The sequence below is a fragment of the Budorcas taxicolor genome, chromosome 20 (genome assembly GCF_023091745.1).
Source record: "Budorcas taxicolor isolate Tak-1 chromosome 20, Takin1.1, whole genome shotgun sequence".
In the NCBI taxonomy this organism is placed as follows: domain Eukaryota; kingdom Metazoa; phylum Chordata; class Mammalia; order Artiodactyla; family Bovidae; genus Budorcas; species Budorcas taxicolor.
In genome coordinates this window covers 25,886,257-26,030,435 of record NC_068929.1, presented here as the reverse complement: position 1 = coordinate 26,030,435, position 144,179 = coordinate 25,886,257, and the positions used below count along the sequence as shown (strand labels likewise).

The 144,179-nt window shown below is 40.0% G+C and overlaps 1 protein-coding gene across 1 annotated transcript; it reads left to right on the top strand.

Moving 5' to 3' along the window:
* Nucleotides 1-53,106: 53,106 nt before the first annotated feature.
* Nucleotides 53,107-128,008, top strand: MAP3K1 (mitogen-activated protein kinase kinase kinase 1). Its single transcript, XM_052659041.1, has 20 exons — nucleotides 53,107-53,585; nucleotides 97,830-97,980; nucleotides 98,614-98,814; nucleotides 101,996-102,196; nucleotides 103,614-103,730; nucleotides 104,118-104,266; nucleotides 108,899-109,020; nucleotides 109,644-109,725; nucleotides 109,840-110,023; nucleotides 112,344-112,622; nucleotides 115,927-116,048; nucleotides 117,640-117,731; nucleotides 117,994-118,183; nucleotides 118,502-119,783; nucleotides 120,155-120,307; nucleotides 121,003-121,165; nucleotides 122,276-122,407; nucleotides 123,394-123,536; nucleotides 124,143-124,274; nucleotides 125,555-128,008. The coding sequence occupies exons 1-20, from the start codon at nucleotides 53,107-53,109 to the stop codon at nucleotides 125,702-125,704; spliced, it is 4,524 nt and encodes a 1,507-aa protein (XP_052515001.1). The 3' UTR covers nucleotides 125,705-128,008.
* Nucleotides 128,009-144,179: the final 16,171 nt, after the last annotated feature.

The following is a 144,179-nucleotide window of genomic DNA, read 5'->3' as shown; positions in this document are numbered from 1 at the left end:
TGCTGTCATTGATGACAGAAGTGCTTCATAAAGCAGGCTTCCCATATCATCACACAGAATATTAAAAAGTCATATTAACTGTATGATGGTGAAGAATGAACATAACTAGTGCAATTTGGTGCCACTGCTCTGATTTGTGTTAAGGCGCTCTCACCTTTACCCACCATAGCTTTTGTGTCATCATTGCAAACATCAATGCAGTTGAAAAGGCAAGTTTTTAATGAAACATTGCTCTGACCTTGCAGACTCCCTGCAGAGTTCTCAGGAACACCCCTACGGGTTCCAGGGTCACACTTCGAGAACCACCAGAGTGGACTCCAGCCCGCATAAATACTTGTCTTGCTTGAATGTGTATTCTTTAGGGATAATGACTCTGCAGTTCTGTAGCATGTGGTTACTGAGCAGATGTTCCACCAGCAAGAAGACTCTTGATGAAGACCAAATGTTTTATGCTTCAGTGCCACTTTCATTTGGAAACTTGTCACTCTGCTTGTATGTCATTGTCTGAGATAGATGATAGTAACCATGAATGTGGGGAGAGGCGAACTGCAGCAGGGAGTCAGGGGGATGAGATTGGAAGGATGTGGGAATCTCAATGACAGACCTAACCTAGCTGATTCAGAGCCAGGGCCTGAGCCCCACATCTGGCAGGCCATCCCAGTGCTGGGAGCCCCTGAGAGGGAAGCCTGGCATCTGGCATTCCAAAGGGCCTCAGGCAAGAGAGAGCTGGCAAGGAGATTGCTGGGTCTGTGTGCTGGGCATTTCCAAAGAGGACGTTGTTAAGCCCTGGGGCCCCTTCCCATCACTGTGGCTTAGTTGGTAGGACTTCTTTGTTCATCATCCTTCTAGATCCCTTTCAACACACACCTCCACGCTCCAGTCCCAAATGGACAGTGAAGTTTCAAGAGAGGAACAAAGTAGCTGCTCGCCTCCTTGTAACCCAAACTGGGGACCCATTATCTGAACAGACATCTTGAGGCTGGACATTAGAATCCAAGAATTCATGTTTAAAATATCTGTTTCTGATGTGAATCACTTCCTTTGTAATGTTGTGGGGTTTTTTGTTTGTTTGTTTGTTTTTACTTTATTTTACTTTACAATACAGTATTGGTTTTGCCATACATTGACATGAATCCACCACGAGTATGCAACAGTTCCCAAACATGAACCCCCCTCCCACCTCCCTCCCCATAATATCTCTCTGTGTCATCCCCATGCACCAGCCCCAAGCATCCTGTATCCTGCCTCGAACATAGCCTTGCGATTCGTTTCTTACATGATAGTATACATGTTTCAATGCCATTCTCCCAAATCATCCCACCCTCTCCCTCTCCCTCAGAGTCCAAAAGTCTGCTCTACACATCTGTGTCTCTTTTGCTGTCTCGCATACAGGGTCATCGTTACCATCTTTCTAAATTTCATATATATGTGTTAGTATACTGTATTGGTGTTTTTCTTTCTGGCTTACTTCACTCTGTATAATCGGCTCCAGTTTCATCCACCTCATTAGAACTGATTCAAATGTATTCTTTTTAATGGCTGAGTAATACTCCATTGTGTATATGTACCACAGCTTTCTTATCCATCAGCAGATAAATGGATAATGTTGTGTTTTTAAAATTCATAATCTTATTATTCAAAAGTGGTGTCTCTCTCTCCATGGGTTCTGATGAGATTTTCATTGCTTGGGTAACAAGAAGGAACAGTTGAGGGGATGGGTGTATACAATGTCTTTTGTGAACAGAAAACACTTACGGGGCATTGTGAAAAGTTCTTTCACCAGTGCTACATAATTTTATCCATAAGCAATTCTTCTTATATTTTTAACATCTGTAAGCAATTTCCACTTTATAGATGGAGAAATTGAGGCACCTAGGGCTTAGATGACTTGGGTAAATCAGTGGATAAGATATAGACATGAGTACTATCAGCCCAATGTTTTCTCTCCTACGTCAGTGGTTATACCCCCAAAAAAAATTCAGCCCAATTTTTATACATATTGTTGATTATATCTGAAGTATTAATTAGGAGAGTAATAATGACAGGGAACACTTAGTATCTGTCAGCCACAAGAAAGGAAATAAAAGTTCACAAGAAAGGAAATAAAATTTTACAAGAAAAGTTTTTCTATGGTAAAAAAAAATACTTTAAAAAATTGTTTTAAAACGTATATGTGTCCTAAAAAATAAACTCAAAATGGATTAAAGACTTAAATGTAAGGCCAGAAACTATAAGCTCTTAGGGGAAAACATAGGCAGTACATTCTCTGACATTGCAGCGAAAGCCTCTCTGACTTACCTCTAGGTATAATGGTAAAAACAAAAATAAAAACACTGGACCTAATTTAAACTTAAAAGCTTTTTCACAGCAAAGTAAACTATAAACAAGATGAAAATACAACACTCAGAATGAGAGAAAATAATTGCAAAAGAAGCAACTGACAAAGGATTAATGTCCAAAATATGTCAGCTCATATGGCTCGATATCAGAAAAACAAACAACCCAATCAAAAAATGGGCAGAAGACCTAAACAGACATTTCTCCAAAGAAGACATACAGATGGCTAATAAACACAGGCAAAGATGCTCAACATCGCTCATGATTAGAGAACTGCAAATCAAAACTAGAATGAGGTATCATCTCACACTGGTCAGAATGGCCATCATCAAAGAAATCTACAAACATTAAATTCTGGAGAGGGTGTGGAGAAACAGGAATCCTCTTGCTCTGTTGGTGGAAATGTAAGCTGATAGCGCCATTATGGAGAGCAATATAGAGATTCTTAACAAAAAAAAAAAGGAAGGAAGAAATCTATCATATGCCCCAGCAATCCCACAGCATACACCCTAAGAAAGCCACAATTCTAAAAGACACATGTACCCTCAATGTTAATTACAGCAGTATTTACAATAGCCAGCATATAAAACATGCTACTTTGAATTGATCTGTGAACCCAGTTGCTTTGTTCACCCTATCTTTGTTCTATAAAAAGAGCTTCTGTTGGATTTTGATTTATAGTACTAAATATACTCTGACAGAACTAAGCCAAAGCCCCAGTGTTCTTAAGGCTTCATTCAATTAAAGGTAGAAATAAAATGAACCTTCCTGCAGTGCAGATAACATTCATACTGGGTGGAATATTTTTGGAACAGTGATGGTTTCTGCTGCCTATATTTCTGCTTTTGTCATTGGACTTCCATCTCTCACCTGGGCATTTAGCTCATTATAGATACCTGAATTATCAATAGCAACTGATTAGCCCTTTATTAGGACATTGTGACACAGTTGTGTCTGTTGATAGTGGTTTCTCTTCACTCACCCCAGCCTGCCATCTTGCACCCTGCCCTTCATAGGTTCACAAAGGGTAGTCAGCAAGCAGAGTTGACTCAATTGAAAAAAAAAAAACAACCAACCAACACTGCTATCAAACCACTTCCAAAATGCTTAATCTATTGATAGGGAATCAACAGCATATCCTCAAAAGAATGTGTGATTCTTATTTTGTCTTAAATTTGTACAGGGCATTTCTAACAGTGAAAATCAAAGCACTCCTGAAGATATCTTTAATCATCTTAATATTGATTTGGTGCTTTTAGTGTTCCTGACATTATTCTAGCTATTGTGGGGGGATGTAAGGCCTGCTTCCTGCCTTATTAGCCTAAAATAGATGCAGGAAAATAATAATTATAGCTTATATGTCAAGGCTTATCCTGAAGATATTGTTCTAAATGCTGTATGTACATTATTGCATTTTCTTCCCAATTATTTGGGTAGGTATTGTCAACCCCATTTTACCAGCAAAGAAATTGAGGTTCAGAAAGAGTAAACAATTCACCAAAAAAATTTAAGTGCTTGTGTTATGACTTAAATTTATGCCTCTTTGATTCTAAAATTACCTATAATGCTACGAAGTGTAAAAACTTAAAATAGTAAAACATCCCCCCCAAATTACAATGAACATATCTAAAATGTTCCTACAACTTTCTAGTCCATAGATAGAAAAAGAAGTCACGTAAATATCAATAATGCACAAATCCTGTTTTGTTTCACTGTACCCAGAGAGTAGCAGGCTGCCTCTTCCCCTATTAATTCCGGAATTTGCAAAAAGAGATGCAATCTCACACATGCCCTCAAACAGCCCTATCAATGAGGGCTCTACAGAACTTGAAGAGTTAGGAGTTGACTTTGAAGAACAAGGAGCCATCCCCTTGGTATAATGAAAGAAAGACTCTCAGCTGGCTATATCAATAGTATTAAGAGGACACACAGATAATTCCACTAATTTATATTTAATTTTGGAGTGTGCTCAGAGATGGTCACTTACATACACACTCACAGATTGAACCTGGTTTCCCAAATCTCAGTCATTAATAAGGGCATTCATGTCTTTGGAACTTGAATTATAAATAAGAGAAGTTTATGCAAATATGGAATTGGGAAAGATGAGAAGTTTATGCAAATATGGAATGGGGAAGATATTTTTTTCGGAAGATGGGGAATTTTTGAGCTTGGTTTCTGTTACAAAGAAAATAACATGTTCACTGTACTAATTTATCTCTCTGAACACACAGAAAGAATGCATTGTCTGGCTTTTTCTGCAGACAAGTTGTGAACTGAGGGAATATGGATGAAAATAATTAAGCCATTTGTTACTCTGCTCAGTAAAAACATCTCCTTCCATCCTCCAGCCTGCTCTTCTCCTTCATGGAGGTCTTGGAAACCCCATGTTCAGATACTATAATCAAACAAGGAAAGAAGTCTGAATCCTTGAGTCTTTCACTGGAGATGAGATGCTGAGTAAAGCCACCTGACCTGAGTTAAACCCCAGCCTGAGCAAAGAAATAAATCTTTGTTCCATGAAGCCAATGAGATTTGGGGAGTTGTGTTATCAAAGCACTGTTTGATCTATCCTGACTGACTTCGTCCCTTGGAGGAATCTCCAGGACTCTCAGCAAACTTAGCAAACACCAGCAATGATTTTCTTCAGGAAATCACTGTTTGATGCTTAGAATAATAAACAACTGGGAGAGAGATTGTGGGAGACCTGGAGTCATGTCACCCAAAGATCGTTTGGTGCTAAGATGATAAGGCAGGAAAGGGACTAACAGGAACAGTACCACGAAGGAGCAGCAAAACGAAGCCTGCGTCTACTGGCAGGTCCACGGGAGGATATGCAGGGCTGGACTCTGAGGTCCTTGATCAAGAGGGCTGAGACACGAAATTGGACAGTGAATGGTATGCTTACTTGGGATTATTTTTCAGAGAAACAGGATTCAACCCCTTGAGTGAACCAGGAGATCGTGTAAACTTACTAGTATCTTGGCTCCCAGAAGTTTGGAAAAGGTGGTGGACATGCTAAGTAAAGTTGAATCCAGAATTGCCGTGGTGGTTGATAGATGAAGGGATTAAGAAGCCCAGAGAAGTGGGCATGCTGGATGGATATATTAGACACAACCAGAAGACTTATTAGAAGATTACCACAGGATGGCCCAAAGAATACACCATTTGTCAAGCTGTAAGGTATACACCGGGCTTCTCCGTTGGCTCAGTGGTAAAGAATCCGCCTACCAATGCAGGAGATTTGGGTTGGATCACTGGGTCAGGAAGATTCCCTGGAGTAAGAAATGGCACCCCACTCCAGTATTCTTGCCTGGAAAATCCATGGACAGAGGAACCTGGTGGGCTACAGTCCATAGGGTTGCAAAAGAGTCAGACGTGACTGAGCGACTGAACAAGGATACACTAGCAAGAGGGGTGAAGACTTAGTGGTGGGTCCCCTCGTAGGCCAGGGCTGACCAAGGTAGGAGGCACGATTACAGAGCTGAGCTTATTGAGGCAAAGGAAATGAGAGCACCTTACAACCTGCCATCCGGGTAGCAGCCCTTAACTGCCAGAAGCCAGGGGTTTGTGATGACTGCAGGAACCAACAAGGCTGTAGCGGCATTCTGGGGTGCCTAACTCAGAGCAAAACATCCAAAGGGTCAAAATCATAGATGAGAGGCAAGAGTACTACTCAGTTTGTACCAGTAGATAATGTTAAGGACAGATGACTGGAGACTGGGGGCACTCATCCCAGTAAAAAGTCACAGTTCTTGCCCAGTTTCTGGACTTGAGCCACTTTTCAGAACCTACTGATTGAAGATGTGGGCAAGTCTCCAGGAAAGAGAACACTTATACTATTAAGAAGGAACCACAAGCCCTGAGAAGGCTTTTGAGGTTCTTAAGATAGTCTATCCCACATTGAGGGATACTTGGTAAGTCCATATATTGGGGGACCCAAGAAGCTACTCTATTTTTGTGGGGCCCAGAACAGCAGGTCTAGCCTATGATAAAAGTAACCCTACCACTAACTAGGGCCATGTGATCTGCACACATTGTGATGTTGAAAGTATCCATAATAGGAGAAGATTCCATGTGGAACTGATAACAAGTCTCAGTGGGAGAATTATACTACAGATGTTGCAGGTGTTAATCCCTGACTTGGTGTCTGCTTCTAGGAAATCCAACCTACGGCTGGGGTAAATGGGATATTTCTAACATTGCCCTAGGGTTAGGAGGCAAGAAAGAGAAATTAGGTAAAAACACAAACTTTATAAGAAGCATATTTTTTAGGTCTATTTATATATGATGTTTCTGTGTTTAGAGAATAAAAATTACTTCCATAAACAAAATACTCACTACTTCCCCCCATGAAACACGTTCTGAAGAATATTGCTAAGATTCACTCCGTGTACCTTTCATAGAAGGAGGCCACTGTTCTTTATCTTTCCAAAGTCACACGAGACCCAGCACTCAAGCAACAGCAGCAAAGCCTTATCCTTGTATTCACTGATGAAGGCTGTCAAAGAACTGAAGAACCACAGAATACTGATGGAAAAGATTTTTCAGATCTTTTCCCGTCTTCCTTTGGAGCTATGCCTTGAGACCTAAGAGGAAATCTATGGGGGTCTTCTAGGAAAGGCTCTTGCCCTAATAAAAAGACTCAAAAAGACTTACAAGACTCACAAGCAACAGTGAATTCTCCTCTTCGATCTGATGGACCTGAACCCTTGGCATACTAAGTCACTTCAGTCAGGTCTGACTCTGTGCAACCCTATGGACTGTAGCCCACCAGGCTCCTCTGTCCGTTGGGGATTCTCCAGGCAAGAATACTGGAATGGATTGCCAAGCGCTCCTTCAGGGGATCTTCCCAATCCAGGGATCGAACCTGCGTCTCTTAGGTCTCCTGCATGGGCAGGTGGGTTCTTTACTGCTGTCGGGAGAGACATTGTGAATATGGCAGTGCAGTAAGACAAAGCTGATATCTGTGAATATCTCCTTGGGCTATCGAGCCAATCCATGAAATAAGCATACGTCCAGATTTTGATTTTGACAGAATATGTTCCTTATTTTAAAAGTCATTTTTATACTTGGATACTCTGATTCATGGGCTTCCCTGGTAGCTCAGCTGGTAAAGAATCCGCCTGCAAAGCAGGAGACCCCTGTTCGATTCCTGGGTCAGGAAGATCCCCTGGAGAAGGGATAGGCTCCCCTCTCCAGCATTCTTGGGCTTCCCTAGTGGCTCAGCTGGTAAAGAATCCAACTGCAATGCAGGAGACCCAGGTTTAGTTTCTGGGTTGGAAAGATCCCCTGGAGGAGGACATGGCAACCCACTGCAGTATTCTTGCCTGGAGAATCCCAAGGACAGAGGAGCCTGGAGGGCTACAGTCAGTGGGCTCACAAAGACTCAGAAAGGACTGAGCGACTAAGTACAGCACAGCACTCTGATTCATAGCCAAAGCACCCTGACTGTGGATTATCTAACCTAATAGATGGGTCTCACAGATCAAGAAACTGAGACGCTGAGTAAGTAGCTTGCTCAGCACCCACGGTGATTAAGTGACAGGACTACAACTCAAATACAGACGTCCTGACTCTTGGACTAAAGCACTTTGTACCGAACCTTAGAGAACAGTCTAGCTGGGATTGAAAGGAAGTGAGATGACTGAGAGGGGCCTGGCTCTGAAGGGAAACAAGCCCAGGCACCCAGGGAAAGAGGGCTTCTGCTAGTGAGTGAGGATCCCTTCAGGACAGAATTCCAGCCAGTTGTGAGTGACTCTCCTCCCTGGTTCCTGACCTCCTAGCCCATCCTGTGTTCCCAGAAAGCCAATGAAAAGTAAGCTTTGACAATGTCACTGTCCTAGATACATAATAATAACATTACTGTACATGACCAAAAGTGAACCAGATTCTCTGAATTTTTTTTTTCCAACTTCCAAAAATAGTTAGGACTTTCTGCCAAAAAGAATGGGACTTCAATTCCCATGAAAAAACATCTCTCCATGGCATTTGCTCCAATGTAGAAATAATTAAATACACTCTGAAGAATGGAATTCTCAGGGCTCTCACCCCACCACCCTGTTTTCTGAAAGTAAAGGGGCAGGGGGTGGAAACAGGACAACCACAATATAGTAAAGAAAGCCCTAAACTTGGAGTCAGGAACACTGGGCTCTAACTTGAAGGGCACATTTGCCATTCCTTTCAATCACCCAGTGATTTAACCCTCTCTTTACGGGATTGTGGAATATCTCATTGTATAAGTTTGAAAAGCCAGATACTTCTTTTCCCAGCCTCCTTTGCAGCTATCATTTTAAGTTCCACTCTGAGGGTTAATCTGATGTGTCAACCTACTGGACCATGGTGTGCCCAGAGATTCAATTAAGTGATACTCGGGGTGTGTCTGTGCGTATGTGTCTGGGATGGTATGTCTGGGTGAGATTAACATTTGAGTCAGTAGACTGAGGAAAGCAGATTGATTGCCTTCTACAGTTTGGGAATGCCTCGTCTAATCCCTGGAGAGTCTGAAGAGGGCAAGAAGCAGGTAAGAGAGAATTTGCTCTTTCTGCCTGAGCTTCCTCAAGCTGGGAACTGGTCTCGTCCTGCTTTCAAATTCAGATTGGAACTTATACCATTGGCTTTCCTGGTTCTCAGGGCTTCAAACTCAGACTGAAACTATACCATCAGCTTTCCTGGGTCTCCAGGCTTGCCAACTGCAGCCTCTGGAACTTCCCAGCCTCCATCACTGTGTGAGCCAGCCCCTTACAGTAAACCATAAACACACAGGAAAGTATATATATATATATATATAAATATACACACACATATACATGTATACACACACATATATAAATATATACTATTTTTCCTGTTTCTCTGGCATATCTATATTAATATTATCCACCAGCCCAAAAGCACCATCCCCAGATTTTGAACAGAAAGCCAGTGTGTCAAAGGAGGACCTGGAAAGGAGGGTTAGTGAAGAGAAGAAGAGGAAGAAGAGAGAGTTGATTAAACACTCCTAGTTGAGATTTGACCTGGAGTCACAGGAAAGCATCGTATGGTTTTACAAAATGACGAAAGGTGTGGGGCTTTTGTTTTCTCTCTTGGTGTTGAGGCCTTAGACGTTGGTTCATAAGTCAGACTCTGACTCTCAGCTGCACTGGAACCTCCCTGAGGAGACAGCCTTTAATAACCTGTTTGCCACTCTATCCTCAGCACTTACATCAGTGTCTGAAATCCTATATCTGCCCAAAAATGTTTGTGAAATGAAGTCCACTTTGCGTAAGACATGTCAGCCATTTCTTGTAAATAGGATCATTTTGTTTTGAGACTGATCAAATCAAACCTTGCTCGATCTAGGAGCTTTAAGGAAACCTCAGGCTAACAGAAGCATAATCTTAACCAAAGAGGTTTAGATTTGGCCCAGACTTCAGGTTTGACTTTGATTGCAACAAGTCATAACAAAAACATTGCACGTTTCTCTAAGAAGAAGGGTCTAGTGACCGGTGCCTTGGCCAAAAGGGTGATATCTTCCAGTCATGCACATTCTCATATCTTGTGCCAGGAGTATGGGGTAACAGCACCTGCCAGGACCGCCTCCAACCAGACACTCTCAGCAGTGGCTCAACTGTCATTCTGGTCTTGCTTATTACATTTTGCTTATGCAATTAAAGGATGAAATGGGGATCAAGGGAGCAAGCAGATCCCCCCCTTTACAATGTAGCATGTAATCAATCTTTACATTTTGTTACTTATTGATATGTTTATTATACTCCAAGAGAATTTTAGTTCATAAGTTAGCAGAAGCCTAAAGTTAGATGTGTACAAAAATTTAAAATGTTGCTCCTTTTATCACAATGTTATTTCTTCAGGCCAGTGTGTGGGTGTGGCAGTAAAAAAGGCAGGCACACACAGACCCTGGACAGTTCTAAATTGGAACAGAAACTTCTGGGCTGACCCTGGGTGTCCTAAACCACTTTAAGGTGTAACCAACATGAGCTAAGTCTTCATGAGCTTGTGTTGCGTGCCAATCACCATCTCAGCGCTTTATACATATTAACTCAGGTAATCCTCACACTTCTCCTGGAGTACGTTACCATCATCATCCCCATTTTACAAATGAGGCAAGGCAGGCACAAAGGAGTAACTTGCTCAAATTCACACAGCAAGGCAGGGAGGAATCAAGATTTGGACTCACATCTGATCCCAGAGTCAGTGCCCTTACCTACACAAGTGAACGCTAACCAGAAAACTCATTGCCTCCCACCAGAAATAACATGGTGCTTACTTCCAAAAAGATGAACCAGGGCTAAGAATCAGTGAGTAGAGAAGGAAGAGGAACAGAGTTTTTGTTTGTTTGGTTTTAAGTCACAAAAAACTCCATCCCTGGTGTTGTTTGCTGCTGACTAAAAACATAAGATGCTCATAGAAAACATGAAAAAATAACAAAGTATAAAAAATAAAACATATCTCATGTAAATCTGAGTTCTTTCACTCCACCCATGGGTTTCCCTCATTCATCTGCCCACCTACCCAAGTATTCAGTATACTTTTGCCTTGTGCTACACTTGACTCTGTAGAACAAGTGAAATAGAACAAGTCAAAAAACCATCCAATTTTGGTTAGTTTAGAAGCAAAAACAAAGCACATCTAAGAAATGTCTTCTTGTGTACAGTTTGAAGCAAGCTGCAATTAGAAGTGATACAATAGAGCACAGAGGATTTTAAGGCAGTGAAACTAAGCTGTATGATACCAGATTATACATTTGGTAAAACCCACAGATCGTTCAACACCAAGCTTGAACCCTGATGTAAACAATGGACTCTGGGCAATTATGATGACTCGCTTCTAGGTTTATCAATTGTAACAAATGTACAACACGCTGGTGGGAGATGTTAAGAGTGAGGGAGGGGAGGCTTTGCAGACTTGGGAGCAGGGGATATAAAAGCAAGCTCTGTACCTCCTACTCAGTTTTGTGGTAAACGTAAAACTGCTCTGAAAAATGAAAATTAAACAAAAATTAATAGTGTGAAAAAAGTCACACAATTTTAAAACAATGGATGCTTTGTATTTACTCTGGGCAGCACACAGTTCTCAGAAACTCTATGAGTTAAGTCATTCAGTCCTCACTACAACCAAATGCAATGAGACTATCTTTAAATCCCCCTCTTACAGATAAGGAAACCCAGGGGCAGAGAAGCTGCACAAGTTACCAGAAGTCACAGCTGCTAATAATGAGTGGAACCAGCCTATGACCCTGAGCAGTGAACCCTCCAGAAGCCACACTTCTCATTTCTATTCTCTGTTGCCTGCCTCCCGGGAGGTTTGGAAAGCTAAGGATGGAAGGATTACTTCCTGAGATGGGCAGGGGTGGGTGGGGAGGAGGGAAGCTCAAGGGTGCCAAGAGAGGGACAGAGGAGCGATTGAGGCAGGTGGAGAACAAGTCTTCACTTTTCCCGTTCCTGAAGTATTTTAGAGCCTCACAATACCAGGGTGGAATTCTAGATTTCTGGTCATTGGGTGGAGGGTTCACACCAAGCAAAATGGCAACCTTTCCCAGAAAGGCAATACTGGCTGGCATGCCCAGCACTGACAAGCACTGTGGATACAGAGTCTTTAGGGCAGAGTAGAAGGTCCCTGTCTCAGTTAGTAGTGGTGGCCGGGGCCTCCCTCTTCCTTCCCCTCACAGCCCTTTCTATCTCAAATCCCTTCCCAGTGAGGGCTGCCCCAGGACACCACCCTGCCAGCATTCCCCACACCCTCTCGCCTGGCACCTCTGGCCAGGCTGCAGTTGGGCCCCCGAGGCGTGGACTGGCTGGGGACAGCCCAAGCTGAACCTTGGAGAACGGGAAAGTTCAGTGTTGGCCTGAGGCCTGGCAGGTCACTCAACAGTAACTCCTCATTCTCCATCCCAGTAGAGCCCTCGGCATACATCCAGACCTGCTGAGGGAGGCTGGTCTTAACAGGCTGCTGCCCTCCAGTCATCCTCCTTCAAGGGGCGTTAGCAAGATTTCTTCTGACTGAAATTTCTTTCTGTGGAATTTTTTAAGCATTCAGCCACTTCTGACACTTAAAACGCTACCAGTCTAAACTTGAGTACATTTTCAAAAGTGGTGGGTGGTAACTGAAGTCCCAAGAGGGTTGCCATCAGTTTCTACCCTCCCCGTAAGCACTAGCCGCTCTCCGCCTGGGAGGTGGAATCTAGCCGTACTTACCCTGGGATCGGGGCTGGCCTCTGCTCTGAACAGTAGAGAATGAAAGAAAGGACATTGTGCCAGCCAGGGCTCTAGCCTTGAAGGAACTGACCGCTTCTCCTCCCACCTCTGGGACCCCCGAGTGGGACGAACAAATCCAGGCCACTCCACTTCACTGGACAGGCCACCTGGTGGAGGAGCATGGCGACATTAGACTCACACATGAGGAAGCTCTGCTGGATGTCCAGCCTGGTGAAGTCTTCCAGTGACTCCAGCCCCAGCCTCCACTTGAGTGTATGAAATCCCAAACAAGAACTGCCAGGTTCAAACCATTCTACCCAGAGACTCCTGAATGATAAATAAATGAAGTCATCCATTTTAGGATCAGTTTGTTATACAGCAACAGATAGCCAAATTATGATCATTCACTTTAACCCAGTAATTTTAAGAACCTAGAAAATATTCTGGAATATAGACCAAGGCTCACAAACAAACATGTTTAGTACTTCATTAATGATCACCAAAAAAGTAGAAAAATAAGATAATAGTTAAGTAAATTGTATACATGATCTCTTATGTAGTCATTAAAATAATGCCTAAGTGTTTAATATCATGAACTGTTTACAATATACTAATCAAAAAAAAAAAAAGGAAAAGAAGTTGAGTTCCTCAAATTGTAAATACTGTATGACCACATAATAGATGTATAGAGATGACTGGAAGTTAATTTGCCAAAATGTTAGCATTTTTAACTGAGTCTTAGAAATGGATGATAGTTATTTTCTTCTTTATGTATCTCTGGATTTTTCCAAGTTTTCTACAGTAGGCATGTATTTTTATTTTTTGGATTATAAAAGGCATGTATAGCCATCATCAGAAAAATAATTCAGACCAGACTAAAGGTCATAAAAGGAAAGTGATAGTAAAGCCAAGGTCATCTTATAGAAATAACCACTGTCAACATTTTGGTGTTAACATTTAGGATTTATTTTCCTCTATAGATTTCCATATAGTCAAATGGACCTTAGGAAGTATCACTACGAACAAAGCTAGTGGAGGTGATAGAATTCCAGTTGAGCTACCTCAAATCCTAAAAGATGATGCTCTGAAAGTACTGAACTTAATATGCCAGGAAATCTGAAAAACTCAACAGAGGCCACAGGACTGGAAAAAGTCAGTTTTCATTTCAATCCACAGGACTGGAAAAGGTCAGTTTTCATTCCAATCCCAAAGAAAGGCAATGCCAAAGAATGTTCAAACTACCGCACAATTGCACTCATCTCACATGGTAGCAAAACAATGCTCAAAGTTCTCCAAGCCAGGCTTCAAAGTACATGAACCATGAACTTCCAGATGTTCAAGCTAGATTTAGAAAGGGCAGAGGAAGCAGAGATCAAATTGCCAACATCCACTGGATCATCAAAAAAGCAAGAGAGTTCCAGAAAAACATCTACTTCTGCTTTATTGATTATGCCAAAGCCTTTGACTGTGTGGATCACAACAAACTGTGGAAAATTCTTAAAGAGCTGGGAATACCAAACCACCTTACCTGCCTCCTGAAAAATCTGTATGCGGGTAAAAAAGCAACAGTTAGAACTGTGCATGGAACAACAGACTGGTTCTAAATCAGGAAAGGAGTATGTCGAGGCTGTATACTGTCATCCTGCTTATTTAACTTATATGCAGAGTACATCATGAGAAACGCTGGCTGTATGAAGCGCAAGTTAGGATCAAGACTGCCGGGAGAAATATCAATAACTTCGGATATGCAGATGATAACACCTTAATGGCAGAAAGCGAAGAAGAACTAAAGAGCCTCTTGATGAAAGTGAAAGAAGAGAGAGAAAAAGCTGGCTTAAAAGTCAACATTCAGAAAACTAAGATCATGGCACCTGGTCCCATCACTTCATGGCAAATAGATGGGGAAACAATGGAAACAGTAACAAACTTTATTTGCTTGGGTTCCAAAATCACTGCAGGTGGTGACTGCAGCCATGAAATTAAAAGAAGCTTGCTCCTTGGAAGAGAAGCTAAGACCAACCCTGACAGCATATTAAAAAGCAGAGACATTACTTTGGTGACAAAGGTCCATCTAGTCAAGGCTATGGTTTTTCCAGTAGTCATGTATGGATGTGAGAGTTGAACTATAGAGAAAGCTGAGTACCAAAGAATTGATGCTTTTGAACTGTGGTGTTGGAGAAGATTCTTGAGAGTCCCTTGGACTGCAAGGAGATTCAACCTGTCCATCCTAAAGGAAATCAGTCCTGAATATTCATTGGAAGGACTGATGCTGAAGCTGAAACTCTGATACTTTGGCCACCTGATGTGAAGAACTGAATCATTGGAAAAGATCCTGATGATGGGAAAGGTTGAAGGCGGGAGAAGGGGATGACAGAGGATGAGATGGTTGGATGGCATCACCGACTCAATGGACATGAGTCTGAATAAGCTCCAGGAGTTGGTGTTGGACAGGGAAGCCTGGCGTGCTACAGTCCATGGGGTCACAAAGAGTCGGACACAACTGAACGACTGAACTGAACTGATAAGACTTCCATATGTAACAGTACATTTTTAAACAGGCTAGGATATTGCACATGCTGTCGTTTTTATCTTTGTACCTGTTTTGTAAGAACATAAATATTTAAAACTAAAGTTGATATAATTTTTCTGAGAAATCTCATGGCCTTTAACCCTGTTTCACATACAAGTTTGCAGAGATATGCAAGTTAACACAAATAATATAAACACAGGGGCAAACCTACCAGGCCCAAAATGATAGGGTAAAAATTATGACACTTAACAGCAATTCACAAATGAGGAAAGCTGCTATTTAGCAACGTGAAGGAGAAGACTTCTTGGGGCTCCCTTTTCTCTTACAATAGCAGGCCTTTGTTAGCGGACTTTGAACTTGACACTCATCCACAGTAAGTGAGGCCTGTTATACACAGAGGTTACAGGCAGAGCTATGCCCAGCCAGCCTGTCTGAGTTATCAATAGAACTCTTCCTCCTCTGCCTCAGGCTGGCTCTCTGACCTTGGACAAATGACTTAATTTCTGTAAACTTCCATTTTCTTATCAAAAAAACAGAGGCAAATCTATTAATGACCTCAAAGTGATACTGTGTTGAACTGGGCAGTCCATGTGATGTGCTTAGCACATTCAGTTAATATCTAGGTGGTGGTGAAGTCATTCTTATTTTCTAGAAAGTGTTGTTACATTTGATTTGACATGAGTCCCAACCAGACAACTGGCATTTAGTCCTTGTGCATATTTTGCTCACATTATGATGAAAGATTTTAAAGACTGGGAAATGAAAAAATCAACAGCAGCTGACATTATACATTGTATAGTATGCATGCTACAATAATGTTCCACAGTCTGTTAGTATTCCATGGCATTAACAAAAAGCTTGGAAACAGGAAGAAAGGTTAACATTCAGATGTTTACACATTTTATTAGGCATTAGACATAACAACAAGAAGTGCTTTACCCTTAGAGAAAGGAAGAAGAAGGCAAACACAGTTTTTGCATGTTTTTAATATGCCAAGCAGCATGCTCAGAGCAGCTACAGAACTAAATCCTCCAGACACATATTATTACACCCATTTTACAAGTGGGAAAACTGAGGGTTAAGGAAATTAAGCAATTTACCCAAGGGCATACAGTTGGTAAATGGGTGACCCAGGATTTGAACCCAGTGTGTTTGATTCCAAACTTCTGAGTTCAATCACAAGGATAATCTTCCCAGAAAATTCTATGGTGTAGCCATCACCTGCAGTGTTACCCAAGGTTACCTCCTAAGAGGTATTCCATGCTGGAATACACAACATCTTTTCAGAAGAGTCACTCCTTCATGGCCCACAGACACTGGGTTGGCGAAAAGTTCGTTCGGGTTTTTCCATAAGCTGTTATGAAAAGATGTTTTTCCATAACATCTTATGGAAAAACCCAATGAACTTTTTGGCCAACCCAATACTATTTTCCTGTTCAGAGATTGATTTCATGGCTCCACATTCCATCCATGGGATTTTCCAGGCAAGAGTACTGGAATGGGGTGCCATTGCCTTCTCCAAAAATTAGCTAAAGAGGATTTTAAACAGTCTCCCATTTTCCATGGTTTCCCCTGGTCAACCATGGCCTGAAAATATTAAACAGAAAATTCCAGAAATAAACACTTCATATGTTTTAAATTTCACATCATTCTGAGTAGCATGATGAAGTCTTCTGCTGTCCCGCTGGGAACATGAATCAGGCCTTGTCCAGAGTACCCCACCTGGTAGTCACGTAGTAGCCATGTTGGTTATCAGATCAACTCTCGCAGGGTGGCCGTGCTTGTGTTGAAGTAACTCTTTACTAATAATGGCCCCAATGCACAAGAATAGCGATGCTGGCAACTCAGATAGTCTCTTACTGAGCCTAATTTATGAATTAAACTTTACCATAGATAGGTATGTATAGAAAAAAATCATTATATATAGGGTTCAGTACTATCCACTGATTCAGGCATCCGTTGGGGGCTTAGAACACATCTCCCACGGATAAACCAGGGCTGCTCTCTCTATGGAGGTTCTAATTCACTATGCCTTCATGGCCCCAGGCCCATCTTGGGCCAACTGAGCCAGCGGAGAGAAGCACTGCTCTCAAGTTTGCCAAGGGCCCCCTCTGCTTCCAAAGGGATGCTCAAGTAGTTTCCCCATCCCCTCAGCTCCTGAGATTTTCCCTCCATCCAGCAGTACCTATAGCTTTTGTCCTCGGTTTGCTCTGCTCTCTCCCTCATTGATTTTTTGCCCTGCCACCAGTGTGACCTTAAATCGCTTTCCTGAATAATCCACGTCCCCCCCTTCCACCACCACCCTTTCAAAGTTTCCTAGAAAGCGTTGGTGAAAGCATGTTCTATTTGTTTGTTTCAGTATGCTTGGGAAACCACTCTCTGTGGAAAAGGAAATAAAAAAGAGAGAGAGAGAGAAAAAAAAAAAAAAGATGCTCAAAATCACCATTCATCGTTCCTAGGAACCTACCCTCTCAGTGATTTTTAAGAAGAAAGGAAAACTTGTTAAACCTCTCTTGCCCCTAAAATTCTCTGGCAGGGATGCTTCTGGCTTTTAGAAGTGTGTTCTGGATAGGCAGGCTATCTTGGGGGCTGGATGACCCTAAGGAGTGACAGCTTCTGTTTTCTAAAAGTTATATTACTTAGTCTATGGAACACTCTAAGTACAAGGACCTTATTCCTCAGAGTGTTCAGTTCTTAAAAGTCTCAGACCTTCTAACCGCTAGAAGGGAAAAACCACCCTGAATTTTTTTCCCCAGTAAAACCATATTAAAATATGACTCCAAACTAACAAAACAAGATTTCTCTGCTTTAAATGATGTACCACTGTTGTTTCTACTGACCACTCCCTCTGGCACGTTCTATATTCACATATGAAATACAATTCTGAAAATACTTCTTTTGACCTACGTAAGTATTTATCCTCCCATGTTAATTGTTTATCTCCACCTCAATTATCTCACAGAGACATCAGTCAATGTAAAACTTTTACTACTTTTCACTGATAAACCCACAGAAAGGGGCTTTTATTTGAGATGAATTAACTGTTCTCTCCCCTTCTTCTATGACAGTTTAATATCTATGTGGCCGCAAGAAAAGCTTTCAATAGCTCAACCTTCAGCCCTGGCTGTGGTGAGAACCAGGAATAAGAATGATAATCTTGTCTAAACAACCTGAAACCGATTCCAGCCTCGACAGAAGGTTTTGCAGTTTTGCCTCCCAGAAGCGTCCAAGACTTTAGGCAGAATGTGAGAACAGAAACTGCGATATTGCAGTACAGGCTTCTCTTAAAAGGATTTTGGCTTGATTCATCTGCACCTCATTATTAATTTACCTTTCGCTGCAGCAGAGGCCAAAGGAAAAATGCCCAAGAACCAAATCTCAAAGAGGCCTCACTGAGCAGAAGGAACAGGATTTATCTTGCTGTTTCTGGAAAACAGTCCCCGATTAGTACAGAAATTAGAACAAGTTGTTCCAGCAACACAAGGTTGCTTCTTTACGAAACTGGCTTTTTAAAATCCTAGTTTACAAATTATAGAAGTTCTTATTAACTTTTAAAAGTCACTCAACATCATTTTTTTTTTTTTGGTACACATAAGCATCTTCTGGAGAAGGCACATTAAAATGTAGGAGATGTGCTAAGTTTTACAGATGATGTGAAATCAATTGAAATCACAGTCAGACTACCACGATGTGGACCAGGTTGCTGCAATATTTAAATACACTTGTTTAAAACTCTTCTAAGAACACAGATATAGATGTGGAAGTGGATACACACTTTTATTCTGCACCGATAATCATGAACGATGACTATGTTTAGTTTTCATTTCACGCTCAGTGTAAAGCTACTCGGTTGAGCTTTCTAACCATATGCTAGTGACAGTTTCTTTCTAATGTAAAAAGTATTATGGTCAGTGAGGCTATTGTCCGTTTTAATTCTTCTATATTCTTATGTTAAAAACCAAATACATTCTATTTTTAAATTAGATATCATTTTACCCATTCTATTATTCAAAAAATATTGGGGAAGTGAGAAGCCATCTCAATAAAGTTAGAACTAGTAGAAAAGCACTATGCAAGACCTGCTCTAGGAATCCAAACAGATTTTTTTTCCTGTTAGCATATTTAATTCCCTGCCCACTCATGACCAGTAGATTTTAGTTGTATTATGTTCTACTTGTTAAACTTTATGAAATTAAAAAAAGCACTTCAAGACCCACCAGAACAGAGAATTTTTTGAATGCCATCAAGTTATCATATGGTAATATTAATATTTAAGTAGAGCCATAGGAGAGGGGGGAAAAATCTATGGTTTCATGAACTCTACTGCAGGTTTTGAGGAGAGTATGCTGTTCCTCAGAGCTATGGGTACTTTTATATGTCTTTACTGCTTTGTTCCTCACAAAGTTTTATTGTTTTATGCTTTCCATTGTCCAGTCCCCCAGAACCTTGACCGAAGAACCAGCAGTCTGTGCGGGGTTTGAATTCACCATTAACACCCAGGGTAACCTCAGTCCACAGAATGTAAGAGGACAAGCGAGGCAATGTTTGTGGAGTCCACTGGCTGAATCCGTTCCACTCCAGAAGAAATGCCCCGATTGTCCCTCCTAAGCAAAAATTGCCACGATTCCCCATAAACATGCAGTTGTCCGCTGACTGTTATAAATAGACTTTAATACACAACCAGCTGTCTGAGAGAGTTTATAACTGTTGACCAAGGACACAGTGGGGAAGGGAAATGGGAGATTTCCACAGAGCAGGAGAATGGCTTGTCAGCAGTGAGTGAGCTTGTGCACAGATCCCCCATTTAAAATATGTCAGCATGCCTGGATTTGAGCTAAAATTAGGGGACAGCACAATGGGCTTCATGTGGGAGCCTTCAATAGATACTCTATTCTTTTCTCATGGGCACCCTTGAATTCAGGATTGTGAAATAAGTGGCAGTTACCAGCAGAGAGCCTGCAAAGTGCTGGTCAAAGGAGATATTTCAGATGATACAGAGCAAGATGCACCAGTTGGGCTGTGATAGAATTAACCTCTGCCCCTAGCTCTTCCCATTTCCGGTACTATTTTTCTTTGTATTTTCCAAGATGTCTCCTTTGCCTTCTTTTCCAGCCTCCCCAGATAATCATTCTCTAAGAGTATTCTGAACAGTTTAGTTTAACTAGACCCAATCCCTGGGGCAAAATGGTGTCTCAAAATCTAATGGGGTGTGACAGAATGGGGCCCAGAGCCAGCCTGCTCTGAGTTTCGACCAGCCAGCGGGAGATCACTGGATGTGACTGTGGCTGAAAATGGATGGGCTGCTGTTGCAAAGCTCAGTGAAACTAAGCAGGGAAGGAGAGACATGCTTTCAAGGAACAAAGACGGATATAAAGGGGACAGACAGAAGACAGACGCAGAAGTAGAACCCAGAGGGAAAGATGTATGTTTCTTTCCCCTGTAAAATACATAGGAGCAAAGAATGAGGATCATATTTTAAAAGAAAATAGCGCAGTGTGTGCATTTTTCAGATATACCTTTTCCCAAAGGTCTGCAAAATATGCTACAAGACACTGAAATTTCTCTTCATATCCTCAGTTTAATCCCCACCCCCAAAAAAATTTTTTAAGAGGTATTCTGAATTTTAATTGAAGTATAATTGACTTTATATTAAATTCAGGTATGCATAATGATTTGATATTTTCTTATGTTACAAAATGATCAGCATGATAGGTCTCATTACCATCTATTATCAAACAGACAGTACATAGTGTTTTATTATTTCCTCCACACTTTACATTTCATACTCATGATTCACTTCCTTTGCAACTGGAAGTTGGTACCTCTTCATCCACCACCCCCCCAACTTATTTCACTCATTCCCCTCTCACCATAGCTTTCCCTTTAGCACCCATAAGTGCATTTTCTGTATCTATGTCTCTGTTACTGTTTTGCTTATTCATTCGTTGTTTTAGATTGAATATATGAGTGATATCTCATGATATTTCTTTCTCTGTATGACTTTTTTCACTTAGCATAACACCCCTTAGATCTATCCATGATATTGCAAATGGCAAGATTTCATTTCTCATGACTAATATTTCATTGTGTGTATATGTATCCCACATCTTTAGCCACTTGTCTGTGGACACATATGTTGCTTCCATATTATGAGGGTATTATAAATTCTCTTTGGAAAATAAGCCTCTTATGACTGTGCTCTGTGATGACCTAGAGGGGAGGGGTAGGGGCAGGGTGGGCGGGAGGTTCAAGAGCAAGGGGAAATACGTACACCTGTAGCTGATTCATTTCATTGTACAGCAGAAACTAACACAACATTGTAAAGTAATTATATTCCAATTTTAAAAAATGATCATAGCACAGTAACGGCATATAACTTTAAATACCTTTTGAGTATCCACCAATAGTATTAATACACTTGGTTAATTGGAACTATGTTCCTACACAAAGGAAGCAGTCTGGCAGGGCACACATCAGGCCTAATGGTAATGATTTTGGGATAGGATTGGTGGTGGAAGGCAGGCCTTTCATTCATAAACTTTACTATTCTTTACATTTATAGCATAAACTACTTCCATAAATGTGTTAGAACTTCACTGGCAGAGGTACGAAAAAAATATCTACCAAACAAGTTAGTACATCTGCTTTACAAAATACCATAAATCTGAGAAAGAACTTGGAAAAGATAAGAGCCAGAAACTGTCCTGTCTTCTAATTGAGTCCCCATCCCAACCACCATTCTTCCATATTGCCAACTCCATAAATTATGCTGCAAGGGGCAGGCTGACATGGAAAACTATGACCATCTGCTGAGAACGTTGAATGCAGCTATATTAAGATTTCCAACTATAAGTGATGTATATTCCTCCCCTTTCCTAGAATTTTATAACCGATCAGATAACATTAAGGTACTGAGTAAATGCAGAATGTCAACTTGAACTTTCAGTTTCTCTTCTGCACCGACATCTAACAAGTAATTTTTGCATTTAAAGCTACACTGGAGTACTTCCTTATATTTTTGTAGCTAGGTTTCAGAACCTAAAACCAGAAGACATGACTAAACACTGTAAAGGACAAACATTTCAAAGAGCAGTTTGAATTGCTTCTCTTTTCTGGGATCCTTGACAATTAGACTTGAGACCCAATATATTCACTCATTCTGATTCAGACACTCAAGGACCTCGAAAGAGAACATGAGACTCACAAAACGGTTACAGATTCTAATCATTACTATATGGATTATAAAAGGTTATTAAAGGGAGCAAAAGAGCTAATATAACTAAGTTAAACTATCTTTAGGCAGTGGTGGTGGTGGTTTAGTCACTAAGTTATCTCCAACTCTTGCAACCCCATGGACTATAGCCTGCCAGGCTCCTCTGTCCATGGGATTCTCCAGGCAAGAGTACTAGAGTGGTTACCATTTCCTTCTCTAGGGGATCTTCCCAACCCAGGAATCGAACCCGGGTCTTCTGTATTGCAGGCAGATTCTTTACTGACTGAGCTACAAGGGAAGCCCATCCTTAGGCAGAAAGTCACTCAAATGATAATGAGAAACAACCTGTCTGTTGGGGGGCTTCCCAGGTGGCTCCGTGGGTGAAGAATCTGCCTGCAGTGCAGGAGATGCAGAAGATGCGGGTTTGATCTCTGGGTGGGAAGATCCCCTGAAGAAGGGCATGGCAACCCACTCTAGTATTCTTGCCTGGAGAATACCATGGACAGAGGGGCCTGGCAGGCTGCAGTCCATAGGGTCACAAAGAATCAGACACGACTGAAAGGACTGAGCATGCAATCTCTCTGTGAGGTCAAAGTTCTCTGCCACCAAGGGTCAGTCTCCAGCAATGTCCTCCCTGTCCGGTGGTGCCCAGACTCCCAGCTGACACTCACTAGCAGCTAAGGGCTGGAGTCTTCCACCATGGCTGTCCCATGCAGAGTGCTCCCTTGAATCGAGTCCTCACCTACTCCAAAGAGGCCAGGAATGTTAGGTGTGGAGGAGTTGACCATCTGAGGCTTAAGACAGCTTTGACCCAGCTGCAGGCCTATGAGACAGAGACAGAGAAGTGGAGGGAAATAGATTGAAAGGGTCCAAAAACAGAGCCCTGTTTAACACCAGTAAAGGTTCTCCCCCAACCCCAAGGGCAAACACACCCATCCTAGCTCCTCCTTCCCCTCCTATGTGACCCCCTAGGTGACACTACACCCAGCCAACTCACTGTCTGGAGCAGTAGGCAGACGTCCTGACACGTGGTGGGCCCGGCTCACTCAGTAATGGGGTAAGAATAGCACTAGAGGGGCCTCTGCTCCTGTCAAAGACAAGCATCCAAGGAGGAGTTACTCTCATAGCTCCATCCTTCTTACTGTGCTTTGAGAAATAGACACCAAAGAGCTTCAAAGAGCTCTCGTCGCTATGAGGACTAATCTGAGTCCCCAGTAGAGTCCCAAAACTTGAGTGGCTGTGGGGCCAGTGGGAGGCTCCAGGATGTCTCAAAAGCAGCCTCATGTTTCTATTAGAGATGTGTTCGTGCAACACATACTCATTGTGTTCATCATCTTGGACCATCAAATAGAAAAGCCTGACCTCAAAGGGACCACTGACCTCTGTGGAAGAGCCAGGTGTCTCCTGATAGGAAGGGAAATTGGATGCAACAATACACTCTCTGCAAGCAGCTCTGTGAAGTATCATCTTGTGATCCTACAGATGACAGAGCTTCTCTGCTGGACACTTAGCCTTTCCGCCCTAGCTACCAGTGACACTGGCCTGGGGACCCACATCAGGGACAAAGGGCTCCTGCAGGTAGGCAGGTGAAACAGAAGGCACTGCTCAAGGAGCCAGGACATAACCAGCAGCCCTGTATCCCGCTTGCCATCGGGTGTGGACATGCTTGTTCAGGCCAGTGTCAGCAACTAAGTGATGGAAACATTTCCTTGGCCATGAGAGTGGGTACCTAATATATCAGTAAACAGTAGATAGATCTCCAATAATGATCCTCTCTCCGACTGATAGGATGGAGAGACAATGGAAAAAGAACCCAGAAGGAATCTTTGGGTGCTCCTCCAATGATCCTCAAACTCTAGAAATAGCTTAGCTGGATGGGGGTGGGGAGCAGTAGGCATTCAGGCCTGCAACTGTATCAAGGAAATCCCCGAGAAGGGGGCTGATTCAAAGTGGAGAAGCCAGTAGCTGTATAGAATGCGGGAGCCTGTAAAGAAGAACAGAGGATGCTGAAGGAGGCTGCCATCACAAAGTATCCAGCCAAGGTTTTCCTCTAATGGTGCCTTCTAATGCACCCTTCTCAAATGATAGGGCCAAGTCTTAGCAGACCAGGGCATGTACACCCATTGACCCACCTCCCACCAAGCCAGCTCTTGACTCCTCAGCAGTCGGGCATGGAAAGAGCTTCCTCTAATCCCATCACCTACCGCTCATACTAAGACCAAGAAGGATAGCCCTGGGGTGGACCATGTCCCATGGACCATGTCCCAGTCACCATGACCCAGGACAAGCCACTAGCCCTGTCATGTCTCATAACACACTCTAGTTGCCCAGGCTAGTAGATTACACTCCACATTTTAGAGCATCCATGCATACAGAATATTAAGGACATCAGCCACAAAGCTTAAGAATGCCTCACCCATCAGAGCTGCAGAGCTGAGACCAGGAAACACACTTCTTTCCTGCTAGACCCACTCAGGGTTATTTCCTGACTCTAACTCCTTGCTGTATCACCCAAGAGGTTCAAACTGTGGTCACTTACTACTCCTACACTGGCCCCACAAAATGCTACCAGACAGTGTTTGGAACATTCTTTCCCTGGCAGGGACCAGAACTCCAGTTATGTACTCTTGAACATGAGGAGGGAGCCACATTGCCTGGCAGAAAAGATCTTATCCACTCAGGAAGGCAGAATCTGGCAAGAAAAGTCCAATAGCTCTACTCAGGTAAACCGCATGAACCAAAAGCCCAGAGCCAGAAGCACAGGCACAAAGCAACAAACCAGAGTGGCCCCTCTTACTGCTGACCCAACATTGTACCTGCTCTCAGAGGTTGGTGGCCCTATCCAAGGCCTTTAAATAGCCTTGTGCACAGGTGTAAGCCCTCAACCAATTCACATTGATTTGCACACCTCATACACAATCCAAAAAAGAGAAACTTGTGGTTTATTTATTCTCACTTAAAAATTTAGAGTGTGCCCCAAATTGTACAAATCAAAAGGAGTCACAATCAGAACATTCCATCTTTAGAAATGCTCCGCCAATATTAGCTTATGAACTCACTTGGCAAGCTGGTGAGGTAGGCGTGATTATCCTTGTTTTGTGGATGGAGAAACTGAGGAAGGAGCATGTAATGACTTGCCCAAGGTTGGTATGAGGCTGCGCAAAATGCAGAGTAGACACTATGTTAAGACGATTGCTTTGGAGTTTTGTCTCCTAAAAATCAAGAAATACAAAACAGAACCAAAGGAGAAAAAACACTTAATTTGGAAAAACAAGCTTTGGTGAAAAGAATAGGGTTTTTTTTTAAGCTAAGAACAAAATTTCACAAGCTAATAATTTGTGTGCCTCCAAGGTTCCTGCTAATGACTGCCACCTAAACTGTGGTTATCTTTCTAGTCAATGAGAGGTTGATTGTAATATTCTTTCCATCTGATATGCTTTACTTTTCAATGAGTAGGTTTTTATGAAGCCCCAATTAAATATGTAGTGAGCTTATGGAATTCCTAACATATATGGATGGAATTTCTAGCAAACATGACTTTCCTTTTTGTTTAAATTAATCTTCAAATTTTCAGCCAAGAATAAAGCAGTTGCTCCTGAGTAATTCCCAGAATTTCCCTAAATTACTTCAAAAGCTATATCAAGTATGAACATGTTAAGTAAACTCCTTCATGAATTTTTAAATTGCTCTAAATAAAGATTTTCAGTAGTAATCTTGAATGAGAGGCTTGTTTTAGTAATTTATAGCTAAGCAGCTGTTGTTTGGGTAGCATCTTCAGTTTCTTTTTCACAAGAAAATCTGAAAATGAGTCATGTAGACAGGAAGACCAGATTGCTTTCCATGGTAAATGTTATTATATTCTTGTCTCATAGAACTTTTGAAGTTTCAGAAAAGTAAACGCCAAAAAGATCATTTGTTAACCATTACACTGGGGAAAACATTAGCCAATGACATATTCAACTTATATTCCAATGAACTTTCTATTTTCACATGTCATTGCCACATGATCCCTGAGTGTATGTGATTACCACATAGGCTAGCAAAACACAAGTCAACTTCGCCGATGCCCTGCAAAGTTCAGCAAATTGTTCTTCAAGGGTGCAAGGTAGGATGGACTTCTCAAGTTATTTCCTCTATGCCTCTCTGCACCACTCAGTTCTGTCCTCTTGGACTCGGTGAGAATCAGGAGTTGATGAAAAGCACATAGTTACTGATATGCTCAGGATCCTCTTGGCACTTGAGCTAATTTATGTAAAGCGTATGTTATAAATTATAAATTGCAGTTCTCATCTGTAGACAAGAATGTCATATATTTCAGTAATGCAATTATTTCTAAGCTTTTGATTGAGTACCAGCAAGAAGAAATTAACATTTAACCCTATATCTATGTGTGTTTATTCATTCATTAATAAACTACATATGTATATTCTCTAATAACATATTACATTATATATTATGATATAAGGCTTCCCTGGTGGCCCAGATGGTAAAGCGTCTGCCTGCAGTGCGGGAGACCTAGGTTCGATTCCTGGGTTGGGAAGATCCCCTGGAGAAGGAAATGGTAATCCACTCCAGGACTCTTATATTACTTTATATTACATTATATATTATGACAAAAAAATAGAAGCTGAAAAGGGATAAGAATTTGGCAGTTTCTTCTTACTTTCAATAGATAGTCTTCAGAGATAGTTTGCTGCTGTAAGGGAATGTTAACTTTATCTTGAAAATAAAGGATGATAATTATAATTAACATTTACATAGTATAGGTAAATACTGCTAAATATCATTAATTCTAGTGCTTTACATATATTAACTTGTTTTATCTTGGTATCAGCCTTATGCAAGAGGTATAATCTTCACTTCCCAAATGATGAAACTGAGAACAGACTGGTCACGTAACTTGTCTGTGGCCAAATAATTACAAAAAGGGATGTGATTTAAACTGAGGCAGTCTAAAGCTAGACTCCAGCTAATCTGGAAATCTGAAAGCCTGGAAAGTTGTTATCCTTCTAACTAGCAAGTGACAGAGGCTCCAATGCATTAGTTTCCAGAATACCTGCATAATGGCATGTATCCTACCATATTAAAATTGTTGCTTTGAGTGTTCCTTTCTTCCAGTAAAATGCAAACTGCTTGAGTTTGGGGACAGAAGTATTTTTATGTTTGCATCACAGCTTTGAGCATAGTGCCTCATATTTAGAAAGCATTTGTTGAATGGATGACTATATGAAAGAAAAAAAGATTTTTTTAATGGATAGATCAATTGGTAGTTTTACCCAAAATTACTAGATAGTCACTGAAATTTGAATGTCCTTGAAATAGAGACAGGAAGCTATCCTACCAACAAAGATACTCTCAGACTTTCTTCCTAATAGTGTGTTACTCCACTGCTAAACCAACACATAGGAAAAAACATCCTGCTGATGCTATCCAAGCCCCTTCAGACAGGAGTACTGTCCCACCCATGAGCCTTCCAATTCTTGACCCCAGAGAAACTGAAAAGGTGAAAGAAGAAAAGATGGGAATGTTGTTCGAGGAAATAATATTTCTCAGGAGCGTTATTCACACTTCCTCTCATGAAAAGAACAAAACAAAAAGCAAATCTGCCCTGGTGCTCTGGAGTCAGCAGGAAACTATTTCATTTCTAACTTAGCCTAGAAATCACTAGGGGTGACGGGGGAGGTTGAGGAATGGATGGGTGAATGAATGAATGATGGGCTTGCCTTCTAAAAAGTGGAGTTGAAATATCTAGTTTTCAATCCAGTCTTAGTTCAGCATAAGTGGTTACGTTTCTTTTAGCAATAGACTTTGTCACAGCAAAAGCTACCCAAGCTTCAAACTGATATTTATCCTCAAACCATGGGAGTTAGTGTATTTCTTTTCCTTAGTTTTGCATGATGCAAATTAGCAGCAGTAGTTGTGGCACATAAACTCTAGGGTGTCTGGGCTCAGCAGTTGCAGCTCATGAGCTTAGTTGCCGCACAGCATGTGGGATGTTAGTTCCCTGACCAGGGATTGAAGTCATGTCCCTGGCATTTGGAGGCAGATTCTCAATCACTTGACTTCCAGGGAAGTCCCTTTTAACAGTATAAAAGTAATAAACTGGTTCCAAGAACACGGAGGATTATAGTACTGGAGACTCTCTCATATTACAGCATATAGAAATGCTTAATATAAACTGAACACCAAAGAAATAATAGAAAATCTGAAGATGCAAAAAATGGGACGGGAGGACTTCCCTGGTGGTTCAGTAGTTAGGAATCTGTCTGCCAATGCAGGGGACATGGCTTCGATCCCCGGTCTGGGGAGATTCCACATTCCGTGAGACAACTAGATCTGTGCACCACAACTGAGTCCACACACTACAACTACTGAAGCCGGCGTACCTAGAACCCGTGCTCTGCAACAAGAGCAGGCACCGCAATGAGAAGCCCACACACCGCAACTAGAGAGGAACCCTCACCTGCAGCGACCAGAGAAAGCCCTCACGCGGCAACAAAGGCCCAGCACAGTAATAATAATATTTTTAAAGTGATGTGGGCATACAGGAACCTACAAGTGGAAGAGTAACCAAGTGCCACAGCATGTCCCAGGGGGTAGGGTTTATTACCTACATGGGAACAGAGATGTGACTTGGGCCCAATGAAGTAGGGCCCTAAAACTGAGGCTCTTCACAAAGCTGAGACACCCCCCACCCACAGGGACAGGAGGATCAGAAAAGCTGCTCTCTGGCCAAGGAAAGTTGGTCTTTTCCTCAGGTTCTGAGCAGAAAAAGAGAGATTATGTGGGAGATTTCAGTCCCCAGTGGGCCTTGTGTGAATGTGGAGACTTAACACTGTAGGATGTGGAAATCCCAAAGTGAGATACTTGAAACTCCCTGGACTAGTAGAAGAAAAAATGAAACCCCCTCCACAGCCCAGGAGAGCTCACAGTCACCCAAAGACAGAAAGAGAAAAGGTCAGTATAAAAAAAAAAAAGACATTTTCAAACAAGGAGAGTCTACAAAGTCCTTGGCCAAAAGAACCACTAAAGACCGTTCTTCAGTGCAAAGGAACCTGACACCAGAAAGAATTTCTTATAACTGCACATTATAAAGACAGCCCAATTTAAAAATGAGTGAAGAACTGGAATAGACATTTTTTATAAGAGGAAAATGAAGGACCAATAAGCATAAGCAAACATGTTCAACATCATTAGCCAATAGAGAACTACAGACAAAAATCACAACAAAATATTAATTCATGCTCACTAGGACAGCTACAATTTTAAAAACCAGTACAAGTAAATGTTGGCAAAGGTATGGACAAATTAGAGCCCTGATACATTTCAACTGTGAGTGTAAAACAATGCAACCGTTTTGTTGGAAAATAGCTTGGCAGTTCCTCAAAATGCTAAACAGAGCTATCATGTGACCCCATAACTCTACTCCCAAGTATATACCTATGAGAACGGAAAATATGTTCACACAAAAACTTGTACATGAAGTTTGGATTAGCAGTATTCATAAGAGCTAAAGGTAGAACTCAAATGCCCATCAGCTGATGAATGGATAAATACTGCATGACACATTTATACAATTTATTTAATATTATAAATAAAAAGGAATAAAAAATAAAAGGATGGATAAATAAAAAGGAATAGAATACTCCTACATAGTACAACTTGGATGAACCTTGAAAACAATATAGTTAAGTGCAAGTCAGTCCCCAAACCATTATAGTATTCCACTTATGTGCAATGTCCAGAATAGGCAAATCCATAGAGGAAGTAGTGTAGTGGTTGCCAAGAATAGGGAGTAGGAGGGAATGGAGACCTACTGCTAATAGACATGGGCTTTGTTTGGAGTGATAAAATTGTCTTAAAATTAGACACTGGTAATGGTTGCACTGTGAATATACTGAAAACCACTGCATTTTATATTTTTAAATGGTGAATGTTATGGTATGACTTCCCTGGTGGCTCAGAGGTAAAGAATCTGCCTACATTATAGGAGACCCAAGTTTGACCCCTGTGTTGGGAAGATGCCCTGAAGAAGGAAATGGCAACTCCAGTTGGAAATGGCACTCCAGTATTCTTGCCTGGAAAATCCCATGAACAGAAGGGTCTGGCAGGCTTCAGTTCATGGGGTTGCAAAGAGTTGAATGCAACTGAGCGATTAACTCTTGTATATTTTCAATATGGTGTGTTAATCATATCTCAGTAAAGTTGTTATAAAATAAAAGATAATGAGAAAAAAAACACATAGGATGCAGAGAGGTAGAACTTTGAGGAAAATCTGTTCAGTTCAGTTCAGTAGCTCTGTCGTGTCTGCTTCTTTGCGACCCCATGGACTGCAGCACGCCAGGCCTCCCTGTCCATCACCAACTCCCAAAGCTTTCTCAAATTCATGTCTATCGAGTTGGTGATGCCATCCAACCATCTCATCGTCTGTCATCCCCTTCTCCTCCCACCTTCAATCTTTCCCAGCATCAGGGTCTTTTCCAATGAGTCAGTTCTTCACATCAGGTGGCCAAAGTATTGGAGTTTCAGCTTCAGTATCAGTCCTTCCACTGAACACCCAGGACTGATCTCCTTTAGGATGGACAGGTTGGATCTCCTTGCAGTCCAAGGGACTCTCAAGAGTCTTCTCCAACACCACAGTTAAAAGCATCAATTCTTTGGCACTCAGTTTTCTTTATAGTCCAACTCTCACATTCATACACGATTACTGGAAAAACCATAGCTTTGACTAGATGGACTTTTGTTGGCAAAGTAATGTCTCTGCTTTTTAATATGCTGTCTAGGTTGGCCAAAGCTTTTCTTCCAAGGAGCAAGCGTCTTTTAATTTCATGGCTGCAGTCACCATCTGCAATGATTTTGGAGCCCCCCAAAATAATGTCTGTCACTGTTTCCTCTGTTTCCCCATCTATTTGCCATGAAGTGATGGGACCAGGTGCTATGGTTTTAGTTTTCTGAATGTTGAGTTTTAAGCCAGCTTTTTCACTCTCCTCCTTCACTTTCATCAAGAGGCTCTTTAGTTCTTCTTCACTTTCTGCCATAAGGGTGATGTCATCTGCATACCTGAGGATTTTTATTTTCCTCCCAGCAACCTTGATTCCAGCTTGTGCTTCATCCAGCCCATCATTTCACATGATATACTCTGCACATAAGTGAAATAAGCAAGGTGACAATATACAACCTTGACATACTCCTTTCTCTATTTGGAACCAGTCTGTTGTTCCATGTCCAGTTCTAACTGTTGCTTCCTGACCTGCATACAGGTTTCAGGTAAGGTGGTCTGGTATTCCCATCTCTTTAAGAACTTTCCATAGTTTGTTGTGATCCATACAAATACATAAACTCAAATACATATATTGAGGAAAATTTGAACATTAATGAATTAGTTTTCAATTCAAGAAATCAGGAAAACAACCACAGAATAATCCCAAAGAGAGTAGACAGAAGGAAATAATTTGGTAAGAACAAACATCAATAACAGAAAACCAAAGAGAATGTCAATAAAACCAAGCTCTAGTTCTTTGAAAGTTCTTTGAAAAGACTAAAAAATAGTCAAACTTTTTTATGAGAAAGAACAAAGCCCAGACCAAAACTAGGAATGGGAAAATGACCATTCATTACTTTGAAAAGTAAAGACTTTTTTAAATCCTAAGAGATTCTATGAGCTGCTTTAAGATGATAAGTTTAGCTCTTGGAAAAATGTTAATTTCACCAGAAAAAAAAAAGTCTAAAATAGGGGAAATTAGAAACATCTATTGCAGATAAAAATGAAGACTTAAATATATGGTGGAAACCTCCCACCATATTGTTCTGTAGTAATTGTCTCTGTAGTAACACTGCCTTTCTTCTCACTCCTTAAGTGAGTTTTTAATTAGAGAGTTGATTTATCTGACTTCCATGGGCTCCGTTTGCTCTACTGGATGGAGCTAGCCTATTAAACTGTCCCAACAAGTGCAGATTCACCTTCTCTGCTGCCTGTCTTCACTCCAGCTGACCTTAAGTAACAAAGCTGGATGGATTATTTACTTTGCAAGTCCAAACTTTCCCTCTTTCACATATTCACTGAAAAGCTATACAACAATATTCCAGGTAGCATCCTTTAACAAAGGGAAAACTGGAAGTAATCTAAATGTGCAATGATGGGACAATAGATTAAAATAAAATTGAAGAATATTTACACTGTTGAACACCATAGAGTCTTAAAATACATAAGATAACTCTGTACTCATCAAAGTGATTAAATCTCAAAAACAACATTTCAAGAGAAATTTATAAAAATTTTTACAAACCATGAAACAATATTGTATCTTATTTATGAATGCAAACACACATAGTAAGAACATAAAAATATGAAATAACCTCAGGATAGAGATTTGGGGTTCAGGGAAGTGAATAAAAAAAGGAAGCTTTCATCTTTATCTATCATATAATTCTATTTCTTCAAAAAATATTTGAAGCAAGAGCAGTGAAATATCAGCCCATATTAAAACTGGTTAGTGATTATCTAATGCTTTACTATTGCCACCGATTTTTATAATTTTATTTGGTTGAATAATTGAAGAAACAAAACGAAGCTTTATAAAAGCTTCATTTATATGTGTTCCTGAAATTTTTTCTAAGTGAAATCATCAGCTATATTTACATCTCTTTAATTATATACGAGAAAACACATTCCTTAAAAACTAATAATACATGGGTAAACCTATAGCTTATTAGTGTCGAGGTTTGACAGAAAACAACAAAATTCTGTAAAGCAACTACCCTTCAATTAAAAATAAATAAAAAATTTTAAAAACTAATAATAGAAAAGTAACTTCACATTTGTCAATTGTCACTATGATGTCAAAATCTATACATTTTGAAGAAAACAAAAATATATATACAACTAAAATCTTTTTAATTGTTTTTGGAATAGGGTAAATACCAGAGAAGAGAATTTTCTGCATCTTTATGTGGTATGGAAATGGACTTGAAGGCTATAAAGAAAGAAAAACATAATTTATCCCTAAAAACCCATCCAGAATGCACGACTTGAATGAAGCCAGAAATGACTGTCTAGTGCCTGGGGGCTTTTTTAGAGGATTTGGGGGACTTACTTGGATTCTTAGATATCTGAAGCAGGATAACCGACTTTCAGCTTTGAGGTACATATGGACCTTAAGTTCAGTTGGTTTCTTTCTGGTAAGACGAAGTTTTCCTATGCCCAGCTTCTAAAATGTTATCTCAGTTTCACCTGCAATAATTAGATTATCCATTTTATGTGAGGGAAGTTAGAAAATTGGCACTTGATTTTGTATACATAGTATATGGCTTCTTAGAATCAGGGCCCTTTGGACACCACAAACAATGAAAAGGTTATGGAGTCTTTTTACCTCGTTAATAGTTCAGATTTCTACTTTGGCACAAAACTTTCATGCATGCTAAAATTAAAAGTTCCTTTCTACATTTTTGAGTGTGAAATTCTGGAAAACTATGTCAAAGTTGGGCTTCCCGGGTAGCTCAGCTGGCAAATGCAGGAGACCCCAGTTCAATTCCCAGGTTGGGAAGATCCCCTGGAGAAGGGTAGGCTACCCATCCACTATTTTTAGGTTTCCCTGGTGGCTCAGTCGGTAAAGAATCCACCCGCAATGCGGGAAACCTGGGTTGGGAAGTTCCCCTGGCGGAGGGCATGGCAACCACTCCAGTATTCTTGCCTGGAGAATCCCCATGGACAGAGGAGTGTGGCAGGCTACAGTTCACAAGGTCACAAAGAAGCAGACGCTACTGAGCAGCTAAGCACAGAACAGCACACGTCAAAGTTAACTTGTTCATGTATAGAGAAAGAATACTTTTGCTCTGCTGGTACTCTGAACACATCATAATCTGTGGGGCAGTTGCATGATGTCTTAGCTAAGTTAAAGGGTTCTTTAAAGCAACCCATTATTTTAAAACTTAGAAGTGACTATAAAAAGCTACTAGAGGTTCTAAGTTTTCACACTGGTTTCAGGAATCAGATTCTAGACTGAAAAAGCAAACACTCAAGTAGTTAACCAGGTGGCTCAGATGGTAAAGTGTCTGCCTGCAATGCAGGAGACCCGGGTTTGATCCCTGGGTCGGGAAGATCCCCTGGAGAAGGAAATGGCAACCCACTCTGGTACTCTTGCCTGGAAAATTCCACGGACAGAGAAGCCTGGTGGGCTGCAGTCCAGGAGGTCTCAAAGAGTCAGACATAACTGAGCAACTAACACTTCACTTCACATCCTCTGACACAAAACGAGAATGTGAGACACCTGTGTGGTTTAGATCTACGACCTTCTGCATATGTTACATGAACCTTTGAAAAAGCTATACTCTTCAGCTTCAGGACTACTTTTGTTGTGGTTGATAGAATGCAATTACTGAAACAAGATTGTCTTGAGATGTCTTTCGCAGCCAGTGCTACAGACTTCCGCAAACAAAAGTCATGTAGAAATATATTTTTTTAAGTTTCAAAAATAAGGTTAATTGGAACAGAAGATGGAGCTAATTAATTTTAAGCTCATGCTATGTTACTTTATATTTTCGTAAACTTGTTTTGGCAAACTTGTTGAGAGCAGAGACTGTCTATCTCTGACATCCTGCACAGTGTCCAATGAGGTGATTGGAGAAACGTCCAGCTGTTACATTACAAATCATGTCACCTCTTTCCAAGTTATGCGAAGACATTAAAAATTATATAAATTAAAGTTCACATTAAACTAAAAATTTGATTTTTTAAAACACATATACAGAACTCCCTGAGATATTTTTGTAAAAAGTCCTCTTTTTTGTATGATTCTCCAGTAGTCATGCATAGATGTGAGAGTTAGACCATAACGAAGGCTGAATGCCAAAGAACAGATGCTTTTGAACTGTGATACTGGAGAAGACTCTTGAGAGTCCCTTAGACTGCAAGGAGATCAAACCAGTCAAGCCTAAAGGAAATCAACCCTAAATATTCATTGAAAGGACTGGTGCTGAAGCTGAAGCTCCAATACTTTGGCTACCTGATGCAAAGAACCGACTCATTGGAAAAGACCCTGGTGTTAGGAAAGATTGAGGGCAGGAGGAGAAAGGGGTAGCAGAGAATGAGATGGTTGGATAGCATCACTGACTCGACTGAAGGAGAGGGGAGCCTTGCGCCCTGTGGTCCATGAGTTCACAGAGTCGGACATGACTTAGCTACTGAATGGCAATGATGACCAAATTGGTTTAGTAAATTCAAGAACACCACCAATCAATCTGTTAATTAATCAATGTTATTAAGTCCTTGTTATATGAAAAGAATCTTAACAGTTACTGTGTGGAATTTTTTTAAAGGCATAAAGGTTTTGCCCTTAGGAGGTTTATAATTTGGTCAAGGAGAAAAAGCTTAAGTAAGTGACTGAAAAGCTAAAACACATTAAAACATAAATTGCATAAGACAAAAAAACACAAAAGCAGACAGAGGCAATGCATGATCAGCAGTCCAATCTAAATAAAAATAATGCAGAAGAAATTATTGCAGAACAAAATTTGCTATAAGAAAATTTCACTATAGGAAACACTGAAGGATGGGCCAGCCACACAGACCAGTTGGGCAAGAGTTCCTCCAGCGTTAAGATCAAACTAGGTCAAACTGTCTGGGTATTTACCTGTCTTCAAAGTTGTGAACTGACGTGGTAAGCTGGGGAAAGATTGGGGTAAACAAGCTGAGGTTGGAAAACCAAAATGCTGAGTGCCTTGCACACCTCCTGGGAAAACTTCTGCTCCACAAATGGGACACATTTGATGTGCTTAATATGGATGGATACATTTGCATGCATTCTTATAAAATAGGTAGTATTGTTTCAACCGCATGCTAACTCTGTCTCAGCCTTAATGAGATATAGTTTGTATACCATACAGTTCAACCATTTAAAATGGATTAATCTTCTTTGCATTGATGCAAGATTAGCAACAAGGCCTACTTTCATTCTGTTCTAAGTTATAGTGTCTGAACAGAGATGCATTAGGTTTGCTAGTTCTTTCCCCCAACTATGCTGTCTCTGTACCAGTTAAAATCATCTAGTAATAGATGCTTCCACTTTGTGAAATGGTCTAATTTTTCTAAACTGTAATTTTTGTTTGAAAATGCTCAGCAAATGATTTTTTTAAAGTCATGAGAGCCCCAAATAATAGAAAATGAAATGAACAAATCATTGGTTTTTAGTACCTTCACAGAGTTGTGCAACTGTCACCACAGTATATGTTACTATATTCTTATTTTCCTATAAAGGAACTGTACCTACTGAGGAGACCCTGCCCATTGCCTCTCTGCCCAGCCCTCAGCAACCATGAATCTACTTTCTGTCTGGATGGATTTACTTCTTCTGGACATTTTACATCAGAGAAATCATGCAATGTATCTTCTTTTGTGTCTCACTTCTTTCACTTAACATAAGGTTTATTCATATTGCAGCACAAATAGGTATATACTTCACTCCTTTTTATGGCTATATGATATTTCATTGTATGAATTTACTATATTTTGCTTTATCCACTCCAAGTGAATGGATAACTTTTGGGCTATTCTGAATAATGCTGCTATGAACATTCATGTGCAAGTTTTTGTGTGAACATATGTTCTCAGTTCTCCTGGGTGGAAGTCCAGGAATGGAACGGCTGCATCACATGGAATGTCTATATTTAGCATTGGGAGGAACTACCAAACTTTTTCACAGTAGCTGCACAATTTTACATTCCCATCAGCAATCTCTCCTCAGTCTCACTAACACTTCTTATTTGTCTTTTTTGTTACAACCATTGTAGTAGATTTGGTATTTCAGTGTGCTTCTGATTTGCATTTCCCTGATAGTTAATATTCTTAGGCATCTTTTCGTGTGCTCATTGACCACTTTTATATCCTCCTTGGAGAAATACGTATTTCAATCCTTTGTCCCTTTTGAAATCAGGTTATCTGTCTTTTACTGCTGAGTTAGAAGAATTCTTTTTATATACTCTAGATACAAGCTTGGAGAAGGCAATGGCACCCCACTCCAGTACTCTTGCCTGGAAAATCCCATGGGCAGAGGAGCCTGGTAGGCTGCAGTCCGTGGGGTAGCAAAGAGTCGGACATGACTGAGCGACTTCACTTTCACTTTTCATTTTCATGCATTAGAGAAGGAAATGGCAACCCACTCCAGTGTTCTTGTCTGGAGAATCCCAGGGACAGGGGAGCCTGGTGGGCTGCCGTCTATGGGGTCGCACAGAGTCGGACACGACTGAAATGACTTAGCAGCAGCAGATACAAGCTATTTTTCAGGGTTGAGTTTTTAATTTCTTAATAATGTCCTATGAAATACAAAAGCTTTGCATTTTGATGAAGTCCAAATTATCTATTTTTTCTTTTGTTTCTTGCGCCTTTGGCGACACACCTAAGAAATGATTATAAAACACAAGGTCACAAAGATTTATCCCTATGTTATCTCACAAGAGTTTCATAATTTTAGCTCTTACATTTGATTCAATTTGAGTTAATTTCCATATATTCTATGAGGTAGGAATTCCATTTCATTCATTTGCACATGACTATCTCATCCCAGAGTCATTGGTTGAAAATACTATTCTTTCCCCATTTAATTTTCATAACACTCTAGTCAAAAATCACGTGAGTGTGTTAAGTCACTTCAGTCATGCCCAGTTCTGCACAACCCTACAGACTGTGGTCCACCAGACTCCGCTGTCCACGGGATTCTCCAAGCAAGAATACTGGAGTAGTTTGCCATGCCCTCCTCCAGGGGACCTTCTGGACCCAGGGATCAAACCTAGGTCTTTCCGCCTCCTGTGTTGGCAGGTGGGTTCTTTACCACTAGCGCCACCTGGGAAGCCCCTAACAAACATCAGCTGACCCTAAATGTGAGGGTGGATTCTCAGGTCATTCTATTAATCTAGATGCCTGTCCTTATCCCAATACCACAATGTCTTAATTACTGTTGCTATTTAAACTGTTTTGAAATGTTTGACGTTTCCAATTTTGTTATTTTTTAAGGAGGCATATTTTTTATTCATAGCATTTTATTTTTTATCTACATATCCCTTTTATAGTTGATTTTGAAACAAAGACCTAGTGATAATTTTACATAAAAGCTGTCTTTTCCTCTTTGTGGAAGTGTCCTGCTATTCTCTTCTTTGGGTTGATGTAAACACCAAAACTCCTCTTGCTGGAACTGATGGAGGCAATGCTTCCAAACAAAAGCCTTCTGTGAAGGTAGCAGTTCTTCCTTCTTCCTCAAAGTTCCTTCTTAAAGCAGATCTCGTCTCTTTGCATTGTTTTTTTAAACTCTTGAGACCTTTAGGAGAATTGCTCTATCTCTGATAATTCCAGTCGAACTGCTCAAGCTGAAACTGAGTGAGTGAATCCATTAATAACAGTCTTTTCTATAAACTCCTTTGCTCTATACCTCTTTCCAATGCTCTCTTCCACATTACTAGGGAATAGTAGCGTCTCTATAAACGATCCATGGTCAATTGATGATACTAGTTGAATAAAAGCCAGTTTTAAATGTTGATAGCAGTTAACCAAAAAGAAATCCATATCTATAATTTCTAAAATTACTTTACCTAAAATACTTCATATATGTTGTTGCATATAGAAGTATAACAACTAACACTTATGTAGTACTCTCTGTGTTCCAGACACTGTTTAAGTGCTTTTCCTATTTTAACTCATTCATTCCTCTCACTGATACTACAAGGTACTATTATTCTCATCTTACAGATGAGGAAATCAATGCATGTGGAGATTAAATAATTTGTTCAAGGTTACATTAGTATTAAGTTGCAGAGGCAAGCTGAAACCTGGACAGTCTTGCTCCAAAGTGTGTGTGTGTGTGTGTGTGTGTGTGCGTGCATGCATGCTACCTGTTTATACCAACATGGTATAATACCATCACATGGTAGAGGTGATTAGAGAAAAGCACAACATATGATAGTGTGCAGTGTGGTTCAGAGAGAGTGTAAAAGCGATCAGAGAAGAGGTCCTTACGAATATAAATGACTGGAAAAGAACTTCCTAAGTAGAGAAGATAGGAGAAGGCCATAGGTCAGTTTGCTCTAAGTCAATTTACCAAATGATCAAACGACAAATTTGCTAAAATTTGTCAAGAAATTCACTGCAGCTAGTTATGGTAACATTGCAGCTGTTACCACAAGAGCCACCCACATGGCTAAGAGCAGAAAGGGATGCTGCTAAGTCGCTTCAGTCGTGTCCAGCTCTGTGCGACCCCAGAGACGGCAGCCCACCAGGCTTCCCTGTCCTGGGGATTCTCCAGGCAAGAACGCTGGAGTGGGTTGCCATTGCCTTCTCCAATGCATGAAAGTGAAAAGTGAAAGTGAAGTTGCTCAGTCGTGTCCTACTCCTAGCGACCTCATGGACTGCGGCCTACCAGTCTCCTCCATCCATGGGATTTGCCAGGCAAGAGTACTGGAGTGGGTTGCCATTGCCTTTTCCAAAATTGTGAGACTGATAGTCATTTAACAAGTCTAACAAGTCTCTAGCTATAGGGTTATAGCAATGCTTCAAGGAAGCTGAAAAGTGAGGAAAGTCTCCAGCAAGGCAATGAACTGATGATTCAGCACATTAATCATTTGTGGAATTGATTTTTGGTGAACTGGCTTATGGCGAATTCACTGTCAATGAATGGATTTTTGCTGCATGCGCCTGATTCAACATCTAGAACTGGAAGGTATAAACATTGGTTTGGTCCTACAATCCCCAAATCAATGACCTTGAATCCTTTTTTACTGTAACCTGTAGTAAGGAATACACGTTTGCACTTTACAGTGTGACCACACACACACATACACCCCCCAAGATTCACATTGCTCTTACCTCAGGCAATGCCCTCTGGTATTTTCTATTATATTTCTTTTTTTTCCAAACTGGTTACAACCCAATAAAATGATTTTGCAAGCACTCAATTGGTTATGACCTGCAGTTTAGAAAACCTCATAATGGAAAACCTGTTGTAACTTTGAATATACAGTACAAGGTTAATAGTCCTATAGTACCAAACTAACATGCATAATACTATTTTGGAGAAAATAATGGATATAATTCTAACTCAGGATACAGTTCTCCACTTATAATGAAACAGGGACCATTCTGTCTATTAATACTCTAAATTCTGCTGTGAGGCTGTTGGGAGATCCTGCAGATCCAAATTGCTGGTATTGCTGCCATGACCTGGTGGGTACCTGGTGGAGCTAGTTAAGGGGATGAGGGCAGGAGTATGCCTTGACCACCAGATGTCTCACTAGTGGAGCCCGTCCTTTTCCTCTACCAAATTTACCAGTTCCACTTTTCACTGCTAGAACTTGCTATCTGGTGACTGTAAGAATTATTCTTTCCCTTGTTCCACAAATAAACCAAATGCTATTTTTCATTTCCTCTCCTATCCTGAAATTAAGTCATCAGCCCTTAAAGCTTTTCTAAGAAGGATAGAGTGCTAGTGAAAAGATGTAGATGGGCCATGTAGGAAAGAAACAATTACACACAGATTCTTATGGTGGGTTGTCAAGTACAGCAACATTGATTTACCACCATCTTGAGAAAAACCAGACTTGGGCTGGTCTGACAGGTTTTCAGGTCATCTGGCTATTTTAGGATATTATTTATAATTCAGTGACATATAAATATTAGAGGGAAAAATAATTTTTTAAAAGTATATCATGTGCTATCATATAATGGCCTTTCATTTACCACAGATTTAAACAAGTTAGATGCTGATTATACTTCAAGTGCAAAATGCTGAAGGCCTATTCTGCCCTTTTGAGTTCAATTAAATTTTTAATTACTTGGTAAATGGAACTTCAGGAAGGAGAAGTGACATTTCACCCAAAGACTTTTCTAAAGTTAAGAATTGAACAGCAATATTTTTATGTGCTATTGTTGGCTGATGACCAAACAACACTTTTGTTCAGTTTTAACCAACTCCATTTGTTCATTTCCAAGGGATTTGTATCAAACCTATTGAATGCTAGGCCTTCCTCGGTGACTCAGAGGTAAAGAATCCACCTGCAATGCAGGAGCCACAGGAGACACAAGTTCAATGTCTGGGTCCTGGGTTGGGAAGATCCCCTGGAGGACAGCATGGCAACCCACTTCAGCATTCTTGCCTGGAGAATCCCATGGACAGAGGAGCCTGGCAAGCTACAGTCCATAGGGTCGCAAAGAGCTGGACACGACATGACTGAAGTGACTTAGCACTCGCGCACACACACACTGAATGCTAACAGAAAAGACTGGAGTCAAAGACAAAGATTAAGGAAAATATCTGGGATTTACAAATCTCTGAGATTATACTCTTTGCAGCTGGAACTTTCCATATTGGAGTCAACCCAAAACTTATTTTAAAGAGAAACTTTGATTAGCATTCCTTCAGTTATGAGGCCATTTAAGTGTTTTCTTGGCGCCTTTGTTTTAGACTTTTTTTCTTTCTCATCCATGCAGACATCTTTAGAAGAAAAAGAAGAAGAAAGAGCTGCACTTTGAAACAGACTTCACTGAACAAGGTGAGTGTGAAGTATTCAATGTGCAAAACTGAGAAAACGCAAAACTGAAAGCATTATGTCGGCATTTGAGTATCTTGAATGCCTACTGGGCCTGCTGAATGATCTCACGGAATGCATAAGAATCTGCTCTGGTCCCTCATTCTCTGGTGTCACCTGCTACCTCTGTGAGTTGAAGGGTTAACATTGGGGTGACGTGGCAGGCACGGTACCTGTTCGAGTTACTCAGCATCATTCCGAGAGATTTGATTACTTTTACCACCGACTAAACTTCCAGTGAACTGCTGGGACATCTTGTGCTACTGCTCTCAATAGCGCTGGCCGAGGACTGTGAGTGATCACGGTATGGTTACTCAAAAAACCTTCAAGTGCCTGGTACCTTATCAGCACTCGATAAATATTGGTTGACTGATTAAGTGCCGCCTGATTATTATACAAGAATACCTTTATTCTTCCTGGAAGCAGTGACATAGAGTGGGAAGAATACCAAATTTAGGGTTAGTAGCCTATCCTGCCAATTCGCCAACCAAGTGATTTGGGGCAGGATGAACAATTTTCCCTGAGGCTCCATTTCCAAGTCTATAAAATGGGAGGAAGAAATCGGTCACGAAAAAGAGTTATGCGAGAATTAAATAGGGTGACAGAATGGAAAACACCTGACGCTTGAGGGAAATCTCAGTAAGCGCTGGGTGGATCAGATCCAAAATCACTCATTCTCATGAATGAGTTTGTCCCTGTTGTTGGTCTTTCCACCAGTAAATTTCTTCTATAGATTTATTTTGTTCTCTGGATTATCTAGTATTCCTTCTCCCTTAAAAACAATCAACTCATTTTTGGCAAAGTACAGATGCAGGCAAAAATAATAGGAATATGAAATATTACAATGTCAATTAAAAAAAAGAGGAAAACCTTCTTTGAGAAACTAGGAAGCTCGTCAGACAGCTTCATGCTCCCCTGTCTACATTAATAAGGGAGGCAATGAATCCAGAGGCAAATTCCCTGGGTTAAAACAATTGGAGCTTTTCACAGAGAATCCAACGGATTTAAGTCTATGTCATCCTCTCATCAGGGATGGCCTCCTGGCGGTCACCTAAGCTGGCATTATTGTTAGATGAATATGAAAATGTATGACAGATGCTGAAATACTTCCCTTTAAATAAAATGAAATTAACATCCAAGGAAGAAGAAAGAGATACAAGTGAAGGGGCTAAAGATCAGCTGAGTTAGAAGGGGCCACTCCAAACATATGCTCATCCTCTAAAGATATCAACAGCTTGGGTCTGGGACAGGCCAGACTGGTTGGGAGCTGCTTTTTCTCTTCTGCCAGACCAGAGGATAATCAGTAACTGCCACGTGAGCAGCAGAGTTGGGCCTGGGCCTGACGCTCAGTGAGGAGCTCCGGTTGCATACAACACTCTTGCAAAGTCTTGAGTCTCTTCCGCCTTCAATGCAGAACCTTAATACCACCCAACATGCAGTCAGCTGTTTCAGGATGATAAAGAATCGCTTTTAGGAAAAGATAGCAATTTAAAAATTGGCTTAGAAATGTCCTTATATTTCAGAAGATTTTGGTTTCCAATGATATGCCCATACAATTTTCAACCCTGAAAATTTGTGTCTGAAAAATTTAAAAAACCTAAATCTTCTTGGAATTAGTTCAACTGACTTTGTCAGTAGCTCTTTCTAAAGGAGATGACTCTTCAAAAACAAAACTTTGAGACGCTCCGAGATAACAGGTGATTTAAAATAAGAGGAAGTGTTTATTTCCAAGGTCTTATTCTGCCTGGTCCAGTGTTTTCTTATCTTAAAATCAGTTGGCACTTCAGTATTTTCATATGTGCTGATGAGCTATTAACAACAATTTCTGTTCAGTCACTAAGTCGTGTCCAACTCTTTGCAACCCCATGGACTGCAGCAAGTCAGGCTTCCCTGTCCTTCACTATCTCCCCGAGTTTGCTCAAACTCTTGTCCATTGCCCATCCATTTAAATAACTCTAGTAATAAAGAAGATATTCTTGTGGTTTCCCCCAACATTAGGAGTGCTTCTCAAAGAAAAGCCATTCTTAGTTTACCTTTCCCTCTCTCAGACTAGGGTAGGATATGACTTATTTTGTAGATGACAAATTGAGGAGAGTAAATGCTTCCTTTTAAGCTTCCATATCTTACCATCTTCTCCTACAATTAAATTGGTCCTGCAGACACTCCGCCACTAAATCATCTGAAGCAACAGATGCATCCTGCAATTGCCAATAAATATGTGTTCGGGGAGGGCTCTCTGCAGACGTTTCCTGTGTTTTAGAGCCATTACTACATTGACACTTTTACTTTTTCATCTTGGAAATTATTTTTCTTTATAATTTAATTAGAGATGGAAGTCAGTGAAGGTGTCCTCTTAGCAAATGCAGAGCAGTACTAAACTGAGTCCCCAAATCAAGACTGTTTCCCTCACCTCATGAGTTGTATTTCTTTTTCACTTTTCTTTTTTAACTTTGCAAAGACACTTTAGCATGCTGTGTCCACAGTGTGCACTGAATATATCGCAAGGATCAGTCTTTCCATGTTGCAATTCTTTTTCCTTTTTATTTCATATTGGAATATAGCCAATTAGTAGGCTTCTCAGATGGCTCAGTGGTAAAGAATCCACCTGCCAATGGAGGAGATGTGGGTTCGATTCCTAGGTTGGGAAGATTCCCTGGAGAAGGAAATGGCAACCTACTCCTGTATTCTTGCCTGAGACATCCCATGGACAGAGGAGCCTAGCAGGTTACAGTCCATGGGGTCACAAAAAAGTCGGATATGGCTTAGTAACTAAACAACATAGACAATTGTCAATATTGTGATAGTTTCAGAGAGACAGTAAAGGGACTCAGCCATACATATAAATGTATCCATTTAATCTCCCCCAAACTTCCCCCCGATCCAGGCTGCCACATAACACTGAGCAGAGTTCCCTGCGCTATACAGTAGGAGTTTGCTGGTTATCATTTTAAATATACTAGTGTGTACATGTCAGTCTCAAGCTCCCTAATTATCCCTTCCCTAACTTATCTTGTAAATAAGTTTGTTTGTATCATTTCTTTGCGCATATAAAAGATGTCATACAACATTTCTCCTTCTCTGACTTATTTCGCTTAGTATGACAATCTGTAGGTCCATCCGTGTTGTTGAAAATGACATTATTTCATTCTTTTCAATGACTGAGGAATATTTCACTGTATACATGTACCGTATCTTCTTTATCCATTTACCATGTCTTGGCTATTATAAACAGTGCTGCAATGAACATTGGGGTGCAAGTGTCTTTTTGAACTATGCCCAGGAGTGGGATTTCAGGGTTATATGGTAGCTCTATGTTTAGTTTTTTAAGGAACCTCCATATAGTTCTCCATAGTGATTTAACCAATTTACATTCCAACCAACAGTGTAGGAGGGTTCTCTTTTCTCTACAACCTCTCCAGTATTTAATTTGTAGATTTTTTTGATGATGGCCATTCTGACCAATGTGAAGTGATAACTCATTACAGTTTTGATTTGCATTTCTCTAATAATTAGTGATGGTATGGGGTCGCACAGAGTCGGACACGACTGAAACAACTTAGCAGCAACAGCAGCAGCATCTTTTCACGTGCTTTTTGGCCACCTATGTCCTCTTGGAAGGATGGGGGAAGGGATAGTTAGGGAGTTTGGGATCAACATGTATACACTGCTATATTTAAAATGGATAACCAATAAGGACCTACTGTATAGCACATGGAACTCTGCTCAATGTTACGTGGCAGCCTGAATGGGAGGGGACTTTGAGGGAGAATGGATACATGTATATGTATGGCTGAGTCCCTTTGCAGTCCACCTGAAATTATCACAACATTTTAAATTGGTTACACTCCAATATAAAATTAAGAGTTTTTTTTAAAAAGTTAATATATATGAAGTACTTATCACATACTGCTATATAGTAAATGCTCAATAAATAATTTATAACTGTTAATAATTTTTAACTTCCTATGCTCCCTGGAGGAGATTCCCTGGTGGCTCAGATGGTAAAGCGTCTGCCTGCAATGCTCCCTGAAAACTTTCCAAGATCCTCTTCCTATAAACTTTCAGATTTGTTTCATGTGTTACAGATATGGCTCCTTTTCTGTCATTCTCTTCTTCTGTATTGCAGAGTCCCACTCCTCAGTTCTCTCTCCCCTTTTCCCTTCCTTCTCTCCTTACATCCCTCCTTCTCTCTTTCTCCCTTCAATTATTCCCAATAAGAGCTAATTAGAATGCATACAGAAATTAATTCTCACCTTCTTCTAAAGAAAGTGCACAGTTATATTTGCAAATGAACTCATATCACTTTCAGGAAAGAGAACTTCTTCGTCATTAGGGAGCAAATGTTGTGATTGATGCTCAGGTCCTAAGGAGTCTTAGACAGCTTGTGTTTGGTAGCGACCTGTCTCAGCTGGTAAAGAATCTGCCTGCAATGCAGAAGACCCTTGTTCAATCCCTGGGTTAGGAAGATCCCCTGGAGTACAGCATGGCAACCCACTCCAGTATTCTTGCCTGAAGAATCCCATGGACAGAGGAGCCTGGTGGGCTACAGTGCATGGGGTCACAAAGAGTCAGACACGACTGAGTGACTAAGCACAGCACAGCACACAGCGACCTAAGTCAACTCCCGTTACTTGAGCACCTACTACGTGCAAAGCACTGAGCTAGGGCCTCTGGGAGGCAAGGATGATGAAGAGGAGATGGCCCCTCCCTCTGGGGTCTTATTGGCCGGTGGAAAATGTTGGCATGGACACAAGTGGCTCTCGTGCAAGGCAGGCTCTGGAAATTCTCCTAGGGAAAGGGCATCTTCTCACTTTCTCTACCCCCAGCACCTGGAAGGGGCCTGCCTGTTAACAGGTGCTTAGCAGTACTTCCTTCAGACCTAGGCAGGAGGATAGAAGTGCACCATGTGTCACAAATTTGGAGAACACGTTTTAAAGAACACACAGCTGCCCTGGGCACTTGGGTCTGGGGTGCAGTGCTGGCTCAGCATGATGCATAACCCTAAACTTCTGTTCTCAAGATTGATGCCTCTCAGGATCCAGAGATGCTTTGCTTCACACTCCTTGTCCCCTGGTCTTGACAGGTCGAGAAGGTCTGTGGCTATACTGCTGCCCATGCTGGAGATCAACATTAATTTGTAGTTGGGGAGAATCTTACTAGTAGATGTATTCAATAAGAGAAGAGAAAAATAAGCTAACTTGTCAAATCTGTCCCTCTGATAACAGGAATGGAATGGATTCCTGAATAACTGCATGTTATATCCTAGACGTCTGAATGTCCATGTCCTTGCTTCTCTTTTTGACCTATCTCATGGGTCCTGGGCTACTCACTCATTGGGCTAGTATTCACAACAGTAACACACAAATGCTAAGAAAAATTTTGCAATATTAAGTAATGTATATGACCTAGATTTGTATTTGTGTAGGTAGAGACAAATCAGGTGAAGTATGTTGCTATTCCTTACATTGGCAACTGTATGGATATTGAATGCAAGGATTGTAAATAGTTTTATCCTAATAAAATACTTGATTACATTTAATTAAATTTTTTTTAATTTAAAATTCAACTTTATCTTTTATTTAAAATTTTGATATATCTTTATTTTATTCCTCATCCAGTTAGCCCATCAATGGAACACCAGATATAAATATAATTGTCTTTAATATATTGTTGCCAGTCATATAAAAAAAAAATCACAGCTTTACACAGTGTTCATTTTGTCTTTATGAAAGTATATATATCAAGGTAGAAGCCTAAAATATATTTTATCCACTGTTGGTTTACATTCTGACTTTTAACTAATTTAAAATGTTGTTATGGGGCCTTCATGTGTATTTACCCTGCCCCTTCAAAGGTGAAGAATGGGCCAGGCCCAGGGGTGGTGGTGGCCAGAGTTTGGGGGTGGAGTGGATTTAAGGTAGAGTTTTCAGAAGAAGAGGGCTCATAGGTTAGAGAGTGGAGGAAAAGATAGCATGACCTGCTCCCAACCGGGGGAACAGATATCTGTGGTGGGAGCCCAGGTACAAGACAGGGTGAACTGTGCTGAGAACCCAGCAGTCAACGGTGGTAGGTTGGGGGTGTGATGAAGGCAGGTGGCAGGTCTATGCTGATCTCAATCTTTGACCTTGAGTGGTGCCCAGCACACAGGAGCAAATGCATTTAATATTTGATGAATGAAAGAAAGAATGAATTTGGACTTTATACTCTATGTAACATGGAACCACTAAAGAGTTTGAGTAGAGGGGACAGAATCAGAACTGTAGTTAAGAAAGAAACTGACAAGGGTGCCTGAAATTTATTTGAAAGTTTAGCTGTTGGAGGTAGAAAGAGTAATATGCTAACTTATATGTTACTAATTTATATCTATTATGATTTGTTATTTCCTGAACATACAAATGTGTATATTTGTAATTATACACAATGAATGAAAAAAGAAATCTGGAATCTGCACTCTATATTCTGTAATATAGAACCACTAAAGAGTTGGAGGCCTAACCGGACATTTAATGGTCCATAAAACTCCTAAGTCTTAGGTATAACGGCTCTAGGGCTGTGCTGTCTGATAACACCGGTCACTGTCTACATGTGCCTTTTGAGCATCTGAAATGTGACTCAAATGACGTTCGATATGTTCTGAAGAATAAAAAACACACTGGATTTCAAAGATGTAGTAAAAAAATAATGACAAAATCTCATTAGTAATATTTTATATATTGATTACATACTGAAAAAGTAGTATTTTGGATATACTGTATAAACTATATTATTGAAATCAATTTCACTTGCTTCTTTTTAGTTTTTCTAATGTGGCTACTAGGAAATTTAAAATTACATATGAGCCTTGCATTTGCAGCTTGCATTACATTTTATCAGATGGCACTGCTCTAGTGGATATCACTTTTGTATACCTCTTTAGCAGTTTTGACTCCAAAACAATGCAAATCAATTACAAAATGAAGGCACAAATGTTGCAAAAGATGAAGAAGTTGACTAAACCACTGGAAGTGATACTAAACTTCCTAGATCATGTGTAAGTCTTGTCAGCATAGGATTTAGCAGAGTTGGACCAGTGGACCACAAAAGAAGAGAAAATCAACAAGGACACTGATTCAGAGAAAGAAATTGAATATTACAGGAGGACCTTGGAGAAATGTATGAAGTCTTCAAATTTTTTTTTTGCAAAAATGATAGTAATGATTAAGCCATAAAACCAACAGAAAAAGAATATTGCTTTATACACCAAAAAAGAGCAACCAACGGGGTTCAACAGAATTCAAAGAATCATTCAGAGTTGTAAAGGTAAGTAGAACTTGGCTGACTGTGAGATAAATCAAATTTCATTAGTTGCAGTTGTATTTTTAAATATAAAATCCCGATTCAGCTGGCTTTCATTATTCACTACAAAAATTTAGTTTCTGATTTTAAATACTTGCAAATATAAGCAAAATATTTAGATAGCTAGTAAATAAAAAGGAATGTCACACGTATATATAGTATAAACTATTTCCCTTTAGCTTAAAACATAAGCAACAGGGTTTTGTCTTGTCTAGTCTGGGGTTTTAACCAGTATTTGGGTGGAGGGCCTTGGTCTTTTGAGTATGGGTCCACTATCCAGAGGCTGTCTCACATCTCTCATGGTCTACAGTTTTCACTCTTATTTTCTTTCAAGCAAAGTGAAAGCTGAGAGACATGGACGAAGTTCTTACAGATTTGAATGCTTTTTTCTCTACTCTTTCACAATCCTCATATCAGTAACTGATTCGACAGACATTCTTTTCTGTGTCTCGCTTTCACTCATTCTTTGAAAGCATTTAACTTAGTTTTCATCGGAATAACTTTTTGTTTTGCACTTACATAGTCATGTTTAATAGGACTTAATCAAATTCCATAAGGACAGTTACAGCAGCTATAGTCAGATTTGGAAACAAATATGGTGGATTCGCTGGGGTCTGTAACTCACCTGATGGGAGCAGAAGTGTGCAGCTGTCATGAGCGTTCATTACGCTGCAGCACCCCTCTGCCTGCTGCACACCACACCAGGAGTGACGGGTATCTGTTACTAGATGAGTCAGCAAGTGGAGGTTGGTGAAGAAGCTTTCTACTATAATGTCACCTACAATGTACTTGCAAAAGGTCAACTGTCCCATAAATGACAAGATTTCCCAACTTAGGATATCTGGAAACACTTGGAAGCATGGTGTCTGGAAAGAGCACAGAGAAACCAAGTTCTCGCCCCAACTCTCCTGCAAGTATTCCATATTAATATTTATAACTCGGATAGGATACCAGCTTTTACTCTATTCTCAAGGTTATCTTCTTATTCTTTATGTCTACCTAAGACATAGATCTCACAAACACAGGAGTAAAACCCCACACACGGATGGATCTGAAATTCTAGCAGAGTCAACTTGATAAATACCCACTAATAAAAATATTTGCAAATGGATTGTTTTGTTTACTTTTGTAAATATGAAAAACAAACAATATCTCAAGAGAAGAAAATTTCTTGTGTGTGCATAATAGGTATTTAAGAAATAGAAGATGAATGCTACACAGACTGCAATATTTCTGCCAGTCCCAATTAAATCTGTTCATTCTAAATCAGTGATGTTTATGCATAAGAAGGAAATGTACTACTATTAAACTGGATCCTCCAAATGACTGAGATTCAGGAACTGAAGTATGACTTAGGTGATTCCCAGAAGCACTATGTGGAAGCAGTGATCTGTAAAATATTGACGTAAAGGTTACCAAAGCTGTCATAGCATAAATGAAATTACTGCAACATTTGTGTCCGAGAGAGAATAGAAATAAAGAGGTTGGAAATAGGAACTGGAATTTTCAGTGTACAAGCAAACTTGGAAGAGTCACAAGTCTCCTTTATGTCATTAAAGAAATCAAATTAAGGCAATTTGACATATGCCTTTACGCAGTAATATAAAGCAGGACCCAGCAGCACCAAACTAGAGACAGAATTTTAAGAAGCAAAAAATTATGGTAGCAATTCCACAGGTTAAATTTTCTTCAAAGAAGACTTTATATCAACATATGATGGAGGAAGAACACCCTTTTCAGTCAAGCACATCCTTTATCATTCTTCCTTAAAAAATAAGTTCGTCAGGGCAAGGTGCATAATGACAACTCGAATATATACATAAAAGATTAAAGGGGGAAATGACTCAAAGCACCAAAAACCAGGTGAAAGACCAGCACTTGAGGTCTTGATGGATGGAGGCGAGACGGGGGCTAGTTGAGAGCACTGTGCTCTTCTCACTTGGTCTCGTTTTCATCACTGTGCACAAATGACGAGACTAAAGTAAATGTTTTACTGGATCCCGTTCTGTTTTGCTACTCTGGCCAAACTTCAAAATTGGAACAATTTTGAAAAGCTGAAGGCATCTGCTTACTTTTCTCATTTACAGTTAACTAAGTACATGTGTGCAACTTTAAAGGTTTTCTAATCTAAATAAGAAAGAAACAAGTTTATCCTTCCCAACGTAGGTTTTAGTGGGTGTAACAATCCGGGAAGACCTAGGAAATAACTACTGTTTGCTTTGGATGATACACTTGGCTACCATTAAAAGACTGTATAATCATAGCCTAACTGTAGACTTCAAATTTTAACAGATTTATCTAAAGTTTCAAAATTTGTACCGTTGGATGTAACTAAAACTAGCTTATGGCAGACTTCGTAGCAGTTAACACGGAGCTAATATGAAATCTGAATCCGCTTTAAAAATCGCTCGGATATCACCATCCTCCTCAGTAACCATTTATAGCCAAGAAAGAGATTTTCATTTTATCTGTTTCCAAGAAATCAAAGGAATTATTTTGTAGACAGTTTAGACTTTTGTCTAAATGTATGAATACCGACAAGTTAGCGCTCTCCTTTCTCTTCCTGAGCAGCTCTCTCTCCACGACACTCCCCCACCCTACCCCCGCCTTAATTCCTGTTTCACAAAGTAAATCTAGGGACTCGGTTCCGGGCTTGAGGGAGATTTCTCAGCACTGACACACCGGCTGGAGGAAAAGAAGGGAGGGGAGAAGTAAACGCGACAGGGAAGCCAGAAGAAAGGTCTAAAATCATTAACATGTAAACGGTGCTTTTTCCATTCCAAAGCACCTTATCGCCAGACGCCCTCAGGGACTAGCAGGGTTCTTGACGCCGCGATGGGTAGCTCGGGCTCCGCGGGGGTGGGGGCGGAGGGAACCCGACAGACAGCCCGACCCTGCGGGGAAGAGGGACGTGCAGCCAGAGGCATAGGGCTCGGGGAGGGTCAGAATCTGGCGGAGGATGACAGCAGCCAGCACTTCCTGGTTCCTTCCCCCAAACATGCTGTGGTCCTGCGTTATCTGCCTTTCCGAAAGACAGCGGAGGAAAAAAAATTTATAACGATTCACCTCGACCACCCCACCCCCCCGACCCCGCTGCCTGGTCCTTTCGGTCTCCCTCTAGCTGGGGGCGGAACAGTGGGTGAAGAGGGTGTCCCAAACCTGTGACTTCAGGTTTTGAACACGATATTCCAGAAACTTGTTTTATTTGTAGCACGATCTGGGGGTGGGCAAAAGATGAGGAAAGCTTTTTTTATATATAAACTTGTGTTTGGGGTCCGCGGCATCACGTCAGCTGAACATTGGGTTTCTCTTGCTTTGCAGCAGGCGACCGTCCCGGGCGCCACCTGCGCGTCCCGCGCGGAGTGGAGGCGGGGGCGAGGGTAGGTCTGTCCGCGCCCGGGTTCCCCGACGCCCACTGCAACGGGCACGCGAATGACAGACTGCAGGCCCTCTGGCTTGCGCCCCCTTCAACGCACCGTCCATCAAAGCTCGAATTGCAACTCCCTTAGGGCGAGCGCCGGCCGAGCCGGGCCGAGATTGCGGCGGAGAGGAAGCGGAGCTCTGCCGCCGAGGCTCCTCCTCTCGCCGGTGCAGCCCGGGACTACCTGGCGGCGCGGCGGGTGACGCGCGCGAACTCCAGCGCGCCCCCGCAGCGGCCACCTCGGCAGCTACCTCGGCGGCCCGCGCGCGGGGCTGAGCTAAGAGTCCGCTCCCCACCGAAACCTGCGGCCCGCCGTCCTCCCCCCACTGAACCCCGCGCGCCCGCCCGTCCGTCAGTCCCGGCCGGGCGCCCGAAGGGCCGCGCTCACGCAGTTGGCGTAGCCAGCCCTACGCTAGAGGCGCAGAGCCCGCCCCCCGCCCCCCGCCCCCTGCACTCTCCCCGCCCCCTCCCTCCCTCGCAGGGGCCGAGCGAATGTAGCCCGCGAGAGAAAATGGCGGCGGCGGCGGGGAATCGCGCCTCGTCCTCGGGATTCCCGGGCGCCGGGGCGGCGAGCCCCGAAGCGGGCGGCGGCAGAGGGGCCCTCAAGGCGAGCAGCGCGCCTGCGGCAGCCGCGGGGCTGCTGCGGGAGGCGGGCAGTGGGGGCCGTGAGCGGGCGGACTGGAGGCGGCGGCAGCTGCGCAAAGTGCGGAGTGTGGAGCTGGACCAGCTGCCCGAGCCGCCGCTTTTCCTCGCCGCCTCGCCGCCGTCCTCCTCCACTTCCCCGTCGCCGGAGCCCCCGGACGCGGCGGCGGGCGGGAGCGGTTTCCATCCTGTGGCGGTGCCGCCGCCCCACGGAGCCGCGAGCCGCGGTGGCGCCCACCCTGCCGAGCCGGCGGCCGCAGCGGACAGCGGCGCCCAGAGCCCCGCGGGGGCCGAGCCGGGGGAGAAGCGGACGCCCGCCGCCGAGCCGACTGCGGCGGCCCCGGCCGGGTAAGCAGCGCGGCCGGGGAGCGGCGGGGACTTGGGGGGCGGGCGGGCTATTGCAATGAATGAACCCCGGCATCGCGCAGGACGTCCCGGGGCTCCGCAAAGCAAGGCTGCGCGCGGCTATCCGGGACCCGAGCTCTCGGGCACCCTCTTTGACCCTTCCAGCTTCGGGCGGCGCCCCGGACCTGGCCTGGGGGACCGGACGGGGGCCCGGGGCGGGGACGTGCTGGAGAGTTTGTTATTGTTTGCAGACATGTGACAGGCGTGCGAGCCGCGCTGCTTGGACCAGTTGAGATAAGGTGTGGGGGGCCGGGCTGGCTTTGTGGGGCTCCTGGAATCGGGGCTCTCCGAGGAGCCCCGGAACGGGACCCTGGCGCTGCCCTCCGGGTCAGGCTGGAAGAGGCGAGCAGCAGTGCGGCGGCGGCGACCCCGGACCTGAGTCCCGGGGGGCGCGGGGGTGAGGCCTGAGCCTGCGGGCGGGCAGTGTAGGTGGGCGAAGCAGGTGGGCAGCCCTGCCCGAGACCGGGTTGGAGGGTCGGAGGGCGGCGGCGCAGAAAGCGGTGGGGTCCCCCGGGCGATGACAGGCAGAGCCTCTAGGCAGGTACCGGAGGCCGGGCCGGAACGGAGGCGGCGCGCCCCGAGCGCGGCCGCAGGGGGTTCCGGGTGGACGGCTCCGTAACGCCTGTCAAAGCGGTGCAGGGTGACGGGCTGCAAGCTCTTGGGGGCTTGCGGGGTATTAGGACGGAGAGTTTTCTAATCGCGTCCCCCGAGGGACTCCTAGTGTCCTGGGGAATACAGACCGCAGCACGGAGACTTGAGTGACTTGTGTTTGGAGTTTGAATTTGGCCTTTGAAGTTTGCATTTGGCGGAGTGGTGTAAGAGCCAGGACCGGATGTGTCAGCCATTCAGTTGCAAAGCGGTAGTGCCTACTCCCCGCAGCCTCTCCGGAGTGGTTGGGGACCGCGGCGCGGGTGCGGTGCTTCCTGCTCCCTGCAGCTGCGCGGGCCGCCTCGGGATTCCAGGGGACCCAGTACGGTGTGCTCCGGGGCCCTGGGCTGCCTGCGCGTTACGGTATGTGCAAGGTAACTCAGGCCAGCCGTTCCTGGCCTGGCTCTTTTTTGGCAACTAGAAATTTGTGTTTAAGGAAATTCTTTTAAATGTGACAGCCATAGTCCTTGTTTTTGTTTGTTTTAAATTCTAACTAGTGTATGCAGAGCACAGGTTTGAGGGGTATTTTGAGTTGCTGGAAATGTTGTGATAGTCACCCGTTTCCCTGTAGGGCTTCCTGACCTTTATTCTGAATGTTTTAGAGACTGCCTTGTATTGGTTTCCCTTGTGAAACGAATTTGACAGTAGGAATCATTGGCTTTCGTTAATTATCTAGTGATTTGGCACTTTTGGGGGCAACTTGATTATATGTTTAAAACCGCAGTTTGTTGATTGCTACTTAGAAGTTGGCCCCTCTCTTTCCCCACCTCGCGGGGGAGGGAACCCTAAAAATGTGGTCAGCAGTGTGCCATGTTGAGAGGAACAGGGACCTGTGACTGTGCTGGTTTTCTGTGTGCACTTGTACATGTAGCTTAGTCTTACAAGGGTTATGTTTCTCTCTCTACACTACTGCTTCTTTGCAGATTGCATTAGAACTTGACTGGAAGGATTCGTTGTAGGCGATTGTTACTACAAGTGAGGTCCAGTTAAAGATATTAAACCCTGAATTTGAGAGGTGAATTTTGTCTTATCCCCATGATACCAAGTTTTTGGATGCAGTAAATAGTTTAGCAAGCCTCAGCATTCTAGGCATCTTAACGAGCTATGAATATAATAGAAGAGGAACCACTGTAAAATTAATGTATAGATGTTTAGTGTTGTCTCCACACAAAATAAGAGGACGAAAGTGAAAGCAGATTCAGGGAGTGAGTAATCCATGTTTAATTTTTGCATTTTATAACCTAGTTTTCCCCCTCCCCTTTTTTGAAAGGGTGGATTATAACTGCACAGTATATGAAATAATAGACTAATCGGCAAAATCATTTTTTAAAATGAATTTCACTGGCCAGAATGCTGTTTGTTCATCCCAAATGTTATACATAAACATTTCATTTATTGTAAAATATTGATTTTCTCTACTTTTGAAATAGTGAGTTTTTTCCATATTTCCTTGTTCATGGGGTTGAAATTCATTTGAGTCCATTGGTATAAGCACTTTGACTGTAAGCAGTAAAATTGCAATTGAACTTTACTTTTTGGATAATAGTTACATTCATACTTTAGAAGGATCATCTAACATCAAGATTTTGAAATATTTTTATGTTTCAGTAGTACTGTACATCTTTAAGACCTGTCGTATTTTTTTAAAGAGAATTCCTAAAGTTTTTAAATTTCATAATTCCTCCAGTTTTTGAATTTTGGGTGTAGAAATTGAAACTGTGGAAAATACAATTTTGTAGTGTAAATAATATAAATAATACTGATATTAAAAATAGAAGATTTTAAGTCCACCCCTCTTTTTCAGGTTGGTAACTGAAATCAGTGAAAGTTTTTTGCCTGTAAGTGGCGCCCAAGGGTTTGGGATTTTTCCTTCTAATACAGAATTCGGGGCTTTTTCTTCCTATTTACTGTCTTTGAAGAGAAATTACAGTGTTACTTTCCATTGAACAGGCTATTGTGAGTTTGGTAGATATAATTACTCCATCCTATTTTTGTAACTTAAAAAAAAAAACCTAACTATCAATTTGCTGGCCCCATGAAAGAACAAGATATGCTGTACTTGTTAATGTTAGTTTTTCCTTAAAACTGAAGCTGTTTCATAGGTTGCTTTTATATCCTCATATAGCCCTCAGCTTTCACTTCCTTTTAGAAGCTTCTGGACTAAAAATATAATTCAGTGACTTTACTAAAGGAGGTGTAGGAAAATTATTGCCCCCAAATAAGTTTTTTTTTTAAAAATTGGTGATTTTATAAAATGACAGAAGTAGTTACATAAGTTAGTCTTACATGAATTTGTAAGTTTTGTGGTTAGGAATTGTCTCCAAGTTTTATTTTGAATCAGGTAAGAAAATGAATGCATTCTTCAAAGATTATTAAATATACTTCTGAAAGGGAAATATTAGAACTAGAATTGTTGCCAACTTTAGTTTTCTTTTCATATCTGATTCTGGCATGAGTGACTGGTTAACCAACATTCCTTAATACATTATTTCCAATATGCTATAATAACTCCATTTTGCTAGATTAAAAAAAAAAACAGGAAGTAGCTCTGTTCATTGATATTCTTTTTCGCATCTCCTATACTACCTCAAGCATATGTTGCACATTTTAGAAATGGTTGCTGACTTACTGACTTGGAAGATTTCAAAATATGGAATGAAAGGAGCGTTCTTTGCTTTCAACAAGAGCAAAAGAACCAGCTACAGCTTGCCTAGGCTGTCTGCTGATCAGCCCTTGACAGTTGCTGGGAGCATTCCAGAAGAAATGCTGGAGTGGCTGGGGCAGTTAATAGGGAATGGATTCCCCTGAGGGAAAACATGGGGCATTCAGAAGTTCTCTGAGTAAGAAGGCACAACTTTTGCATTTTGTATCCAGTTTTCTTGGGTTGACGGTTATTTTTCTTTGAGGAAGGCAATAGGAGAATGTGGCATGGAGAAGCATTACTCTCCAGAGGCTCCTTAAGAGCTGCAGTATTTTGCACTTCTAACCTTGAAATGCCTTGCTACATCAGATGTTCCAGGTATATTCCTTAGACTTGGTTGTTTTTGGACTCTTTTTATAATCTAAGCTGAAAATTAGAGTTACTTTAAAATGTAAATGGGTAAAAAAGATTAATGTGAGGAAATATGCACTATTAAGAATCAACCCAAGTTGTTTTTAAGAAATAATTTAAGAACATTTTGAAACGTGAAAGAAATAATCAGAAACAGAATTGAAGTAAATGTTCATTTATAAATCCTCACTGCAAAGCTAACTGCTAGTTGGGTGTTCTTGCAAGAAAATAAGAGGATTTTTGCTGTGGTTAGTAAACATGTTCATTGATCAAGTAGAAGTACTTTTATATAGTCACTTTTCTTGCCTTCTGTGTGTCAGGCAAGTTATATATTAGCTCATTTCATCATGTCTGCAGCCTTCCAGTGTGTTGTAATTTTTTGTTTTCAAGAGGTAGAAACTCATGTGTGATGCTAAAGCCCCATGATCACACGACTGGAAAACAGGCTAGGCTTCCTTCCAGTCCATGACGATCTCACTGCACAGTCCATTTCTTTCCATCCCTCTCTGCTGTCTCCACTTTCTTTTACAAATTAATGACCAGATTAATGATTTGAAGGAGGAAGTTGTCCTTCAAGAGTCAGTGTGAGAATGATAGGTTTCTACCCAGTGCCATTGCCAATACGTTTGTCTCCTGATGTGTCCATAAAGCATGATGTTTGTAACCTGGCCTCATACATGTAATACAAGTAAACTGTGCTTAGATCACCTCATGGTGTTAGGCAGGGAGAGCAAATGATTTGTACTTAGATCATTTCATTGTTAGTCAAGGAGAACGGTTGGTGAGTGTTGAGTGTTTCTTAGGTTTCTTGTTTTGGGTGGTTTATAAGTAGAAGGAAATAAAGAAGCTAATATATCACACATTCATTTTAATCATCGCACATGGAAACTGTTCCAGTAGAGTCAGATCCTATCTGTTTGTACTTGTTTTAGATTTCATTCATCCAACTTTTATGAACCTCTGCGAGGTGATTTTCTGGGTGGTAGAGAAAAATGTCATCAGTGCACAGCCTCTGTTTCTGCTGGCAGATTGTATTATGAAGAGGTTTCACACTACCATGTTAAGTGTTGTGAGAGACATGGGAGTAGAGAGGAGCACCTAGATTAAGGATTAGTGCTCTGAATCTCACCCACAGCATTTCACACTGTATCTCTACAGTGAATACAGTAGTGCTTCCTTAGCTTTCTGAGGAATAATTGACCTTTCAGGACAGTAGTTAAAGGTGGAAGCTTTGTTCTGCTTTCTGCTGTACCTTTGGTCTGCTAGTTTTTGCTCTTTCCCTTTCTTAGGACAGATACATACTGTAGCTTTTCCATTTCCACAGCAATGGCAAATTCAGGTACAGATTACTTTCAAACTATTTCTGCCTATACTCTTAAAAGGTATGAGTATGGAACTGCAAGTTCAGATGTGATTTTTTTTTTTCTTTCTTAAAGAGAAAATTAAGTAGCGGGTATAGGAGCAAAAAACTGAGGATCTGCCAACACTGGTTTTACAATTCAGGCTTTATTATTTGTAAAAGCAACTCTGCTAGTTAGGGAAATAACATTGGGAAATGTATAAAGTATGCTGTAGGCTATAAGATAATCAAGAAGATATCCTTGTCTCATTTACTCTGGCCTATGGGTTAGTTTAGGTATGTTTGGTATGGAAAGGAGATCTGTACTGTTAGCGATAGAATCCTTTGAAATAACCAGTCTGGTTAGTTTGGTTTAATAGATTGAGATGTTATAGAGAGCCAAGAGCTGTTAAGTTCTTAAGACCCACCAAGCATGTATTTCTGAAAATGCAGTCTGTCACCTGGGAATTAGTGATGAGACCTTCAGCCCTCTCTAAGACTGAAGCAAGAGCCTGGAGCTTACGCAGTGCTGTAGTTAGCGTGTTGGCTAAGTGTCACAGTAAGCATGATGATGAGTGTATGTGGAGTCAGAAGAAGGTAGATATCGGGGTGGGGGGGTAGAGGTTGTACTCTTGATAAGTAGTAGGTATTATTGCCTTCCTTTCTGGCCTAAATAACCATTCAACTGATACAGCATCAAATAATCTTCAAACTGGTCTTACAGCATTCTGAATACTAAATATCAGTTGCTAACAGACAAGGAACTCTGTCTTATTCTTAGTGCCATTGCCCATCACCTAGAGTAGTGTCTGGCACCCATGAATATCGGATGCATGTAAGTGTTGTTGTTCAGTCACGTCCCACTCTGTGTGACCCCATGGACTGCAGCACACCAGCCTTCCCTGCCCTTCGCCATCGCCTGGAACTTGCTCAAACTCACGTCCATTGAGTCGGTGATGCCATCCGACCATCTCATTCTCTGTCATTCCCTTCTTCTTCTACCTTCAATCTTTTCCAGCATCAGGGTCTTTTCTAAGAGTGTTAGGATGAGCATTAGGATGAACTAATTTTCCCAAAGTGTTAGGATGAATTAATTTTTAAATAAGTGTATTAGAAGACACACTAACTCATGACTTAATGTGATGTGATTTTAATCATAATGTAGCTTAAGGAAAGTTTTGAAGGCAGGAACTATTTCTTATGAGTTTTGGTGTATTGCTTGGTATTTTGTAGCAGTAATTGGTATTTAGCAAGCAGTGATTAATAATGTTGACCAATTTTATATAATGTAAACCTTACAGAATTAGTTTAATAACTCTGTAGTTACAAAGTAATTAGAGCCATGTGCAAACTGTCAAATATTGAGAAAATTGAGTTTTTGGGATTTGAGTGTCTAGTTATTTGTGCTTATGGGTAAGCCCTCCTGGTTGTTTTCTTAACACTGCCAACCCTTCTTTAATGGCTCCTCAGCTTCTTGAGCATTAATATTAGAACATTCTCAGGTCCAGGCCTTCTCTCATTTCCTCTCTTCCACCCCCACCCTAGTCTCATTAATGCCTTTAGGTCAACTATTGGCCTTTCATGAATGAGTACAGAGTTTATTTTCCTAGCCATGACCTCTCCTAGTTGCCACACCTCTCTATAGAACACATCCATACTCAGGCATCGAAAACCAAATTCAGGATTTTCCCTACACCTTGCCCTACTCATACTCAGGAGTTCTCTGCTCATGAAGCGGCAGGACCAGAGCCTAGTAGTTACCCTTGACAGCTCCTAGTCTTCAGTTCCATATCAGAGGCTGGTGCTTTGGTCTGTTACCATATTCCTAGTCCAGGTCTCCGTGATCTCTCATTTGAACTAACATAGTAGCCTCCCAACTTGCTCCCTCTCTCCTGCTTCCTCCCTTCCAGTTGGTTCTCCATATTGTGTGACCAGAGTGATCATTTAAAAATGTAAATCTGAGTGTAGCAATTTTCCTCTAGAAAAGTAAATTAAATTGAATTGTAAAACGTTCAGATGCTTTCCATTTGGATAAAGATCGGAGAGTTCTTAAGATGTCCCACAGAGTCCCTGCCTGGTTTAGCCCCTGGCTGCCTCTCTGGGCCCATCTCTGATCACACACACCCTTATTCTCAGCAGGACTGCCTTCATTTCCTGACTCAGCACACCACCTCTGCCATAGGGCCTTTGTGGCACCACCTGCTCTCTGTCCTGGAGCACTTTTCCCAGTCCTGAGTCAGCTCCTCCCTTTTCATATCTTAGCTCACTGAGGCTTCCTCAGGGAAGCCTTCCTTCCCTCATCTCCTAGACTGGCTTTGTAGCTCCATGTCCTTACTGTTAGTGCTTTGATTTTGTATTTATCTCATTTGGTGAATGGTTGCCTTCCCTTGAAGACTGAAAAGACATAAGTGGGCAGAGCCTTTGGCTGGGTAGGAACCCAGAACCTAGCAAAACTCCTGGCCCAGAGTAGATCCTCAGTAAGAATTTGTTTAATAAATGGATGGAGGTAGTTATGATGTTGCAAGATCAAACCAGTGGATTGTCTGTTCTTCCCCTTTGGTCAGATGTAATCAAGACTTAGCTGAGATGGGGTTAAATGGCAAAAGCCTAGATGATTGGTGTTTCCAAATAGTCAGTGTGTGATAGATTCATTAGGAGGTATCTGAAGTATTAGACACACCGAATGCCACAGGTGAAGTAGGATGGCTTAATGTGGTACAGAGGAAAGAGCTATACTGCATGATAATATGCTGTAAGAAGTGTTTGCTCTGTGTATTTAGTTCTTCTCTTACCAGGGAGTTGAAAGTGTGTGTGTGTGCGCGTATGTGTGTGCACGCATGTGTGTGTGTGTGCTTGTCTATATAAATATACACCTGGAGCTGTTATGCATTAATACAGTGATTCCTTTTTCTGAGTTCTCAGAATGTTATCTAAATTTAGGATATTATGTTTAGGATTTTTGTCCCAATTACCCTACTTCATCCAAAATTTATGAATTTGCTACTGATAATGATACAACTTGGGATAAATAGTTCACATTTGCATTAAAGAGAAGATTTGCTAGACAAGTACTATGTGAGATTTCAGGAACCAAGAACCCACATTAACAGAAAACGTTTTAAAGTTTACTGGTGGTAACTATACCTGGTAGCCTCCCTTATCTGGAACATGGTTTAGCACTAAGAAGTAAGAAAAGAAGGCTCTGAACTGCCAAAGGGCCTGTAACAAAATCTGTGCTTTGAAGTTCTTTGATTTTACACTTAGAAGAGTTCCCGGGGCATTCACTCAGGATTTGCTGACATTTCTTTATTATTCTTTTAGTCTTGTCTATTTGGTGTCCCTAATGCAGTGTTCTTGCCTGGAGAATCCCGGGGACTGGGGAGCCTGGTGGGCTGCCGTCTGTGGGGTCGCACAGAGTTGGACACGACTGAAGTGACTTAGCAGCAGCAGCAGCAATGTATGTGCAGCAATTAAAAGCAGCCAGTTAGAAGACCCATACTTAGAGCAAGAGACAGGTTTCCTAAAGGCAGAATATAGGCAGAGCCCTGACAGGTGCTAAGAAGGGAGGAGAAAGGGACCTGCTAAGAGGACATTGGAACATGGCAGTTGGGGGCCGCCTGGTGATGGAACGCTTGGTTTCACACACCTGGATCATCTCTCAGATTATGAATTAATTCACAGCACTTTCCCACATTACTCTTGGGGTATCAGTTCCTTATTTGTAAAATGAGAATGATGAAGATCATGTGATTGGTTTTGTTTTCCGTAATGACAGTGACTGTGGCTTACAAGATTGTTGTGTTTCCCTCCACTCAGTCAACCAAGTTAGAAAGCTTGTAACATATTAAGGAAGTATTCTGTCCCTGATGGTTGTAGAAAGTATTTTGATCCTCAAAGTGGTAAACATCTAAATCATCTGGAAGAGGTGGTCCTGTAGCCTTGATGCTGAATAAATGAAGTGTTCTTTAGAATTACATTAAATTGGATGCTGCTCATTACGAACGTCCTGTGGATTGGCTGTGTGGCAGAGGTTTTTTTGCTCTCTTTGTTGGCCTGAGTCATTTTATATCCTACAATTAAAAAAAGATGCCTTAATAGTTAATCACCACCAACAATATATACTGCCCTTTCTCCTAGCTAGACTGTGAGAAGTCAGGCAGTAAGCGCCAGCTTTGCAATGTTGACCAAGTTATTTAATTACTGTGAGGACTTTGGTCTAATAAGATGGCTGCTTGCGAAAGGATTGGATTCTTGATGTTCACATGTCTTAAGATGTTGAGTGTTTTGAGAAAGACATTTCACATTTCTTTTTTTCCTCTTTCAAAATAATTAATTGGCTGTACCTATTATTTATTATCTGGATTTATTGATATTCTTAAATTCTTCTTGGGTAATAATCAATTATTTTCATTGATCCTTAGATTTAAAAAAAAAAGATGTGACTTATTAATTAATGTAGGTACTAATATTCCTAAAAAACTTTTAATGTCAGTATAAACTTATTTTGAAATTTGAAAATACGTTTCAGTTTTTCTGGCACACGGGCATTTCTACACTGTTATATTAAGGTCCTTGTGATTTTTCTGAATTCAGAATTTTTAGATTAAGCTTTATTACTAAAATGGTTAGACAGTCCTTTTGAAAGCAACAGAACAATCTGTTTTAAACATGCATTTATCTTTTAACAAAAGAACAGTACTATGTAGACTGCTATACAGTTTTTTTTTCTTAACAGCATTTTGTTTAGTATCTTAACGATGAACGTAGAGCTGCCATTTTCATGACTGCATGGCATTCCGTCATTTGGTTGTCTCGTTAACCAATCTCTTCTTTTTAGACATATTGTTTATTGTTTGGTAGTTATATCACGCTGCAGTGACTACCATTGTATGTGCGTTTTCAGATATTTGTGCATTTGGTTCTATAAAATAAATATTCAGAAGTAAAACTGCTGAGTCAAAGGATTATGTATATTTAAAATTTTTATCATGTAGCCAAATTGCCCTGTAAAACATTGTGTCAGCTTACATTCATCTCACGGTATGTGAGAGTGCTCATTGCTTCACATTCTTGCCAGTGTTTGATATTATCAGTCTGTGAAAGATGGTTTCTTATTTCAATTTGCATTTCTTAGCTTTTTAGCATCATAGTTCAGTTCAGTTCAGTTCAGTTCAGTCGCTCAGTCGTGTCCGACTCTTTGCGACCCCATGAATCGCAGCGTACCAGGCCTCCCTGTCCATCACCAACTCCCGGAGTCCACCCAGACTCGCCTCCATCGAGTCAGTGATGCCATCCAGCCATCTCATTCTCTGTCGTCCCCTTCTCCTCCTGCCCCAAATCCCTCCCAGCATCAGAGTCTTTTCCAATGAGTCAACTCTTCGCATGAGGTGGCCAAAGGACTGGAGTTTCAGCTTCAGCATCATTCCTTCCAAAGAAATCCCAGGGCTGATCTCCTTCAGAATGGACTGGTTGGATCTCCTTGCAGTCCAAGGGACTCTCAAGAGTCTTCTCCAACACCACAGTTCAAAAGCACCAATTCTTCGGCGCTCAGCTTTCTTCACAGTCCAACTCTCACATCCATACAACTTGTATTTATTAACAATTTCCTACTTCTTTTGTGGCTTTCACACATGAGAGAGAATTGTTTAATTTTTTCTTATTGATTTTTAAGTATCCTTTATGTATTAGAATATTAGCTCGACATTTATTGGAAATGTTTTCCTCTACTTTTGTGTTATAATTTATGAATTTCAACGATAACTGTCATTCCATAAAGGGGCTTTAAATATTCCTTCAGATTTCATTTCTTTCTTTGTCCCTCTCCCTCTCTTTCTGCATGGTCTTACAGAGAGGCTGTGCTCTGTAGTGGTTCAGAGCGCAGATGCCTGAGTTCTAGTCAGAGTCTCACCACTGTCGAGTAGAGAACCTCGGAAGTTACTGAACTTCTTTGCACTTCAATTTCCTCAACTCTAAAATGAAAATATTACTTCAGAATTGTTGCAGGAACAAAGTGTTTGTATAAACACTGTAAATAGTGCATGGTGCATGATGAGCGCTATGTAGGTAATAGCTATTATTATTCCCTGCCATAAGACTATAAAAATTCACCAGTCTTTTCTAATACTATTTTTATAGATTAAAAAAGAAATAGTCTCTTGAGCTCTCTGAAGTTTAAGGCCCTAACTTTATTTTCTCCAAATGATTGGCTAGGTTTTTTCCCAGCATTGTTTATTGATTAAAAGTATCCCCTTTATCAATACTAAATTTTCAAATATTTCAGTGTTCCCAAATACATTTCTTTATTTCAAATCTTACTCTTGCACAAAGGGCTAAATTCTTAAATAATCACATTTCACATTTTTTGCAAAGATCTTTAAAGAATGTCATTGACTGGAGAGAAAAAGATACATCAGAAGACTATTAGTTGTGTCTTTGCTGAATTGTTTTTATAATATTTTGGTGCCTAAAATGCCTTGGCTTCAGTGATAGAACCCTGCACCCCCCTGCCCCTGGGATAGTTTCTCCAGGAGGTGCAGCTCAGCCAGGCGCTGCAGCCACCACACACCCAAACGGAATCTCCATCCTCCCGGTCAGATCTCCTGGTCCTTTGGGGTGCCATTGGTTTAATTCCTGCCACCACCTCCTGAGCGGCTGTGCGCTTACGCTGGTCTTCTCACCCTCAGCATCCAATCAGTCTCCAGTTCTATTGTTGTCAGTGTCTGCTAGCCCTGGAATCCACCCCCACAGCTGCTAACCAGGGTCAGGCCTCTGTCACCTCCTCCCAGTTATTGCAAAACTTCTTCCTAACCAGCCTCTGGCTCCTGGACATGTTCTCCTCAGTCACTCACTGCAGTTAGAGTGAGGTTTCTACTATGGAAGTCTGATCTTGACACTAAAGTGGACAAAAATCTAGCCCAGCCTTCTCGTTTTAGAAATGAAGAAACCGAAACACAGGCTTAAACAGTTCAGATAGTTAATCAGTGGCAAAGGTGGGAAATCCCAAGTCTGTCAGGAATAATTGGCACTGTTTCTGGCATTCAAGAATAATTTCTATTCATGCATATTATACATGTACAATATACATTTTTTTCTATATTATACATGTATAATATAGATTTTACACCTTGTGAGTGGTGGATAATTTATGTAATGTGAATTGCTGGTGTCCAGCATGCCTTCTATGCACAAACTGAGGCCAGGAGAATGATGAAATGCTGTAGAATGAACTCCTCCATACAGGATACTGTACAGTTCAGAAGATGCTTTTGTATTTGCTGCTGTCTAATTGAAATATATGTTACTGTAATCTTTCAACCTGAAAATCACACAATATCACTCTCAACTTAGATTCTCTTAGTTACTTGGGTCATTAGCGTGTTAATAAATCTTAAAATCTACATTTGCTTCTTTTAAGATACTTATTAATGTAAATTAAATACAACAATTCAACTTAATTCCCTAGCTTTAAACTGTGTTGATATTGTGCTCTACGATTTTGAATGGCTGTGTTCTATCTTTAAATAAGTGAATTCAGAGAGAGAGAAAAAAAAACTTTTCTTCATCCCGAGAATAAAGTCCAGACTCCTTAATGCAGTTCAGAAGCTCTGGTAATTGGCTCTGCGCCCCTCTCAGCTTCCCTTCCTGAACACCCTGCTCCAGTCATTCAGGGCTACGTTCACATTTTTGTTTCCCTGGCTGACCCTTCTTTTCTCTCAGTGCACTAAATGTTGTTTCTTCTGTCTAGAATACTTATTTTGTCTCTGCTGTGAGATAACTTAATATGTTTTTATCCCCCTGCAATGAACAATTTTTGGTATTCTGCTGTTTAAACATAAATGTTACTATTTGCGGAAGTCAGTTGTTGTTCTGCCGCTAAGGTGTGTCCAACTCTTTGCGACTCCATGGACTGTAACACGCCAGGCCTCCCTGTCCCTCACTGTCTCCCAGAGTTTACCCAGAAGTCGATAGGTATTGTGAATTCTACTGAACTCTTTGATTTAAAGTTCCTTGGTATCTGAATTAGTTTTGCCACTTTTAGGCCTTTTTAGGGACTTGCCTGGTGGCCTAGTGGCTAAGACTCCTCACTCCCGATGTAGGGGGCCTGGGTTCGATCCCTCGTCAGGGATCTAGATTCCACATGCCGCAACTAAGAGTTTGCATGCTTCAAGTAAAAATCCTGCAACCAAGATCAGGTGCAGCCAAATAAGTAAATAAATTTTTTTTTTTAAAGGAAAACTCTTCATAAAAAAAGTTTTTCCTCTGTCATCCCATAGACAGTCATGTCTTACTGAACAAGTGTTTAAAAAGAAAAATTCTTCTAAAATTATAATACATTATGATAAAGCAAATCAGATTTTTCTTTTAATTTGTGTTAAAATTTCAGAGGTACAGTCTTGGGAAAATATTTTGGTGCCAGGCAGTGCCCTGTTGACCCTCCGTTTCCATGGTTGCAGAACTTGCAGGTACCAAGAGCTGACTGCATGGTTTTATAGTATATGGACTTCAGCATCTGTAGAGTTCAGTGCCCGCAGGAGGTCCTGGCAGCAGTGTTCTGTGGCTACAGGGGGACAACTGGATTGCTGTCACCCAGAGTAATCCAAGACTGCTCAAGTCAGAGAACAAATATGCTCAGTGCTTGAGCACAGAGGCTGATAGTGGCCTAGGTGCATCCATCACAAGGCCTGTATCAGCTGCCTGGCCTCCGTGGGCAAGGTGCCGGGGGGCTCATGGGTTACAGGAAAACAAGCGCATCAGATGTAGGGTCACTGCAGGTCTTTCTGTCTGGTCTGTGGGTGGTTTTTCTAGAAAAACGGAAAGGCAGAGTAGTAAGCACGCCAGGGTGAATGTCCATTGTCAGCTCTGCCATCACTCCCTACCCGGCTGGGGTCATGCCTTCATGAACGCTCTTGGAATGACGTACTGTGAGCTAGGCGCCGAGGTGCTGGGGACCCAGCAGTGGGGAAGCCCGTGAAGTTTAAGGAGGTAACAGACGGCCGGGTGACAAGGGTGGGGCTGGCCAACCTGCTGGGAATGGGAGGGTACAGGAAGGGTTTTCCGGGAAATGGGAGGACTGCTAAGTCCCGAAGAGTGCAGAGGAGTTAAACAGGTGAAAGGGACTTGGAGAGAGACTTTGTGGCCTGGGGGTAGGGGCAGGGGTGTGTGGAGAACACACAGAGGCCTGGAAGTTCATGGTGGGTTGTGTGCTGATATGGAGAACTGTGAGTGTAGTTCAGGTAGCCCTGTCTGGGTGGGGGCAGGGCTCAGCAGCCAAACCAGAGAACCACGCAGGGCTCTCTGCCTCCATGCTGCTCGCCGTGCTTGGGACAGAATAGAGAGCCTTTGTAGTTTGACAGGTAACTCCAGCACCCTAGGAAGTGGGTCAGGAGGCCCAAAGGAGGAGTTACATCAAAGCTGGAGCGAGACAGTCTGTGTCTGAGGCTGCAGTCTAGGAGCTGTGGCTCTTGCATTTCTAGTAGCTCTCCATAGTTTCAGAGGCTCACAGGGAAATGTTCTCAGGCAGATGAATTCCAGCCCCCTTGGTCCCTGAATGTAGTTTTGAAACTGCACGATTACATTTCAGGGACAGCAAAAGGATGCTGGGCCCAACCTGTCACTGGACTCCAAGAAAGTCACTTAATTTCTCCAAACCTCAAATTTCTCATCTCGAAAATGGAGTCAGTGGTGGTGATTAAAAATGGAATGAAGCACCATTCTTAACCCAGAGAAGCACTCAGTAAAAACTGTTTGTAATATAACTGCAAGTAACTATGAAGACTCTCTACTTAAACATTTGGCTGTACAGATGAGGATGATGTAAAGAGACTCACAGTTGCCTTACTAGTTACCATTACTTTAACAAAGGCAGTTTGTGTAGATTCTGCAGCATCTTGAGAACAATATGGTTTCCTTAGTATTTTGAAATTATTAGAATAATGGAAAACGCAGCTTTCAAAATTATGTAATGTGGGATAAAGCATGTCATCAGTAGGACATTGATTAGGGTTCTCATCACTTTGTGAGGACCTAAGGCTGGTCTCCTGGGTTGCTTTCTTATCTGTGAAAAGAAGAGGTTGGCTCACATAATCTTTTTGTCCCTTTGAAACTCTGGCAAATAATATTCCAAAAATTTAATTTGAAAATTATTTCTTATGGCTAAATTTAGCTCTGATTATTGAAACAATTAGATTTTTGAACTTATTAATTCTTGGAGTTTTAAACCTGGGTATCAACTATAAATGTTGTTCCAGTGTTCTTGCCTGGAGAATCCCAGGGACTGTGGAGCCTGGTGGGCTGCCGTCTATGGGGTCGCACAGAGTTGGACACGACTGAAGCGACTTAGCAGCAGCAGCAACTATAAGAAATGCAAATAAAAAGCAGTGAAGGCTCAGAAAACAGAGAAGTCATATCTGTGTTTGTGTTTAGCAAATATGTGTAGAGAGTAGTTTTGAAAATAACTTTTAAGTCTAATTCTTGTAACTTGTATGTGCTTAGTTGCTCAGTTTTATCCCACTCTTTGCGACCCCATGGCTCCTCTGTCCATGCCAGGCTCCTCTGTCCATGGGGATTCTCCAGGCAAGAATACTAAAGTGGGTTGCCCTGCCCTCTTTCAGGGGATCTTCCTGACCCACGGTGAACCCAGGTCTCCCACATTTCAGGCAGATTCTTTACCATCTGAGCCACCAGGAAAGTTCAATTCTGGTAACTTGACTGCTGTTAAAAACATTTTCCCCTTAACTTTAACTACATAAGGAAAGGATATTCTCTAGGGCTAACCTCTAATAAGCAAAGCAGTCCTTTGACTTTTTTCTATGTTTATAAAGACATATGTATACAAACTTTTTTTTTTAACTAAAAAAACTTAAAAAATGACACTGAATTGTATCGTTTCCTAATTGTGAAAATTCAGATTTCTGTTTTGTAGGTTCTTTTCATGTAATTTGTATAGAGTTGGCAGTTACTGAGCAGTATGAATTTCACTATCAATCTTTTTTTTTCCTTTTTAATCTTTAATAATTTGGAGCTCAAGTTCTAGAAAATCTTGACTATCAAATAGTTTTGGAATAGAACTTTTTGACTGATTTAATCGTGGTTACATCAACTTGAAGCATATTCACACCAGCAGACACTCTCTCCCACCACTATTCTTCATCTACACAGCTGAAGCTGCTCATAATTCAGTGCTGAGCACAGGGACCTCCAACCGTAATTAACTATTTGTCTTAGACTCCTGGTAGTGAAGAATACTTGACCCTTCCTGCTTCTATCAAAACTCACATCGCTCTCAAGTTCCAATTGTTGTGACAGTTATTCAGTTGTTTGGGAGCACTTACTGCATGATGGGCTCTCCAGGTGGAGCTAGTGGTAAAGAACCGCCTGCCAGTGCCAGAGATAGGAGAGACGTGGGTTCGATCGTTTGGTCAGAAAGATGCCCTGGAGGAGGGCATGGCAACCTACTCGGGTATTGGAGAATTGCATGGACAGAGGAGCCTGGCAGGCTACAGTCCATAGGATTGCAGAGAGGCAGACGTGGCTGAAACAACTCAGCACACACGCACACACTGCATGCTACCGCCACGAAGGCTGTGATAAGAAATAGAGCAGAGTCCTTTGAGTCTTGGTTGCTTTAGCACCATTCTTATAGCTGGTTGTGATTGATTTTGGTAGCTGGCTATAGGTTTTGTCACTAGTTAGAATGTCATTTGCACAGTGTGAACTGGAATCATCCTGCAGTTTTATAAGTGGATAGTGGAACATAACCCTCCACTGCAGGAAGATTTGCTAGAAGAGTTTTAAATAATACCAAAAACAAATGAGAACAAAGCCTACACTTTAGGGACTTAGGTCTGTAAAGGCAGTTTTGGCATCAAAGAGAAAAAGGTTTATGCTCAAGAACTTTCATTCTTCTTCTCCCTTACACCTCCTAGGCCAAGTTTTGGTGATAGCATATAAAACTGTTGGTGTCTCAAGTCAGCTTGTCTCTAAATACAGCAACTTGAAAAGAAATGTGTACAGAATTGCATGTGCAATAGACTGCTTTATTCTTGTTAAAGGTTCCCCAAAGTACTGAATGTATTTTAATTACTAAAATTAAGTTAGTGAAAATTTCTTGCCTAAGTAGAGAATATAGTCAGCCATGCACTGAGCCAAGATGAAAGTGTGTGTGTGTGTGTTCTCTCTGCTTCTTTTTCCTCCCAGCACCCAACACACACATGCCACCCTCTCTCTGCCCCACCCCCACCCCCAAACACACACATCTTTCTAAAGTACTGACTCTTCATTCCATGCTGACAGGTTGTACTGGAACTTGCTATTTCAGAGTCTTCAGTGAGCAACTTACACTGAATTCTGTAACAAAGCCAGTGCATTCACACTTTTTTCTGTATTTCTCTGTACTTTATTAAAAATAAATCTCATTTTATAAATTATTTTTTGAACATTTACAAGGCTTTGCATTTTTAATGAAATCTTCTTGACACTTTAGATGATCTATGTATATGTGTGTGTGCTGAGTCATGTCTGACTCTTTGCAACCCCATGGACTATGGCCTGCCAGGCTCCTCTGTCCATGGGATTTCCCAGGCAAGAAAGAATACTGGAGTGGGTTGCCACTTCCTTCTCTAAGGGATCTTCCCAACCTGGGATGGAATGTGTATCTCTTATCATACTTTTACTCCTAGGCTGACTTCCTGTCCTTACACTGTTGGGTTACCCCTGCCCTATAAATCTGTTGCAAAAGTTAGTCCAAAGACATAGAAAATTGCATGCTGCCAATTATTTATTTTCTAGGTGCCTAATCTAGGATTTGTTTCTGTGTACTGTGGAGATTGTCTGCATTATGAATATTGATAATAATACATAGCTTTGGTAAAAAGTTTCTCCTTAAGGAATAGCATATTTAAAATGTTGATTCGCTCTTTACCATGTGCTTAGGCATCCACATGTGTTAAATCTTTTGAAATAGAATATTTTGTCTTCTTTCCACAAACCATTAAAATTTCAGCATCCAGGTCTGTCTTTGACAGCTCTCTTACCTGTGAAAATGGGATAAGATTTTGGTTTTTTAGGATCGTGTGTGTGAATTTGAGGTTCAGAGGCTGTGGTCACTGTGGCTATCTGACAGCCATTACCAAGTGTCGCCCGGGATTATGTCTCCTGTGGTTGTCATGGGGGAAACGGTGACATGCACGCTGTTAGCTGTGAGAGTGTCAGATTCTGCCCCACAGCCCGGTGACTATTTTGGAATCTCTCCTATAAGTCTGGGATGTGAAACATCACTAGTCTCACCTTGGATCCTGGGTAGCAGAACGGTCAGCTGCTTACTGCAGCTGAAGCAGGGTGAATTCCTCAGCATGGATCATTTCAGATGTCTCTCAGAGCTGCTTCTCCTGAATAAGGTTTGCTCAGAAGGATGTTTGTTGGTGGTGTTCAGTTGCTAAGTTGTGTCCAACTCTTTAGCGACCCTATGGATTATAGCCTGCAAGGCTCCTCTGTCCATGGGATTTCCCAGGCAGGAATACTGGAGTGAGTTGCCATTTCCTTCCCCAGGGGATCTTGCCAGTCCAGGGAGCAGACCTGTGTCTCCTACATTGGTGTGTGGATTTTTTACCACTGCACCACCAGGGAAACCAACTAACCACGCAACAGCAACAATGAAACAACAAAAGGATGTTGAACCGTTCTTGCCTGCTGGAGCATAGAAGCAGCCACGAGGTTGTTTTTCGGAGACCAGCTCAGGAATGGGACAGAGAGCAGGAAGGGCTGGTTGTGGTGTTGGTGGCTAGAATCGGTCTCTAGAACCAGTGAACTGTGAAACCTGATCAGGTTTTTTTTTTCAAGGTAGGTAGATTCTGAGAGAGGAAGATGGACCACGGAAGACCTTGGCCTAAAATATTTTAACCTCTGATTTGTAACTTAATGTAAGAACCTTATGAACATTCTAGTCTATTTCGAGATACATCTGTGATCGCTTGTGTAGGACTAATTAAAAAAAATAGAAATAAATGAATTCCATGAGAATTCTTCTTTGAGCTCTTGAGTCAAGTAGCACTACGTGAAGATGAGATAGTATGGATAATACTTTAAAAACCAAAATTATTCTGATACAAAACTTCGGTTTTCTTTACTGTGTCAGTTAAAATGAAAAGCCTACTGAAATTGCAGTTCAAATTCAAGAGTCCTTTGTGGACATACTTGATTCCTGCTTTTCCTCTTTTAGCTATGGGAAAGGGAATCGCCAGCTGTCTTTAGTTTAAAGGTATTTAACCTGCTTTCCAGATGCTTACTGTGGTGGACTCAGTGTTGGTGTTGGCTCAGGCTCATCAGTCCTGTCCCTAGGGCTGTCTTGCCACTTCTGCAGGACATTGAGTTAAGTTATTTAACTGCTTTGAATTTGACTGTCTTCATCTGTGAACTAGAAATAATGATACTTTTCCTACTGCCAGAATTTGAGAAGATTGAATGAGATGGTGGGATATGAAAGTACTTTCAAAGGGTAAAAATCACCAGAATTTATGGTGACAGTAAAAGTACCAGCTCTGACTCGGAGTGGCATTAGAGAGGTCCCGTTATTGTCAGGAGGTGGAGCCCTGCGGTGTAGTGTGGGGCTGGGGTACCCAAGCCTAGCTGACCTTAGTCCATCCTCGTTTCGCTTTCTCCTGCTGTGCTTGTCTTACTGGAAATAGTGGTAGTAGTTAATTTCCTCTGAGGAGGTACACTGGTACATTATATAGCTTGTCTGACTTTAAGCCTAGTCCTATCCTTGTAAAGTAAGGGCAGTTTTTATTCCAGTTTTACAGATGAGAAAACAGGGACCCTGAGAGATGAGGTAACTTGGCAACTAGTGGGTGGGTGAAGCCAGGGTGTGATCCCTGGCAGTTTGACTCCAAGATGGCTCTTTAACCTTATGACAATCTTTTATGCATATTTTCCTATTTCTTTAAAATCCGGAGATGAGTTTGAGTTACATCAGATAATATCTTTCTTTATCCATTATTCATTTTCTTGTCTTTTATTGAAGTAAAAAATCATACCTAATGATGATATTTAAAATTCTGTTTAAGTCTTTAAAAATATGCAAGAAGCATCAGTGAAATTTTTTGTAACATTTTTTATTGTTATGTGACATTCTTATAAAATAAGGCCAGTTGTAAACACAAATTTAGACTTCAGTTATGTTGGCTGTGCCGGAAAAGATAGTAGGCTCAGGGTGCAGATGTGGCTGGACTTGTTCAGGCGCAAAGCTTTGCCAGCAGAACGGGAGCTGTACTTGGCGTGCACAGTGAGTGTCACCACTCGTGGAGGCTTTACAGAGTGCTTGCACACAGATCCCTTCTCGCCCTGTGAACTGGCCCTACTCCCACTGTACAGCTGGTGGGCCTCCTCAGGAACCAAGTGAAGTAGTGAGAAAGTGAGAACTCCTGACCCTCTGCTCTGGGTATGCACACACCCGCTCCTCTGGCCTTCTCCTAGTCTCACACCTGCATGTCCCTGTGCGTGCTTGGAGGTAGCTGCCTTGGGGTAGCTCAGGCATTCAAGATTTATTTCTTTACAACTGAACATAGCTATTAGAGCTCTTTATAAATGAGTCATGAAAATAATAGCTAGTTTTCATTTCCAGTGGTTTTAAATGAAAGCTCAATTTAAACTTTGGCCTACTTTTAATTGGTGTGTTTTGATTGTTGGTTGTGCCTGTTTACTAATTTGAGTAGATACCAGTTTCTAAAGCCAGCATCCAATAGTGAGTTATGCTTAAGTGGACTTAAGTTCATTTTTTTCTCTTACTGATGTTTGTTCTCTACTGGTAGTATAGATTAATGAATGGCTGCCTATCAATATTTTGTCTTCAGCAGGCATCTTCTTCTATAATTAAAAGAGCTTAGTGGCTCTGAGAGAATTCAGTAATCTCCCCAACAAACAAAGGAGATTATCTTTGAGTTTAACTATAGAAAGGTCACTCAGGTAAAACTGAAATCTCCTTTAAGGCGAGATAAATATCTTTGCCCTTCACTGTGTCTCTAATGTTCCATTCTTTTGTTTTCTTAAGTAACAATAGTAATGTGTTTGCTGTCCCAGAAGTCTTGTGTATGTGCTGCTTATGGAAACTTAGCTGTCATTCCAAGCTCAGTAATGTTTGCTGATAATACCACATGTATACTGCTGTTCTAGGAACTCAGTTATCCCCAGATAAGAGCTGGGTAGCTAACAGGATAATCCTGTTGTGTTGTTTAGCTAGTTGTTGATTATCAGTAGCTAGTTTCATGAGAAGCTCTTTGAGAAAACTGAGTAGTTGTAGCTTCTGCCTGAGTTTGACCATTTCCATGTACACCCTGGATATTAGACAACTCCATGAATGCTGCCTACTGATCATCCTTTTAGGGTACAGATGATGTAGGCAGTGAGGAAAAAAGAGGAGAGACATACTATTGCACTTAAGAAAGCCCTCTTAATAAAAACTGGTGTTGACATCCTCTCCGAAAAGTCAAGAATGATTCAGTGTGAGACCTGAAAATGTTATTATGTGTTTTATATTTATATACAGCCTTTAAGAAAACAGCTTGTAGGAAGTAAAATATGCTTAGCTTTATATTTCTTACTACATTGATAGTAATTCTGCCTCTGGTGTTGAAGTTTCCTGGCTTCTCACAGTGTTTCTCATTAATGGTACCTTTGCTCAGCTCAGTCTTGGGTTTCTCAGAATCTTACAGTGGCTGAGAACATTTTAATTTCTTGATAGGTAGGCCCAGGCCCATCTCCATGTCACTGAAAGGACAGTGGGGAATTCTAGCTCAGATCCTTCCCTCTGAGGAGTACCGGGATTTCCTGGAAGGGAGCGGAGAAGATCCTGCAGGACAGATGACACCCGAGAAGCAGAGCAGAGGATTTCATCCAAGGAGAGGATGGTCAGCAGCTGCAGTGCCACGGGGCAGGATGCAGGGGCTGCGGCCACCGTCCCCAGGCCAGCAGTTTTAGTGGAGTATTGGGCATCAGAGCCACTGAACCTCCCTAAGGGATGACAGGGCTGTGAGAAAGCACAGGCTCCTCTTGAGAAGCCAGAGGGGCACAGAGTAGGGGAGAGGCAGAAACCCAAGGATTTGCAAAAGCAGGGAAGCATTTTGGGGTTGGCTGGGTTGAGTTTTATTTTAAGGGAGGAAGAAGGGAGAATGCTTACAGGCTGAAGAAGGTGGAGCAAAGAGGGGAAGTTTGTTGTTAAAGCGGCAAGTGTTCTTTCCTGAAATTCTGACATTTCTCAGGGAGGGGGCTTGGAGGCTGCTTGACTACATAGGGACTAGAAAGCCAGTCCATGATTAAATTTGCCATAGTTACGAAATACATTGGTAGGAGTTTTCTCTGTGTTTAAATTATGATTTTTCAGGGTGTAAAGAAACGTTTATCCACCTGACAAGTTTTTTAAGAATTGGCTACGCTAGGAATATAGCAGTGATGGAAAAGACAGAAATCCCTGTCCCCACAGAGATTATGTCTTCACAAAAATATGGTTGTAAGTAATCCTGGAACCTACTTCATGGTTTCTAGTTGCACTTTTTTTCATACTTTGTGGCCTTCCCTTAGGGCGACATGAACACGTAAGTGACCTTCCCGCCCCAAGGGTTCTGAAGATTGCTTTCTGTCCAAGCCTTGCAGGTGGCTCTTGCTTCACTCCACCCTCTGCCTAACTGTCACTCGCAGTTACGTCATAGAAATACTCTCCAGGTCCCCATTTTAGCTTGGGCAGCATGTGTCCCTGATTGATAGCCAGTCAGATTTTGATGTTGAAGGCATGGGTGTGGTGATTAGTTCTGGGGAGGTAATCCAGGGTACTCTGTTGGTAATAATAAAATATCGAAGTTTTAAAATGATTGAGTTTTAGAAAATAGTTTAGGACATATTTAGAGATATCCTTGTAAATGCTGCTTATTATTTTGCATAACAAATAGACTTTCTTGGATGGAAAATGGTAGCGATATGGCTAATATTTCAGCACTCATGCAGTTTATTTTTGCTTCAGGTAGAGAGTGACTTACATGTACTTACATGTGGCTAGTGGTTGTGCCATTGATAAATTATGTCCCCTAAACAAATTTTTGAAATTTCACCATATATATATAGTGGTTGTCGAGTTGTGACAGGAAGGTTGTTGAGAAGAGCTGCTTTAGCTTATAACATTCTTTCGGCAGCCTTCTGTTGAAGAGAAAGGGCCTGGGAGCGTGGTACACAGCCTGCCACTCTGGGAATGCTTGCTTGGAGCACTGAACAAAATTGATTCAAGTCGCTACTCTCATAGTTTACCTTAATTCATTTGAATTTTATATTTTAGTCGTATTCATATTTTTACCTCAAACTGCCACTGCATCCCCTCTCCCAAATGTTGGAATAAAATTGACATTCTAGAAGTAGATGCTCTATTTTTTGTAGTTACGCAGTGGTTTAAAATGCATCCTGCCAGCTGTTCCCCGTGCCCAAACTAGGAGAATCCTGGTTTAAGGAGTCTCCATTTGGGTTTGAGCGCTGTCCCTTCCCTGGAGACACCCCATTCATTGAGCTCCTCATCTAGTTCCCTTTCTCCTTTCAGGTTGCTTCCTAGTGTAGGGTATAGTCTCATGACTTCTGCCTTTTACCCCCCAGGCACAAACTCTTCTGAGGTTTTCTTCAAACCTTTTTCTTCTTGTTAACTACAGGAAAATCAGTAAGCATTAAAAAGTTAGAGACAGAGACAAGTTCTCAAGTTATGTAAAGTTTTTTTCCACTGAAGTACATATGTTCTAGGCTCCTGGTTTTTGGCTTCTTTTACTGACCATCTCTGTGTTTCACTGGAGATGAAATCTGTCCTTCTTACTACAGCTGGTATTCCCAGCTCTTCTCTCTTTCTTGCAGCATCCCTAAGACTAGTGGTGGGAACTTGGTTTACACCCAGGCCTCAGCGAAGCTTATTTACATCTTAGAGATCTTTCTGGCCTGGAAACTCATTTTGGAGAGGTGTTGCTGTCTTATAGCCTGCCACGCACAAGTAAAAGGCATTGCAGAGTCAGTATTGTTAGAGTGGAGGATGAGTAAGACAGAGGCCTTGCCTTGAAGTGAAACACAGCCCAAGGGGAAAGATCAATCTGTTCCTTTATTCAGCACAACTTATTGAGTATCTGCCATATGCCAAGCTTTCTGCTAGGGCAAGGAACATAAAGTGAAGACTCATTTCTCCTCCCAGGGATTTCACAGTCAGACAGGCAAGAAGCCGTTACAGCAGAGTGCTGTTTGCTGAGTTGGGACAGAGGAAGGCACCCCCCGGCCCACTGAGTTAGAGGGGCTGTGACCAGTGGGGAAAGCTGAAGGCAGCTTCTGGGGTAGTTTCTTCAAGGGAGGGGTGACTCTAGATAGAATTTGAGAAATAATAATGGGAACAGGATACACCTAAACAAGTTTTTCTAATTAAGGAAAATTAGGCAAACTATTTTTTGCTTCTTCTGTATACTAGATTAAGCTCACATTTTATCAGTTGTCAGCATTGTTTCTATTTTTCAACTTAAAAATTTGAGATGGAGTATCAGCTGGAGTGATAATTTAGTCAGTTATTTTAGTGAAAAAGAATATTCATATACATGCTTATGAAAGACTTACTGTCATGTTTTAAAACAAAAACAATAACACAGTCTATATAATGAAGTTCTTTAAGATCAGAAAATGGTTAGGAAGAATGTGTTTTGAATCATATATCAGGCTAAATTTTACATCAAAACCCGCCAGTTTAAAATAAACACAATGCTTTGGTTCTCCTATATTGTAGCTTTTGCTGCAGTGAAAAGAAATAAGCATATTTAAGAACACCTACAGTCCATTGAAAGGAGAAGACATTATTGCAATAGACAGAATATAATGATTCAGACCGTATTTGGGACAGGATATTAGAATTTATGTGCCTTCTCTTTCAAGTTATTAGTGGGCAGATTATTTTAATAATTGCCTGTTACATTTTTAAGGAAAGAGTGCCACCTATTGAAGGAAGATTTTATCTTCTCGCATTCCATTCCTAGAGTGTTCTGTTTCCGTTTGAGTCTTTGGTTTCTCCAACTGTGTGCTGTAATTAATTGCAATAATTTTTGACAGTGAATAAAGCAGTTAGATTCACACTTGATCGTATCTTCTAGTGGATTAACTAGGGTGGCTAGTTTTCTTACAGGGAGTTTGAGCCTCTAAAACCAATTGCAGAAACAAAACCTAAATATAAGCATGATTCAGCACTTTCCACGTTTCAAAACCTTCCCATTATTTTAATGTATTTTCTAGCTGAAAGGGTTTGTGTTTGTTTTAAGGTGAGTGTGTGGACACTCAGTGAATAGGAATTATTCCCAGGAATAATTGAAAGGGGTTGAGGCACATATGACATTGGTCAGGATCTACTGGGGAGACCTCAGTCTCCTCGGGGATGTTAGTACAGAGACTGATCACAACTTGGCCATAGGTCACTTGGGGAGATTCCTGAGGTTACAAATCCCAAACACCGGATTCAGAGGAAGTCACGTGGTGCTTTTTGGTAGTTCTTATCTGTGAAAGGTTGAGAACATGAACACAAGCAGACACGCCAGTATCAGAAGTAAAAGACTTCATTTGGGGATTTATACGGTCATCATTTGAAGTTTATTGGCACGTTAGTGGTGTATTGGCTTAATACATTGCTAGGCATCAGCTGTCTCCAGCTTTTCCACTTGTTTACTGGACTGTGCAAGTAGGGAGTGATTTTTTTTAAAGGAAGTGAACTGTATGCTAAATTGATTTATACTTGCTGATGTAGACAGATTAATAATACAGCCCATCGAGGGATCATATTTTGTGTTAAAATACTGAGGTCAGAAACAAAACAAAGAGTATATAGTGTAAGGTGGTGGTTGTTCAGTTGCCGGGTCGTGTCCGATTCTTTGCGACCTCATGGACTGCAACACGCCAGGCCTTTCTGTCCCTCACCATCTCCCGAAGTTACAGTGTAAGATATCATTCCATATAAAATGTTTTAAGTTGTCTAATCCAAATATGTCAAGCTTATGTCCTAAATATCAAATGTAATTCACCAAAGATGAATCACTTTTTTTTTTTTCACTTTAAGGAATAAATTGCATCTAAGAGAGTAGATTTTAAAAGTAAAATAAGAAGTAAATAAATTGCACTGACTGCATTATGGGAAGAGCAGGCTTGGTGGCTGCAGAGAGCTCTGGACTGGGGGAGTTAGAATTCAGATTGGGACGCTGTCACAGCTGAAGCTGAGGCTTGGCCAGAAAGCCGCCATGCTTCATTTCTCATTTCTGGCTCCTGCTTCACAGCTTTTTGACTGAAGTACTTAAATGTGCAGAATGATTATGTTTCTTTAAAGGAGGAGAAAGCTGTGGTTCTTTTCTTTAAAAAACAAACAAAAAAAAACTAGGAAACTTAATGTTTTTAGTGTTAAAAAAAAATCCGTGTAAATCCATGTTTTGTGGGCTCTCCTTTCTTGACTCTTCCTCCTGACAGTTGTTTTAGCTTTCTGAGAGAGCTCTAATACAGTCCACCGTACATAGTACTCACCCTTTTTAGTAATTAGACTTGGATTGATTTTACCGTAGTGACGATTAGGGAGACGGAGTCTAAAAGTTTAGTAATTCCCAGCCTGAGTTTGCACAGAGTCTATGGATCCACACTTGTTGTCACATTTTTAGAACACCAGGAGACACTGAATTATAGATGTACAAAGAATATTTTATGCAAATAAACTATTGGAAGGTACTCTCCAGGATTAACAGAGTCTGTGGATCCTGTTGAGCTATATATTTTTTGATATTATATCTCCCTTGCAAAACTATAGCATTCACATTGTAGCATTAATGAACGACGTCTTCCCAGGTGGTTCGGAGGTAAAGAATCTGCCTGTCAAACACGTGTGGGTTCAATCCCTGGGTCGGGAAGATCCCCTGGCCAAGGAAATGGGAGCTCCAGTCTTCTTGCCTGGGAAATCCCATGGACAGAGAAGCCTGGCAGGCTATGGTCCATGGGATCCGAAAAGAGTTGGATACAACATAGTGGTTAAACAGCAACAGCAATTAATAAATGAATCATGTTCATTCTGGGTGTCCCTGAAATATCATCTTGTAGTCTGATCTGATTTGGTTAAATTCTTGAATTCCGAAAGATTGGGGATTACTTAAGATTCTGTAGCTGGTTAATGGCCTAGTTAGGACTTCCCAATCCTGTTATTTTTCACTGGTTCCATGAAACCTTCCACAGTGTAGAGAAAAATAATTCGGTAGCACATGTTTATTTTTAAGGAAATATTTCAGCCATGCAGAGGGAGAATATTAGAGAATAATATAATAAACAGCCATAAAATCTTTACCTGTATTTAATAAATGCTAATATTTTATCATATTTGCTGCAGTTGGGTGTTAAGGAAATGAGTGTGCTTTAGACACAGCTGGAGCCTCCTTTGTCTTCTTACCCTCGTCCTCCTTGCTCCCCAGAGGTAATGGGCCACTGTAGCGTGTTAGCAGTCTTCACATCCCAGACGTCTCTAATCAGCATTGTTGCCTCCTGAAACCAGAAAAAGTAGTTTTATTTTGCTATTGTTATCTGCTTTTCAGCTAACATATTATTAAGGGAAACTGTGAAGTAACATAGACCAGAAGGAAAAGCACAGGGCCTCAAAGCTGGAGAGACCTGGTTTGGAATCTCAGAATTCCCACTTACTGTGGATTCTTGGTCAAACTTACTTAATCTTCCCGGCAGAGTTTCTTTGTGTGCACGGTGTGGACACTGTGTCTTACCTTGTAGCTTTGTGAGCTATTTCATGGAGCCCCTGGCATAGTACCCATTACGGACGAGGGGCTCTGTAAGGAACAGCAGTGTAATAAATAATGAGGATGGTGGTAGTTGTAGTTTATTTATTGTGTGCTCACCATATACTTGACATCATTTTAAGTGCTTCATCCATGTTCGTTCTTTTTAAAACTGTGAGATGATAATTATATGCAGAGGGTTTGAAACAGTGAAAGCTACATAGGAAGTGCATCAGAAATATTGGCTATTATCTCCATTTTACAGAAAAAGGAAATTGCTGGAAGGAAATTAGGGGGGTGAACTTGCTTTTGAGCACTTCACCTGTTAACGTATTTAATCCTATGGTAGGTATTATTATTATTTTTATGGTGAGGAAGTTGAGGTACAGAGAGGTTAAATAACGTGGGCCAAAGCCATCCAGCTGGTCCGTGTCGGACCTTGGATTTTAACCCAGGCCTTCTAGCTCTGGAACTCATCACTGATCACCATGTCATATGTCTTGATGACACTTGTGGTACACCTTCATCTCCCCTATCCTAGGAACGTGTACGTCAAGTTATGTCATCTCCTTTGAATAAGAAGCCCTTTTGATTTTGCTGAGTATACATTGAGATTTTACTGGTTTGGGTGGCTGTTGCCCCATCTGTGCCCCCTAATAGACACCCCCATAGTTTCTAAACTCCCCAGTCAGGACCTGGCATGTACTAGTGAACGAATGTGGGCAGTTCCCTGTAGCCATCTCTGGATGATGTGGAACAGTGGACTGGTTCCAGATTGAAAAAGGAGTACATCAAGGCTGTATATTGCCACCCTGCTTATTTAACTTACATGCAGAGTACATCATGCAAAATGGCAGGCTGTATGAAGCACAAGCTGGAATCAAGATTGCCGGGAGAGATATCAGTAACCTCAGATATGCAGATGACACCACCCTTATGGCAGAAGGTGAAGAGGAACTAAAGAGCCTCCTGATGAAGGGTGAAAAAGCTGGCTTAAAAGTCAACATTCAGAAAACTAAGATCATGGCATCTGGTCCCATCACTTCATGGTGAATAGATGGGGAAACAGTGTAAACAGTGAGAGACTTTATTTTCTTGGGCTCCAAAATCACTGCAGATGGTGACTGCAGCCATGAAATTAAAAGACGCTTGCTCCTTGGAAGAAAAGCTCTGACAAACCTAGACAGCATATTAAAAAGCAGAGACATTACTTTGCCAACAAAGGTCCATCTAGTCAAAGCTATAGTTTTTCCAGTAGTCATGTATGGATGTGAGAGTTGGACCATAAACAAGGCTGTCGAAGAATTGATGCTTTCGAATTGTGATGTTGAAGAAGACTCTTAAGAGTCCCTTGGACAGCAGAGAGATCCAACCAGTCCATCCTAAAGGAAATCAGTCCTGAATATTCATTGGAAGGACTGATGATGAAGCTGAAGCTCCAATACTTTGGCTACCTCATGCGAAGAGCTGACTCATTAGAAAAGACCCTGACGCTGGTAAAGATTGAAGGCAGGAGGAGAAGGGGATGACAGAAGACGAGATGGTTGAATGGTGTCACCGACTCAATAGACATGAGTTTGAGCACGCTCCAGGAGTTGGTGATGGACAGGGAAGCCTGATGTGGTGCAGTCCATAGGGTCGCAAAAATTTGAACCCATCTGAGCGACTGAAAAACAACACTGACAATGTCTGGATAGCACTGCCTCTTCCAGCCACACCGGTCTCACTGCCTCTGCTTTCCCCTGACCTGCTCCCCACCAGGCACTGCCGGAAGCACTGTCATCAGTGCTGAAGACATGTGAGTGCTTCCACAATACCAGAGCTCCAGGGGTTTGCAAGAAGTGAGGGCGTTCCCCAGGCCCCTTTTTTTATTTCAAGTTCTGGGGTTTTCCTCTAGGCATGTAGAGATTTTTAAAGTAAATGGCTTGTCAGGGGTTTTTCTTGGCTGATCTTTGTCTTCTCTCCAGGCTTAAATCTTATGCAAAGTGGATAGAATCGGCCTGGGGCAGATCTTAGTGACAGACTCTGGTCTCTGCAATGCAGGAGACCTGTGTTCAATCACTGGGTCAGGAAGATGCCCTGAAGTAGGAAATGGCAACCCACTCCAGTATTCTTGCCTAGAGAATTCAATGGACAGGGGAATCTGGGGTCCACGGGGATGCAAAGAGTTGGATACAACTAAGTGACTAACACACTGGTCTCTGCTGGTGGTTAGACTAGGCCAAATTTGAATGTCTGACATCCACTGCTCTTCGGATGAGTTCATACCAGGTGAGTTTACTCATCTCTGGCTGGCTGTCAAATAATCTTATCACCTTTGATTTTTGGAGGCTTAGTTTCACTGAAGACAGTTGCTGAATTTTATGATAGCTTGAAAAGCCACCATTGAAACAGTATTAACTGGTATTAATTTCTTGTCTGTATTTTTCTTCTTAGACCTATTGACTAATTTGAGCCAGAAAGGATGTAGAGATGATCCTGTACAGATTTCTCACAGTATATTCTAAGGACCGCTACTCTGTCAAAGGTGTTTTGCTTATAAGGACTTTCATGCCAAATTAGTATGAGAAATATTGTGTTACCTTTTTTTCTTCTTGAAAAAGTATGATGAACTTGTCTTTAAATGAACATGTTTAACTTTATCTAGTGTTTCCTAAACAGAATCATAAATTGCTTAGTATTCTGTCGGACATTATTTTCACCAAAGCTGTTTCTTTTGTCAAGAAAATCTTTTAACCTTCATCAGCTTCATGCCTGCTAGTCCTTTTCTTTCCTTAAAAACTATTCAGGCATCGCCTCCTCTGGTCTTTCCAGGACTCTGCTAGAAAAAATTAAGGATGGAGATCCACTCCATCCTTGAAACTATTTATGATCTGTTAAAATACTCCTATTATAGCAATGCTGGCATGTTTTCTCTGTTCTGCTAGTCTAAACGCCTAGAGGGATGGAGATCCTGTCTTTTTTCTTTATCCCACTTTGTATCCCTTTTGCCTAGTTCAGAGCTTACACGTAGTAGGCATGCCAGCATTCATTGAACAGAATGGTTTTCTAGCATTAAAAGCATAGAGAAGAAAAGCGATATTTGTCAGGAAGTCATTCTTCCTCATTCTGAGCATCCCAGTTAACGTGCCTTTCCACCAGCTAGAAGGAAGTACTATAGAAACAGTACTGGCTGTTCCATGGGGTTTGAAAGAGATCATTCTCCTAGCACAGGCTATAAGAGGGCTTTGTGCTCTACTTCAGCACTATATGTCTTCTCTGTTAATCTGGGAACATTAAAAACAACCAAAGGGTTTTTATTAATACAGAAGGTATTCAAGGAAATGACAACCCAACTCCAATATTCCTGCCTGGAAAATCCCATGGACAGAGGAGCCTGGCAGGCTACTGTCCATGGAGTCGCAGAAGAGTTGGACCCAACTTAGCGACTCAACAACAATAGCTCATGTTACAGCTTTAACTTTACTTTTCTTCAACTGTAAAAGGGGAAATGTGCAGTAACATACCACTTTCCCAACTGTTAGTTTTGTTCATTTGATCTTTAGAATATTCAAACCGAAGTGGTCGCATTGCTTTCAAGATAATTGGCTTAGTAAAAATGTAGTCACACACCCATTGGAGAATGTTCCAGAGAAACATATTTAAGAGCTCACCATAACGCTAACTTGGGACCTTTTTGATGAAAACCAAATTGGCGAAGGAGCAGCCATCTTTCTCCCCTGGAATGCCTGCCTTGCGCCCCGGATTGTGTGCCAGGCCCTTGGCGGAGGAGAGGACACGGCTTTGCCGAAAGCAGCCCCATGGTAGTAGTATATAGGGATTTCTGATATACTTCTCTAAAAGCTCACTTACGTTTATGCATCAGTTGGCTTTGACACATTCCCAACCCTAGACTTGTCAAGTGGCATGAAAGGGGAATTCTTGACAGGAAATACACATTTAGCAAAATACTGTAAAAAATTAGCATCCTTTTCCTTGCTTACTGATCTGTATTCAACAATTAAGGAAGAGGATGCACACACATCCCAGTTTGTTTGTTTTTTTAAACAGTTTCTAAAGATTCTTCGTCAGTTATCAAGGACACAACAAAGGAAGGAATAAACAGTGGAATTTTTAGCACTGAATATTAAAAGAATACAAGCTCGCAGAGTGCAAAGTATTTGAAGCTTTCGTGGGTTTTTGTTGGAGAGGAACAGATGAGAAATGGAACCATACTTTAACTCCCACTGTAAACACTGGCTCTCAAAAAACAGTGTGCATTAAGCCTGTAGATTTTGTGAGTTCATGAGTGAGAAGAGTAGTGTGACTCTTACCCCGTGGGAAGGTGGATAGAATACTATTATAGTATTTATAAATTTTGTTACAGAAGCAGTTTGATGAGTACCAAAAAAAAGTATTTCTGTACAATATTAAGTAGTAAATACTCCAGTGACAGCTAGTAACTTGCCAGTCCATTTTGTTTTGTCTGTCGTGGTAACAGAACCACACTCACTGTTCTTCTGTCACTAAGATATTCATATATTTTGTGAGACGATGAATTTTACAAAATCATAAAACTCGTTTCTGTCCAGTTCTGACCGTTTTTACAGTTTTCACTTGTCTGCATAAATATCGTTGTCAAATTTCAGCTCACAATTTGAGACAAGTCAGTGAATTTCATTGAAGTTGAATCTTAAGACATTACAGAACTGACAACACGTTCGTTTCACTGCAGTCGGTTTTGTTTTCTTTTCTGCCCACACAGGAAGGGTGTTAACTTGAAAAGACACCTGCCCTCGCCTTCTCTGGTGTTTCTCTTTAACTGCTTCTTTAAAAATAATGCTTTTTTTTTTTTTCAAATTGCTGAATCTTCTAGGATTTTAATTTCCTTACTAACCTAATTTGATTACTGACTTTATTCATCTTACTTCCTTTTTCTTTAACATTCTTGTCCATTTTAATAGTCATTGCATATCCTTGATTTTCTCTACATAGCTACTTCCCCCTTGAATTTTGCTGTATATTTGAGCTATCTGAATTATCTTTTCCTCTAACGAGTTTTAACTTCTATTGCAGTTTGACATTTTTCTGACATTTACTGGTCAGCTACACACTTGTCAGTACATATGATTATTATCTTGTATTATCCCCCCAACTTGATAAAGTATACCTAATTAGTTTCATACTTACATTGGATGATTTTTATACTTATCTATTAGCACATTTAGAAGGAAGAATGGTCATTTTTTCCAGATTTTGATAGAACATCTTGGTTCCATTATTGAGTGATGACATCAGTAATACAGATTAAATTGATTTGTTTGTGGTACATTAATAACTTGGATGTAGTGGCTTTTAATGGAATCCACTAGCTACATTTCTGAGAGACATGGATGCCCCAAGGAAACCTCTTAACCAAGTTTTTGCATTGCTGCTTTATTTTTTTTCTTGGACTGGGTAGGTATTAAATGATTTAGAAAATCACTTTGCATTGGACCTTTTCTTTGTTTATCTGGGTTCTCAGCCACAAGAAACATAGCTCCTTTAGTTTGATATTATTTATTCACTATCTGGGAAGATCCCCTGGAGAAGGAAATGGCAGTTCACTCCAGTGTTTGTCTGGGACAATCCTATGGACAGAGGAGCATGGTGGGTTACAGTCCATGGGGTTGCAAGAATCGGACACTATGGAAGCACAACAGCACAAATTTATCTACCTGAAAGTCTAGCCTTGATGTTTTACCTTAAATGTGTCAGTATCTTTGGAGGCTGTTGAAGTCCATCCAAAATGCTCATATGTCAGTTTTATAAGATTTACTTTACTTTGATAAAACCTGCAAGACAGTCTTATCATTTGACTATTCTTATGAATGTTTGTGATCAAGAAAGATTTCTTGTAATCATTAAATAGTCTTGAGCGGAATTAAATGAAAAATTAAAAATATGATTGATGAAAGAAAACAAAACTAGAATCTTTTTTCTTTCTTCACTTAAGCTTCTGTTGATCATAATAGTGTCCTAATTGCTAGTTACTGATATTGTATATACATTAAAAAAACAAGCACACTGACAATTATCAGGAGTAATTTACTTCTCTGTAGAGTTTACTCATTCTGTAGACTTTATTAATTGCTTTAAATATTTTCATACATTTCTAGCATGCATATTAAAAACATATAGTATAGAACAGCTGTGCAGTTAAAATACAGTTTTCTTTTTGATTCTCTTGTCTTCTCTAAAGGGAGACTTTGAGGCATGTAGTTTACTCCGTGTATGTGTTAGTTGCTCAGTCATGACCGACTCTTTTCGACCCCATGGGCTATAGCTCACCAGGTTCCTCTGTCCATGGAATTCTCCAGGCAAGAATACTGGAGTGGGTTCCCATTCCCTTCTCCAGGGAATCTTCCCAACCCAGGGATAAAACTCAGGTCTCCCACATTGCAGGCAGATTCTTTTCCATCTGGGCCAACAGGGGAGCCCAGTCTACTCCATAAACTTCATCAAAAAAAAACTTCCATAGAGTTGCCACCTTTAAAAATGGCTTAATATTGCCTAGTAGCTCTGCGTTTTGTAAATTCTCTTTTACTGTATTTATACAGTGATTGTTAAATCAGTCTTTTATGAATTGCTAATTTAGAAGTAGGAAACCTTTTGAATATTCTTCCTGTTCTCTTTGAAATGTTTATATACCCCAGAGGCACTCATTTGTGGTAGAAGTTAAGGGTTAAACAGGCTGTATGTGTCTATCACATGTGCTGGATACATCTGCAGTGTTATTTCCCAGATCTTCATTGATTAGGAGTGATAACCAGCTATGCTAACTCCAGATCACTGATTGTTTATTAAGTGATAACCAGCTATGCTAACTCCAGATGATTGATTGTTTATCAAGCCCATGGCGTCAGTTCTTCTGGGTGCTTTGTGGCAGCAGAGTGTGGCCCAGGGAAAGGACCTGCCCTTGAAGACCTGGCACTTTGCGTGTCTAGGTTGGCATAGGTCAACTAGAGAGTGAGTTTTTGGTTTAATTTTGGTTAATTTCATACAGCTTAGACTGTGCTGTGCTTAGTTGCTTAGTTGCTCAGTTGTGTCTGACTCTTTGTGACCCCGTGGATTATAACCCGCCAGGCTCCTCTGTCCATGGCAATTTTCCAGGCAAGAATACTGGAATGGGTTGCCAGGCAGTCCTCCAGGGGATCTTCCCGACCCAGGGATTGAACCCAGGTCTCCCACATTGCAGGCAGATTCTTTACCATCTGAGCCACCAGGGAAGCCCACTTTTCAAAATCCTGTGATTTTTGGTGGAGAATAATTACAATCTTAAAACTCAAATGGGGTAATATTTTATTAGAAACAAATCCTTGATACCAGATAGATTGTATAAGACAATTCAGAATAATTTTTAAGTGTGAATCAATCAAAATAACTAAGGTGGTATTAAACTGCTTATATTAGAATCATTGTTGATAATTAGCTGTTTGTTGTCTTTGTTATTTAACCCCCATATTATTCCACCCTTGATGAGTTAACCAGAGCATGAGCTTTTTGAGGATGAAATTCTGTGCCTGTATCCTTCAAAGGACTAACTGGGAAGGTTTGCAGACAATACTACAAATAGTTTTTGTCCCCTGATAAAGATTTCTGGTAGAAATTCAGTGTATTATAAGACTGATTATACTGTGGACATGCTTATATCAAGAAATCAACAGTCCTTTATTGTACGAAAGTCAGCATATTTACTCTGCACTGAGGGAAAAAGAAAAGTTACTTGTTTCTTTAGTTCTCAGAGCCAAATGCTCCTGAGCACAACCTGAAGTGAAATCTTATGGGGCCTAGTTTTCATAATGTGAGCCACTTTTATGTATTATGTTATAAATGTTGCATTACATAAAGATGGAAGGGTGACTCTTACCAATGATTTTATTTAGTCCTCCTTGCTCAGAAGAGGGAAAAGGCCAGTAGTTGCCATTGACCATATATCTCTGGAGAAATTATCTTAAGGGAAAATAGAGTTGTTTTACCACTAAGATACAGATTTTTTTGGCCTCAGATCTAGGTCTCCAAATTTTAAGTACTTGTGAAATACTAAGTTTCCTTTTGCCTGGAAGTCATTCACATCTGAATTTAAATCCTGTGTTTTTTGCATACAGACTTTATTACCTTGGACACATAATGTAACCTCCTGGTTGGTTGGTTTGTTTTTAATCTGCCAGTGGGATAGTAAGAGTCTCATCATTGGGACTTCCGTGGTAGACCAGTGGTTAGGACTCTGCTTCCGCTGCAGGTGGCGCAGGTTTGATCCCTGGTCAAGAACTAGGATCCCACAAGCCCCATGACGCAGCCAACGATAGAGTGTCCCATTCCCATGAGAGTTGACGGAAGTGACTTGCATGGAGCTGTTAGCACAGTGCTCTGTCCATGGTAAGGGGCTGTTGGCCTCTGTCTTTGCAGCCTTGATGCATCGCCACACTTTCCTTGTCCTTACCAAAGTCTCCTTCTCTTGCTTTTTACCTGGCAACTTATATTTTAAGGATCCCAAAGTGGTCTGGTTTTGTTTTGGGAGATAGTTGGCTCCTTGCTCTCTCTTTTCGGCAACAAAGCTTATGGGTTTTAGTATGTGAATTACTGCTGCTAAGAGAACTTCACAGGTAGGCATCAACTGGGTGGCTCTGAATTGTGCCTGTCCCAAATAATTCAGTGTATTTTCCAGGGTTCTTTGAGATTGCCTAGACACTGATAGTGGAGAAGGAAATGGCAACCCACTCCAGTGTCCTTGCCTGGAGAATCCCAGGGACAAGGAAGCCTGGTGGGCTGCCGTCTGTGGGGTCGCACAGAGTCGGACACGACTGAAGCGACTTAGCAGCAGCAGACACTGATAGAATTGAGATTCTCTCTAAATAAAGTTATCCATAATCTAAACTGTTCTGGAAATCTTTATGTATACTAAGGTTAAACCTCATTAATTTCCAGAAAGGTTTCATATCAGTGTAATTATTATTACTGTTACAGTGAAGTACTCCATTAATTTATACAATTAATGTGCTCCTTTAATTCTTATAATGAAAGTCACCATTTAAAAAACTTGTTTAAGCCCCTTGAGTCCTCAAGCAAGTATCAGCATAGACTTCTGATGATGACTTGTTACAAAAACAGAATCAGATTTGACAGTGACCTGCCAGGACAGTGAAGAGCACAGGTTTCAGAGTCAGATCGACTGGGATTTGGGCCTGTTTGAGTGTCTTCTGTGTTGAGTTAGTGTTTTCATCGGCTCTTTGGGGTTGCAGGGGAGAGAGATCGTTAGGGGTGGTTTCAGTGCACAGCGAGGGACCCGGGAAGTTCCTCCCCTGCAGCGCATACATGCGGCCTTTGGAGAATGTGGTGATTCACCCCCCGGGGAGACACGAAAGTGGCTTCAGTTGACTGACAGCAGGGATTGGGGAGCCAGGTGCAACACTTATATTTACTTTCATTGCTCCTTGCCCTCACCCTGTCTCTAACCACCTCTTCCTTCTGACTAATTTCTCTCTCTTCTCCCTTGTTTCTGTCTCCTTGCTCCTAGTTACTGCTTTGCTATTTTTGTCTATTTGGATGCCATTCTTCCCACAGTGATACTCTCCAGGTGTCTTGTATTCAAACTCCCATAGAGAGAAGGTCTGGTTAAGATGTACGGCACCATCCAGTGCAGAGGGTCTTTGGATCAGGGCACGTTCCTGCACCAGCCAACTGTGAACTGCAAGATGGGTTTAGATGTGTAAAGCATGGTGCCCCGGGTGTCAGAGACCACTGGGAAAGGAAGGTGGCTATGACTGGGCAGGCCCTCTGGCCTTACGTCGGGTGCCTTTGTGGCCTGTCCAGGACATTTGGCACTGATGATAGAAGAGTGAATAAGATGTAGTAACCCATCCTGGAGGAGCTCCCAGTGTGATGAAGGAAGTAGGTACTTAAAAACTAGAGTTTATCCTATATGATAATTAATACTGTTAATAGCATCCTGGGAGGGAATGGCTAACTGCTATAGAATGGTGGTAGGAAATTCTTTACTGAAGACATATGAGATTTCAAAAGCTATATTCCTATCAGGAAATAAATCCTCAAAGGCAGAGAGACATGAAATATCTTTGTGCTTAAGAAAAGGGTGTTTTAGTGCCATGAGAAGAGGCCAGTGGCTGGCATGTAAGAGGTTCCAGGAAGAGGGTCTCGTATATGATACGAAGAAATATTACAGTATTAGAACCAGGAAAACTCGTCTCCCAAAAGACAAGAGAAGGGAGAATGACGTCTAATCAACAATGGCTGGCTCCAGATCAATGGAGGACTGAGTGGCTTCATTGAGAAGGGGCAAGTGAAGCATCTCGTTTTTTTAAATATTAGCAGGTTAATTCTGTAGGTCTAGAAAGAGACTAAACTATATAAACCTAACCTCAGGGGAAAAGGTTTTTTGCAGCTCTAGGTCAGTTACAGATTCATTCAAAAAAGTTTTAATGTTTTTTAAATAAATGTTTTTTTAATAAATATGTTTTTTAAATAAATATGAAAGGAAGATAAAGCTTAATCTGTAGCAATGTTAATCTGTTTAGTTTGTGTTTAAAAAAAAAACTTTCCTGTTATAACTATAAAAGATGATGAATCTCAAAAATACTGGAGTGGGTTGCCGTTCCCTGCTCCAGGGCCTCTTCCCAATCCAGGAATCGAACCTGGGTCTCCTGCATTGCAGGCAGATTCTTTACCATTTGAGCCACCAGGGAAGCCCTATATATATGCACACATATCTGGTAAAAAGAAAAACCCTGTTTATGTCTGATCTGTGAAGATTATAACAAAACAATAAATATGCAAGAAAAACTTGTTTTTCTTCCCAGTTTGGTTTTTGTTTCAGAGATAAATGAAGCTGAGTAGGTATGATTCCCCCCCGCCCCAGCTGGCAAGTGGAATAGAATTTACTCTATTTTTCATTGAATTTAAGATTCCATTGGTTGTAAATTGTATCATTATTTTGTATACCATGGAGAAATTTTAAAAACCCTGCCATTTATAACAGCAGTTTTATTTAAAAAGGCATTCAGATTTCAGAGATATTAAATGTGAGGCACAGGCATGAGGAAGTTGAGCTAAGAGATCTTGTAGACAGAGTGCCTGAAGAACTATGGACGACAGTTCGTGACATTGTACAGGAGACAGGGATCAAGACCACCCCCAAGAAAAAGAAAGGCAAAATGGTTGTCTGAGGAAGCCTTACAAATAGCTGATAAAAGAAGAGAAGCTAAAAGCAAAAGAGAAAAGGAAAGATATACCCATTTGAATGCAGAGTTCCAAAGAATAGCAAGAAGAGATAAGAAAGCCTTCCTCAGTGATCAGTGCAGTAAAATAGAGGAAAACAGTAGAATGGGAAAGACTAAAGATTCCTTCAAGAAAATTAGAGATACCAAGGGAACATTTCATGCAAAGATGGGCTCAATAAAGGACAGAAATGGTATGGACTTAACAGAAGCAAAAGATATTAAGAAGAGGTGGCAGTATTACACAGAAGAACTGTACAAAAAAGATCTTCATGACCCAGATAACTATGATTGTGTGATCACTCACCTAGAGCCGGACATCCTTTAATGTGAAGTCAAGTGGGCCTTAGGAAGCATCACTACAAACAAAACTAGTGGAGGTGATGGAATTCCAGTTGAGCTATTTCAAATCCTAAAAGATGATGCTGTGAAAGTGCTGCCCTCAGTATGCCAGCAAATTTGAAAACCTCAGCAGTGGCTACAGGACTGGAAAAGGTCAGTTTTCATTCCAGTCCCAAAGAAAGGCAATGCCAAAGAATGCTCAAACTACCGCACAGTTGCACTCATCTCACACGCTAGTAATGCTCAAAATTGTCCAAGCCAGGCTTCAGCAGTATGTGAACCCTGAACTTCCAGATGTTGAAACTGGATTTAGAAAAGGCAAGAGAACCAGAGATCAAATTGCCAACATCCGGTGGATCATGGAAAAAGCAAGAGAGTTCCAGTTCTGCTTTATTGACTATGCCAAAGCCTTTGACTGTGTGGATCACAATAAACTGTGGAAAATTCTGAAAGAGATGGAAATACCAGACCACCTTACCTGCCTCCTGAGAATCTGTATGCCGGTCAAGAAGCAACAGTTAGAACTGTACATGAAACAACAGACTGGTTCCAGATCGGGAAAGGAATACGTCAAGGCTGTATATTGTCATCTTGCTTATTTGACTTATATGCAGAGTACATAATGAGAAACACTGGGCTGGATGAAGCACAAGCTTTCATCAAGACTGCCGGGAGAAATATCAATAACCTCAGATACGCAGATGACACCACCCTAATGACAGAAAACGAAGAACTAAAGAGCCTTTTGATGAAAGTGAAAGAGGAGAGTGAAAAAGTTGACCTAAAGCTCAACATTCAGAAAACTAAGATCATGGCATCTGGTCCCATCATTTCATGGCAGATAGAGGGGGAAACAATGGAAACAGTGAGAGACTTTATTTTATTGGGCTCCAAAATCACTGCAGATGGTGATTGCAGCCATGAAATTAAAAGACGCTTATTCCTTGGAAGAAAAGCTATGACCAACCTAGACAACATATTAAGATGCAGAGATATAACTTTGCCAACAAAGGTCCATCTAGTCAAGGCTATGGTTTTTCCAGTAGTCATGTATGGATGTGAGAGTTGGATTATGAAGAAATCTGAGCACTGAAGAACTGATGCTTTTGAACTGTGGTGTTAGAGAAGACTCTTGAGAGTCCCTTGGACAGCCAGGAGGTCAAACCAGTCAACCCTAAAGGAAATCAGTCCTGAATATTCATTGGAAGGACTGATGCTGAAGCTGAAGCTCTAATACTTTGGCCACCTTATGCGAAGAACTGACTCATTGGAAAAGACCCTGATGCTGGGAAAGATCGAAGGCAGGAGGAGAAGGGGATGACAGAGGATGAGATAGTTGGATGGCATCACCAACTCTATGGACATGAGTTTGAGCAAGCTCAGGGAGTTGGTGATAGGGAAGCCTGGCATGCTGCAGTCCATGGGGTCGCAAAGAGTTGGATACAACTGAGCGACTGAACTGAACTGAAAATGTGAGGCACAGGCATGAGAAAGTTGAACTAACAGTGGAAAGTTTATATGAGTTTAATGGAGGAGGTGGTGGCTGGGCCCAGGACCTGTGGCCCCATGGAAGGCTTGGAAGCACTGAAGCTCTGGAGTGCTGAGAGGACACACAGAGGGTCCTAGCTGCCTTCCTTAGGCTGGATAATTTTTTTAATATGAAAAAATACACATTTTAGAACTAAGAATATATAAGTATTACTTATGAAGGTATTAGAAAAAACAGGTTTAAATTTAGAGATCAATTTAGGAACAAAAATTGTTCCACAGAATAACATTTCAATTACAGACTGAGTCTTATATTAAGTGCAGAACTGTTATATTAAATGCACAACTGTAAAAAGATTAAGTAACATGAGTAATCCTTAAATTTTAGAACTAGGAAGGTCCTCAGCACTGCCAAAGATGTTGACAAATGATCATTCATTTAGTATTTGTTTTCATACCTATTGTAAGCCAGGCATTATTAGCCGTTGGGTATATGGAAACACTGGTCCTCTGCCTTCACGGAGCTTACAGTTTGAGGGGCAGTGCCTACAGCAGTGAACACTTCAGAGAAAAAGTACAGAGCTGTGGAAGAGTGGAACTAGAGATTCCTAATTGAGAGTGGGAAGGGTCTGTAAGGGGTTGAAGAAAAGCCACTGAGTGAGTAGAAATTAATGAGGTAAAAAGGAGACAAGAAACAGCTTGTACAAAAAACCTGAGCAGAGGAGATGGAGCCAGTCAGTGAAAGAAATAGAGTGTGGGGGGAGAGGGGGTCTGGGTGACTTCAGTTGAGGTAAGACTGGATGATGCAGGGCCTCATAAGCCATAACATTTTGGATTTTTACTCTCAGCCCAGGGGGAAACCACCAGAGGGTTTTAATGGGGGAAGTGACCTTGGCTGCTCTGTGAAGTGAGGTTGGAGTACGTTTCAAAGTGAAGAAGCCCCCTCAGGAGTCTGCTGCTAGTTGAGACCAGCTAAGGTGACAATCTGACCTGAGCATTGTGACTGAAAGTATGTGTTCTTGAGGATAATTTGTATTAACCGAAGTCTTAATTTGTGTACATTTGGACCCAACAATTCCATTTCAGGGCATTTATTCTAAAGGAATAATCTTAGATACGTGCAAAAGTTGAGCTACTGGTATGTTTAAATATTTATATTTAATATTATTAAATATAAATAATACAGGATAGGAATAAGAAATTGGTTTGAAAGATTATAGTATTTTCAAACAAGTGGAAAGGAAAGAGGAAAATCATACCCACTTGAAGGAAACCACGTCATTGAGGAAGATTTGTTTAGTTAAGGAGAGTTCTCTGTGTGTTTGAGTGGGTACTAGGAAAAAGATACTGAAAATACAGAATTGAGAAGAGATACTCATGAAACAAATTTGAGGAGGAGAGCTCTAGGACAAGGGGAAGGAGGGCACTTTTCCCGGTTGCAGGAACTTCTGGCGTAAAAATGCGCTGCAGTTCTACAATGTGACTTCTATTTTGAGTACTAGCCTGAGAATCTTTAAGCCATACCTTGCAACATTGTTACTGGGTGGAAAGTGCTTTTCATACCAGAGAGTTGTAAGTGAATTTTTAGTGTGCTCTCAGCCCTTGAATTTGATTGCCTGTAAATTTGAGTTTCCCTGGGTAAGGATCAACTGAGCAGGATGAATTTTTGAGAAAACATTTTCTCTCTCCCTTTTCCCCTCTCCCCCCTTCCGTCCCTATCCCCTTCTTTTTCCATTCCTTTTCCTCCCTCCCTTCCTTCCCCTTACATCCCTCCCTCTTCCTCTGACTCACCTCTAACATTTACGATATATTCAGAGCAGGGAAAGCAGTCACATACTTAAAGGAAATCAGTGCCCTCCCTCCCATATTGCCTCTCTTTGTGACAGTTTTTATACCTGAGTAATGGAGATATTTTACTATGTGGTGTGTCCTAATGCCCCTCTGCAAGTTTCAAATGTTATGTATTCTTTGCATTAGTAAAAATATCTAGGCCAGTTTCAGAGGTATTTAACACCCTGGTTTCCACTCCCTCCATAGTATTGATGCTTAAGTAAACCAGTTGACTCTTATTTCCTTTCTAGTGCCTGTTTTAAGTAGGTTTGGGGGGTTGGGTGGGGCTGTTACTGCTATTGTTGGGTTTTTTATTGTTGTTTGCTGCTGCTTTGCAAACACTGCTGCTTTATAGTAATGATTAGCTGGAATATTCCTACAAGAGTTTGAATTTGACTTTTTGGTAAGCTTGCAGTTATCATCTCTGGTATTTCCTTTTCCTATCAGTGTAATTAAAAAAACAAAAACAAAAAACTGTTCTATAGCTTTACAGAATTTCCAAAATAGTTACTGAAGTTAACTCAGTATTTTTTAAATTGTTGCTTCTCCCAGGATGCAGTTGCTTTAACTCTTCCCTTATAAAACCAGGTTTTAAAATCCATGCCTATATATATTGTGTGTTTCATATATCCGTGTGTGGATATGAGTGTATTTTGAAGCTAGTGGGTGTTTTACCTATTCGGTTTTGTAAAGTTAGTTCTCAAAAGTTACCAGCTTCCTGGATATTTTATTATAACTCCACAATACATTATCGTGTAAAGGTCAAAATGTTTCTACCAGGTAATTTTTTACTATTTACATATGGAATACCCCAAGTACAATATCATTTTCTGAGAAAACAAGTTTAATTATTGAGACTTTGAAAAAAATACTGTGGATTAGAAGATGTGGTTAGGTTTCACCTAGATTATTAAATGTTTAACTTATTTCTGCAAATGAGCATATTTTCCAGATTTTACCTATACTGACTTAAGTTATTGGAATTCCTGGGATAAATAGTAATAATTAGCTCTTCTAAATATTTGTCTGTCATATACTTGAGTATGTTAAAATGGTATAATTAGAAACAGTGCAATTTTCATGAATGTATTTGTTAATGCAGTGCTTAATGTCTTGAGATGCTTTTTATTAACTACCTAGAAACAAAGGAAGGTCTGCACTAGTATTATTAGTAAGCCTGCACCTTCTAAATAGAACCTTACTTTTTAAAGACATTATTAAACTAGTGTTATCAGGCAGCATTTAACACTCTCCATGTTACAGTGTAAATTCAACAACATAGTATGATTCATAATGATATTTTCATATCTTGCTTAAGTCATTCGGGGATTTTAGCAGTTATCTTTGTAGTTGCAAGTCCATTGAAAGTATGAAGTAAAGCCATATTGTTCTTGAAAATTATTTTTCATATATAAATCTCATTCTCCTTATTTTTCCTTCTGTTTTTAGTCGTGAGATGGAGAATAAAGAAACTCTCAAGGGACTGCACAAGATGGACGATCGCCCAGAAGAACGAATGATCAGGGAGAAACTGAAGGCCACCTGTATGCCAGCCTGGAAGCATGAATGGCTGGAACGGAGAAACAGGAGAGGTCCCGTGGTGAGTTACCTGCTGGAAGGAAGAAAGCATAGGAGGAAGTGGGAAATTAAGCATAAATAGATCCTCTTATAAGCTTTTTTTTTCCCCTTCATTTTAAATGCCGGGCAGTTTTATTTGCTTTGACATTTTCTAGACACTTGAACAAAATGTAGCTAACGCTGTGCTCATTAAGCAACTTAAACTGTTCTAAGGAGTAATCCCTCTGGTTGAGTGGGAGAGGTAATGCTTAAAGCAACACTGCCCTCTAATGTCTGTGTCTCGAAAATCCTTTAATTAGCGATTTATACTGTACTTAGAAAAGCGATTTTTCCAGTTTTATTTTGATGTTTTATCTCTAAGGTAGGATCTAAGGATCTTAATTCTAAATCTCTTAAAATTCATGTATGACAACATTTTAAAATGCATTATGTAAGTATCAACATTCAATTGATGAAGCGTAAATGACTGAAATCTGTGTGGTTAAAAATAGCCTTACACTTACAGCTTAAACTAATAAAGAAAAGTTGATATATTTTCTGTTGTATTTGTATAATATTGCATAATTTTAAAAACTGAGTTCTTGTCTTGATCTTATGTTCATGTTTACTTCTTGTTTTATTTTTTAAGTAATAAAATACTGGCATTTTAATTTAGGTGGTAAAGCCAATCCCTATTAAAGGAGATGGATCTGAAATTAATAACTTGGCAGCCGAGTCTCAAGGAGAGGGCCCAACGAGCGCTGCTTCCTCAGCTCCCAAAGGCCGACGCAGCCCTTCCCCTGGCAGCTCCCCCTCAGGTCGCACAGTGAAATCTGAATCTCCAGGAGTAAGGAGAAAAAGAGTTTCTCCAGTGCCCGTAAGTAAATGTGCTAAGTTTTCTACAGTTTTAAAACTTACTTATGACACAGGAAAGATTGGCTAACCATCTGTTAGAGCAACATTCCCAAAGTGTGCCCGCAGACCCTGGGCTCAGGGTGCCTGCCCTCAGATGCTTCCTGTGGATCCATTAGGGCAAAACTGATTTTGTAGGAACCCTGAGAGGTTATCTGCCTCTTGCACTGCATTGACGTTTACAGTGGTGAGTAAAGCTGCTGGTGCATGTGCCTGAATTAAAGGTATGACAGTGGAAGCTGTATTCCTCACTTGGGTATTTGACAGACGTTTTCCTTACAAAGAATTAAGTAAGACTCACTTCAAGGAAAACAGCTGATCTGTTTCTTCACTAGTGGTAAAATTTGAGATTTCAAGCAAAAATTAGAGTTTTGGAAAACTCATATCCACCGCTGTCAGCTTGATAGCTTCTCAGTACTTAGACTTTTAATGAGCCAATAGTATTATCACTTGTGGGTTTTTTTGTGTGTATTGTGCCATGAAATACATGAACTTTTAGAAGATCTGCCATTCCTTTGATGTAGTATCGAAGACGAATATTCGTTATTATTTGAAAAGGATTTCCCAAATACATGTCTACGTGAGGCCAGATTCTCTTCATGTACTCAACCAAAATACCGTATCACAGCAGACTGAACGCAGAAGCATGGATGAGAATCTCAGTATTGAGATTCAGTACTCTGATTCAGTCTTTGTATTGAGCCAGACATCAAAGAGACTTGTAAAAAGTTAGGTCCTGACCCTCCAAGACAGAGAGATTACCACTGGCAGGAATGCAAGTTAAAACTTTCTAACCTTGAAAAGCAATTGAGTGATGGCAAAATAATTGTGGTATAGTGACCAGAAGGGGGAGATTTGGGTTTCCTCACACCTGAGGTTGTTAAAGCACATAAATACTTCAGAATGTAAATTTTAAGTAAAATTTACAGTAAAGCCCAAGATTCTCAACAGTATTTATCAGCTTTATGTGGACACATGTTTAAATTAGCTATTTTTTTAAAAACTTGACATAGGAATAATCATTTATTAGCTCATAAATCTGAAATAGGCAGGGCTCAGCAGGAGTGGCTCATGTCTGCTTCGCGTGGTATCTGCAGACGCTAGAATATCCAAGGCTGCTTCTTCACTCCCCTTTCTGGTGCTTCAGCTGGAACAGCTGGGGGCTGTTGGCCTCTCTTTCTCAGAGCACAGAAATCAGGCTGTAGCAAGTGTTTCAAGCTAGGAAAGCAGGTGGAATAGATTCTCACAGCCCTCAGAAGGAACCAGCCCTGTCAGCACCTTGATCGTTGATTGTGGACTTCAAGTCTCTGGAACTATGAGACAATACATTTCTGTTAAGCCAAAAAATAAAGAAAGGTGATTCAAGAGACCAAATCCCAGCATGGAAGCTCTTATCAAGCCACCACTTGGATTATATTTACTGATGCCTTATTGCCCAAATCTAGTTACATGCCCAAATCCCAGAATCAGTGTGGTAGGGGACTACAGAAGGGTGTATAAGTATACTGGGAGGTGTGGTCCATGGGGTCATCAAAATGAAAGTCCACCGCAAATAAAGAATTGTGTCTCCCGTCCCCCTACACCCTCTTTGGGATATATATTAGACAAGGTGACTTCCTCATTTTAACAGCTACCTAGTGTTTCATTATCTGGATAAAGATCATTCATGGCTTCTTTGAACTACATACTAACGGACATTTATGTTCCCTCTCAACTTTTCATTACTGAAAACAGTCTTGCAAAAATATTTTTTATGCATACATCATTTTGCACATCTAGTGAGCATATCCGTAGTGTGAATACTTAGCAAGTCCAATAGTATATACATGTGTACTTGTTTTGGGTTTTGTTTTACTTCTTAGTAATTGCTTATTTAAAAAACAATGGTTTTATTAAGATATAGTTCATATAGTGTACAGTTCACCCATTTAGTTGTACAGTTCATTGAGTTTTGGTGTATTTACATAGTTGTAGCCATCACTATAATAAGTTTTAAAGTATTTTCATCCCTCCAGCAGAAAACCCCAGACTAGCAGTCTCTCCCCAGCCTTAGGCAACCACTGATCTACTTCCTGACTATATATAGTTTGCCTGGACCTTTTACATAAATGTAATCATATAATATGTATAGTCTTCTGTGGCTGGGTTTTGCTCTCAGCATCATGCTTTCAGGGCTCATCCATGGTATAGCTTGTATCAGTATTCCATTCATTTTTAACTGTAGAATAGTATTCTCTTGTATGGATATACATATTTTGTTTATTTACTCATTAGTTGGTGGGCATTTGATTTCCACTTCTGGCTTCACAGTGCTGCTGGTAACAGTTCTGTACACATTTTTATGTGGACATAGCTTCATTTTTCTTGGGTATATACATAGGAGTGGGATTGCTTTACAAAGGTTTACAAAGTGAGATTGTTTTACAAAGCAGGTACACCATTTTACATTCCCACCAGCCCTGTTGGAGGCGTCCAACCGCTTCATTTTCTTACCAGCTTTTATTACCTTTTACCTGTTTAGTTTGCATCAAAAAGAGCTAGACTTTGCACTGGGCAGTGATGGAAAGACCAGGTTCTAGGGGAATCAGGGAAGTGGAGTGAGTGGCACACATCACCCTCACCACAGGAGCGTTTTCAGCAGCCTCCAGTGAGATGTCCGTAACCTGGGAAGAGTCATTTACCACTCCTCCACAGAGAATTCCATGGAACTGTTTGTAAATGACCGGTCACAGGAAGCACATTTAGTAATCCCTTAAGTGGAAGCCAGGAAATTGGATGCTTCATTTTCATCCCTAGAAACAAGTCATTTTACCTGTTTAGGAAGCACATTTTCTATGCTTTTTATTTTGGTTTACATAAAACTTTTCAAAGATGTCAGATACTTATAATTTGTAAAATTACCATACGTTTGTCTCTCTTAGCCAAAGATTTATTATTTTAAGGATGACAGATTTTAAAAATTTACTCTAGCAATATGGCAGACAAATGCATTTGCAAAACACATTTTGTCCCATCATATTATATATTGAGGCATTTTTTGGTGAATATAAAAAAGGTTTGGTGTGACCTTTTTTAGGTCATTTTTTTTCTTATGGAGGAGTAAATTTCTTAGGAGCAATTTACCTAATTTTTAAAATATTGTGAAGTTTCAGAGTGGGAGAATCACACCACCTCGAAGAGCCCCTTCACCAGATGGCTTCTCACCATACAGCCCCGAGGAAACAAACCGCCGTGTAAACAAAGTGATGCGGGCCAGGCTGTACTTACTACAGCAAATAGGACCCAACTCCTTCTTGATTGGAGGAGACAGCCCAGACAACAAATACCGGGTGTTTATCGGGCCTCAGGTAGGAACTGTCACCATTTTACATTTTATTAGGATCTGGAACTAACTCAATATACTGTGACATTCTTAAATTAGTATGTAATTCTCTTCTCTAATCTAAAGAGAGTTAAACTATTGGGGGAACTGTAAACACTTTATTTAGTGTGTTTATAAAGGGCTTTACTATGATTTGATATACTTCAGAATACAAATTTGGTCTTTTTATGGCTTATTTAGGGCTGTGCCGGGTCTTTGTTGCTGCTTGGGCTTTTTCCTAGCTGTGGCGAGCAGGGGCTGCTCATTGTGGTTCCTCTTGTTGCAGAGCATGGGCTTTAGGGTGTGTGGGCCTCAGGAGCTGTGGCCCCTGGGCCCGGCAGCTGTGGCCCCTGGGCCCGTGGGCCCGGCAGCTGTGGCTCCTTGGCTCCTGGGCCCGGCAGCTGTGGCTGCTGGCTCGGCAGCTGTGCCCCTGTGGGCCCGGAAGCTGTGGCTCCTTGGCTACTGGGCCTGGCAGCTGTGGCCCGTGGGCCCGGCAGCTGTGGCCCCGTGGGCCCGGCAGCTGTGGCTCCTTGGCTCCTGGGCCTGGCAGCTGTGGCCCCTGGGCCCAGCAGCTGTGGCTCCTTGACTTCTGGGCCCGGCAGCTGTGGCCCGTGGGCCCGGCAGCTGTGGCTCCTTGGCTCCTGGGCCCGGCAGCTGTGGCCCCTGGGCCCAGCAGCTGTGGCTCCTTTGCTTCTGGGCCCGGCAGCTGTGGCCCGTGGGCCCGGCAGCTGTGGCTCCTTGGCTCCTGGGCCCAGCAGCTGTGGCCCCGTGGGCCCGGCAGCTGTGGCTCCTTGGCTCCTGGGCCTGGCAGCTGTGGCCCCGTGGGCCCGGCAGCTGTGGCTCCTTGGCTCCTGGGCCCGGCAGCTGTGGCCCCTGGGCCCAGCAGCTGTGGCTCCTTGGCTTCTGGGCCCGGCAGCTGTGGCCCGTGGGCCCGGCAGCTGTGGCTCCTTGGCTGCTGGGCCCGGCAGCTGTGGCCCCTGGGCCCGGCAGCTGTGTCTCCTTGGCTCCTGGGCCCGGCAGCTGTGGCTCGTGGGCTCTAGAACACAGTCTCAGTAGTTGTGGTGCGTAGGCTTAGTTGGTCCGAGGGATATGGGACCTTCCTGGACCAGAGATCGAACCCCTGTCTTCTGCATTGGTGGGTTGATTCTTTACCACTGAGCCACCAAACCAGCCAGCCTGGTCTTTTTAATAAACCAAAAATAAGAGATTAATTCATGGAGATAGCTGTAGACTTTTCTTGCATATCCTTATATATCTTATTATATAAAGATAATGAGAAATTAATAGAAAGTTTAGTGTAATAAACTTGGAAATATTTTTAAAGGGATCAACCTAGGAGTTCTAGTGGAATACGGATTTATTAAAGTAGAGGTTTTTTGTGTTTTTTTTTTTAACCTCTTTAGAACTGCAGCTGTGGGCGTGGAACATTTTGTATTCATCTGCTATTTGTTATGCTCCGGGTATTTCAGCTAGAACCTTCAGACCCAATGTTATGGAGAAAAACTTTAAAGAATTTTGAGGTAATTTTTTAAAATAAATGCTTTGGAGTAAAATTGTCAACTAATTTTTATGATACTCCTGAAATTTTTCCATAAGCTTTAAATTTAAGTTAGACAGTGGTCATTTCAGAGATGTGAATGTATTTAAGGATTACTTGATGTCTGTAAATAGTTCTCTTCTAAGCTATTGACTAATTAGTTTTTTTCTTCTAGAATGAAAAAAAGTAAACACTGACCTATAAAAATACTGTTCTTAGTAAACTATGTGTATTCTTATTTTTGAAGCTCTTAAATTAAATTGTCTTTGTGAAAAACTTATGAAATAAAAGCCAAATAATTCAACCTATAGAACTCATTTTCTGTACATTATGGCACAAATGTCATGTTGCTGTCTTTTTTCAATGTTAGGTTGAGAGTTTGTTCCAGAAATATCACAGTAGGCGTAGCTCAAGGATCAAAGCTCCGTCTCGTAACACCATCCAGAAATTTGTTTCACGCATGTCAAATTCTCATACACTGTCGTCATCTAGCACGTCTACATCCAGTTCAGAAAACAGGTCAGTACTTTTTAAGGAATTAACAGCATTAATCCAGTGTTACTCTTTAATTTTAGGGTTTATTTATTTATTTATATATATATGTATATACACACACACACACACTTGTTAAGTTGCTCTAAAATGACTTAACTGTTGAATCTTGGCTTTCAAGTTAAAAATCACGGGAAAAAATATTAAAAGTCATCCAAGTATATTTGGATATTTTGTCTTGAAGCCTACAGTGTTGAAAATGGCACCTGAAATATCAGAATGTAATAAATGTCCACTTCATAAGAAAAATTAAGGTAGAAAGTAAGTGGCTACTGTTCATCAATTATCACTTCGTGCCAAGCACCTTTTATGTTGTTTTATTAGGTAGGTTTTTACCACTTTGGGAGATAACGAACTTGAGGCATTGTGTAAAGAATATGTCTGTAATTCTTTTATAAATTATGTACAAGGCAAAGTGGTTATCCAAAATTACTTTCAAATATAGGATTTTTAAATTTCATGATATCACTGCTTCTCTCATAGATAGTCCTCAGGGAATCCTCATCACAGCCTGTTTTACATGTGAGAACATAAGTAGGCTCTTCTGAACAAAGAGACTAATCATTTGTAATTAAGAGATATAATACCCATTAATCATAGTTATTAATTAAAATCTATGTTGCTTCTCAGACTTTTCCATTGCCTGATTGCTGATAAGACTAAACTCATAATCCTGAAAGATCTGAGTTGTAAACCAGTATGACAGGTGTGGAAAAAATTAAGAGTATTATCATAAAAAGTCATGCCAGTTTTCTTTCTTTTCCAAGATTTCTTTATTGGTTTTAATGAAAAAAATGAGGTTCTTAAAAATTACTCCAGAAAAGAGTACTCCTTTTTTTAGAAGGGCACCTCCTATGTGTTCTCAGGAACTTTGGTCTGAGAAGCAGTGGTCTAAGTGATTAAGTGTCATTTTCATTCCATCAATCTTTTAAGTATTGTTGAGGAATAGAAAGTGATGATATTAGGCAAGAGCGTGATGAAGTAAAGAACTGAGAGAGAAGTGTTTTTTTTATCTATGGAAAAAGTAAATGTTTGAATTTTCTTATTTTTTATTAAATGGATTGATTTTAGAATGAGAGTTTTATGAGTTTTTTGGGACATGGGTCAGTGATAAGTAAAACCAGAACAGGTCATTTGAACAGACGCAGAACCGAACCCTCCTGACTTGTGGTTCAGGACTCTCTCTCTTAGCCTTCATTTCTTCTAAATAAATGGAAAAAATTAGATTTATTTCTCAAGCTTCCTTACCCAAACTTATTCTAGAGCCTTTTTCCTTTTGATTGATATTTTTGTAGCTTTTTATTTTGGAAAAGAAATAAATGCTTAAAACCAGGTAGCCAATAGAAAGTGTCTCTCTTTCTCTAAGATGAAAAAGGCACCCTCTAAAGGCCATAATTTGTGGGTTTTTTTTAATTTATTTATTTGGATTTATTGTATCCAAAGGGGGAAACTGAAGAAGTTGTAATCTTAACTAAGTATACTGTGTAGGTAAAAAGGTTAATGTTTCATATAATCACAAAATTTTCTGTCTAAAGTAAATATTTTAAGACTAAAATCAAAAAGAAAATTTATCTGGAGATCTTATCACATTTTATATTCATTTAAAAGTAGTATATAAGCAAGGAAAAACAGAATTGGGACGGATTGAGTATATAAAAAAATAATTAACAAAACAGGACCACCAAAACAATAGAAACCTGTGATCCAGTACAGAAGTGGGCAAAGAGCATGAGAATAATTTTCACAGAAGAAGAATTTCAAGGGGCTAACAAACATATGAAAACTGTTCAGGCAACCAAAAAACTAAGAACATGCTTATTTAAAAATATATATTTTATATATATATGAGATTAATTTACAGAATTAATAGATTGTAATGAGACAGTTCTTACAAGATATGCTTTACTGTATGTAAAGTGGTATAGCCTTTCTGGAAAAAAGTAATGTGACTTTTGAAAACATTTATAGTTATTCATCCAGTATATGTATTACTTTTTTTTTTTAAGAAAAAATATTTAATCTGAAAAATGCCCAAGACTTACATATATGGCTGTTTTTCACAGTACTATGGTGAAGAATTTGGAACAACTTAAATATCCAGCAACTGAATGGTTAAGATATACCCATGTTATGAATATCTCATGCAGCCATTAAAATTATGCTTTTGAAGACTATTGAATGGAATGAAATAAAATCCAGATTATACTATCTAGATATACTATCTGTCATGCATGAACCCATTTTTTATATAAAAAAGTATTACAGGTGCTTAAATAAATGAGGGAAAATTTTCATGGTTATTAACTGGTAGTATTATTACAGGTAACATTTTTATACTTTAAATGCTTAGGGCTTTGAGGGTTACTGGGCCTCTGTCACAGCTATTTGGCTCTGCCCTGTAGCTAAAGTAGGCACACACAGCATGGGGCATGGCTGCGTCACCCTCAATACTTTTCATCTTATTATTTTTAAATAAATATAAAGTCATGACATAATTTGATCTGCAACTTGCTTTTTAAGTTTAAAAAAATGTTTTCACTTTATATATCAAGAACATTATCCTCAGTACAAAAATATATATTACTTTCTTATTATGGCCATGTAAGATTATATGTATATAACACAGTGTATTTTGTTATTGCCATAATTAATGGATATTTGTGCTCAGATGCTCAGTCATTTCTGACTCTTTGTGGCCCCATGGACTGTAGCCCACCAGGCTCCTGTTCATGGGATTTCCCAGGCAAGAATACTGGAGTGGGTTGCCATGTCCTACTTCAGGGGATCTTTCCAACCCAGGGATTGAACCTGTGTCTCTTGTGTCCCCTGCATTGGCAGGTGGATTCTTTACAACACCTCTTTTTTTTTTTGCCTATATGCAATGGATTTTTCTGTTGGAATATTTCTGAAGGAAAGCATTCAAAAAACAGGTTCTTTTAGGTCATGAATATGTACATTTAGTATCTTAAGAAATACTAGCAAATTCTTTTCTAAAAATTTAAGTTTTTTCCCTCCCACCAGTAGTGTATATGAGAGCCTGTTTTCCTATGCTATTATCAACCTGTTTAATTTTTGTCAGTCACATTATCCCACCCCTGCCAAAGACAAAGTAAGAGTTTTATTAATATAACATGTATTTTGTACTTCTCTTTTTATGTTTATTTGCTATTGGTCTTTCTTAAATCAGCTGCCTTTTTATCTTCTTTGCTTGTTTTACTGTTGAGTTGCTAGTATTTTTCTTACTGATATCACACTTACTTTGTATATAGTGGGAATGGTATATACAATATAATTATATTTATCATATAATTCAGATACACATAATAAAGTTACAATTTTGCCATAAATGAAACCATTCTGTACAAGTTAGAATTCTGTCATATTATCTGTTATTTTTTCATCATATAGTACATTATAAATATTTTTCTTTGTCATCATGTATGGATCTCTGATCCTTTTCAAAGGCTTCATAATGCCTGGGTGTACTGTTGTTTTTTTTAACCTCCTTTTGATGTTACTTTGGTTGACTTTTTTTTTCATTATGCTAAGTACTACTATAATAACATTCTTACACATATATCTTTATTATTTGTGTCTTTATTTCCTTATGATATATTCCTGGAAGTCTAGTTGAAAGATTGTGTACATTAAGAATAGTTGTTTCTAGCTCTTTCCATCATCTTTCCATGCTGCCATAATGGTGTGTATGAATGTCCTGGCTGATACTCTGAAGAGTATCAACAATGCCGAAAAGAGAGGCAAATGCCAGGTCCTTATTAGGCTGTGCTCATCATCCAAGTCCTCGTCAGGTTTCTAACAGTGATGAAGCATGGTTACATTGGCGAATTTGAAATCATCGATGATCACAGGGCTGGAAAATTGTTGTGAACCTCACAGGCAGGCTAAACAAGGGTGGGGTATCAGCCCCAGATTTGATGTGTACCTCAGAGATCTAGAAAAATGGCAGAATAACCTGCTTCTGTCCCATCAGCTTGGTTTCACTGTACCAACAACCCCACCTAGCATCATGGACCATGAAGAAGCAAGACAAAAACACACAGGAGGGAAAATACTTGCATTCTTTTTCTAGGGATGTAATACATACAAATAAAATGTCTCAGAGGACCAAAAAACAGTTGTTTCTAGATTTTTTTTCTAGGAAAGTTGGACCAGATTATATACTCACCGAAAGTGTCTGAGATAGGCCTTCATACTTAAGGATGTGGAATAGATGAGTTCTACAGTCCTTCCAATACTTGAAATCTTGACAGTGTTGGCATGTAGTATGTTTATACATAGATCTTATGGTAGTTCATTTATTCAAAAGCTGCAGTAACAAAATTTGGGTAATACATGTATCTCTTGAGATTTAGTTCATTTATTGAATTATAGTCATAGCAAGGAAAGGTTAAACCACATTCAAAATTACTGTATAATAACAGTAGAAATACTTCTCAAATAGTTTATGTACACGACACTCCTAAACAAGAATTCCTAATTTTTTCGTAGTCTGAAGAAGCCAAAATTGTTTGTAGCATATGGCTTTAATTCTGTTAACATTCTTTCGTAGTTAATGCCTTTGTGTCCCCTTCCTTGTAGTATAAAAGATGAAGAGGAACAGATGTGTCCTATCTGCCTGTTGGGCATGCTTGATGAAGAAAGTCTTACCGTGTGTGAAGACGGCTGCAGGAACAAGCTGCACCACCACTGCATGTCAATCTGTACGTGGTGCTTTTTCTCCCTGTGCCTAGTCAGCATGGTTGCTCTGCGAGCTAACTGTCTGACCTAGGATTTTAACATGGCCTTTGGCGACATCGGTGAGAGGCGAAAAGAAGTATATACCTAGGCCCTATGTGAACTTGTCAACAAATAAGAGTTTAGATCTGTTAGGAGATGAGCTGTTTGAGCAAAGAAATGTTATAAAGTGAGACCCCTGGTAATGAAAGGCGTGCACAGAATTAGAAACAGTTCTGATGTGGTGGGTGCACCTGGAGGGAAGGGGATGGAAGAATGCCTGGGCAGGGCGTGCCAGAGAGGGTAACACCAAAAGCAAACTTTGCATGACGTGACCAGATTATCAAGTGGGCAGAATATTTTGGAAAACAGTAAATAAGATACTTGTTACATAACTAATAAAATAGCATTTGCAAAAATTACGAGCATCAGAATAATCTAGCCTACTGTGTTTTCCTTTTATGTAAACATCCTTTTAGGTAAACGTTATATAAGTTTTGAGGCTCCTTCCACATATAAACCCTATACCAGCCATTATGAATAATTATTACATAAATAGTAAATGTTAAACATTTATGTTTTTTTAAGTTTTTTTCTCATAATTTTTCAGGGGCAGAAGAATGTAGAAGAAATAGAGAACCTTTAATATGTCCCCTTTGTAGGTCTAAGTGGAGATCCCACGATTTCTACAGGTAATAATTATGTGTTAATGATTTGGATATGTTTAATAAAGAATAAAAATGCTCTCACAGTGTCCTTTAAATCCATTAATTCTTCTTAGCAACCTCTGTTCACTTTTCACTCAGCCACGAGTTGTCCAGCCCTGTGGATTCCCCTTCTCCCCTGCGAGCTACACAGCAGCAGACCACCCAGCAGCATCCCTTGGCTGGATCCCAGCGGAGGAATCAGGAGAGCAGTCTTAACCTTACTCATTATGGGACTCAGCAGATCCCTCCTTCTTACAAAGATTTAGCTGAGCCTTGGATTCAGGCAAGTAGTTGTTCTTCATTCTTCAAAGAACCATTTAAGGCTAGTTAATGTAGTTGTCTCCCAGTTTATAATTTAAGAAAGTACTTTTGCTTCCCTCCATCATGACTTGTATTCCACTGAAAATTTTAATTTGACCTTTGGTGTTAATATTATGCTGGGGCTTCCCAGGTGGCTCATTGGTAAGGAATTCGCCTGCCAGCGTGGGAGACACGGCTTCAGTCCCTGGGTGGGGACCATCCGCTGGAGAAGGAAGTGGCAACCCACTCCAGTATTCTCTCTTGCCTGGGGAAATCCCATGGACAGAGGAGCCTGACGGGCTACAGTCCATGGGGTCACTAAGAGATGGACACGACTGAGCAACTAAGCATGCAGGCACACATGCACATTAATACTATGCCACTTATAATGGAGCTGACACTTCAACAATTCTTTGCAGTTTCACCTCCCACCTCTAGACTAAGAGACATAAAAGTGAATATCCTTATTCAAGGATAGAACCATTTAATACTAGCTTGTTCCAGTGTTTAATCCCACTCCTGCCAAGAATTTGTTTTTTTTCTTACTTGTTGCCACTTAAACTCAGTTTCTCCAGTTGGTCTTCTCATGGCATATGTCAGGTACTTAATACTTGCTGAATGGATGAATAAGAAAAAATACGTGGCATTTACCTTATATATTAGTCATTTTTATTTGTAAGAGTAGTTCCCATTCCTTTACCTTCTCTTCTACTTAAATGCTTTCTCATCCTTAGTAAATCAGAATTTCAGTTGGTTGGTTGGATTCTAATGGTTTTCTTTGTTGTTATCTGCTTAGTCTATTATTTTTTAAAATGTATAATCCAAAACCGGAAATATCTCCAGTAGATTATAGTGAAATAAAATGTTTTTGATAATCTGGTAAATTCTATTAAATTTGTAAGCAGACATAGGTTAACTTGTTATGCTTATATATACATCAGTAGAATTTCTCTCCTTTTTCTTTTTGTGACCATTATAGTCCTGAAGCTTTTAGAATTCTCTTTTCTTAGCATGTTAACAACCCAGTAGGATTCTAATAAAATTTACAAACTTAGTAAATATTTTATCCAATTCATTAATGGTATTTAACATAGCCCCTCACCTGCCCATTCATGATTCCTCAAGAAAACTCTCAAGTTGATACTGAGCCTTAGATGCCATTTTTTCAAGGCAGTGGTCTAGTTTGTTTTGCTTACGCTGTAGGTTGGACTAAGCTATATATTCTTGTTTTTTTTATGAGGAATATCACATAAGACATAAGGCTAGTGGTATGCTATTTAACAGTGCTGTGCTTAGTCACTCCGTTCTGTCCAACTCTTTGCAACCCCAGGGACTGCAGTCTGCCAAGCTCCTCCATTCATGGGGATTCTCCAGGCAAGAATACTAGAGTGGGTTGCCATGCCCTCCTCCAGGGAGTCTTCCCAACCCAGGGATCGAACCCAGGTCTCCCACATTGCAGGCAGATTCTTTACCATCTGAGACACCAGAGAAGCCCCATTTAACAGTGCTAGGCACACAGTCAATTCACTAGATTCTAATTGATTTAGTCTCCTTTACTATCACTCTACAACAGAACACACAAAAACTGTCATTATTTGTTTCCCCCAAATCATGTTTATTCAATCTCTTAATAGTTAGAAATCTTTCATATGATGTTATCTTAGACATTAAGTTTACTTTTAGCTAACTGGTCCATAATGTCAAGACCATGCACCCTTTCTTTTGGGACTCTCTGGCTTTGCAGAAGTGGTAACGATTACTATAATGCCATACACTTTAATTATTATATGTATTTTTCATTATCCTTTGCTGATTTGAACACAGTTGTTTTTTAGTCTTTTGGGTTTTTCCACTCTATTCATTGTATTTTTTTCTAATTAACCAAGTAAGAGAAATTCTGTTACTTCTTGAACACCTTGCTCCAGTACCTTTCTTGATTTGGTCTTTTAAAACCTTGCTTCAGTTTTTTCCTCTGCAAACTATGTTAACACAAATACAAATTTGGGGTTCTTCACAGATATGTTTAGTTTGTGTTAAATACTGGAGCACAGAAATACATATATATCTGTCTGATTACTTAATGGTGTTCACTCTTAGTTTTACTTTAGCTAATAAATATGTTAAGGACTTTTGATAATTACTAGTTAAATTTGAGTATGTCCTTATGGACACATTTGAAAATTTCATAGTATGGTGAAGATTTAAGAAATGTCTGATTTTCCTTTAGTAATCAAAAGTCATACTTAATTCAAAACACTTTAGTTTTTCTTCACATTGAATTCATTTTGTCTGTTTGACTATAGGTATTTGGAATGGAACTCGTTGGCTGCTTATTTTCTAGAAACTGGAATGTAAGAGAGATGGCTCTCAGACGTCTTTCCCACGACGTTAGTGGGGCTCTGCTATTGGCAAATGGGGAGAGCACTGGAAATTCTGGGAGCAATAGCGGAAGCAGTCCAAGTGCTGGAGCCACCAGTGGGTCTTCCCAGACCAGTATCTCAGGAGACGTGGTGGAGGCATGCTGCAACGTTTTGTCAATGGTCTGTGCTGACCCTGTCTACAAAGTGTACGTTGCTGCTTTAGTAAGTAGCTTTATTCTCTAACTGTACCTTTTATGGGTTTGCGTTGGGTTGTTGGTTTGTTTTCTTTCTTTCTTTTTTTTTTCTTCTTGACAGCTTGCAGATATCATTTTTAAGATTCAGTAAAACTACATAATTTGATTTTGGAAAATCCAAATTTTGTTTTTATTTTATAATCCCAGGAAATTGCAATTTTCCATTTAGCATCTTCACTTGGATTCTACTTATTTTAATCTGGTCAAGTTTTCTTACATGCTGTTGTAAAGTAGCAATAGCTAGCTGTTCACATCTTTATTTGCCTTATCTTATACATGACCAGATTAAAAGTATTTTATGGGATAGCAAAGTAACTAAATTTACCTTTGTTTTTTTTTTTAAAAAAATTAGTAGATATTAAGAGCTGATTTTTAATAAACATTGTATGGAAATTCAGAAACCTTTTCATAGAAGAGGATTCTGTGACATAAATTACTGAGTTGTTTTTCTAGTTTAATCTGTTAGAAGCTGTGTTTCATGGTGAGATAGAATGACAAGGAGGCTGTTCTGTAATTTCGTAGGCTAAAATTATGAGTATGTACATCTTCAGAACAAAGTTTCTCAACCTCCACACTTACTGACATTGAGACAGGCATCTTACACATCATAGGATGTTTAGCAACATTCCTGGTCTTCACCCACTGCATAGCAGTGGCAACCCTCTCCTCTCCTTAGTCATAACAACAAGTAGTGTCTCCAAGCATTGCTGAATGTCTCCTGAGGGTTGAAAGTGCCCCCAGTTCAGAACCACTGCTTTAGAATAATTCTTACCTGATCTTTTGAAAACTCATTCATCTCTCTGCTTCCACGCCTGCTAAGTCACTTCAGTCTTGTCTGATTCTTTGCGACCGAATGGACTGTAGACCTCTAGGCTCCTGTACCTCCATGGGATTCTCCATGCAAGAACACTGGAGTGGGTTGCCATGCCTTCCTCCAGGGGATCTTCCCGACCCAGGGATGGAACCAGAGTCTCTTCTGTCTCCTGCTTTGGCAGGCCGGTTCTTTGCCACTAGTGCCACCTGGAAACTTCTACTCTTAATCTTTTTCTAATCCATCCTCTAACAACTATGCCTACAAAATCTTCTTATTTAACAGCAGTATGGCATAGGGTCATGAACATTAGTTTGGAGTCAAAATGGAGTGAACTCATAATTTACCATCCCAACTGGAATACTTGAATGATTTGCTAGTTAAACTGGGACTAGCCTAGGCCATCTGGATGTATGGTCAAAATCAGAGAGAATTTGATTCAAATTCCCATTCTCCAGTGTGCTGGCAGTGTAACTTTAGGACTCTTAAATTTTAGCTTCCTCACCTATAAAATAATGAAAATATTTATCTCTCAGGTTTGAAATAGAAACCTCTAACCATAATGTCTAGTACATTGTAGCAAACTTGAATATAGTGGCCATCGTTATTCCTTAAATGCCGCTTTATTCCCCAGCTCAGAAACCTTTAGAGGTTTCTGTTTCTTCAACAGCATTTCCTAAAGCATATTCTGTGGAAGTCTGGACGGGTTATGAGAAGTTCCCTGAAGAAAGAGTCTGTGTTCAGTTAAAATTTGGTAAGCACAGAGTCACATGAGGTTAAATGGGTCTGTTCACTGAAAGGCTTCTAGGAACCTTCATAAGGTAATATACATTAGGGATCTAATCATGGCATAAGATGCAGTATCTCCCAGCTTTATCTTACCATGGTCTGTTTCTCATGTTAGCATCTTGAGGGACCCAGCATCCTACAGAATACTACAGAATAAAGACCAGCATACTGTAGAATAAAGATTACTTCTTTCTTCTTACTGTTCTCCAGCATAAAGCTTCAGACATACTTAACTGTTTGGTATACCGCCTTACTATCCAGTTGTTCATTACCAAGTTCAGATGGTGTCCCAGTGCATTTGTGAGCTCCTAGAGTATAGGGGCTCTGAATGAAACTGTATTCCGATTCCTCTACAGTTACTTAGTGTGCCAGACACCGTGGGGGCAGATACGGTTCCTGCCCTTAGAGCTCTCCTTTTCCTCTCTCTCCTTCCTCTTGCCCTTCTTTGTTTTCTCTTCTCCTCTCTCCCCATATATAATTTTTTGCTGAACCATTTGAAAGTTGTGTGTAGGCATCAAGACATTTCACTTCCAGTACTCTCACATGTATCTCTTAAGAACAGATACATTATTCTGTATAACCACAATGCAGTCAGCAAGCTCTGAAAATTTAGCATTAATAACAATATTATTATGTACTATAAAGTCCATATTCAAATATCCCCAGTTGTCCCAACTGTGTCCTTTACAGCTAAACCACAGACTTTACTCAGATTTCATCGGGTTTTCCATTAATGTCTTTTCTCTCTTCTAGGATCCAATCCACAATCTCACATGTCATTTAGTTATCATGCCCCCTTAATCTCTTCCCATCTGGGACAGTCCCTCAGTCTTTCCTTGTCTTTTGTAGACCTTGACACTTTTGAAGTGTATTGGCCAGTTATTTTGAAGAATGTCCCTCAGTTTGGTTTTATCTGGTATTTTCTCATGATCACATTATGTGTTTTTTGTAAGAACACCAGAGGTGATAAGCCCTTCTCAGTGCATCAGTCTCAGGGGGTACATCACATCAGTGTGTCTTATAGTTGGTGATGCCATCATCCTTCATCACCTGCTTAAGGTGATGTCTACTGGGTGCTGTGAATTCACTCTTAGGAAGTGTCTTGGGGCAGATACTTTGAGACTATGTAAATACTCTGTGTCTAGCCACAGAGTTTAGCATTTGTTAGTGAATCTTGCCTACAGCAATCATTACTGTAGTGTCCTAATGATGATCTTCTATTTCCCATATTCCTTCTGTATTATTTAACTCTTTTATGAAGAAGAGTATTTTCTCATGTATATATTTAGTCAGTTTTTTATTTCTGTCACCGTAGACTTACGGGTATTTATTTTTTTCTTTGGGTTATAATCCAGTACTGTCAGTCATTTACTTTGTTGCCCAAGTTATTCCAGCTTTAGCCATTGGGGACTCTTTCACATTGGCTCCTTTTCTCATTTTCTTTTTAAAATAACTATTTTGAAATTAATTCAGACATTTAAAAAATACAAAAATAGTTAAGAGTTCCCTATTTAATTATTCCGTTTTTTATTTGTATCAACTCATGGATTCTTATTTATGGGTCATAATCTGTTCCTGTCATTATTTTATTTCTCAGAATGTCTCAGATTAGGCCATTGTCTCTGATGCTTTTTAAGTGTAGTTAAACTGACCTTCAGTCTTTTTCCCCCAGAAAACGTTGAGAGCCATGCTAGTATATACTCCTTGCCATAGTCTGGCAGAAAGAATCAAACTGCAGAGACTTCTCCGGCCAGTTGTAGACACCATCCTAGTCAAGTGTGCAGACGTCAATAGGTAAGGCCCTTTTAATGAACTGAGTCAAACCCTCTTGTCCTAAAAGCCTAGCACGGAGCCTCACACCTGCTGAGCGTAGGATACATGCTTCTTAAATGAGGCCTTGAATATTGTTTTCTAATGTGAGATTTGAAATTAACATGTAACGTTTAAAGCTCTTAAGGACTAGAAAAAAGAACTAATGGCAGGTAAAAAACAGGATAACAAACTGCATGGACCTCCACATTATTGTGATTCTCTTTTATTTTAAAGTAATATTCTTAAAACTGAAATCCAGTTGATAAGAATAGCTGATATATGAGGTATAATCTCATTTTAGAGAATGAGTTACACAGGATAGGAACCAATAAAATTATTACACATGGTTTGTATTATCAGGACCAAAAAAAAGATTTTAAAAAAATTTCATAATTTTCTTTGTGATGGAATTTTACTCTATAACAGTTCATGTCAAATAACAATAATTCTGTGTCAATATCCTTAAAAATCAGCAAGGGACAGAACAGCCTTAATTGGAGGTATAAAAATACAAAGTAGAGAAATGAGGTATGGTGATAAGGAACATGACAAGGTATGCTTTATTAGACCACTGGTTCTTTCTCTCTCCTTTTTTTCCCCTTTCCATAAAGCAGGAGGAAAAGACCATTTTTTATACAAAAAGCATAGCCACAGTCAACACATTTGGCAGTTCTAATCTCTTCCTGGCCCAGCAGATCCCAGGTGGTTAGGACGATTGACTCCCTTAGTTTGCCCCTGCAATTACCTCCTTTTGGAGCTCTTCCAGGCCAACTCTCTTCCTCCCTGAATCACATGACATAGTATAGAGGGTCTCAAAATTTAAGCACTTAACTTTGACTTGTCATCTCTTGAAGTCTGTCTTTCGCCTCCATTGTCTCTCTGCACAAGACTACACATTATAAGAATTAGAGGTTTTCTTGTTGCTTAGAGAGAATACTATAAATATCTGAGAAAAATTAACATATTTGTAAAATGCGTAGAAAAGTCATTTCATTTTTTAATACTATATAGATTTGGGTTTGTTTTTTTTTTTAACCCTGAGAATTTCGGTGCTTTTATAGCAATTGTTTTGTTGTCCGCTCTGATACTCTAAAGTTCGGTTGTTTGTGTGGTCACTTGAGTGACTGAACATTATAAGGAATATGGTAAAGAGATTTTATGATATTTAGAAGTCACTTTGGCTATATAAAAAGAATATAAAGTTTTAGATGGGAAGATTTTGTTTTTAACAATTCTTAGTGAAAATCCAGAAATCAAAATGTTAGAATCTTTATTTTAACAATATATGATAATGAAAATAAGCCTTTTATATGGTTTGGTATTTAAATTAATACTTGCTGTGTAAGAACCAGTAGTGAAGATTCTGTGTTTAACATAGAGGATAAGGTAAAATTTATGAAAATAAAACTAATAATAAATATTATGACTTATAGTGATATCAATAATGCAGTTTTAGTGATAGTCCTGAAAAACATTTTTTCCCACCTTTTCACATGGCGTTACATTACTACTCTCCTTCTAATATATATTTTATCCAAGACTCCAGTTTGATGTTGCTTCCTTTCATTTTTAGTCGCACAAGTCAGCTGTCTATATCAACGCTATTGGAATTGTGCAAAGGCCAAGCAGGAGAGTTGGCAGTTGGCAGAGAAATACTTAAAGCTGGTAATAACTTTTCACTTAAAATTAATATAGCATATTTTATCATTTTCCTTAGACAGTCTAATCTCATCTCTAACATGGCCATTGCAGGATTTTGAAGTAATTTTATAAATTGACTTGGTCAGCTAACATTAAAAATAGGAATAAATATGAAAGATAAATTCTTGAAATTAATATAATTCAGAATATTTTTATTAAACTTAATTTGATATTTTTAGGTTTTAATATCACTATTTTTCAGTTATTTTTGCTTTCCTTTTTGTAGGATCCATTGGTATTGGTGGTGTTGATTATGTCTTAAATTGTATTCTTGGAAACCAAACTGAATCAAACAACTGGCAAGAACTCCTGGGCCGTCTTTGTCTCATAGATAGACTGCTGTTGGAATTTCCTGCTGAATTTTACCCTCATATTGTCAGTACTGATATTTCACAACCTGAGCCTGTTGAAGTCAGGTAATTTTTCTTCTGAAAATGTATTTCTTTTCCTCTTCTTACCTAACCCATCCCACCCCCACCCATACCTGTCCAAGAAGAACTCATTTTAGATTAATGAAAGACTCAGAAACTACAGAGCACATATAGGTTACTAATACTTTAATATTTGATTGACAAACACCTAAAATCTAGATTATTTAAAATATATAGATATTTTATACTGAAGCAGTTTTTTTTTTAATGTAAAAGCTGTAAATTAGTACCATTTTCTTTACTTCTATATATATTTGCAGTAATTTCAACTTGTTTCATAATTGAATGTGCTTTTTCTTTCAGGTATAAGAAGCTGCTGTCCCTCCTGACCTTTGCTTTGCAGTCCATTGATAATTCCCACTCAATGGTTGGTAAACTCTCCCGAAGGATATATTTGAGTTCTGCAAGAATGGTTACTGCAGTACCCCATGTATTTTCAAAACTGTTAGAAATGCTGAATGTTTCCAGTTCCACTCATTTTACCAGGATGCGGCGGCGTTTGATGGCTATTGCAGACGAGGTGGAAATTGCTGAGGCCATTCAGCTGGGCTTAGAAGACACTTTGGATGGTCGACATGACCGCTTTTTGCAGGCATCTGCCCCTAACAGCTATCCAGAAGCCATGGACAATAGTTCCTTTGAATGCACGGACCATTTAGAGAAAACTGGAAAAGGATTGTGTGCTACAAAGTTGAGTGCCAGTTCAGAGGACATTTCTGACCGACTGGCCGGCATTTCAGTAGGACTTCCTAGTTCAACAACAATGGAGCAACCAAAGCCAATGGTTCAAACAAAGGGCAGACCCCACAGTCAGTGTCTGAATGCCTCTCCTGTATCTCCTCATTCCCAGTTAATGTTCCCAGCCTTGTCAACCCCTTCTTCATCAGCCCCATCTGTACCACCTGGTGCCGGGACAGATCTCTCTAAGCAGAGACCTCAGGGGTTTGTTCCCTGCAAAATGCCTTCTGCGTCTCCTCAAACACAGCGCAAGTTTTCTCTACAGTTCCAGAGAAACTGTTCTGAAAACAAAGACTCAGATAAACTTTCCCCAATCTTCACTCAGTCAAGACCCCTACCCTCCAGTAATATACACAGGCCAAAGCCATCTCGACCTACCCCAAGTAATACAAGTAAACAGGGAGATGCCTCAAAAAATAGCATGACACTTGATTTGAACAGTAGTTCCAAATGTGATGACAGCTTTGGCAGTAGCAGCAATAGCAGTAATGCTGTTATACCCAGTGACGAGACAGTGTTCACCCCAGTAGAAGAGAAATGCAGATTAGATGTCAATACAGAGCTCAACTCCAGTATCGAGGACCTTCTTGAAGCATCTATGCCTTCAAGTGACACAACAGTAACTTTTAAGTCAGAAGTCGCTGTGCTCTCTCCTGAAAAAGATGAAAATGATGATACCTACAAAGACGATGTGAATCATAATCAAAAGTGCAAAGAAAAGATGGAAGCTGAAGAAGAAGAAGCTTTAGCGATTGCCATGGCAATGTCAGCATCTCAGGATGCCCTCCCCATAGTTCCTCAACTGCAGGTTGAAAATGGAGAAGATATCATCATTATTCAACAAGATGTAAGTATGGAGTCTTTTAAGTGGTTAGAGTTTCCTTGGACCATACAGTAAAATAAATCTAGTTCAGAAATATGGCTTCTAATATGAGTTAACTCTAAGAAGCAGATTTTTCACATAGAATTAATTGTACAACAATTTTTGTGTCACTGCTTGAACAGAAATACTTGTTGCCTATTTCAGAGGCGCTTCTGGTTGATTCTACAGTGGTGAATCACTTACGCATTTGACACTGGTTACGAACACTGTCCTTTCAGAGGTCAAGTTTATAGGTGATTTGGGAAGCCAGACTAAACAAGAGTAATATTTTGCTAAGCTAATTTCACAAACTCATACTCTTAACAGTAAAAAGATTGCTTTCATTTATTATGTAGACACCAGAGACTCTACCAGGACATACCAAAGCAAAACAGCCTTATAGAGAAGACAGTGAATGGCTGAAAGGTCAGCAGATAGGCCTTGGTGCCTTCTCTTCTTGTTATCAGGCTCAAGATGTGGGAACTGGAACTTTAATGGCTGTTAAACAGGTAAATGTCTAGTGAGCTTATAAATAATTAAAATTATAAAAATGAGTAAAGTGAAAAAGGCTATATCCCCATGTGTATATAATTTAGTTCTTTAAGTTTTCAGAAACCTAAATTTCAAAAGTAGATGTTGCCAGGGCACCAGAAGCATCATGAGTCTGTTTGAAAGTTGAAGCATGATTACCATGAGGCGCAGTATCCAGATGCGCCTTAGCAAGGTTGTGTTTCCTACTGTGCTTTTTCATATGTATTAGAGGCATGGTTTTATACTCCCTTCAGGCAAGTTACTGGTGCAGTGACACCTTGGGATTTCTGCTGTTCACTCTTTATAATGAGCATGCTTATCAGTATATAACAAGTCAAGTTTTCATTTCCAAGTCATGTTGGTTCTTATGATTGATCTTTTCTCATTTTTCAGTCTGTCTTCAGACAGTTTTGAAAGAGTGGCTGTGCCCCAGCCTTTTATCAAATCTCCTGATATGTTACTGCTGCTTAAGATAGAGTCTTACTGTCTTAGAAGACTTTGACTTTCTTTTTTTTAAAGTATATACATTGTATCCATGAACATAATAAATGCAATCTCCTGTTGACATATAAGCTAATTTGGGTTTGTCCATTTTAGATCAGATTGTTAATGAAAAATTATAAATGAAAACTCATCAGGACTCAGAACTTTATATAAGTGTTTATTGAAACAGGTGACATATGTCAGGAATACGTCTTCTGAGCAAGAAGAGGTAGTAGAAGCATTAAGAGAAGAGATAAGAATGATGAGCCATCTGAATCATCCAAACATCATCAGGATGTTGGGAGCCACCTGTGAGAAGAGCAATTATAATCTCTTCATTGAATGGATGGCAGGTATGTTCTTGTTTTAAATCAGAAAAGAGTAATACATAGATTTAACTTTTGCTTGATTTAAATTTAGGAAAAACAGTTTAATGAACACTTATTTTATTAAATAGTTTAGGTTTCTAAATGCAAATTGCTCTAACATAGTACAGTTGTATAAACTAAATGTTTTGTCCTTCATTTAAATATAAATTCATTACCTTTTAAACTTTTACAGGGTGTCTTTTAAAATGATTGTGTGCCATTGTTTTACAGGAATAATTGTTCAAACCTTCTATGATAAGATCCATATAGTCCAGTTGGCCATCTTTAATTGGATAGATTTATGAGATATTTTAACATAACTATAAAAATGAAATGAAGATACAGCTTTTAAAACTTACAAGTATACTAGTACTGAAGCGTAAAGTTGAACCTTGTCATCTGCTTTAACAAACAGAGTTTTATTCTATATTACACAGCATAATACAGTAAAATATATACAGTAAAATAAATGACTTGGGGTGTAATGAATACATAAGTGCTCGGTTCAACTTCTTAGATCTTCTGTGTTTGAAGAGTGTATTTCTATTTACAAATCAGTTCTTTACTATATTCTCTGATGTTGGTTGTAGGTGGTTGATGGTTGTATATGTGTTGACTATAAATACTTCTAGAAGAGGCTTACTGAGTTTGTAACTTGTTGTCCCAGGTCATAGATGGTAAATAGTGAGATAGGAAGCCTAATTCTGGGTTCTTCTGTCTCCTCCCATTCTTTTTACTTATTTCACTGTTGACTTAAGTATTTAAGAAGGGCATTTTGTGTATCTTGGTCAAAAAGAGAGGTGAATTGTACATATGAGAAATAGTTCCATCCAAAATTGTTAACTTTTAAAGGTTTCTGAAATCTTGACTTTCCAGAAAACCAGTTCATGTGGGTTCCATGAAAAGGTCTCCTAATTGATAGACTTTAAAATTACCAGAATGTGTTAGTTTTTAAATCAGTTTCACTTCTGATGCAGATGATAAATATTTCTAATGTGAATGTGAGCTCATGGATTACAAGCTTATATAATCAAAGTATGTAATAAACCATTTAATTTTGGCTTAAATTTATGATTATTATTATTACATGTTTAGGGGGCTCTGTGGCTCATTTGCTCAGTAAATATGGAGCCTTCAAGGAGTCAGTAGTTATTAACTATACTGAACAGTTACTTCGTGGCCTTTCATATCTCCATGAAAACCAGATCATTCACAGAGATGTCAAAGGTAAGAATTCTTTTCATTACTATCTGCTTATTACCAATAAGCAGAAAACAAATGTCATTTTAAAACTTGGACCCTTGTTGATAGTTTCTAACTTGAGCTCCACTATGGGATTTTTTTCTCCAACTCTCTCCTGAGTACTCAAATTTCTCCTAAGTAAATTAGAATTACTAGAAGTGAAAAGAACTTTCAGGATAATATATCCTGCCTTCCTTAAGCTGTGACTTTTACAGTTTTAACGGCTAACTCGGTTTGCCACCATTTGATTCCCCCATTTGGTCTCATGATATACTGCTTCCCCAAAGGTTTCTGTTCTTGGTTTTATTTAAAATAACTGGGATATTATAAACTTCTTTTAAGAAAGCGCCTCTCGAATCTGTTGCAGTTTGGTTTATTAAAATCACCTTTGGGAAATTCCCTGGTAATACAGTGGTTAGAACTGCATGCTTTCACTGCCGGGGCCTGGGTTCAATCTGTAGATGGGGAACCGAGATCTTGTAAGCTGGGTGGCATGGCCAAAAAATAAAAGCAACTTGGCTTTCTGACGTGAATGCCCTTCTATAACAATAATTCTTTATTAAGCTATTATTATGAAATTACAGTATAAAGTCTGAATTGGTCTATCTAGGTCAGTATGTTTAAACAGAACTTTGTCTTAAAAGTGTAAACTACTAAAAATTGAACTCTGTGGAAAGATTTTGTTAGGAATCATTATATTAAAGGCTTAACACTTAAGTTTCACAAAATCTCTGCTTTTATTCCTAATGCCTTGATGTTTTGCCCCATTGTCCCTCTGAGGCTTTGGATTTTGTTTATTTTACATTGCAGAGAACTATGTACCTTTATAATGAAGTGAACTGGGAAGGAGAGTAGATTTCTCTGATATGAGGTCTTTCTTTTGTCATTGTCCTATTTCATCAGTAGCATTTTGCTGAGTCTTTAATCTGTTGTTTTTAACGTGGAAGGTTATTTGCTGTTTCTGTTGGCAGGTGCCAATTTGCTCATTGACAGCACAGGTCAGAGACTGAGAATTGCTGATTTTGGAGCTGCAGCCAGGCTGGCGTCAAAAGGAACCGGTGCAGGAGAGTTTCAGGGACAGTTATTGGGGACAATTGCATTTATGGCCCCTGAGGTGAGAAGCAACTCTGAATGTGATAAAAGAAAATATCTTGGAGCTCTGTGTGGCAGCGTTACACCAAATAATTTTGCAGTGTTATCCTGTATATGCTTACTAACTGGAAGTCCACAGCCTTAAAACTAAGGTTTTGATGATATCCTTGATTTTCAGGCCCTTAATCCCTGCTTTTCCATAGCCTTTAGGCAAATTTATTAAAACCTATTTCTAACAAAGAATTATTGGATAATTTATAGTAGTTGTTTTCTGGCAAAGCTAAAGTACATACAAAATAACTGTGTTCTGAACCCGGTCTCTTCCGTTGTGTTCAGAGCTCTTCATGTTCATACACAGTGATTACTAGTTGTCCTCTTGAGTTTACTAAGTGTACTGAGGCGGCTTTGAAATTCTGACATGACTCTGCTTCAGAAGCTCACAGTTCTCCAAAATATATTTGTGCCACATGGGAAATTAAGCATATTAATAAAATCACAGATAGTCTATGGAATTGCTCTTTGTACCCCCGTTTTTCTCTGAAGTAGAAAAACTAGAACCCATAAAGAAAGAATGGCTTTCTCTTTTTCTAGTGAGTCATATTTCCAAGTTAACTCTGCTTTATTTTAGGTCCTCAGAGGCCAGCAGTATGGTCGGAGCTGTGATGTATGGAGTGTTGGCTGTGCTATTATAGAAATGGCTTGTGCTAAACCACCTTGGAATGCAGAGAAACACTCCAATCATCTTGCTTTGATATTTAAGGTAATCGTGAGATAAAAATGACTTCTTTATGCTAAAGTTGGCAACAGGCAAATTTTCATGGATTCTTCTTCACTATCAATCTAACATGAAAGCATATCTTCAATAAGTGTATGTGTATCTAGGAGTTGATATGGTGCAGTGAATGTTGGCAGCCTCAACAGCAGTTCTCATGCTTTATAAAGTCACTGTGAACACTGAATTAGCAGATACTGAATCATTGCTCCTGGGTGAAATATGTACCTACATACACACACACACACACACACACACACATCAAACTTTTAAATTAAAATACTGGAAGCTCTATGTATTGTACTGTTACAATTCGTAAATGTATTATTTTCTGTATTTAAAAAGGTCATACCTGAGGCAGAGGCCAAGGCTGTTCTACCTTTCTGACAACTCTCAAATTAACTGTTTCCACCAGAGAGTTATGTAATGATTGAGTTTTTAGTGTTTGAGTTAGACCTGTGCTTGTTTAAAAGCTTGGGCTTTGGAGTCGTACAGACCTGGTTCCATCCTTTAATAGCCATGTGAGTAGGAAAATTATTCTGCCTGCCCTGTTTCCTTGTTTACAAAATGGGTGTAATAATAATACCTACTTTATGAATTATTCATGTCATCGTATGAGAATAAACAGAATTACCTCTGGGGCTGAGTAAAGCACTTACACCACAATCACCTCTGTTGCTGAGTGGCTAGTGTAAGTCCTCCGAGCTGACCCCCAGCACCTCTCACCTGCTGTAACCTCATTGCTCCCCAGTCTTCAGGTCTCCCCATTCTTGGAAAATTTCCTCAGTCACCTGGGGAGAAAAAATCAGTGCAGTTGTGTTTCTGATGTAGTCAATTGACTGGCCAGGTTTAGTCTTACTCTGAATAGCTCTCTGTGCTAAAAAAAAAAAAACCACCACAGAAAATGCAGTGAAGCAAAGAGGACAAACGATTTTGGAGAATATGAGGAAAGCAGAATTGAGTGAGTGAATACCTGCCTAATCATTTTGATGCACCTTGGCCTTGTTCATTTGAGACCATAAAGAGGACTGCCGCTCCCATCTCATCTCATCAGGAAGTATTGGGTCAGATTCATGAGTTTTACCATAGACACCTTGTTAGGAAAAAGTCCACCCACTTGTTTTAATTCCTCTTTATAGGATGCACAGGTATCCTATACAGATACCTGTATAGAAGTACTCGTACTTGTTATCTATACAGAAGTACAGTACTTCTGCATCAAAAACTCTAGCTCTGGAGCGCTTTCACACTAGTGCTTTCTCTCACAGATTGCCAGTGCAACTACTGCTCCATCCATTCCTTCACATTTGTCTCCTGGTTTACGAGATGTGGCTCTTCGTTGTTTAGAACTTCAACCTCAGGACAGACCTCCATCGAGAGAGCTACTGAAGCATCCAGTCTTCCGTACTACGTGGTAGCCAGTTATACAAATAAACTGTTACAGAGACAGGATGCTCAACAAGAGGAAAGAACTTTTGTGGGGAACCACTTTGATGATCTGCTGGCCTTCATGCCACTGAACAGCTATGAACAAGATCAGTGGGGAACCCTTACCTAAGTATGTGATTGACAAATCATGATTTGTACCTAAGCTTAGTATGCAAAAGTCCACAATTTGTGCAGAAACTGTAAACCGTGCCTTTCAAAGAACTGGCCCTTAGTAAACAGGAAAGCAGTGAACTCTGCATGACTAATTAACAGAGCTTAATTATTTGGAGCACTTTTTCAGCAATATTAGCAGCTGAGGGGCTCAGGATCTGTTTTAATGTTTCAATTATTCTTCCATTTCATATCCTGATCACAAGCAGGGGGTTCTGCAGTTCTGTTCTTTTTTGTCACTGGCTATAACAGTCAGTATCTGCCTCTTTTAGGTCAGAATATGCTATAAGTAGCAGTAAATAAATATATTTTTGAAAAGTTGACAACTTCTTTATGACCCACAATTGACTGTTTTTTTTTTTTTTTTATGCCTGGGCAATTGTGGTTCATTGTGCATTTTACTGTTGGCCCATTCATTTCGTTTTTGGAAATTACGGTTCTATACTTTCATTTCACCTTCATTTTTGTTTAATATTCAGGGAAAGGTGACCTTTTCAAACCACACACAAAAAAGGTAGAACTAGATGTGAACTAGAGTTTATTAAATATCTTGCTGTTGCAAGAGTTTTTTAAAATACAGATTTAAAAACTTTGTTTTTAAAATTGGAATATGATAAAATACTACCTTCATTGAGTCAGTCACTGCTCTTCTCATGCAGGTTAAATATAAATTAAGTGAAAATCAAATGTTCTCTGTGATGCAGCTCACAACCAAGATCAAGATGACCTTGAAATGTATTTGAACTTTGTTTCTTTAGTAGGAAACTTCACACCATTTAGGTCTTACAATGTATGTAATAATCCATCATCCATCATCACCACTGATAATGTTAACTGCTATTTTCCTTCCACCATGTATCATCTCTTTACAGTAGGCCTGGCTGAGAGATACCTAAAGAAAAATTAATTTAATTATGCAACTACAAACAAGTGTTTCCAAACAATAAATTTGCTTCAAACTTGGAAAATATGTTCAGAAAGAAAAGTGACATTGAAATTTCATTTACGCACTAATTCGTTGGATTTTGCACAGTTCTCTAATGTTTTTTATCTGAACTGAATTCAGATGCATGGAATCCTGAAGGAAAATGGCAGCTCCTTTACCCTTTTTCTGTGAGTTTTTTAAATCAAGTACTGATTTAAGTATTTAATACAACTTTTTGAGATGTTAAGTTTTAACTCTTCAGAAGCCAGTTGAATTGTTGCAGAGTTAAATAGAATTGGTTATTCTCAAAGACTCAGGATAAACTAAATAAGCTATATAGAGAGTACATTTTAAATGTACAACACAAATTGGAAGTAAAATAAGTTACAAGATAAGTTTACAGGGCAGTTTTTTTTTAATATAAATGAATGTGTTTCTTAGTGAAATTTTACATTCCTTTGGTTGGAAGATTGGCAATATTTGAAGAGTTAAAAATAGTACTGAAATGTGAAGTTTGGTAGCTCTAAATGTGTTGTGTTTCCTCTTTTTTTTTGACTACTTTAGAATTTTCACAGCTCTAATCAGATTGTTTCCAGGTCTCTCGTGTGCAAGCTTTAAAGGATGCACTCTTGCCATTTTATGTACTGGAAGGTCATTGGTCAGATTAATACTGTGTCTGACAGAGATGTAAACTGTATAAACTGAGGAACCTCAGCTAATCAGTATTACTTTGTAGACCACCATGCCCACCACATTTCAAACTCAAACTGCCTCTAGATGCCAGAATCCATTGTTTGAGTTTGTTTGCAGTTCCCTCAGCTTGCTGGTAATTGTGGTGTTTTGTTTTTTTGTTTTGTTTTCAATGCAAATGTGATGTAATATTCTTATTTTCTTTGGATCAAAGCTGGACTGAAAATTGTAATGTGTAATTATTTTTGTGTTCTTAATGTTATTTGGTACTCAAGTTGTAAATAACGTCTACTGCTGTTTATCCCAGTTTCTACTACCTCAGGTGTCCTATAGATTTTTCTTCTACCAAAGTTCACTTTCACAATGAAATTATATTTGCTGTATGACTATGATTCCTAAGACTTCCAGGGCTTAAGGGCTAACTTCTATTAGCACCTTACTGTGTAAGCAAATGTTACAAAAAAAGAATCTCTGGGTTAAGAAAAATTTGGCTTAAATGTATTCTTTGTTATTTTAAATATATCAAAGATATTTTAATTAAAATTTTTACCCCCTTGAACCAATTTTATAGTATTTGTACCTATTTTGGTGTTTTGTCTTTATAGTAAATAAAAGTTTTTGAACAAAGGTTGTTACTTTTATTTTGGAATAATTCCATTCTTAAAAAAGAGTCTAAGAACACCACAAAGCACTCCCACATACCATTCACTCTCAAAAGCCTCACCCACTCAGGTTTTGCCAGCGGTCTAGTTATATCCTCTATAACAAAAGGATCCAAACCAAGATCAGCTTTGTTCTTGGTTATGTTTCTTGAGTCTCAGTCAATCCAGAACGAGTCCTTCTTCCTTGACCTTCACACCTTAATTTATTGTTTTATAAAAGTAATTTCGTTTCCATTCAGTGCTTCCGCATGCTTCGGTTCAGAGTGAGCATCTGTGACAGGAATATCTCAGAGGTGATGCAGGCCGTGTTCTTTTCACTGCCTCATATCCGGAGGCATACAAGGTCAGTCTGTCTCCTTGCTGTTGATGTACACTGGATGGCCTAATAGGCTTCACCATAGGACTCTTGCCCTTTATAATTAATATCTACCTTTATATTATTTTGTAGAGGTGATACTTTGAGACTAAATAAATACATTGCTATTTATCCAACGTTAGCTCTCGGCTCTTAGCTGAATTATTACTTTGGTTGGTTGCCAAACACTGATTTTCTGGTTCCTGCACACCTGTATTGTGTGTGTGTATGTGTCGTGTCCAACTCTCTATGACCTCATGGACTGTAGCCCACCAAGCTCCTCTGTCCATGGGATTTCCCAGGCAAGAATACTGGAGTGGGTAATAGCCTATCCCTTCTCCAGGGGATCTTCCCAACCCAGGGACTGATCCCAGGTCTCCTGCTTTGCAGGCAGATTCTTTACTGGCTGAGCCACCAGGGAACCCCCATATATTTATTAATGGGCATTTTGCTATAAGGAAGACCTTTCTCTTCTTTCATTTATTACTCACATATCAAAATGGGTTTGTGGATTCCTATTCAGTGAGATAGAATTCATTATTGTCATCACAGATTTACTCAAATTGTCACATTTAGCTATTGGGAGCCTCTCAGAGCTTAGCTTCTTTCTGGACTGACAAGCCACCCATTATTCTTTGACCACTTCTATACTTTCAGACCCATCTTGTGTGTTTGCTTCAGCCTTGGGATCAGCAATTTTCCAAAGAGCCCTAACTCCACTGTTAAAAAACAGTGCTAGATATGCTCATTGCTCTGGGGTGTCACTGCTCCCATGCCCTCTTGGTAGACAAAGCTAGAATATATATATAGTTTTATGCATACTACTACTACTACTACTAAGTCGTTTCAGTCGTGTCCGACTCTGCGACCCCATAGACGGCAGCCCACCAGGCTCCGCCGTCCCTGGGATTCTCCAGGCAAGAACACTGGAGTGGGTTGCCATTTCCTTCTCCAATGCATGAAAGTGAAAAGTGAAAGTGAAGTCACTCCGTCGTCTCTGACTCAGCGACCCCATGGACTGCAGCCCACCAGGCTCCTCCGTCCATGGGATTCTCCAGGCAAGAGTACTGGAGTGGGCTGCCATTGCCTTCTCCAAGCTTTATGCATACATATGCAAAATACACACACACATATACAAAAACCATAAGTTCATACCAGTTTTCAATTTCAGTCTACCACTACCCAGATTCATTCAAGACTCCCTCTTTCCACATTTGTAACTCCTTTTCTGGACAGTAAGAAACCTGGCTTCCATTTGCCTCAATATATTGACTTATGCTATGGTTAGATAACATCACAGATTCAATGGATGTAAATATGAGCAAACTCCAGCAGACAGTGAAAGACAGGGAAGCCTGGCCTGTTGCAGTCTATGGGGTCCGACATAACACAGCAACTAAGCAACAACAAATGGACTGACCTGCTCAAGTTCTCCACCCACCTGTGTAACCCGTAAGGCAAGTAACCTAAAGGCAAGATAAGCCGTATACTTTATTTTTCAGGGTAGTTTTAGGTTCACAACAAAATCGAGCAGAAGATTCATGGATTACCCATACACTTCCTGATCCTACATACTGCATAGCCTCCCCCACTATCAACATCACATGCTTTTTTGACAAAATGAAGAAAAGGGTTTTAAGAAATTTTTCTTTAAAAAAAAATTAACTGAAAGTTACATTTTTTAAAAACCTTCCTTATGTGGTTTGACATGTCATAAATTTGCATATAAACACTACTACTGTCCCCAGAGAGCAACAGATAAACTTAATTGATCCTGTTCATATGACTCGATCATGATACAGAAAAACATAAAAACCATCCTCCTATGTTAAAATTGTTGGGAATGAAAATAAAGATTTATTCACCAGCTACTATTTGTCAGGGACATTTTGCAACACAGTGATCATGTTCTGTTTCTCAAGTGAGGAGATCAGGCAATTGCAATCGTTCTGCAATTCAAGGTGGACCAGGGAACTCATCTGGCTGACCCCAGGGTTTTAGTCTGCGATTGTATCTTGTTTTCACTGTGTGCTGTTGCTTTCTACTTTCATCCTTTGTATTTCTGCTCAGCAGTCGTTTTCCACATGATCACCCTGCAAGATAGGTAATGTCACTGAAAAACTGAGTTCAGATGCCATCCTGTGTCTTTACATTCACTTTAAACTTTCTGTAATAGCTTGGTTTTAAATGTACACTTTTTAAATAGGCTCTGAATATTTTTCCTAAAGGGCAGATTTCAGTCATTTCAGGAAAATACTAACTTTGAGTAAAGCTTTCTGTTTCAGAGGAATTAATAAATTCTGTTGTTCCTTGGTTCTATTTAAATGATATTAACAGTTTTTAAAAATGATCAAATCTGTAGGTTACATGGAATCTAGAAAAATGTTGGGGTATCATGCCCATATGGAAATGCCAATGAACTGACATAGTAGTAACTCACTTGTTATAGAATGTACGAAGTACTGCAATCAATGGAGAACACAATGACAAACAGAAATGTATATAAACTGCCATATTTCCATGTTGTGACAATTTTTAGGTTTGTCATTTTTTAAATTTTGCTATAAGCAAAAGGCACATGTTGAATTGCCACAAGCAAGGAAAGGATTTTAAAGTAGGTAATGATTATGGACACAGTAACCACAGAGCCTGAAGCGTCACCTGGGCCAAATCTGGCTCTGCCACTTGCCAGTCATATAACTCCTGTTTGACTTTCTGAACCTCCATTTCTGCATCTATAAGATGAAACAAAACAGTCTTGAAGAGAGCTTATATAAATGGCTCAGGACAGTGCTAGGCACACTGGAGGCACAATGTGTGTTTGTGAATGAAGTGACCCAAGAGTCACAGACTCAAATGCTTCAGCCTTGTGATCAGCTAGAATACTGTGGGGCTAGAATACCCTTAACAGAGCTTTTGGCTGACCTGTGAGTTCAGGCCAAATTCATGAGGGCCCACGGTTACCATGCTGGAACTGAAGGAAAAAGCCCACTATTGCCAAAATCTGTAAATTTTCAAAAGAAGCTGGACAGATCTAGATGTTACATGCAATTTCTTAATGTTTACACACTGGAAGCTAATTTTACATTTTTATAAGGAACTGTAGGCTAAACAAAATTCACATGTTTTATCTGGCCTGTGACTAGCTGGGTCCAGGCTTATAAAATAAAAAAAGAAGTAGAAAATGAGAATGAAATCTCAGCTTTGGGAAACTGAATCCAGGATTTTTGCCTTCTGAGATATATGACATAAGGGAAAAATGAAGATGCTGATTATAAATGCTAGAGAACTAACCTATGAGGAGAAAATTAATGTCTGATTTTAAGCACTAGTGTGAAGTGCTTACCACTAAAGCCTAATTACCATGTAGCAAACTATACGTGAGAATGCAAGTGTTAGTCGCTCAGTCCTGTCCAACTCTTTGCAACCCCATGGACTGTAGCCCACCAGGCTTCTCTGTCCATGGAATTCTCCAAGCAAGAATACTGCCATTCCCTTCTCCAGGGGATTTTCCCGACCCAGGGACCAAACCCAGGCCTCCCGCATTGCAGGCAGATAGTTTATCATCTGGGCCTCCAGGCAAGCCCACTATGCGCATCCGGCATTCAAACGTGCCATCCCAGTGGCGCAGCCAAGCCTGTGTGATGGAAGAACTCCACCCACAACTGAAGCCAGCCTCACCACTCTGCATCAACCTGCTGTCACTATGACCCCTACCCCACAGCCCTCACTTCAGCTTTGCCTCGTTGAAATACAGTGAGGCTAAACCGATGATCTAAGAGTCATCTCCCAGAGTTCTTTTTCCCACAATGCTGAAATTCATATTAGAATTTATTTTTGAGATGACTAAGTGCTGTTTTTCCCTTAAAATCAATTTACTTAATGAGCTCTCCCGACATCTATGCAGACATACTCAGAGGATGAGGGCTGTAACTAGGATGAAAAGGAAGAAAGAAAAGGAAGGGAAATAATAAGGAATGGGGAAATATTGGAAAACCTTTGGCAGGGAGTAGCATGGCCATATATGTATTTTTTTGAAGAGCATTCTAGCAGTATCTTGAAGAAAGAATCAAATGGGGCTGGCTCAAGAAGAGGCAGAGAGAAAGTCAGAAGACAACTGCAGTATCTAGATAAGAAGGTATGAGGGGGAGGGACTTCCCTGGCGGTCCCAGTGGATAAGACTCTGAACTCCCTGGTCAGGGAACTAGATCCCGCATGCTGCAACTAAGAAAAAAAACATCCTGCATGCCGCAACTGAAGGATCCCACAAGCCACATGGAAGATGAAAGAGCCCACGCCACAACTAAGGCCTGGCACAGCCAGATAAATAAGTAAATATTTACAAAAAAGAAAGTATGAGGGGAGAGTGATGTCAACATCAATAGAAGATAATTTCCCTACCAACACTGAGTGATGAAGGAATGGAAAATCTGAACAGACCAATAACAAGTAAGGAGACTGAACTGGTACCCCAAAGCCCCTCAACAAAGAAAAGCCTGGGCCCAGATGGTCTCGCTGGGGAGTTCTATCAAACATTAAAGGAATCAATGCCAATCCTTTTCAAACTCTTCTAAAAAACTGAGGAGGAGGGAACCTCCCAAACTCATTTTATGAGCCCAGCATTACCCTGACACCACAGTCAGATAAGTAAGATAAGGAGAAAAAAGAAATGTACAGGCCAGGGGTGGTCCCAGATAGCGGTGTGGGAAGATCTGGAACTCACCTCCCACACCAAATCAACGTTCAGAACATTTCCATCTAGAAAAGACCTGAAAACTCACTGACCAGCGCCTTCATGATAAATGATAAATGGGCCACCCTGGGACAAGCAGGAGAGGCAAGGAGTGGGCTTACTGAACCCCCACCAGCAGAGCAGTGATCCATGGTCAGGAGGGACGTCAAACGTGCAGAGCTTCTCCCTGAGGAGGGAGGGGTTCGTGCCCCCCATCGAGTCCTGCAAGCCTTGGGACCTGCAGTGGAACAGATGAACCCCCAGAAGGTTCTGGCTTGGACCCTGGACCAAAGGGCAGAGAACTGAGATATCTCTCTTAAAGGGCTCACATGCAGACTCACTCGCCCTAGAGACCAGTGTAATGCAGCAGTTTGAAAAGTGCCTGTTCTCCATTCTGACTGAAGCAGTTTATTGATACATTTCCCACCAACAGGGTAGGGAGGTTCCTTTATCTCTGTATCCTCTCTATAGCATTTATTATTATTGTATATTTATTTATATTATTTATTATTATTGTAGACTTTTTGATTGTGCTCAATCTGACTGGTGTGAGGTGATCCTTCATCATAATTTTGATTTGCATTTTCCTAATAATTAGTAATACTGAGTATCTTTACATGTGCCTGTATCTATATGTCTTCTATATGTCTTCTTTGGAGAAATGCTTATTTATGTCTTCTGCCTATGTTTTGAGTGAGCTGTTTTTTGTTTTTCCGTATTAAGCTGTATGAGCTGTTTGTTTATTTTTGGAAATTAATTCCTTGTCAGTCACATTGTTTGCAAATATTTTCCCCCATCCTATAAGCTGTCTTTTCATTTTGTGTATGGTTTCCCTTTGCTGTGCGAAAGCTTTTAAGTTTAATTAGGTTCCAATCATTTACTTTTGTTTTTAATTCCATTGCTCTAGAGATGGATCCGAAAAGATAACACTATGACTTATGTTAGAGTGTTCTGCCTGTTTTTTCCTTTAGGAAATGTTCTTACATTTAGGTTTTCAGTCCATTTGGGGTTTACTTTTGATTATGGTGTTAGAGAACACCATTTCCTTCTTTTATGTGTAGCTGTTCAGGTTTCCCAGCACACTTACTGAAGAGACTGTCTTTTCTCCATTGTATATTCTTGCCTCCTTTGTTGCAGATTAAACATAAGGGCATGGGTTTACCTCTGGGCTCTCCACTCTGTTCTATTCATCTACCTGCCTGTTTTTGTGCCAGTATTCATTACTATACCTTTGTAGTAATTATGGTACAGTCTGAAATCAGGAAGTGTGATTCCTCCAGCTTCATTATTCTTTCTCAAGATCGGTTTGGCTACTGGGGGTCTTCTGTGTTTCCATACAAATTTTTAAATTATTTGTTCTAGTTTTGTGAAAAATGCCATTAGTATTTTGCTAGGGATTGCACTGAATCTACAGATTGCCTTGAGTAATATGGTCATTTGAACAATATTAAATCCAAGAACATGGTAGAGCTATATCATATGTTTCACATGTTTGCTTCAGCTTCTTTCCTCCCTGTCTTATAGTTTTCCAATATGGGTCCTGTACATCTGTATATTCTTCAACTTGGTTTCGTTTATTTTTGCATTTTACCTTTATTCCCTTTTTTCCCCTGTAACGGGATTTCTGTATTTAAGTGGCAATTCAGCCTTCACTAACTGATCACCAGTAGAATTATTTAGGGAATTACACAACATTGCAGAGTCGGACACAACTGAGCGACTGTACGGAACTGAACTGACACAACATCCAGAAGAGGGCACCAGAGTAAACGTTTTCTTTAATGAAAGGATGATCTTAGCAGTGTGCTGACTGACAAATAACTGAAAATCAGACTTTACACCACTTTTTTCTCAAGAATAAATCTCACTGCTCCTTTTAGAAAAATGAAAAAACTCAAGGCAATTCACTGATAATTCCATTTTTCCATTCAAAACCTTAAGTTCAGTGTTTATCCATTTTCTTTGAGGACAATACTATTCTGCTATCCCCTTGAGACAAGAGTTAACAGTTACAACCACTGCAAGGCTTTAAAAAGACACGTGATGCCTTCTTTCCTGGTTTCCTGTTCTCAAGACCACCTGCTCTTGGTAGACTCTCACCCAGCTGCCAACCACTGTTCCTCTGAGCTTCTCAAACTAGCCCCACATGCTAGTGCTCTGCTTAAGAACCTTCAATGACTACCTACTGCCTATCTCATGATTTCATAATGGTCTGATCTTACTCTGCCTATTTCATTTCCTACTACTTCTAATGCAAATTTTTACTCTGAGTAGACCCCACAGTATTCATTCCCACTTCTGCACCTTTGCTCATGCCAATGGTTCTCAATCTAGATGGCAGCAAAGTGGTTGGGGAAAGAGGTTGTGCGTGCCTGTCAGTTGTGTGCAAGCATGCTCAGTTGTACCCAACTCTCTGCAACCCTACAGACTGCAGCCTGCCAGGTTCCTCTATGGGATTTTCTGGGCAAGAATAATGGAGTGGGTCGCCATGCCCTTCTCCAGGGGATCTTCCCGACCCAGGGTTTAAACCCAATTCTCTTATGGACCTACACTGGCAGAGGGGTTCTTTACTTCTATTGCCACCTGGGAAGCCTGGAGAAAGAGATGAGTTTTGCTAATTCACAGACTAACAGAGATCATTTTTTTCTCCTTTTTATGCAGTATTTTCTTTTCTTTTACTTTCTTTTTTTCCAAGGGAAAGTATGAACACAGTCCTCCACTACCACAAATTTTATCCAGCCGAGTTTTCCCCATTTGGGGAAGTTGCAGGTGTCAACACACCTGGATAGGCCTTGCCCTGGGAAAACCACCTTCATGATAATTATTTCACACAGTATTTTAGATCCTAAAGCACAAAATGACTTCAAAATACTTTGTGTCTAATTTTATCAATATGCAATATACTACTGTCATTCACAGAACTGACATTAACTTCAATATCTGAAGCTAATAAAACGCCCTGTCACAACTTTCCTTTTAAAAATTTGCATTATAATACGTGGCTGTAACACTCAATTCTTGATCATTTTTGTCTTCAGACCCCATTATCCTTTAAATTTTACTGAGAATCCCCAAGGATTTTTTGTTTAGGTGAGTTATACCTATTGATATTTAGTGTATCATATTAAAACTGATAAACTTTGTTTACTTATTCATTAAAAATAACAATTTAAAAATCTATTATATGTTAATATGGATAATGTATCTTTATGAAAAATAGCTAAATTCCCCCAAATAGTGAAAAGAATGGTATTTTAATATTTTTGCAAATCTATTTTATTTCTGGCCCAATAAAAGATGGCTGGATACTCATACGTACTTCTGCATTCAATCTATCTTACCACATATCATGTGACCCCTAGAAAACGCCACTGTACCCTTGTGGGAGAATGAGAATAAAGACAAATAACCTCTTAGTACTATTATGAATATAGTTTTGACCTTGCAGATCTCTAAAATGGTCATAGAGACCCCCAGTGTCACTAGGCAGGACTTGGAGAACTGCTGGTTTATGCTATCCCTTCCTGTCTACCTCTCATCTATCTCCTCCTCTTTGAAGCACTCCTTAACTCCAGGAACTCATACTCAAATTCCGTGGTAACTATTATTTAATATTTATAATTATGTTTTTCCAACTAGACCTTAATATTGGATGTAGGCACACAGTTATCAGTGAACAAATATTTGCCAGTTATGTTACCCACATTAGATGATGTAGCTTTAGGCTCCAGAATATCCACCAACTTTAAACATCAACTCTCTTACAGCAAAGAACTGTGAAATAATGACTCATGCAAAATAAGCTTGTCCTCCAACAGTTTGAAAAACAGTTCTTTCTTGGATAAAGTCAAAGCTCTAAGTTATTTACTGATCCTGACCATAAAAAATATTAAGTGGATAAACTGCCAGGAATTCATAAAATGTTTGACTATCTGCTAGTTTGTCAACATAAACTCAATCTTTTCATCACTTACTACAGAGAGAGTAACTTTAACTCCCTCTGAAGGTGGAAAGAGAATCCCTCTTTTCTTGTCCAAGAGCAGAAAAATATTGGTGGGTTTATTCGAAATGATTCAGTAATTCCCTCCTGCATTTCCCTATAAGACTGGCTTTCTAATTCTGGGCTATTTTAAATCTTACCTTCTCATTTCAAAATTCCAGTATTACCCTGTAACTATTCTCATTGAAGATCCTGCCTCATAGGTCAATGAGAAACTAGAAACCGTCACAATTTAGCCCTCAACTTTCTCCAACCAAGTCCCCTAACACACCTTCCATTGAGCCCATAATCTCTGCCTTCCGTCTTGCTTCAGATGAAGATGCATCCGTCCTCCTGTCAGAGGGCCTCTCTACTTACGTTCTGAATCAGGTCCTACCTTCTCAAGAACTTTATTCTGGAAATTAGTCATACATCTCTATCAATTTCTTTCTTTCTGTTGGATCATTCTCATCAGCACACAAAGATGATATAGGATCTTCCATCTTACAAAAGTTCTTTTCACCTTTGGCCCTATTTCCCTGCCTCTCTTTTTGTAAACTTACTGAAAGAGTTGTGTACATTTGTTTTTCCTACTTCACCTCACATTTTCTCAACACACTCAAACTTCTCAGCAAAACTGCTTTTGATCAAGTGATCACTGGCTTATATCTTGCAACACTCACGGTTCCTGCTCTATCTACATTCTTTGCCAACTCTTCTTCAAGTCTTCTGGCTAAAGACTCTTAATTTTATCTCTGATTATGGCTCCAGGTGTGAATATTCAACTATTTACTTGACATTTCTCACAGGTATTTTAAAACTTCACCCTCCACATCCATTCATCAGCAAGTCCCGTCAGCTCCTCCAAAATATAGTCCTAATCCATTCACTCTCTACATCTCCATAGCTACCACTTAGTCTAAACTATCATTATCTCTCACCTGAACTATTATATTAGCCTTGTAATTAACCTTCCATGTATGGTGACAGCCCACCTATTATCCACAAAATACTCAAACTGGTCTTTTAAAAACAAGAATCAAATCCTATTACTTCTCTGCTCATAACCCTCCAAAGACTTCCCACTACACTAAGAATCTCAAATCCTTCCCTGAACCTGCAATGCCCCACATGATTCGGCCTCTTCCCTGATGTCATCTTTCCCTTCTCCTTTACTATCATGTTCCAGCCACATGGCCCTCTCTTCCTTGCTTGAACATAGCAAGCTCCTGCCCATCTCACTGCCTTTGCATTTCCTACCCAGAGACTCTCCCCACAGATCTTCCCACGTTTGGTGCCTTGTCATTTAGAGCTCAGTCATACATGCCACTACCCTATCCAATGTTGCTACACCAGTTCCCACCCCCAAGTGACCTTTAGAAAGAGAGTGAAGTCCCAGGAGGAAACAGATGACACGCACGAAGTCCTCCATCCCACTCTCTTCTCAGGACTCTACCTCATTTTCTCCAGGGCACTCATCACTGTCTGATATTATCTATGTGTTTAGTATCTGTCTCCTACACCAGAGCTTCAGATGCAGCAGGTGCTCAATGGATTATCTGTTGAAATCTCATTCTGAACTAATTCTGGAAGTTAGAATCCATTTAGGGACACAAGCAGTATTTGTGGATTTTTAGGATATTAATAATAAACTTTATCTTTCCTACATGGCATTTTTGTGATTAACAGCATAAATGGGCTTTAAATGAAAAAATACAGCACACATATCTTTAACTGGGTAGAGTATTTCAAGAGACTGAAAACAATAGGAAGCAGGGGTAAAGAATCAGAGAGAAGAGGGCAATTTTGGACAACAGTACATCTCCATGCCTACCAATAGTAATCTTTTGATTGTCATATATTTTATATTAGAAAATTGTCTGGCAGTCTGTTGTTTCTCATTTATCTGTATTTAAAATTTTATGTAAATCATTAAAGACACAGATGATCTAAAGGACACTACCAGCCACTATGACCTAATATTTATAGAATTTTAAACCAAAAAGCTATAAAGTATATACTCTTTTCAACAGCATTTGGTATGTTCACCAAGAGAGAGCATATCCTGGGATATAAGACAAGTTAATAAATTTAAAAGAACTGAAAACATACTTATTCTCTAATGACAAAAAAATTAAGAACCAATTACAGTAACATATCTAGGGAAATCCCAAATATTTAGAAATTAAAAACACTTCTAAATCATGAATCAAAAAAGAAATCACAAGGGAAATTTTAAAAGTATTTTATACTGAATGCTAATGACAATACAATATATCAAAATTCCCAGGACTCAGCTAACATTAATGCTTGGAAGGAAATTTTTAACTTTAGATGCATATATTAGAAAAGAAAAAAGGTCTAAAAACACTGATGCTAAAGTTCTACCTCAAGAAGTTGGAAAAAGGGCAAAATAAACCCAAAGTGAGTAGGATATATAAAATAATAAAATGAACAAAATAGAAAACAGACAAACAACAGAGAAAATTAATAAAATCAGAAGTTGTTTCTTTGAAAAGATCCATAAACTTCCAGTTACAATGAAGGAAAAAAGAAAACACAGATCACCAAAATTATGAATGAATTTATCACTACAGGTCATGCAGACATTAAAAAGACAGTAAGATTATATTTATGGACAACTTAATACTACCAAATTTGACTACTTAGATGAAATGAACAAATTCCATGAAAAATGTAACTTATCAAACTTAAGACAAGATGAAAGAGAAATTCTGAATAGCCCTACAATCTTTAAAAGAAACTCAATTCGTTATCAAAGAAAACTAGAAGCCCATGGTTTCAGTGGTGAATTCTATTAACATTCAATAAAGGAAGAACACCAATCTTACAGTTTAATTTTTTTTTTGTAGAAAGTAGAGGAGACAGGAACACTTCTGAACTAATTTCAGGAGGTCAGCATAAGCCTAATACCAAAATCTGAAATAAAACTACAAACCAGCCATGAAACTGAACAAAGAATCCACATGCATTTGATTCCTGGTTAGGAAAGATTCCACATGCTGCGAAGCAACTAGGCCCACACACCGTAACTACTGAGCCTGCCCTCTAGAACCTGTGCGCCACAACTCCTGAGCCCACGTGCTGCAATTACTGCAGCCCAAGTGCCTAGAACCTGTGTGCCACAAGAGAAGCCCCACAATGGGAAGCCTGCATACTACAAGGAAGAGGAGCCCCTGCTCTCTGCAACTAGAGAAAGCCTGCGTGCAGCAATAAAGATCCAGCACAGCCAAAAACACATAAACGAATAAAAAAAAATTTTTTTTAATGATAGAGTGTGACAAAAGTGTCACTCACAACTGAGTACTGTCATCTCAGGAATCCAAGGACAGTGCAACATTTGACAATGTGGCTTCCCCAGTGGCACAGCAGTAAAGAATCTGCCTATAATACAGGAGATCTGAGTTTGATCCCTGGGTGGGAAAGATCCCTGGAGAAGGAAATGTAAACCCACTCCAGTATTCTTGCCTGGAAAATCCCATGGACAGAGGAACCTGGAGAGCTACAGTCCATGGATTGCAAAGAATTGGACATGACTGACTGACTAAACAACAACAATATTACAATTTACTACATTAACGGGAGAACAGAGAAAAATTATGTGATCATCTCAATAAATGGCAAAGAAAAGTATTTGATATTCACCATTCATTTAAAACTTAAGACAAAAATTCTTGACAAATCAAAAACAGAAGAGATCTTTTAAAACTCTATAAATTATATCTACCAGAAAACTACAGTAAATATTAAACTTAAAGGTGAAACCTTAGAAACAGACAGAAGAATGAAGTATACTTTTACAAACTAAGGGGAGACTCCAAAATATATCTTTAATAAATAAAAGAAATTGAATATACAAAATATAAGAAACTCTATAAAGACTCCACCAAAAAACTGTTAAACTAACAAATTCAGTAAACTTGTGGGGAACAATTTCAACATGCAAAAATCTGTTGCATCTCTATACACTAATAAAGAACTAGGAGAAAGACAAATTAAAAAACAACCACATTTACAAATGCATCCAAAAAAATACTTAGGAATAAATTTAACCAAGGAGGCGAAAGACCTAGACAGTGAAAACTACAAGACATTGAAGAAATAAACTGAAGAAAACACAAATAGATGGAAAGATATTTCATGCTCATGGATTAGAAGTATTAATATTGTTAAAATGCCCATATGACCCAAAGCAATCTACAGATTCAGTGCAATCCCTATCAATGCAATCAACTTCCCAAAGGTATTTCTCACAGAAACAGAACAATCCTTAAACTTGTACAGAACCACAAAAAATCCCAAATGACCAAAGCAGTACTGAAGAAGAGCAAAGCAGGGGGCAGCATGCTGCCTGGTATCAAATATTACAAAGCTATAGTAATTAAAACAGAATGACACTGGCATAAAAATAGACACACAGATCAAAAGAACATAACAGAGAGCCCAGAAATAAAGCCATGCACATAAATAAATTTACAACAATAAATTGACAAGAAAGGAGAGAAGAATACACAATGGAGAAAGGACAGTATCTTCTATAAACAATCTTGGGAAAACTAGACAGCCACATGAAAAGAATTAAACTAGACTACCAATTTCCAGTATATACAAAAATTAACTCAAAATAGATTAAAGACTTGAATGTATAAGACCTGAAATCATAAAACTCCTCAAAGAAAACACAGGCAGTAAGCTCATTCTTACCAATGATTTTTTGGATTTGACATCAAAAGAAAAGGCAACAAAAGCAAAAATAGAAAATAAGTACAACTACACCAACCTAAAAAGCTTATGTACAGCAAAGAAAACCATCAGCAAAGTGAAAAAGCAAGCTTCTGAGTGGGAAAAAAGATTTGCAAACCACAAATCTGATAAGGGGGCTACTCTCCAAAACATATAAAGTGAAGTGAAAGTCACTCAGTCATGTCCCACTCTTTGTGACCCCATGGTCTCTATAGTCCATGGAATTCTCCAACTCATACAAATCAAAGCAGCAAAACAATCTGATTTTTAACATGGGCTAAAGATCTGAACAATTTTCCAAAGAAGATATCTAAATAGCTAACAGGTACATGCAAAGATGCTAACAACACTAAGTAATCAGAGAAGTACAAATCAAAATCACAATGAGATATCACCTTGCATCTGTGAGAATGGCTATTATAGAAAAGACAGCCAAAAACAAGTGTTGGTAAGTTTGAGTGAACTCCGGGAGATGGTGATGGACAGGGAGGCCTGGCGTGCTGCGATTCATGGCGTCACAGAAAGTTGGAGACGACTGAGCGACTGAACTGAACTGAACTGAAGGATGTAGAGAAAGGCAAACCCTCGTGCACTGTTTGTGAGAATGTAAATCCATGCAGTCACTATGGAAAACAGTATGGCTGTTCCTCAAAAAAATTAAAATTAGAACTACCATATGATCCAACAATTCCACTTCTGGTTGTTTCCAAAGGAAACCAAATCATAATCTCGAAAAGCTATCTGCACCACGTTCACTGCAGCACCATTACTGAAACCACCTAAGTGCCCGTCAATGGATGAATGGATAAAGAAGATACAGTAAATACACACACACATACAATGACTACTACTCAGCCACAAGAGAAACATGAAACTTTGCCATTTGCAACAACTGGATGAACCCTAAAGGCATTAAGTGAGATAAAACAGAGACAGACAAGTAGCATATATTCTAACCTATATGTGGAATCAAAAATAAAAAAGAACTGGAAAAACAAAAACAAAAACACAAGCTCATAGAAACAGAACAGACTGGTCGTTGTCAGGGGTGGACGAAATGCATGAAGCGGGTGAAAAGGTACAAACTTTCTTTCAGTAAGTCATGGGGATGTAATGTACAGCATAGAAATGACAGCTAATAAAACTACTGCACATTTCAAAGTCAGTAAGAGTACATCTTAAAAGTTCTCATGACAGGAAAAAAATTTTCTATATATGGTGACAGATGTTAACTACATTATGGTGGCAATACATATAAATATCACATCATTATGTTGCATACTTGAAACTAATATAATGTATGTCAACTGTAATTCAAAATAATAAATACATAAGGTCTGGGCAAAATGGTCCTTTGTACTAGGTGTACACCTACATGATTAAACCTATGATAAAAAATTTTAAAGCACTGGAAATATATATAAAAATTGCTTTTTTGCTTTTAAAGATAAAGTATATCACTATAGGTAAGAAGTCAACTAGTCCTTTTTGGTTCCTTTTAAGTCTGGAGACCTTAAAGTTACTCTCTTAATGTCATTTGTTACACATCCTGGAACTGAACTGTCTCCATTTAGCAAATCAGGTTCGAAGAAGGCAATGGCACCCCACTCCAGTACTCTTGCCTGGAGAATCCCATTGACAGAGGAGCCTGGTGGGCTGCAGTCCATGGGGTCGCTAAGAGTCGGACACGACTGAGCGACTTCCCTTTCACTTTTCACTTTCATGCATTGGAGAAGGAAATGGCAACCCACTCCAGTGTTCTTGCCTGGAGAATCCGAGAGACGGGGGAGCCTGGTGGGCTGCCGTCTATGGGGTCGCACAGAGTCGGACACGACTGAAGAGACTTAAGAGCAGCAGTAGCAGCAAATCAGGTTAACTCTGGAGGATGTCAATTTACCAAACACAACACCTGATAGCAGAGCTTCTGGAGTTTGCCAATTATCCTATTACAACAGGATGAAATAGAAACTTTGCCGTATTTTTTTTTCTTTTTATTACTATTTGGAATAGAACAAGTTAGTCCTAAGGCTACTTGAATCTCCCTGAATTTCCACTAGATCTGACTAGTTCGATTTAGACTTTTAGGTTAGGATTCGCCCTCACTCTCAGGAAAAGAACTGGAAAGCAGACTTTCCATTCTGAGGAAATGGCAATATATCTATTTCTTAATGAACATATGCTGATCTG

What these genes read in the sequence shown, in the direction of transcription:
- MAP3K1 (XM_052659041.1), top strand. Translation starts at nt 53,107, where the DNA reads ATGGCGGCGGCGGCGGGGAATCGCGCCTCGTCCTCGGGATTCCCGGGC. An exon ending in CTTCATTGAATGGATGGCAG is followed by an intron (nt 121,166 to 122,275) that starts GTATGTTCTTGT and finishes TTACATGTTTAG; the next exon opens with GGGGCTCTGTGGCTCATTTG. An exon ending in CATTCACAGAGATGTCAAAG is followed by an intron (nt 122,408 to 123,393) that starts GTAAGAATTCTT and finishes TTCTGTTGGCAG; the next exon opens with GTGCCAATTTGCTCATTGAC.